At 49.7% G+C, this 139,187-nt stretch overlaps 5 protein-coding genes, 2 non-coding genes and 2 pseudogenes across 11 annotated transcripts; 5 read left to right on the top strand and 4 right to left on the bottom strand.

The window, feature by feature from the left end:
- Window positions 1-11,154: 11,154 nt before the first annotated feature.
- ZNF764 (zinc finger protein 764) lies at window positions 11,155-22,222 on the top strand. 4 transcript variants are annotated; one of them, XR_004055364.1, is made up of 5 exons: window positions 11,155-11,575; window positions 11,716-11,829; window positions 13,503-14,639; window positions 18,776-18,927; window positions 22,107-22,222. XR_004055364.1 is itself a non-coding variant. In XM_010362212.2 (3 exons), the coding sequence occupies exons 1-3, from the start codon at window positions 11,380-11,382 to the stop codon at window positions 14,417-14,419; spliced, it is 1,224 nt and encodes a 407-aa protein (XP_010360514.1). In that variant the 5' UTR covers window positions 11,155-11,379; the 3' UTR covers window positions 14,420-15,859. The 4 variants fall into 4 exon arrangements, 2 of the variants coding, with proteins under 2 accessions (XP_010360514.1, XP_010360511.1); XR_004055363.1 differs by lacking the exon at window positions 22,107-22,222 and having other exon boundaries at window positions 18,776-19,524; XM_010362212.2 differs by lacking the exons at window positions 18,776-18,927; window positions 22,107-22,222 and having other exon boundaries at window positions 13,506-15,859.
- Window positions 22,223-52,367: 30,145 nt separating this feature from the next.
- On the bottom strand, window positions 52,368-57,781 carry LOC115895274. The gene is made up of 3 exons (XM_030925403.1): window positions 57,635-57,781; window positions 56,994-57,053; window positions 52,368-53,415 (listed from the first exon to the last, which is right to left on the bottom strand). Exons 1-3 carry the CDS (start codon window positions 57,779-57,781, stop codon window positions 52,921-52,923), a joined length of 702 nt encoding a protein of 233 aa, XP_030781263.1. The 3' UTR covers window positions 52,368-52,920.
- LOC115895155 lies at window positions 54,207-55,294 on the top strand (annotated as a pseudogene).
- Window positions 57,782-62,321, top strand: ZNF747 (zinc finger protein 747). 2 transcript variants are annotated; one of them, XM_010387964.2, is made up of 3 exons: window positions 57,782-58,293; window positions 58,434-58,547; window positions 59,603-62,321. In XM_010387964.2, the coding sequence occupies exons 1-3, from the start codon at window positions 58,098-58,100 to the stop codon at window positions 60,250-60,252; spliced, it is 960 nt and encodes a 319-aa protein (XP_010386266.1). In that variant the 5' UTR covers window positions 57,782-58,097; the 3' UTR covers window positions 60,253-62,321. The 2 variants fall into 2 exon arrangements, with proteins under 2 accessions (XP_010386266.1, XP_030780152.1); XM_030924292.1 differs by having other exon boundaries at window positions 59,600-62,321.
- A 3,070-nt stretch (window positions 62,322-65,391) lies between these two features.
- Window positions 65,392-68,964, top strand: ZNF768 (zinc finger protein 768). The gene is made up of 2 exons (XM_010387973.2): window positions 65,392-66,627; window positions 66,912-68,964. The coding sequence occupies exons 1-2, from the start codon at window positions 66,540-66,542 to the stop codon at window positions 68,444-68,446; spliced, it is 1,623 nt and encodes a 540-aa protein (XP_010386275.1). The 5' UTR covers window positions 65,392-66,539; the 3' UTR covers window positions 68,447-68,964.
- Window positions 68,965-70,114: 1,150 nt separating this feature from the next.
- ITGAL (integrin subunit alpha L) lies at window positions 70,115-121,273 on the bottom strand. Its single transcript, XM_010387952.2, is given in 33 exon segments — window positions 70,115-71,789; window positions 71,791-71,808; window positions 73,296-73,406; window positions 74,537-74,632; window positions 75,357-75,455; window positions 75,547-75,603; window positions 76,169-76,282; window positions 79,087-79,162; window positions 82,457-82,543; window positions 82,633-82,712; window positions 83,122-83,232; window positions 86,061-86,202; window positions 87,149-87,222; window positions 87,311-87,364; window positions 88,377-88,466; window positions 94,497-94,648; window positions 94,754-94,914; window positions 98,200-98,330; window positions 98,465-98,662; window positions 99,911-100,018; window positions 100,020-100,049; window positions 100,421-100,572; window positions 103,941-104,073; window positions 104,172-104,245; window positions 109,564-109,714; window positions 109,868-110,000; window positions 112,242-112,387; window positions 114,653-114,783; window positions 114,905-115,022; window positions 118,382-118,449; window positions 118,562-118,656; window positions 119,597-119,699; window positions 121,033-121,273. Coding segments are annotated over 33 exon segments (3,510 nt in total). The 5' UTR covers window positions 121,094-121,273; the 3' UTR covers window positions 70,115-71,633.
- LOC115895334 lies at window positions 110,640-110,700 on the top strand. The gene has a single exon (XR_004055542.1). It is a non-coding gene; the product is annotated as a U7 small nuclear RNA (small nuclear RNA).
- A 1,488-nt stretch (window positions 121,274-122,761) lies between the features above and the next one.
- Window positions 122,762-123,351, bottom strand: LOC104681593 (annotated as a pseudogene).
- LOC115895336 lies at window positions 123,235-123,368 on the bottom strand. Its single transcript, XR_004055543.1, has one exon. It is a non-coding gene; the product is annotated as a small nucleolar RNA SNORA70 (small nucleolar RNA).
- Between the last annotated feature and the right edge of the window lie 15,819 nt (window positions 123,369-139,187).

Here is a 139,187-nt window from a genome sequence, read left to right as displayed (position 1 = left end):
GGAGGGGACCTACATGGAGGGCGTTGTCAAGCCCTGGCTAATTGTCATCAGCAGGGGACCCAGATACTGGAGTGGATGGAAATAGAATAAATGCAGATGGCACAAGTCCAGCCTCTGTTGGGAGGCCAAGGTGGGAGGATCGCTTGAGGCCAGGAGTTCAGACCAGCCTGAGCAACATAGTGAAATCCTATCTCTAGGAAAAGAAAAAAAAATGAACCGGGCATAGTGGCACATCGTGCCTGTGGTCCCAGCCACTTGGGAGGCTGAGGCAGGAAGACTGCTTGAGTCCAGGAGTTCAAGGCTACAGTGAGCTATGATTGTGCCACTGTACTACAGCCTGGGCAACAGAGTAAGACTTCATTTCTTTTTTTTTTTTTGAGACAGGGTCTCACTTTGTCACCCAGAGTGGAGTACAGTGGTGCCATCTCGGCTCACTGCAACCTCTGCCTCCTGGGTTCAAGCAATTCTCCTGCCTCAGCCTTCTGAGTAGCTGGAATTACAGGTGGGTGCCACCATGCCCGACTAATTTTTGTATTTTCAGTAGAGACGGGGTTTCACATGTTAGCCAGGCTGGTCTCAAACTCCTGACCTCAGGGGATCCACCCGCCTTGGCCTTCCAAAGTTCTGGGATTACAGGCATATGCCACTGCGCCTGGCCAAGACTCCATTTCTTAAAAGAAAAAAAAAAAAAAAGCTGGTGTGGTGGCTCACGCCTGTAATCCTAGCACTTTGGGAGGCCAAGGTGGGCAGATCACCTGAGGTCAGGAGTTGAAGACCAGCCTGGCCAACATGGTGAAACCCCATCTCTACTAAAATACAAAAATTAGCTGGGAATGATGGTGGGTGCCTGTAATCCTAGCTACTCAGGAGGCTGAGATGGGAGAATGGCTTGAACCTGGGAGTTGATGGTTGCAGTGAGCCAAGATTGCGCCACTGCACTCCAGCCTGGGCAGCTGAGTGAGACTCCGTCTCATAAAAACAAAACAAAACAAAAACTAGTCTCTGCAACTTCCCCCAGGCACAGCTGGTAAGACACGTGACCTCCCTGAGTCTCAGTGCCTCCTCTGTAAAATGAGGATGAATAATATCTACCTCAAAGGGTTACCGTGGAGGCTGACATTTTAACAAGACGTATGATATAGTAATTGTGCAATATACATTTGTTGAAAAAGTGAATTACTGTGGATGGTCTACACTTTAGAAAGTGTAAAGAGGCCTGCCAAGGAGCCAGGGCATGGATATCAATAACCATATTTGTAGATAAGTAAACTGAGACTCAGAGAGATGACGTGGTACTCTCAAGGTTTCACGGCCATATGGCAGCATGGCTGGAAATGAAAACAGAGCCCAGATGTCTCTACCACTTTCTCTGAGAAGTCAGATCTCGACAGAAAACGGGCTGGGAACTTAGGATGCGGGTCCCAGCCCAGCCTGGTCGGGGGAGTGTGAGCAGAAAACTGAGAGTCCCAGCAAGTGCCCCTTTTCTTGTCCTTTCCTTTTCTCTGTCCTTTTCTTGAGATAGAGTATCACTCTGTCACCCAGGCTGGAGTGCAGTGGTGTTAACATGGCTCTCTATAGCCTTGACCTCCTGGGCTCAAGCGATCCTCCCACCTTGGCCTCCCAAAGTGCTGGGATTACAGGTGTGAGGCACCTCGCCTGGCCAGTTTTTACTTAGAAGGCACAGTCAGGCTGGGTGCAGTGGCTCACGCCTGTAATCCCAACATTTTGGGAGGCCGAGATGGGAGGATCTCGAGCTCAGGCATTTGAGACCAGTTTGGGCAACATAGTGAGGCCCCCATCTCTACAAAAACAAAAATCAGCCAGGTGTAGTGGCGTGTGCCTGTAGTCTCAGCTACTTGAGAGGCTATGGCGGGAGGATCACTTGAACCAGGGAGACTGAGGCTGCAGTGACCCATGATTGCGCCACTGTACTCCAACGTGGGCGACAGAGTGAGACTCTGTCTCAAAACAAAGTAAAAAAAGGACAATTGGCAGTTAGTGACTGTGTGTTGACTGCCTTCTGTTGAAGGGACTGTGCTAGGTAATAAGATAATTCCAAGATGAGGAAAGCTGACCCCATTCATTCATTCATTCATTCAGTAAACACCCTCTTCAGGCTTCTGTGGGTTTTTGTGCTGGGCTCCAGTAATACAGCTGTGTCAGGGCCCACGTTCAACGTGGGAAGAGAGTAAATGGAGCTATGACAGAGGAAGCCCAGAGGCACCACCTCACCCAGGCTGGTTGATGCTATGCCAGGAAATGCCCCTAGGAGGAGATGGCTGTGCTTCCCATAGCCTACGAATTGGTGTTAGGGGAGATTTTCAGGCAGAGGAAACAGCAAAGAAATCTTGCTTCATAGAATAAAAGACACTTTGGGAGGTTGAGGTGGGCGGATCACTTGAGGTCAGGAGTTCAAGACCAGCCCAGCCAACATGGTGAAACCCTGTCTCTACTAAAAATACAAGAATTATCTGGGCATGGTGGTGGGCATCTGTAATCCCACCTACTCAGGAGGCTGAGGCAGGAGAACCGCTTGAAACTGGGAGGCGGAGGTTGCAGTGAGCTGAGATCGGGCCACTGCACTGCAGCCTGGGCAACAGAGTGAGACACAAAACAAAGCAAAACAAAAAAACAAAGAATGGGAGACAGATGCAGCCGAGAAGTGGGGCCAAATATGGGAGGGCCACAGATTCCAGCAGAGGAGCTTGAGATCCATTCTGTAGCACTGAGGAGCCACAGAAAGTTCTTGAGCAAGTGCAGTGCTGTTTGCCAGGTGCCATCAGAAAATATCTTTGCAAAGCAGTGTGGGTGTGACCTGGTTGGGGGACAGAGCTAAACACTAGAGATCTGTTGGGCATTTTTTCCTAAGTGAGGGTCATCAGGAGCTGGGACCAAGGTGGTGACCTTGGAATTAGGAAGAAAGACATCCATGAGAACCTTCTGACATAGAATCTGCAGCTCAGTGACTGACAATATGAGCCAGTAAGACCCAGAGGTTCCAGTATGGAGAGCCGGAGCCAGGGGGCTCCGGTGCCCACCAAGGGGCTATCAGGAATAGGAGGGTGTAAAGGCCAAGGGTGATCCGTTCTGGGGAGCAGTGAGGCCAAGGAGAAGGTACAGCTGGAGAGAGGAGGCCCTGCCAGTGAGAGGGGAGCAGAACCAGGCGAAGTGTGTCAAGCATAGAGATGCACCGGACAGCCCCAGTGCTGGTGCTCGGCACAGGGCAAATGCTGTCTGCTATTTCTCTTTCTCATTGGCGCATTTAACAAATAGCTGCTAAGCATTTGCCATGCACTAGCCGTTATTCTCCATGCCAGAACACAGCAGGGGACAGACAGGAACCCTCTTGGAGCTTACTTTCTGGGAGGGAGAGACAGGTGATAAACCAGAACACGAAGGAAACAAGGGACTGCAAATGCAAATACTAAGGCGTATGAAGGAACTCGAACAGCGACGTGCAGAAAGAGCCTGCTACGGATGGATGCTGAGGCTGTGCCATGTTGAGAAAAAGCCACAGGGAACAGAGTTAGGGGACAGGGAGTGGGGAAAGGCAGGGTTCAGAGGCTTGGGGCTGGGGTTGGGGACAGGAGGGGGTAGAGACATTTCCAAAAAGAGGAAACAGCAAGTGGGATGCTCCAAGCTAGGGATGAGTTCCCTCAAGGTGCAGAAAGGACATCTGTGGCTGTGCAGAGACACCAAGTGGAGAAGATTGACAGATGGGCTTAGGGAGAGGGAGGAGTTTCCACAAGGCTCGAGCTTCCCATGATGCTAAGTTTCTTTACTTTCTTCTCTTTCTAACCCCTGACCCCACACCACATCTTCTTTCTTTCTGATAGGGTCTTGCTCTGTTTTCTGGGCTGGAGTGCAATGGTGCAATCATGGCTCACTGCAGGCTTGATCTCCCAGGCTCAAGTCATCCTCCCACTTCAGCCTCCCAAGTAGCTGGGACCACAGGTGCACACCACCACACTCAGCTAATTTTTTTTCCAGACAGGGTCTCACTGTGTTGCCCAGGCTGGTCTCAAACTCCTGGGCTCAAGAAGTCCTCCTGCCTCGGCCTCCCAAAGTGCTGGGATTACAGGTGTGAGCCACCGCACCCGGCTCCATGATTGATTCTCAGTATGTTGGGTTGTCTTTGTTTTTGTTTTGTGGTCAGATATACATAATATAAAATTTATTGGCCAGGCACGGTGGCTTATACCTGTAATCCCAGCACTTTGGGAGGCCGAGGTGGGTGGATCACGAGGTCAGGAGATCGAGACTACCCTGGCAAACACACGGTGAAATCCCATCTCTACTAAAAATACAAAAAAAATAGCCGAGTGTGGTGGCCGGCGCCTGTAGTCTCAGCTACTTGGGAAGCTGAGGCAGGAGAATCGCTTGAACCCAGGAGGCGGAGCTTGCAGTGAGCTAAGATCGCACCACTGCACTCCAGCCTGGGCGACAGAGTGAGACTCCATCTCAAAAAAAAAAAATTTATCTTTTAGACCATTTTTGAGTGTATACAGTACAGTTCAGTGGCAAAATGTGTAATAGTACTGTTGTAGAACCATCTCCAATTTTTTTTTCTTTCTGAGACAGAGGAGTCTCACTCTGTCACCTAGGCTGGAATACAGTGTTGGCATCTGAGGTCACTGCAACCTCTGCCTCCTGGGTTCAAGCAATTCTCCTGCCTCAGCCTCCTGAGTAGCTGGGATTACAGGCGCTCGCCACCATGCCTGGCTAAATTTTGCATTTTTAGTAGAGACAAGGTTTCACCATGTAGGCCAGGCTGGTCTTTGATCTCCTGACTTTGTGATCCACCTGCCTCGGCCTCCCAAAGTGCTGGGATTATAGGCATGAGACACTGTCTGGCCCGGAAAGATTTTTTAAATGTGAAAAAAATTTTTTAGAGATGGGGTCTCACTGTCGCCCACGCTGGAGTGCAATGGCATGATCGTAGCTCACTGCAGCCTCAAACACCTGGGCTCAGGCAATCCTCCTGCCTCAGTCCCCCAAAGCACTAGGACTACAGACATGTGGTACAGACATGTGCTACTGCGCCAGACGGACTACATTTCTTTATTGAAGGCTGCCCTGAACCTTAAATTTGCCAAAGGGGACCGTCAAGGGGAATGGAGAATGCTGCTTTTTTTTCCCCCATAGAGCATTTCATGGGAATACTGTTCTGCAGAATACACTCTGAGAATGCTGAAGCCAGAGAGATGAGGGGACATAATTTTTTTTTTCCCAAGACAGTCTTGCTCTGTCACCCAGGCTGGAGTGCAGTGGCGTGATCTTGGCTCACTGCAACCTCTGCTTCCCAGATTTAAGCAATTATCCTGCCTCAGCCTTCAGAGTAGCTGGGATTACAAACGCACACTACCATGCCCAGCTAATTTTTGTATTTTTAGTATAGACGGGGTTTCTATTAAACCCCATCACTGCACTCATGGCTAACACACGGTGAAACACACAGTTAGCCAGAGTGCAGTGTTGGCCAGGCTGGTCTTGAACTCCTGACCTTGATCCACCCGCCTCAGCCTCCCAAAGTGCTGGTATTACAGGCATGAGCCACAGCACCTGACCCAAGGAGGGACATAATTAAGATCATGAAGCTGAGTCAGTGGCAGAGGTAGACCTGGAACCCAAATCTCCTATTTCCCAGGCACTGCCCTTCCTGTTTACACTACACCAGGCTGCAATGACAGATGGACAGCAAAGGCAAAAGGCTGGAGGCCCACAGGGCAGCTAGGAGGCCCCCGGCCTAACTCAGCAAGGGCCTGAGCAAGAGGGGACAGCGGTGAGAGATGCTACAGGGAACCATTTGTGAAATGCCTGTCACCCATCCTGGGCAATTTCACACACTTCCTAGATACCTGAACGACCTCCCATTACATGACCTCTAAACAACTTTCTTACTTATGTTTAGTACTTACCATCGTCTGTCATTTATATTTTTCTTCTTTACATTTATTTATTTATTTATTTATTTAGAGACTGAGTTTCACTCTTGTTGCTCAGGCTGAAGTGCAATGGCACGATCTCGGCTCACTGCAACCTCCGCCTCCCAGGTTCAAGCAATTCTCCTGTCTCAGCCTCCTGAGTGGCTGGGATAACAGGTGCATGCCACAGTGTCCAAAAAAAATTTTTCGTATTTTTCGTATAGACGGGGTTTCATCATATTCCTCAGGCTGGTCTCAAACTCCCAACCTCAGGTGATCCACTGGCCTCGGCCTCCCAAAGTGCTGGGATTACAGGCGTGACCCACCGTGCCTGGCCTTATTTATTATTATTGTTTTTTGAGATGGAGTCTCACTCTGTAGCCCAGGCTGGAGTGCAGTGTGCAATCTCCGCTCACTGCAACCTCTGCCTCCCAGGGTCAAGCGATTCTCTTGCCTCAGTGTCCTGAGTAGCTGGTACTACAGACACATGCCACCATGCCCATCTAATTTTTGTATTTTTAGTAGAGACAGGGTTTCATCATGTTGGTCAGGCTGGTCTCGAACTCCTGACCTCAAGTTATCTGTCTGCCTCGGCCTCTCAAAGTGTACATTTATCCTCTTTACATTTATATGGCAGTGTAGTAACCTAGCCTAAAATCCCACCTCTCTAGTTGATGAGGTTTTGCCTTCAATAATTTGAGGCATTCCAGCCTGGCTTCTGGGGTCAGTGAGCTGAGATCGTGCCATTGCACTCTGGCCTGGGGACAACAGCGAGACTCCCTCTCAAGAGTAGAGAGTAGAGGCCAGGTGCAGTGGCTTATGCCTGTAATCCCAGCACTCTGGGAGGCCCAAGCAGGTGGATCTCGAGGTCAAGAGCTCGAGACCAGCTTCGCCAACATGGTGAAACCCTGTCGCTACTAAACATAGAAAAAATTAGCCGGGCATGGCGGCAGGCGCCGTATTCCCAGCTACTCAAGAGGCTGAGGCAGGAGAATCGCTTGAACCCGGGAGGCGGAGGTTGCAGTGAGTCGAGATCGCGCCATTGCACTCCAGCCTGGACAACAAGAGCTAAACTCTGTCTCAAAAAAAAGAAAAAAAGAGAGCGAGAGAGTGTAGAGTGGAATAGAATAGAATAGAAAAAATTAAAAATATAATAAATAAAACACAATAATAAAATAAAGACTGGGTCACTGAGTGGGCCTCCTCGAAGGGCCTCCTCCTCTAAGGGACTGGGAAGGGGACGTCAGGCCCTTGGTTGGGAATCTTGGACCAGTTTCCCCTCCCCTGCAGCCCTTGCTGACAACTGCCTGAGCCCAGGTCGAAGTGGCTGCACCCATCTTAACTACGGCAAGAGGCGCTGCCAAGGCTTCCTGAGAGGAACAGCAAGAGACGTTTCCAGCAGGAACAAACCAGGTCAGCAACACCAGATCGATATTCAAGCTGTTCAATGCCTTTCTCTAAAATGAAGAGACGGCTGGACTATCACCAGCCGTCTCTTCTAAGAGGGCCTTCATTTTTCTGGACTCCGGAACCACGGAGTTGCTCGCCGTCCTCTCTAGGCCCCACCCAAAGCTACTTCCGGTCGTCGAGGCATCCGTGGAGCCCCCTGCACCCCACTCCCAGGGCAAATCCCCAGTGTCCCTCCAGGAGCCGCCGAGCCACTGGCCGCGCTCATGGCTCCCAGCCAATGAACCTGGGAAGGCGGAAGGGACGGAGACTGGGAAAGAGTCGCTGGTCGAGAGCTCTGCGGAAATGGCCGACTGCCTCTTCCCGGCGCAGTGGCGGTGTCTGCGGTATAGGGATGTTTGCGTCCTGATCCAGGATGCGATGCCGCGACCTGCGGCCACCCAGATGGGCTCAGCGGCGCCCGCCCCACCCGGATCCCCGAAAAGGGAAAGAAGTAGCTCTCCTCACTTATGCGGCAGGTTAACCCGTTTCTTGAGATCCCCGCCAGATCACCATCCCTCCTGGCTCCTCCACAGGGCCTACCCCTGACCTCCTGTAAAACGTTCACAGCCTGGTATACTGATATATTCTGAGTTAAAAACAGAGAAATTGTAGTTTCAGAAGGAGCAATCCGACCTGTTTCTTCTGCATGCAGCATGCCAGAAACCTTACTCTGGGGGAGTATCCTTCTGTACCAGGGCAAGAAAACAGCCCTCAGAGGCCACAAGGGACCAGAATAAACATACGTAACAAAGTAATCTGTGGCCGGGCGCGGTGGCTCAAGCCTGTAATCCCAGCACTTTGGGAGGCCGAGACGGGCGGATCACGAGGTCAGGAGATCGAGACCATCCTGGCTAATACGGTGAAACCCCGTCTCTACTAAAAAAATACAAAAAACTAGCCGGGCGACGAGGCGGGCGCCTGTAGTCCCAGCTACTCGGGAGGCTGAGGCAGGAGAATGGCGTGAACCCGGGAGGCGGAGCTTGCAGTGAGCTGAGAGCTGGCCACTGCACTCCAGCCTGGGCAGCAGAGCAAGACTCCGTCTCAAAAAAAAAAAAAAAAGTAATCTGTATGTTGCACCAACTTGACACCCCCCCATACATATTCTAGCTACTCACTGCCCTAACCAAATTTTCTTTGTCCTGTCATTTATTTTTTCCTTTTATTCCTTCTTTCTTTTGAGACGGAGTCTCGCTCTGTAGCCCAGGCCGGAGTGCAGTGGCAGGATCTCAGTTCACTACAACCTCTGCCTGCCGGGTTCAGGCTATTCTCCTACCTCAGCGTCCTAAGGAGGTGGGACTACAGGCACGTGCCACCACGCCTGGCTAATTTTTGTATTTTCAGTAGAGATGGGGTTTCACCATGTTGGCCAGGATGGTCTCGATCTCTTGACCACTCGTGATCCGGCCACCTCGGCCTCCCAAAGTGCTGGGATTACAGGTGTGAGCCACCGGGCTGGCCCTCTTTTCTTTTCTTTCAAACGAAGTCTCTCTCCCACCTAGGCTGGAGTGTAGTGGCGTGATCTCCACTCACTGACACCTCTGCCTCCCAGGTTCAAGTGAGTCGCCTGCCTCAGCCTCCCGAGTAGCTGGGATTACAGGCACCCACCACCCCCCCCCCCCAGCTAACCTTTTTAAAATTATTATTAGTAAGCACAGGGTTTTCTGACCTCAAGTGATCCACCCACCTCAGCCTCCCAAAGTGATGGGATTATAGGCATGAGCCACCACATCTGCCCACTTAAATTTTATTGTTCTTTGTCTAAGAAATATAAAAGCACCTGGCTTTGGGCACTTTTTCTGACTTCCCTCTCTTGTGAAGATCCCCATGTACATGTAAAACTAATACAATTTGTATAATTTTCTCGTTTGTCCACTGTCAATTAGTTTTTTTCTTATTTTATTTTTTATTTATTTATTTATTTTTGAAGATAGGGTTTCACTAACTTGCCCAGGCTGATCTCATACTCCTGGGCTCAAGGGATCCTCCTGCCTTTGCCTCCCAGTAGCTAGGATTACAAGGGATTCTCAATCTGGGCCTAGATTCAACTAAAGAGCCCACTAAGAGCTAAAAGGCGGGTGGAGGCGACTCTTACTGCCATACACAGTAAGGGAGGAGACCACCCCTCATACTGTCTTATGCCCAATTTCTGCCTCCAAAGAAAGAAGAAGTAAAAACTAAAAGGCAGAAATGAAATCCACAAGCAGACAGCCCAGCGCCACACCCTGGGCTTGGTAGTTAAAGATTGACCCCTGACCTAATCAGTTATGCTATCTATAGATTACAGACATTGTATAGAAAAGCACTGTGAAAATCCCTGTCCTGTTCCATTCTAATTACTGGTGCATGCAGCCCCCAGTCACGTACCCACTGCTTGCTCAATTGATCATGACCTTCTCACGGGGACCCCCTTAGAGTTGTCAGCCCTTAAAAGGGACAGGAATTGCTCACTCAGGGAGCTTGGTTTTTGATACTTGAGTCTTGCTGATGCTCCCGGCCAAATAAAGCCCTTCCTTCTTTAACTTAGTGTCTGAGAGGTTTTGTCTGCAGCTCATCCTGCTACATTTCTTGGTTCCCTGATCCCCCTTTGAGTTGTGAGCCCTTAAAAGGGACAGGAATTGCTCACTCGGGGAACTTGGTTTTTGAGATGTGAGTCTTGCTGATGCTCCCGGCCGAATAAAGCCCTTCCTTCTTTAACTTAGTGTCTGAGGGGTTTTGTCTGCAGCTACTCCTGCTACAACAGGACATGTATGAAGTCAAATGGAGCACAGAATAGGTCATCAGGAAGTGAGAGGGAGGTCTGGGGGAGAGTTGGCAACATTTACTGAGATTAAAGACCCCAGGGGAAGCAGTTTGGGGCAAGAAAGGGATGAGTTGGGTTCGAGCAGAGGAGCCTTGGGCCATCCGCCCAGGGGCAGGATGTGAGGGGAACTGCTGAGAGCCCTGCTGCAGCTAGAGGGAGACCCGCGATTGGGAGACGTCCTGCACAGTAAATGGGAGAAGCTCCTAGAAGAAAGGACCCTCTGATTTTCTCAACCTTACCCTACTCTCCCCACTGCCTCTGCCATCAGGAAGATTCCAGAATTTCAGGCTCCAAGAAGCCTACAAGACAGGAGGTTCTCCTGTATCCACTCCTTTTTCTTTGTTTCTTTCTTTTTTATTTTTGAGTCGGAGTTTCGCTCTGTTGCCCAGGCTGGAGTGCCGTGGCGCAATCTTGGCCCACTGCAAACTCTGCCTTCCACGTTCAAGAGATTCTCCTGCCTCAGCCTCCCCAGTAACTTGGATTATTTAGTGGAGATGGGGTTTCACCATGTTGGTGAGGCTGGTCTCGAACTCCTGACCTCAGTTCCTCTGGCCTCGGCCTCCCAAACTGCTGATTACAAGCGTGAGCCACTGCGCCACGCCCACTCCATTGGTTTTTACACTCAGCATTAGGAAGAGACTGCTGTCGCCCTGTTTCTGAGATAACAAGGACAAAACGAGAGAGTGATGAGCTAGAGACCGATTATAAAACGGCCCAGAGACGAAAACTAATGCCTGAGTTCAGTAAGGCCGAGAGGTCAGCTCCCTCCCACGAGGCGCTTTCTTGTTCTTGCAGACCGGGGCGGAGCTCTCTGCTGCACCGCCTCGCTGGGCCAGGGACTAAACAAACGTGGCTAGTTTTCAAGGCCGGCCCCTGTAGTCACCGCGGCCATTTTGGATGAGGGTACAGAGAGAAGGCGGCCTGGAGATACCGGGGGCGTTGTCTTGGGCACGACTGCGTAGGGGCAAAGGTCGGGTACTTGCACCGCCGCCATTTTTTATGAGGGCATATTCCATTTCTGATTATACACCGGCTGCCATCGGCACCGTTAGTTTCCATGCTCTCTAGTGCGCCCTCGGGGGCCCTAGTGACCTTCCTCCTTCCCTTGGGCCTGGCCGGGTAGGCTTTCTCGGACGCAGGAGGTTCCGCAGGCCCAGGCCAGGCCAAGGGGAGGCAGCCGATCCGTAGTCGGGGTTGACAGTCACCATGGCGCTGCCTCTGGCCCCGCTCCCTCCCCCGGACCCAAATGGGGCCGGTCCCGAGTGGAGGGAGCCCGGGATTGTGAGCTTCGCGGACGTGGCCGTGTACTTCTGCCGAGAGGAGTGGGGCTGCTTGCGACCCGCGCAGAGGGCCCTGTACCGGGACGTGATGCGGGAGACCTACGGCCACCTGAGCGCGCTGGGTGAGACCCCCACCTGCTCACCTGGGCCCTGCGCCCCCACAGGCCCTGCCACGCCTCTGGGAGCTGCGCGTGGAGTTGGGGGCCCTGGGGCCGGGCAGGCGGCCTCCCCGCAGTGTGGGGTTTGCATTCTTCTCCCCTAGGAATCGGAGGCAACAAGCCAGCTCTCATCTCCTGGGTGGAGGAGGAGGCCGAACTGTGGGGCCCGGCTGCCCGGGATCCAGAGGTGATGAAGTGTCCGACAGAAACGGACCCAGGTGGAGTATCGGGTGCTAGGTCCCATGGGGACTTCTCTGTTCATGTCCCATCCCGGTATCCTCTGCCACCTCCAGCTACCTGCTTAGCAGTTTCCTCTCTGAACTGCGTTCTCAACTGCTACCACGAGGCTGAGCCCCTGCCTGGCTCCCGGATGCAGCCTAGAAAGGAGCAGTGATGGGGTTCTGGCCCTGCCATAACCCGCCCCTGAGTCCTCACCTCTGCGTGGTGACTACACTCTTGGGGCTTTTTTTGGTGTTTTTGTTTTAGAGACAGGGTCTTGCTCTGTTGCCTAGGCCGAGTGTAATGGCAGCATCATAGCTCACTGTAGCCTGGAACTCCCAGGCTCAAGCAGTCCTCCCGCCCGGGCCTCCAGAGCAGCTAAGACTGTACAGGTGCTTGCCACGAAGCCTGGGTAACTTTTTTTTTTTTTTTTTTAAAGACAAAGTTTTGGTCCGTTGCCCAGGCTGGAGTGCAGTGGCGCCATCTGAGCTCACTGCAACCTCCCTCTCCCAGTTTCAAGTAATTCTTCTGCCTCAGCCTCCTAAGTAGCTGGGATTACAGGCGCCCACCACCATGCCTCCGTAATTTTTTATTTTTATTTTATTTATTTATTTATTTATTTATTTATTTATTTATTTATTTTGAGACGGAGTCTTGCTCTGTCGCCCAGACTGGAGTGCTGTGGCGCGATGTCGGCTCACTGCAAGCTCCGCCTCCTGGGTTCAGGCCATTCTCCAGCCTCAGCCTCCCCAGGAGCTGGGACTATAGGCACCCGACACCACGGCCGGCTAATTTTGTTTTTGTATTTTTAGTAGAGACGGGGTTTCACCATGTTAGCCAGGCTGGTTTCGATCTCCTGACCTTGTGATCCATCCGTCTCGGCCTCCTAAAGTGCTGGGATTACAGGCATGAGCCATGGCGCCCAACCAATTTTTTGTATTTTTAGTAGAGACAGGGTTTCACTATGTCACCTAGGCTGGTCTAGAACTACTGGGGTCAAGCGGTCCACCTGCCTTGAACTCCCAAAGTGACCCACTGCGCCTGGCCTAATTTTTTTAAATTGTTACCTAATATATTTTAGAGAGGGGGTCTTGGGTCTTGGTGTGTTGCCCAGGCTGGTCCTGAAATCCTAGACCGATGCTCCTTCTCTGCCTCCGAAAGCGCTGGGATTACCGCCTTGAGCCCCCACGCCCAGTCTCTTAAGCTCTGTTGACTCTACCTCCACCTCAGGACCCACCCCTGCCATTCACCTGCAGGCTGGTTCCTCTCTCCCCTCCCGCCCCCCTTTTTTTCCTTCATTTCTTGCCCTCAGCCTTTGCGGAGTGTCCAGCCCCACTGAAATTGGCCATGCCCGCCTGCTTCTGCCTTTCTTGGTGCTGTTCCTGATGCCTGGAACATCCTCAGGTGTCGGCTCCTCCTTCTGGATCAGGCCCAGATGTTCATGTCATCTCTGCCCTTCCCCCGCAGTGACATTTCCCCAGCCCCGAGGCGGAGTGGACTGTTCCTTCCCTCCCTCATGGCTCTGTCTGGCTCAGCAGCCGAGGAACAGGTGTCACTCCTCCATCTCCCAGGGGCAGCCGGGGGTCCAGCAGGCCTGTCCCTGCCCATGCGGGCTGTGGGATTCAAGGACCAGGATGAGCCGAGCCTGAACTGTCCCGTCTTTATCTCCCAGCAGATTCCAGAAACAAGGAAGAGGAAAGACAAAGGGAAGGGACGGGAGCCCTGGAGAAGCCTGTTCCTGTGGCCACCAGGTCTCCTGGGCTGAAGGCTCCCCAAGCCCCCTCGGCCGGGGCCCCTTATGGTTGGGAGCAGCCGTCCAAGGCACCGCACCGAGGACGCCCCTCGCTCTGTGCCCACCCCCCTGTCCCCCGAGCTGACCAGCGTCACGGCTGCTACGTGTGCGGGAAGAGCTTCGCCTGGCGCTCCACACTGGTGGAGCACGTCTACAGCCACACTGGCGAGAAGCCCTTCCACTGCACTGACTGTGGCAAGGGTTTCGGCCACGCTTCCTCCCTGAGCAAACACCGGGCCATCCATCGCGGGGAGCGGCCCCACCGCTGTCCCGAGTGTGGCCGGGCCTTCACGCAGCGCTCGGCACTGACTTCGCACCTGCGCGTCCACACTGGTGAGAAGCCCTATGGCTGCGCCGACTGTGGTCGCTGCTTCAGCCAGAGCTCTGCCCTCTACCAGCACCGGCGTGTGCACAGCGGCGAGACCCCCTTCCCCTGCCCGGACTGCGGCCGCGCCTTTGCCTACCCCTCGGACCTACGGCGCCACGTGCGCACCCACACCGGCGAGAAGCCCTACCCGTGCCCGGACTGCGGGCGCTGCTTCCGCCAGAGCTCAGAGATGGCAGCCCACAGGCGCACCCACAGCGGCGAGAAGCCCTACCCCTGCCCGCAGTGTGGCCGCCGCTTCGGCCAGAAATCAGCCGTGGCCAAGCACCAGTGGGTTCATAGGCCCGGGGCCAGAGGCCACAGGGGCCGGGTCACCGGGGGTCTGTCTGTGACCCTGACCCCTGGCCGTGGAGATCTGGAACCGCCCGTGGGCTTCCAGCTATACCCGGAGATATTCCAGGAGTGTGGGTGACGGCCTTAAAAGTGTCTATCTAGACATTACAGAGGCCCGAGATGGGCTCAGGGGCCCGAACCTCTGCGGCTGCCTGCAGGGAGGTCCCAGAATCTACGACAAGACCTGGCCCTGGGGTGCGGACAGTCTGATCTTGGACCCTCAGCAGCCTCCTCTGCCAGCACCTTGCTCTCAACTGCCCAGGGGTCTCCAAGGCCCCCTTTACTGAGGCAGGGCTGAGGTGAGAACCCCCAGACCTACATAAGGGGAACCAAAAGGTGTTTCTCAGCCCAGAGGTGCTAAAAGCACTGAGGTAGAGGAGAATCTTGTTTTACCCATTGTTTTTAAAAATTTTTTTTTAAATTATTTTTTATTCTTGTGACCCAGAACACAATACTCATTGTCTATTTATTTATTTATTTATTTATTTATTTATTTATTTATTTATTTTTGAGACAGTTTCCTGGCCTGTCACCCAGGCTGGAGTGCAGTGGTGTGAACAGGGCTAACTGTAGCCTCAACCTGCTGTGCTCAAGGAATCCTCTCCCCTTAGCTTTCCAAATATCAGAGACTACAGGCGGGCAACACTACGCCCAGCTAAGTTTTAAATTTTAGGTAGAGATGAGGTTCTCACTGTTGTCCAGGCTGGTCTCAAACTCCTTGGCTGAAGCGATCCTGCCATCTCCGGCTCCCGAACTGCTGGGATTACAGGCGTGAGCCACCACCATGCCTGGCTTCCATTGTCTTTTTGTGTGTGTGTGTGTGATGGGGTTTCGTTCTTGTTGCCCAGGCTGGAGTGCAGTAGCGCGATCTCAGCTCACTGAAACCTCCACCTCCAGAGTTCAAGCAATTCTCCTGCCTCAGCCTCCCAAGTAGCTGGGACTACAGGCACTCACCACCTCCACTGTCTTTTTACTGCCCAAGTTAAAATCCTGTGACTCTACTGGATCTAGCCTACAGTTGTCATATTTATTGATCTGAGCCCAGGCAGTGTTTTTAAGTGATATGAGTTAGTGGTGAAGATTGAAAAGGATATTTTGCACCCAAATACAGGTTTTCTGGCGTCTTTTGAAAAATCCAAAGATTTGGCAACTCCACCTAGGCTCCCACAAAACCACAGTTGTTGGGAGCTGAGCCAGAACTCACCATTCACTGTGGCCCGGCCACCCATCCCCACCACTCCCATGGGCTCCTGACCAAGCACCACGTGCCATTCATCATGGCTTGCTTTTAGTGTTTTTGGTGTTTATCTTAAAGTACAACGAAGAAGAAAGGAAAGTATTTCTTAGACCCATGTCTCTGTCCAAACAGTCCTTTCCATCTGGCATTTCCCGCTCATTTATATGACTTGCTGAGCTCCTAAGGTCATTTGAGTTTGCAAACAGTGGTCTGTAGCACTCAGGTTTTCTGGAGTTGGAGAGAAAGGATGGCCGGAGAGAAATCAAAGTCGGCTTTATTTTAGATCTTTGCTTGTATTGCATTTTATGGTTTACAAAGTACTGTCTCCTCCATTGACTCATTGCACCTTCATAAGTGCTGAGAGAAGCCCCTTGGTTGAAGAGGACAGCCTGGTCAGGAAGAGGCAGTCAGGACTGCCTTTCATCCCAAACCAAGGGGTGTGACCGCCATCAGCCAAAAGGCAGTTCCTGTTTTTGAATGGGAAGGTTTTGAGAGCTCCCTCCAGTCTTCCTTGGGCCTCCCTGAGAAGGCCACATGCCTCAGGCCTTCTTAGCCCTCCTAGACCCTGCCAGGAGGGCCTCATCACAGTTTTGAACTGGAAGAGATCTTCACTTTCCCAGGCTTTTGCAGTTGGGGACACTGAGGCCAAGGAGGGCTAAGCAGCCTGTCCAGGATCACACAGAGACCCCAGGGTTCTTAGTTGACTGCTGACTTTTCCCATCACTGTTGAGACCTTCACTGGTGTCTCAGCCAGGGTTCTGCAGGCATCTGCCCCTCCCTGTGATAACACCCAGCCCTGACCTGAACGAGGTCAGACTAGCCCAGCATCAGTGAAGCCCACGTACCAGATGAGTTCTGACAAAGCGGTCATGTGACAGACCAGGTCAACTCAGAATCCAGGTAACGAGGAGAGTCCCAAGGCACACAGACCTTGCATTTTTCCTCTACCATCGTGGGCAGGGGTGGGTAGACCAGGAACACCTGGTGTTAGGTTTGTAACCAGGGGCGACTGCCCATTTGTATCCTCAAGCTCTGCAGAGAATCCATCTACCACTAATTCCTTTGTGGGCAGAGTCTAGCCACGGGCAGCCGCTGCCCTGCTCCTGGTCAGGACATCTCTCCGAGGAGAGCAAGGGCCTGTGATCTCTGCTGGCCTGTGCCCCCTTGCCTGTCACCCAGCTCAGCCCCGTGTCTGGCCTACCCAGGGAGGAAGAAACCAGATTTATCAACCTGGAAGGAGGTAGAAGTTTTGGAGAAAAGACACTGTTCAGGTGTCAAGTGAAATAATGAACTGACTTTATTCCAACCTCATCTCCAACCCGACCCCACCAAAATCTCTCTCTCCTTCAGCTTTTCTGGGGCGGGTTGACTCATGTGCCACCTTATCACAGGGGCATATTGGGGTCAGGCACCTTGGCAGTAGGAGATACCTTTGTACCAGGTTTTTTTTGTTGTTGTTTTTTTTGAGATGGAGTGTCTCTCTGATGCCCAGGCTGGAGTGCAGTGGCACGATCTCGGCTCACTGCAACTTCTGCCTCCTGGGTTCAAGTGATTCTCCTTTCTTGGCCTCCCGAGTAGCTGGGATTACAGGCGTGCGCCACCGCACCTGACTAATTTTTGTATTTTTAGTAGAGACAGGGTTTCACCATGTTGACCAGGCTGGTCTTGAACTCCTGACCCCAAGTGATCTGCCTGCCTTGACCTCCCAAAGTGCTGGGATTACAGGCATGGGCCACCGCGCCCTGCTATTTTTTGTATTTTTGGTAGAGATGGGGTTTCACTATGTTGGTCAGGCTGGTCTCCATTTCCTGACCTCACGTGATCCACCTGCCTCAGCCTTCCAAAGTACTGGCATTACAGGTGTGAGCCACTGCGCCCGGCTTTAGTACCAGGTTTTAATTCCCCTGCGTGCAACCCAGTTCCCTCCCCTAACCCTCAGCACAGCCTCGGGGAGGCCCAGCTTGCAACATCAGTTCTCAGCCCAGACTGACAGCCAGATCTGGGCCCTCAGCTTGCCAATTAAAGGTGCCATGATTATTAGCTAGAGGTCTCTGAGTGCTTTGAAGTTTGTAAAGCTTATTTAGGGCCTAGAAACCAGACCTGACTCCTCTGCTTCCTGCCTTCATGACCCAACTTTCCAGCATCTCATCAATTTTTTTTTTTTTTTTTTTTTGAGACGGAGTCTCGCTCTGTCGCCCAGGCTGGAGTGCAGTGGCCAGATCTCAGCTCACTGCAAGCTCCGCCTCCCGGGTTTACGCCATTCTCCTGCCTCAGCCTCCCGAGTAGCTGGGACTACAGGTGCCCGCCACCTCGCCCGGCTAGTTTTTTGTATTTTTAGTAGAGACGGGGTTTCACCGTGTTAGCCAGGATGGTCTCGATCTCCTGACCTCGTGATCCGCCCGTCTCGGCCTCCCAAAGTGCTGGGATTACAGGCTTGAGCCACCGCGCCCGGCCTCATCAATTTTTTTTAGTGTCCTGAAACCCTTCAGCCTCAGCCCCACCCCATTCTCAGCTCCTCATTTCTTTTTTTTCTTTTCTTTTTCTTTCTTTCTTTCTTTTTTTTTTTTTTTGAGACAGAGTTTCACTCTTGTTGCCCAGGCTGGAGTACAATGGCATGATCTCGGCTTACTGCATCCTCTGCCTCCCGGGTTCAAGCAATTCTCCTGCCTCAGCTTCCCAAGTAACTGGGATGTGCCACCACGCCTGGCTAATTTTGTATTTTTTGTTGGGAGCAAACCTCCCAAAATCTGGCCATAAACTGTCCCCAAGACTGGACATAAACAAAATCTCTGCAGCACTGTAACATGTTCATAACGGCCGGCCCTAACGCCTGTGCTGGAAGGTTGTGGGTTTATGGGAATGAGGGAAAGGAACACCCGGCCCACCCAGGTCAGAAAACCACTTAAAGTCATTCTTAAGCCACAAACAATCACATGAGCGATCTGTGCCTTAAGGCCGTGTTCCTGCTGCAGTTAACTAGCCTAACCTATTCCTTTAATTTGGCCCATCCCTTCATTTCCCATAAGGGATACTTTCAGTTAATTTAATATTTATAGAAACAATGCCAATGACTGGTTTGCTGTTAATAAATACGTGGGTAAATCTCTGTTTGGGGCTCTCAGCTCTGAAGGTTGTGAGACCCCTGATTTCCCACTTCACACTTCTATATTTCTGTGTGTGTGTCTTTAATTCCTCTAGTGCTGCTGGGTTAGGGTCTCCCCAACCGAGCTGGTCTCGGCAAGTGGCGTCCATCGTGGGGGCTCGAATCCAGGTCGAAGGGTCGCCGGAGCAATGGTTGGAACAGAAAACCAGCTGGAGGACACCCGAGTACTGTTAAAGCAATCCCCCTGGTGAGTAAGGAGGGGATCTCAGAAGCATCAGGGTAGCAATGGGATAGGTATGGGGTCTGGTTCATTTCACCTTGGAGCTTTTTCACACTGATAATGAGGAGGAATGAGTATAGCGAAGTAACACAAGAGGTTACAGAGCATGTTTATTTACCAGCTAAAGCTAAAGTGGCGAAGGAAGGAGAGGTTCATCCCTACCCTTCTGCACCCCTTCCTTATTATTTTGAAGAAAATGACCCTCCAGATCTGTATTTTCTGGAGTACACTGGGCGAAAAGTAGTCCCCAGTGACTGTTCAAGCAGTGCCTCAAGAGACCGCTCTTAGTTCTATTCAGGCAGGAATCCAGCAAGCTAGACTAGAGGGCGATTTGGAGGCTTGGCAGTTCCCTGTTAGAATATACCCCCCAGGTCAACAGGGAAATATTATAGCTACATTTGAGCCTTTTCCTTTTAAATTCAGGAAAGCACCTTTAGTTGATTATATCAAGGCCTGTGATGGTATTGGAGGTAGTCTGCATAAAGCCACTTTGTTGTCACAAGTAATGGCAGGACTGAGAGTGGATAAAGGAATGAAAGAGATGAACTGGAAAAAAACTAAAAGGCAGAAATGAAGTCCACAGGCTCACAGCCCGGGCGGCGCCCTGACAGCCTGGGCGGCGCCCTCAGCCTAGTTAAAGATCGACCTCGGACCTAACCGATTAGGTTAATTAGGTTATCTATAGACTCCGGACATTGTAAGGACAAACGTTGTGAAAGTCTCTGTCCTGCTCTAATTACCGGTGTCTGCCACATATCTTAGTCCTGGGCCCAGTAGAACACAATCCTCTATTTTGTCCCAACTTCCTGAGCCCAGCACACCCCCCCTCACACACACCACCTAGAGAGCCCCTGATAAGATCACAACCGTTTGTAGTTTTACTAAAAGCGTGGGAACAAATGGAAAACTGTTAATTGTATTAACCAATTACCAGTTGTAATGCTGCAACCAAAAGAATTCCTTTGTACCTCTGTAACCTTGCATATCCTGTATGCATCGGGCTATAAAGAGGGGCCACATGCATCATTCGGGGCCCTCTTGTATGTTGTAAAACAGAGGGACCAAGTTCGAACTTGCATTAAAGATCCTTGCCTCTTGGCTTTGACTCCGGATTCTGGTGGACTTCTTCGGGGAATAAAGGGTCTGGGCATAACAGGAAATACTCCATTTCCAGGAGCTTGTTTTAACTGTGGGAAGCATGGTCATACTAAAAAAGAATGTAGAAAAAATCAGCAAATCAGGCTGCCAGATAGGGGAGAAAAGAAAACTGTTGAGCCTGAAATATGTCCAAAATGTAAAAAAGGAAAACATTGGGTTAGTCAGTGTCACTCTAAGTTTAATAAAGAAGGGAACCTGATATCGGGAAATGCTGTGAGGGGCCCGTCCCGGGCCCCATTCTAAACCGGGGCATTTCCAGCTCAGGCTATTCCCTTACCCCTGTACAATGTCTGTCCCCCACCGCAGCCAGTAGTGCTGCAGTAGATTTATGCTGCACAAAAGCTGTGAACTTTCTTCCTGGGGAACCCCTGCAAAAGGTCCCAACAGAAGTCTGTGGACCCTTGCCAGCAGAGAAAATAGGATTACTTTTAGGAAGGTCTAGTGTAAATTTAAAAAGGGTACAAATACATACAGGAGTCATTGGTTCAGATTACAGTGGGGAAATTCAAATTGTTACATCTACTTCTGTTGCCTGGAAAGCATAGCCAGGAGAGTGCACAGCACAGCTCCTGATTGTGCCGTATGTGGGAATCGGGAAAAGTGAAATTAAATGAACAGGAGGATTTGGAAGCACAAATAAACAAGGCAAAGCAGCTTATTGGGTATATCAAATTACTGATAAACGTCCTACCTGTGAAATAACTATTCAAGGAAAGAAATTTAAAGGTTTGGTAGATACAGGAATAGACATTTCAGTCATTTCTCTACAGCACTGGCCGTCCATATGGCCAATTCAACCTGCTCAATTTAACATAGTTGGAGTTGGTAAAGCCACTGAAGTATATCGAAATAGTTATATTTTGCATTGTGAAGGGCCCGATAGACAACCTGGGACTATTCAACCAATTATAACTTCTGTACCTATAAATTTATGGGGAAGACATTTATTATAACAATCGGGAGCACAAGTTCTAATTCCAGGGCAATTATATAGCCCTCAAAGTCAACATACAATGCATGAAATGGAGTATGTCCCTGGTATGGGACTAGAAAAAAATTTGCAAGGTTTGAAAGAACAAATTCAAGCGGAAAAACAAAGTTCCCGCCAAAGATTAGGAAATAGTTTTTGATGGCGGCCATTGTTAAGCCTCCAGAACCTATACCTTTAAAATGGTTAACAGATAAACCAATTTGGATAGAACAATGGCCACTAAGTAAAGAAAAACTGGAGGCTTTAGATAAATTAGTTGCTGAACAATTAGAAAATGGGCACATAGCTCCAACATTTTCTCCTTGGAATTCTCCAGTTTTTGTAATTAAGAAAAAAACAGGTAAATGGAGAACGTTAACTGACTTAAGAGCCATCAATTCAGTTACACAACCTATGGGAGCATTACAGCCAGGATTGCCTTCTCCTGCTGTAATTCCAAAAAATTGGCCTTTAATAGTCATAGATTTAAAAGATTGTTTCTTTGCTCTCCTTTTAGCTGAGCAAGACTGTGAACGGTTTGCATTTACAATTCCTGCAGTAAACAACCTGCAGCCTGCTAAGTGTTTTCATTGTTTTACAGATGGGTCTAGTAATGGTAAAGCTTCTTATTTTGGCTCAAAAAGTTTTTCCAGATGTCCCATACTTCAGCTCAAAAAGCGGAGCTTGTAACTGTAATTGAGGTATTGACTGCTTTTGATATACCTATTAATGTGATTTCTGATTCTTCATACATGATTCACTCCACACAGTTAATTGAAAATGCTCAGTTATGATTTCATACAGATGAACAGCTGATGACCTTATTTACCCAATTGCAAACAGCAGTTAGGAGTAGAATGCACACTTTTTACATCACTCACATTAGAGCTCATACACCTCTTCCAGGACCTTTGACTAAAGGGAATCAATAAGCTGATCACCTAGTTGTTAATGCAATATCTAATGCTAAACACTTTCACAATTTAACCCATGTTAATGCCTCTGGTCTCAAACGCAGATACAGCATTACCTGGAAAGAAGCTGAAGCTATTATCCAGCGATGCCCAACTTGCCAAATGGTACATTCCTCATCTTTTACAGAAGGAGTTCATCCTCCAGGACTGGAACCTAACTCTATTTGGCAAATGGATGTCACACATGTTCCCTCGTTTGGGAGACTAGCTTAGGTACATGTATGTGTGGGCACCTTTTCTCACTTTGTGTGGGCTACAAGCCAAACAGGAGAGTCTTCTGCCTGTGTTAAATGTCATCTTTTGCAGTGTTTTGCGGTGATGGGCATTCCAGCTTCTATTAAAACAGATAATGCCCCAGGCTATACTAGCCAAGCTCTAGCTACATTTTTCTCTATGTGGAATATTTAATGGTAGCTATGATAGTGGTTATCACCACTGCCATGAGTATTCCTTCAATAAGGGCTGGTAATAATGCCTGGATGCAATCACTCTATGACACAGTTACACACGCTTTCTGATCTCAGTATTTACCATAATAAATCTGCTCCTATAATTGAGGAATACCGCCCTCAAAAACCTATTTGTAAACAAGATTGGACCCAGTTAGAAAAGATGAATGTACTTGTTTAGGAAGATTGCTTTGCAGAATAGGCAGAGGTGCTGCACAATGATTCCTATGGAATCATTATTAATTGGTCCCCTAAGGGGATGATTAGCTTGAATTGCACTTTCAATCTGTGTGCCACGGTCACACTATGTTCAGATGATCTGAACAAAACTGTCAGATGGTAGAAATGATAAGAAGTAAGGCGAAAGTTCCTATTATCTGGAACTGTGGCGGTATAGTGGCACCTCAACCTCAAATGATATGGCCTGCTCTACGAGCTAAACATAAGGATTTGTGGAAGCTATTAAATGCTCTTAATAAGATCAAAATTTGGAAAAGAATAAAAAAGCATCTAGAAGGATACTCTACAAACTTGTTTTTGGATATAGCAAAATTAAAAGAACAAATATTTAAAGCATCTCAGGCACACCTGACATTAATGCCAGGAACTGGAATGCTTAAAGGAGCTGCAGACAGATTAGCAGCTAGTAACCCATTAAAATGGATAAAAACACTTGAAAGCTCTGTGATTTCAATGATGACTGTGCTTTTAATCTATGTTGTTTGTCTTTGTATAGTCTGCAGATGTGGATCCCGACTCCTGCTAAAAGTAGCTCACCGTGACAAAGCTGCCCTTGCTTTTATCATTTGCAAATCAGAGAAGGGGGACATGTTGAGAACAAGCCCCCCAAAATCTGGCCGTGAACTGGCCTGAAGACTGGCCATAAACAGAATCTCTGCAGCACTGTAACATGTTCATAATGGCCCTAACCCCTGTGCTGGAAGGTTGTGGGTACCGGAATGAGGGCAAGGAACACCTGGCCCGCCCAGGGCAGAAACCGCTTAAAGGCATTCTGAAACCACAAACAATAGCGTGAGCAATCTGTGCCTTAAGGCCATGTTCCTGCTGCAGTTAACTAGCCCAACCTATTCCTTTAATTCAGTCCTTCCCTTCGTTTCCCATAGGGATATTTTTAGTTAATTTAATATCTATAGAAACAATGCTAATGACTGGTTTGCTGTTAATAAATATGTGGATACATCTCTGTTTGGGGCTCTCAGCTCTGAAGGCTGTGAGACCCCTGATTTCCCACTTCTCACCTCTATATTTCTGTGTATGCATCTTTAATTCCTCTAGCGCTGCTGGGCTAGGGTCTCCCTGACTGAGCTGGTCTGGGCAATTTTTTAGTAGAGGTGGGATTTCTCCATGTTGGTCAGGCTGGTCTCAAACTCCCGACCTCAGGTGATCCGCCCTGAGCCTCAGCCTCCCAAAGTGCTGGGATTACAGGTGCGAGCCACCATGCCCAGCCAGCTCCTTGTTTCTTGGCACAGATATTTCCTCCAGAAGTAGGACCTCCTTTTCTCTCTGCTACCGCAGGTGTTTGAGGGTCAGCCCTAGAGGCAATTGAAGCCAGGAAGGGGCTTTCCTAGACTTCACTGTGCATTGAGGATATGCTTGTCTGCATCAACACAATAAGTCACATCCAAGTGGCCAGCCAGAGTGAGAAGTAAAGGCCATGGCCACATGCCCATCCCTCTTCTGTCCAGGCCATTTAAGGGTAGGAGACCGGGCACAGTCACTCACGCCTGTAATCCCAGAACTTTGGGAGGCCAAGGCAGGTGGATCACCTGAGGTCAGGAGTTCAAGACCAGCCTGGCCAACATGGTGAAATCCTGTCTCTACTAAAAATACAAAAGTTAGCTGGGCGTGGTGGCAGGTACCTGTAATCCCAGCTACTCAGGAGGCTGAGGCATGAGAATCGCTTGAACCAGGGAGGTAGAGGTTTCAGTGAGCCAAGATTGCACCACTGCACTCCAGCCTTGGTGACCAGAGTGAAACTCCATCTTGGACCAGGTGCAGTGGTTCACGCCTGTAATCCCAGCACTTTGGAAGGTCAAAGCAGGCAGATCATGAGGTCAGGAGATTGAGACCATCCTGGCTAACATGGTGAAACCCCGTCTCTATTAAAAATACAAAAAAATTAGCTGGGCAAGGTGGCAGGTACCTGTAGTCCCAGCTCCTTGGGAGGCTGAGGCAGGAGAATGGCATGAACCCAGAAGGCAGAGGTTGCAGTGAGCCGAGATTGCACCACTGCACTCCAGCCTGGACCACAGAGCAAGACTCTGTCTCAAAAAAAAAAAAAGAAAAGAAAAAAGTAAAACTCCATCTCAAAAAATAATAATAATAATAATAATAAAATAAGGGTAGGTGTTGATCTGAGCTCCAAGACCCCTAAAACTCTTTGGAATGTTTGTGTATGTGTGTGTCTCTAGGAATAGGACATGCAAAGATGTGTATGACCCAAAGAAGCGAATAGTCGGCTAGTTTTTCAAACGAGGCCTCCCTGATGCAGAGTCACTAGGTTATCTTTTATTGTCATTGTTATTACTTAGAGGCAGGGTCTCTGTGCCACCCAGGCTGGAATGCAGAGGTGTGATTTTAGCTCACTGTGACCTTGAATTCCTGGGCTTGAGCTATCCTCCCACCTCGGTCCTGCATAGCTGGGACTACAAGTGTGCACCACTACACCTGTCTAATTAAAAAAAATTTTTTTTAGAGAAAGGGTCTCACTATGTCACCCAGGCTGGTCTTTCTTTTGTTGTTGTGGGTCCTTATTTTTGGAAGCTGTCTCAGGAGTCCAGGCTGGTCTCAAACTCCTGACCTTGAGTGATCCTCCCATCTCAGCCTCCCAAAGTGCTGGGATTACAGGTGTGAACCACTGTGCCTGGCTGAGTGTCTTTTAAAAATGTAGGTTGTACACCGGGCCTGGTGGCTCATGCCTGTAATCCCAGCACTTTGGGAGGCCAGTGGTGGTGCATGCCTGTAGTTCCAGCTACTCGGAGACTGAGGCAGGAGAATGGCGTGAACCCGGGAGGCGGAGCTTGCAGTGAGCCAAGATCGCGCCACTGCACTCCAGCCTGGGCGACAAAGCGAGACTCTGTCTCACAAAAAAAAAAAAACAATGTAGGTTGCCAGGCGCAGTGGCTCACACCTGTAATCCCAGCACTTTGGGAGCCCAACGGGAGATCAGTTGAACCCCAGAAGTTTAAGAGCAGTCTGGCCAACATGGTGAAAACCCATCTCTACAACAATTAGCTGGGCATGGTGGCTCACACTTGTAATCTCAGCCTTTGGGAGGCCGAGATGGGTGGATCATGAGGTCAAGAGATCGAGACCAGCCTGGCCAACATGGTGAAACCCCATTTCTACTAAAAACACAAAAATTAGCTGTGTGTGATTGTAGGCGCCTGTAGTCTCAGCTACTCGGGAGGCTGAGGCAGGAGAATCACTTGAACCCAGGAGGCAGAGGTTGCAGTGAGCCGAGATCATGCCACTGGACTCCAGCCTGGGTGACAGAGCAAGACTCCATCTCAAAAAAAAAAAAAAAAAGGTAGAGGCATGTCAGGCCAGGCAGTGACTCATGCCTATAATCTCAGCACTTTCCTGACTGACAGAAGACTGACCCTGTCTCCAGAAAAACACAGGCATGTTCAGAGAACAGATTCCATCCGTTTAGCTGGAGCTAAGTGGGATCGTTTTCCTGTAGGAAAAGCTGGGGTGTTTGACTTTGAGAAGGTTGGTTTGTCACGGGCCTGGAAGGCCATGGGTGTACTAGCTATGCATGCTTTTTTGAGACAAGGTCTCGCTCTGTCCCCTGGAGTGCAGTGGCATGATCTGGGCTCACTGCAGCCTCAATCTCCTGGACTCAAGTGATCCTCCCACCTCAGCCTCCCAAGTAGCTGGGACCACAGGCACTTACCACCATGCCCAGCTAATAGAGCCCATGCCTCTATCTTAATGAGTCTTTGTTCTAGCTATTCTGTTCTGTATAGGCTACACTTCCAAATTGAATTCATCTGTCAGTGCCCTTCAGCACTATCTCCAAGAAATTCCTCCAGGAGCCTGTCTGTCCCATGCTAGAAGCCTCAGAATTGTGCCTCTGTGTTTTTGTCCTGGACACAATCTGCCTTGAAGGTCTTCCCCAAACTTGTGTCAGCTGAATTCATACCCGGTATCTGTCTCCCCCAGCCTAGTGTAAACTTAGTGCAGGGACTTTATCTTGCCTCAACAATGTCTTCACCACCCAGAACATCTAGAATAATGCTTGGCACACAAGAGGGGGCCAATACATTTTCATGAAATGAATGTAGTCTTAGGATATGTGTCTTTTTTTTATATGTTTCCTGAGTGGTCAGTATTCTTCCCCAGGATTCCCTGACTCCAAACCAGCCCTTTGTTAGGGACAAACTGCCCAAGAAAGCTTATTGGTGCTGCCCACCCTTCCCCCAAGCCTCTTTATATTTCTAAGCCCTTATCTAGGTGCCACAGTGAAGCCAGCAGACTTCACGTATCAGACCTTACTGCAATAAACAAACCCCAATTGCAAACCACCCACACCAGACAGGGGAGGTCGTGGGAACATAAACTTTACCTGCACCCTCCTCTAATAAACAACACAAGGTAATACGTAGCAAAATTAACCAACAAACAACCCCAGGATGTGGTCATACGAAAGAACTCCCTCAAACTCTCCTCCCCAATATAAACCCCTCATTCTGTAAGCTTGGGGCTGCTTCCTCTCTGACTGTTAAGGGAGCAGCTGGCAGGTTAATAAAAACTTGCCTGCCTAACTTTGGGTCTATTTTTGCTTTCTCTTGGCTGACCTTACATTCTGGTGCTGAAACCCGGGAAGGGGATAGACCCTCCGCTCCTCTCTCTCTCTCTCTCTCTCTCTCTCTCTCTCTCTCCCTCTCCTTCCCTCCCTCCCTCCTCCCTACCCTTTCACCCTTCTCCTGGCCAATCTTCCCTTCCCCAAACCTGCCAAAGACCCAGAGAATCTCCTAGACTCTCCCATTGCTGGCAACTTCATCCACCATCAAAGCCTCCACAAGGGTGAATAAAAAGAGACTGTTGCTGTTCCCTGGAACCCTTGCCTGCCCATCTCTCCATTTCCAAAAGACCCAGCGCTGGGCCAAGGTCTTCCTCTGGCCTCTGGCTCTTCCATTTCAGGGATCCCTGACACTGTGGTTACCTCCTCTATTCTGGACAAGTTCCACAAGAAAAGGGATGCCCTCTCCTGCCGTTCTTGTCACTGGCAGTCCTCTACCCCCACCTCCTCCATTCCGCAATCTCAGTGCTCTTGGACTCCATTCAGAGGTCCCTTCTAAGAGGCTTATCTTTTACTGCAATATCACATGGCCTCAATACCAACTGGACAATGGTTCCCAATGGCCCCAAAACAGCACTTTACAACTATTGCCATCACAATGGGAAATGGTCTGAGATTCCTTATGTTCAGGCCTTCTTTAAGGGAGGAGACCACCCCTCACATTATCTTATGCCCAATTTCTGCCTCCAAAGAAAGAAGTAAAAACTAAAAGGCAGAAATGAAATCCACAAGCAGACAGCCTGGTGCCACACCCTGGGTGTGGTAGTGAAAGGGATCAAATGAAAAAACTAAAAGGCAGAAATGAAGTCCACAGGCAAACAGCCCGGGCGGCGCCCTGAGCCTAGTTAAAGATCGACCCCGGACCTAACTGATTAGGTTATCTATAGACTCCAGACATTGTAAGGACAAACGTTGTGAAAGTCTCTGTCCTGCTCTGTTCTGTTCTAATTACCGGTGTCTGCCACATATCTTAGTCCTGGGCCCAGTACAAACACATCCCTCTATTTTGTCCCAACTTCCTGAGCCCAGTACAAACACATCCCCCCCACACATCTCAGAAACACCACCTAGAGAGCCCCTGATAAGGTCACAACCGTTTGTAGTTTTACTAAATGCACGGGAACAAATAGAAAACTGTTAATTGTATAACTTAAAATATTAACCAATTACCAGTTGTGATGCTGCAACCAAAAGAATTCCTTTGTACCTCTGTAACCTTACATATCCTGTATGCATCGGGCTATAAAAAGAGGGCACATGCATCATTCGGGGCCCTCTTGTATGTTGTAGAACAGAGGGACCAAGTTCAAACTTGCATTAAAGATCCTTGCCACTTGGCTTTGACTCTGGACTCTGGTGGTCTTCTTTGGGGAATAAACGGTCTGGGCATAACATCTGGGGGCTCGTCCGGGATTCCCCCAAGCCCACCAGACCCCCGGTCAATGGATCTACTAGGATCGATCTGCTAATAGGTGAGCCGACTCGTCTCTGTTTGTCTGTCTGAGTCCGTTCTGAATCTGAGCCTCATCTCTGTTTGTCTGTCTGAGTCCGTTCTGAATCTGAGCCTCATCTCTGTTTGTCTGTCTGAGTCCGTTCTGAATCTGAGCCTCATCTCTGTTTGTCTGTCTGAGTCCGTTCTGAATCTGAGGCTTGTCTCTGTTTGTCTGTCTGTGTCCGTTCTTGTCTGTCTGTGTCCGTTCTGAATCCGTGGCTCTCTGAGTCTGGTCTGAATCTGAGGCTGTTAGCCTGTCTGAATCTGTGGCTCTCTGAGTCCGCTCTGAATCTGAGGCTGTTAGCCTGTCTGAATCCGCGGCTCTCTGAGTCCGCTCTGAATCTGAGGCTGTTAGCCTGTCTGAATCCGTGGCTCTCTGAGCCCGCTCTGAATGTGAGGCTGTTAGCCCGTCTGACTCCTTTCTGAATCTGTGACTCGCGAGGTCTGTAACTGAAGCTGAAAGCTGGCATAAGTCCTGGCGGACGCGCTATAGAACAGCCAGCGGAGACCGGTGGGAGACGTCCCCTGGCTCTCATCTGATTTAGATCCCTATCTGAATTGTTTGAACTGATTCTGACCCGGGCTTCCGGAGCGCGCTTGCGACTAGATATTATTGATACTCCAGTTTTCCTTGGCGGGAATTTTAACCCATATTCTTTTGCAGGAAAGGACTACAGACCATCACAGAATGGGTAATATCCAGAGCACACCCCTATCTCTCCTTATAAATAATTTTCAGGATGTTAGGGCAAGGGGCCATGATCTCGGTATGGACATTAGGAAGGGAAAGCTAATTACTCTGTGCCGCTCCAAATGGCCCGCCCTTCATGTAGGATGGCCACCCGAAGGGACACTCTGTCTTCCTGTCATCACTAGAGTAAAGTCCAAGGTTTTCCAGCCTGGGCGTGCTAGTCACCCGGATCATATCCCATATATCCTCGTATGGCAGGACCTAGCTGAGTACCCGCCCCCTTGGCTGTCCCCTTTCCAATTAGGCTCTGAACCCTGTAAGGCACTGGTTGCTCGGCCGCTAAAATCCAAGCAACCGACTGCCCCCCCCATCCTGTTCTACCTGATAGCGAGGACCTTCTGTCCACAGAACCCCCTCCATACCCCTCCGGCCCCCAGGTCCCAGCCCCCCGGGTGGAACCGCAGGAGGGAGCAGGCGAACGGGAAGCAGCCGGCGCGCCCGAACCCGCTGAAAGTGAAAGTAACTCTGAAGGGCCGGCAGGGCGGACGCGAGGGCGTACTTTGCGGGTTACCCCTCCCCAGCCGCCTGACTCCACAGTGGCGTTACCCCTTTGGGAAATAGGACCCCCAGATGACACGGGAAGTCCTAGGCTGCAGTACTGGCCATTCTCCACCAGTGATCTATATAATTGGAAGACTCAGAGTGCTCGGTTTTCAGACAACCCCAAAGATTTAATGGCCTTACTGGATAGTGTCATGTTCACCCACCAGCCCACTTGGGATGATTGTCAGCAGCTCCTCTGAATCTTGTTCACAATGGAGGAGTGAGAGAGAATACAGGTAGAAGCTAGAAAGCTGGTCCCGGGGGACGACGGTCAACCGACTGCCAACCCCGACCTCATAAATGCAGCTTTTCCTCTGACCAGACCGGCATGGGATTACAACACGGCAGAAGGTAAGGGACGGCTACACCTTTATCGCCAGACTCTAATGGCAGGTCTCCGGGCAGCTGCTCGCAAGCCCACCAATTTGGCTAAAGTATACTCTGTTCTGCAGGGAAAGACAGAAAGCCCAGCTAGCTACTTAGAAAGATTAATGGAGGCTTTTAGGCAGTATACCCCCATAGACCCAGAGGCCCCAGGAAGTCAGGCAGCTGTTGTGATGTCTTTTGTCAATCAGGCAGCCCCAGATATTAAAAAGAAGCTCCAGAAATTAGAAGACTTAGACGGAAAACAGCTTCAGGACCTTCTTCAGATAGCCCAGCGGGTTTACAATAATAGAGATACTCCAGAGGAAAAAATGACCAAGGTCCTGGCAGCAGTTGTACAAAAAGAGCATCTACAGCCAGAGAACACCCAACCTAAGCGGTCTCCCAGATATAACAACCTGAGCAAAGACCAATGTGCCTACTGTAAAAAAGCTGGCCACTGGGCAAGAGACTGCCCCAAAAAGAAACAACAAGGACGGGGACCCCCTAGGTCTACACCCATACTAGTCACTCAAAATGAGGACTAGGGAAGACGGGGTTCGGTCTCCCTCCCCGAACCCAGGGTAACTTTGCAAATGGAGGGGTCCCCAGTTCAGTTCTTGGTCGATACGGGAGCACAGCACTCAGTCCTAGTTGAAACTGATGGAAAATTATCCTCCAAGTCCTCGTGGGTACAAGGGGCCACAGGAATTAAGAAGTACCCCTGGACGACACAAAGAACAGTAAATCTCAGAGCCAAGAATGTAACCCACTGTTTCCTGGTTATCCCTGAAAGCCCCTGTCCCCTACTAGGGAGAGACCTGCTAACTAAAATGGGAGCACAGATCCATTTCCTCCCTGAGGGGCCCATCGTGACCAACTCCCAAAACCAGCCCATGCCTGTCCTGACTATAACCTTAGAAGATGAGTACCGGCTCCACCAGGAGCAAGCGGCCCCTGACCAGGACATAGCAACCTGGCTTCAACAATATCCAGGAGCCTGGGCAGAAATGGGAGGCTTAGGACTAGCAAAACACCGTCCTGCCTTGTTTGTCGAACTCAAGCCTGGGACAGACCCCGTTCGGGTACGGCAGTACCCAATGCCCCTAGAGGCCAAAGAAGGAATTACGCCCCACCTCTGTCAGCTCCTCGACCAAGGGGTCCTTCGGCCCTGTCACTCACCCTGGAATACTCCCTTGTTGCCGGTACGGAAACCTAATAGCGGGGAGTACAGAACTGTACAAGACTTAAGAGAAGTCAATAAGAGGGTTATGGACATACATCCAACTGTGCCTAACCCGTATACCCTCCTGAGTACTCTAAACCCTAAACACCAATGGTACACTGTTTTAGATTTGAAAGATGCCTTCTTCAGTTTGCCTTTAGCCCCTCAGAGCCAAAAGCTTTTTGCCTTCGAGTGGACTGACCCTGAAAGGGGCATAAGCGGCCAACTGACATGGACCAGACTGCCGCAGGGATTCAAAAACTCTCCTACCCTGTTCGATGAGGCCCTCCATGAAGACCTGGTTGAGTACCGACATAAACACCCTGAAATAACCTTACTACAGTATGTTGATGACCTCCTGATTGCTGCCGAGACCCGAGAAGCTTGCCTCCAAGGGACCAAGGGTCTCTTACAAGCTCTAGGGAGTCTAGGCTACCGGGCCTCGGCAAAGAAAGCTCAAATCTGTAAACCAGAAGTAACATATCTGGGGTACCTGCTAAAAGGAGGGCAGCGCTGGTTAACAGACGCCCGGAAGCAGACTGTTCTGCAGATCCCCAGGCCACAATCCACCCAACAAGTAAGGGAATTCCTGGGGTCAGCGGGATTTTGTAGACTGTGGATACCTGGGTTCACAGAGCTGGCTAAACCCTTATATCAGGGAACACGGGGACAGCAGCCATTTAATTGGACCGAAGAGGCTGAGTCGGCTTTCCAACAGATCAAAACCGCCCTACTCTCTGTGCCTGCACTGGGACTACCTGACGTCACTAAGCCCTTCCACTTATACATGGATGAGAGTAAGGGTGTCGCCAAGGCGGTACTGACTCAGAACGTAGGCCCCTGGTGGAGGCCAGTCGCCTACCTGTCAAAGAAATTAGACCCAGTGGCTGCCGGGTGGCCCCCTTGCCTCCGAATGATCGCAGCCACGGTCCTGATGGTACAAGATGCTGATAAACTTGTCTTAGGACAAGAATTACGGGTTGTTACCCCACATGCCATCGAAGGTGTACTCAAACAGGCGCCTAACCGATGGATAAGCAACGCCCGGCTCTCCCACTACCAAGGACTACTATTAAATCCCCTCAGAATAACTTTCCTGCCCCCAACAACCTTAAACCCTGCCACACTACTGCCCAACCCGGACCTGGATGCCCCGCTCCATAATTGCACCGAGATGTTAGCCCAGGTGCATGGAATTTGAGAGGATCTGCAGGACTGCCCACTTCCTGACGCTGACCTCGTTTGGTTCACCAATGGGAGCAGCTTCATACACCAAGGCCAGAGGTATGCTGGAGCAGCAGTGACTTCAGAGACTGAGGTAATCTGGGCGGAACCCCTGCCCCCGGAGACATCGGCCCAGAGGGCCGAACTGATAGCACTCACCCAAGCTCTTACCTTAGGGGCAGGGAGGAAACTGACAGTATACACAGACAGCCGATATGCTTTCGCTACGGCACACATACATGGGGCCATTTACAGGGAGCGAGGGTTGCTAACGGCTGAAGGAAAAGAGATAAAAAATAAGCAAGAGATCCTAGCCCTGCTAGCAACCCTATGGAAACCAGAAAAATTGGCTATTGTACATTGCCCAGGGCACCAGAAGCCAACCACTCCAATTGCTCAAGGCAACTTTCTGGCAGACCAAACTGCAAGGAGTGTGGCAAAGGCTCCCAGTCAACTCCTTGCACTCCAGCTCCCTGATCCGGGCCCCCGGGACCTGCTATATCACCCTGATTATTCAGAACAAGATCTCCAGTGGATCGACAAACTTCCCCTGAAACAGATCCAGAATGGGTGGTGGACTGATACTAATGACCAAATTATCCTACCAGAAAAATTAGGGCAGCACGTGTTAGAACACATCCACCGAACCACCCATCTGGGTGCCCAGCGGATGATAGACCTGATCAGACGCTCCAAACTCAAGATCAGACGCATAGCGGAGACGGCCAGCAGCATTGTGACGAGTTGCAAAGTCTGCCAGCTTAGCAACGCCTATCCCCAATCCCAGGATGCAACAGGAACAAGACTCAGGGGAACCAGGCCCGGTATCTACTGGGAAGTAGATTTCACTGAGATAAAGCCAGGAAAATACGGGTATCGGTACTTACTTGTCTTTGTAGATACTTTTTCAGGGTGGACTGAAGCATTTCCGACCAAAAGAGAAACTGCTCAGGTTGTAGCAAAGAAAATTCTGGAAGATATCCTCCCCAGGTATGGCTTTCCCATCCAGATAGGGTCAGATAATGGGCCGGCCTTCGTTGCTAAGGTAAGTCAGGATTTGGCTTCCATTCTTGGGGCTAATTGGAAATTACATTGCGCTTACAGGCCCCAGAGTTCAGGACAGGTAGAGAGGATGAATCGGACCTTAAAGGAGACCTTAACCAAATTGACTATGGAGACTGGTGCTAATTGGGTGGTCCTTCTCCCTTACGCTCTGTTCTGGGCCCATAATACCCCTTACAGACTGGGCCTTACCCCTTATGAAATCATGTATGGCAGACCCCCACCCCTGGTTCCCAGCCTAAAAGATGATCTGCTCAGATCTGAAACAGAAAATGTCTCTGAACTCTTGTTTTCCCTACAAGCCTTGCAGAAAATTCATCAGGAAATCTGGCCCAAGCTGAAGGAACTATATGAGACTGGTCCTCCACCGACACCCCATCAGTACCAGCCGGGAGACTGGGTCCTGGTTAAGCGACACCGGCAAGAAACCTTGGAGCCCAGGTGGAAGGGACCACTCCAAGTACTCCTATCCACACCCACCGCCCTGAAGGTAGAAGGCATCGCGTCGTGGATCCACTACACCCACGTCAAACCGGTGGACCCAGCCTCCGACCTTGTCGGACCCATCACGGCAGCGAGTGAAGCACCGACCATGTGGACTGTGGACAAAGCTAAGAACAACCCCTTAAAACTCACCCTGCGCCGGCAGCATAGCTCACTGCAAACATGCAGCTAGGTAGTCTAACCCTAATGTTAGTCGCCCTAGTGGCCACTGGGGCAAACACAAAACCAGTTTCTAATCCCTTTGTCTGGAGGTTCTGGCTTTATGAAAATCGAACCAACCCTGGGCAACCTCATAAGCCCGGGAAATTATTAGCCAGTGCTGACTGCCCCTCCTCAGGGTGCAGTGCCCCAATTTTGCTGAATTTTACTGGTTTTCAGATAGCCAAACCAGTGGTACCAATAATATGCTTTGAGTTTGATCAGACTGAGTACAATTGTAGACACTATTGGTGGCACCAAAACGCAGGCTGCCCCTACAGTTACTGCAAAATGCACTCGGTCAGAGGGTGGAACGAGCAATCCGGGTGGAACTTCTACCAGCAGGATAGAGGCGGCATCTACACTTGGATAGTTAAGGACCCCTGGAACTCCCGCTGGACCACGCCTCAACATGGGGCTGTATACTATTCCTCTTCCTCCACATGGCCTAGCAGTCACCTCTATCTGTGGCGTGGCCTAGTTCAAGTACGGCCCCTGGTCCATGGGGATATCCAGCGACAGGAAGACAGACTAACACAAGAATTACGCCCTTTCTCCTGGTTAGAAGTATTACAAGAAGGATTAGAACTTGCTAACCTTACAGGACTTCACGGCTTGTCTGGCTGCTTTCTGTGTGCCACCCTAGGGCATCCACCACTAACCGCTGTCCCTCTGCCATGGGAATCCTCCACCCAAACTAGGGACTTTCAGAATCTCACGAACGCCCCCATTCTTAATGTGCCACTGTACCTAAACCCCAGTCAGGAAAAGTTTCCCTACTGTTTTTTAGGCACTAACTCCAGCCTCTGCAACATCACTGTAACGCCCCCTAGAACCACCCTAAGAGCCCCGCCGGGCATATTCTTTTGGTGTAATGGAACATTATCTAAGAATCTACCTGGTCCCTCTGTTACCAACCTACTGTGTCTTTCTGTCACATTAGTTCCCCGGTTAACTCTACTAACTGCCGGCGAGTTCCTGGGGTACACCGGTAACTGGACTAGCATTGCTATTCACCCAGCCCCTAGACCGAGACCTACACGAGCAATATTTCTCCCCCTCATTGCGGAATCTCCCTCACATCATCCCTCATTGCGGCCGGACTGGCAGGGGGAGCCCTAGGTCACACCCTCATAGAAAGCAACAAATTGTACCAACAATTTGCCGTGGCTATGGAGGAGTCAGCTGAGTCCCTTGCCTCCCTTCAGCGACAGCTCACATCCCTAGCTCAGGTGACCTTGCAGAACCAGAGGGCCCTAGACCTACTCACTGCTGAAAAAGGTGGTACATGTATGTTCCTGAAAGAAGACTGTTGCTTCTATGTAAATGAATCAGGGCTTGTAGAGAACCAGGTCCAACAGTTATGTAAGTTAAGCATAGAAATGAGAAAACAGCAGTTTGCCTCAGCTGCAAATCAATGGTGGAATTCCTATATGTTTTCCCTGTTAGCCCCCTTCCTTGGACCCCTGCTAAGTCTACTATTTCTGCTTACTGTCGGACCTTGTGTTATTAACAGAATTTTGCGGTTTGTCAGGGAAAGGTTTGACACCATACAGCTCGTGGTCCTCAGAGCCCAATACCAACCTGTAAACGCTGAAACAGAATCAGACTTATAAGACCCAAGATTGGCTCTAGAGGTACCTGAGAAAGGGAGGAATGAAAGGGATCAAATGAAAAAACTAAAAGGCAGAAATGAAGTCCGCAGGCAAACAGCCCGGGCGGCGCCCTGAGCCTAGTTAAAGATTGACCCCGGAGCTAACTGATTAGGTTATCTATAGACTCCAGACATTGTAAGGACAAACGTTGTGAAAGTCTCTGTCCTGCTCTGTTCTGTTCTAATTACCGGTGTCTGCCACATATCTTAGTCCTGGGCCCAGTACAAACACATCCCTCTATTTTGTCCCAACTTCCTGAGCCCAGTACAAACACATCCCCCCCACACATCTCAGAAACACCACCTAGAGAGCCCCTGATAAGGTCACAACCGTTTGTAGTTTTACTAAATGTGCGGGAACAAATAGAAAACTGTTAATTGTATAACTTAAAATATTAACCAATTACCAGTTGTGATGCTGCAACCAAAAGAATTCCTTTGTACCTCTGCAACCTTACATATCCTGTATGCATCGGGCTATAAAAAGCGGGCACATGCATCATTCGGGGCCCTCTTGTATGTTGTAGAACGGAGGGACCAAGTTCGAACTTGCATTAAAGATCCTTGCCGCTTGGCTTTGACTCTGGACTCTGGTGGTCTTCTTCGGGGAATAAACGGTCTGGGCATAACCGTAGTTAAAGATTGACCCCTGACTTAATCAGTTATGTTATCTATAGATACAGACATTGTATAGAAAAGCACTGTGAAAATCCCTGTCCTGTTCTTGAAAGAACTCATTCCTCAACACATCACAGCCTTGAGCACATCACATCCCCCCATATGCCTCCACTTCCTGGGCCCGACACAAACACATCACAGCCTTGAGCAATGCCTCCACTTCCTGGGCCCGATACAAACACATTCCTCCATATATCTCAAAGAAAAACAACACCTGGAGAATCTCCGATAAGGTTACAACCGTTTGTAAAAGCACAGGAACCAATAAGAAAGCTGCTAAAAGTATAATTTAAAATGTAAACCAATTGTAATGCTGTAGCCTAGAGAAATGCTTTGTTCCTCTGTAACCTGACAAGTCCTGTTTACCTCGAGCTATAAAAAGCAAGCGCACGCATTGTTCCGGGCCCTCTTGAATGTTGTAGAACGGAGGGACCAAGTTCAAACTTGCATTAAAGATCCTTGCCGCTTGGCTTTGCTCTGGACTCTGGTGGTCTTCTTCAGGGAATAAACAGTCTGGGCATAACATTCTGTTCTGATCTAATTAGCAGTGCATGCAGCCCCGTCATGTACCTCCTGCTTGCTCAATTGATCACGACCCTCTCACGTGAACCCCCTCAGAGTTGTGAGCCCTTAAAAGGGACAGGAATCACTCACTCAGGGAGCTCGGTTGTTGGAGACGTGAGACTTGCTGAAGCTCCCAGCTGAATAAAGTCCTTCCTTCTTTAACTTGGCATCTGAGAGGTTTTGTCTGTGGCTTGTCCTGCTACATTTCTTGGTTCCCTGACTGGGAAGCGAGGTGAGTAATGGAAGGTCGAGGCAGCCCCTTAGGTGGCTTAGGCCTGCCCTGTGGAGCATCCCTGTGGGGGACTCCAGCCAGCTTGAGTGACTCGGATCGTGAAAGAGCCCTGGGGTAGGCAATTGCCCTGGTGGAACGCCTTGCCAGAGTAGTGCATGGCAGGCCCCCATGGAGGATCAACACAGTGGCTGAACACCAGGAAGGAACTGGCACTTGGTGTCTGGACATCTGAAACTTGGTAAGACTAGACTTTGGAACTTGCCCACTGCATTTGAGTGGAAGTGTGGCCTGATCACCCACGGCGTGCCTGTACCGGCACTTTGGTTTTTGTTTTTGACTTGACTTGGATTGCTTGATACTTTGGTTTTGGTTTTGACCTGGCTTGGATTTCTTGATACTCTGATTTTGGTTTTGATTCTGGTTTCGTGTAAACTGTAAAAGTGTGTGTGTGTGCCCTTTTTACCCATTCTTTGTTTTGTGGTGTGTGTGTGTTGTGAGCGTGGTGTTCTGTCTTGAAGAAGCATGGGTGAGGCACAAAGTAAGCCCACCCCACTAGGAACTATGTTGAAAATTTTCAAGAAAGGATTTAAGGGAGACTACAGAGTACTATGACACCAGGAAAACTTAAAACTTTGTGTAAGATAGACTGGCCAGCATTAGAGATGGGTTGGCCATCAGAAGGAAGCCTGAACAGGTCCCTTGTTTCAAAGGTATGGCACAAAGTTACCTGTAAGCCAGGGCACCCAGCACAGTTCCTGTATATAGACACTTCGTTACAGCTGGTTTTGGAAACCGCCCCCCATCCCCACCACAGTGGTTGAGAGAACAGCAGCATAAGCGGTTGGCAGAGGCAGGGAAAGACCAGCAGAGAGAGAGAGAAAGAGACAGAGGCAAAAGGAAAGTCAAAGAGAAAAAGAGACAGAAAATCAGAGAGAGAAAGAAAGCAAGAGATATACAAGTAGTTAAGAAAAAAAACAGTGTACTCTATTCCTTTAAAAGCCAAGGTAAATTTAAAACCTATAATTGATAATTGAAGGTATTCTCCATAACCCTATAGCACACCAATACAGCTTTGTTATCAGTGTAAACAAGGGCGTATCCCGAAAGCACTGAGGCCTTCCTATCAAAAATCCTTAACCCAGTAAACCACAGATGGCCCAAATGCATTCAATCTGTAGCGGCAACTGCTTTGTTAACAGAAAAAAGTAAAAAAATAACTTTTAGAGGAAACCTCATTGTGAGCACAGCTCACCAGTTCAGAAGTATCCTAAGGGCAAAAAAACCAAAAAGGATGATTTAACATTAAGCACTGAAAATTCCCTTAACCCAGCAGGTTTCCTAACAGGGGATCTAAATCTTAATTACCATACAAAGGTCTGACCAGACCTAGGAGGAACTCCCTTCAGGACAGGACAATCGATGGTTCCTCCCAGGTAATTGAAGGACAAAAAAATAGCCATCTATACCAATTGTCATGTGCCTCCAAGTGAAGAGACCACCAAACAGGCTTTGTGTGAGCAACAAGGCTGTTTATTTCACCGGGGTGCAGGCAGGCTGAGTCCAAAAAGAGAGTCAGCAAAGGGTGGTGGATTATCATTAGTTCTTATAGGTTTGGGGATAGACAGTGGAGTTAGGAGCAATGTTTTGTGGGCAGGGGGTGGATCTCATAAAGTTCATTTTCCAGGGTGGGGAGAATTACAAAGAACCTTCTTAAGGGTGGGGGAGATTACAAAGAACCTTCTTATAGGTGGGGGAGATTACAAAGTACATTGATCAGTTAGGGTGGGGCAGAAACAAATCACAATGGTGGAATGTCATCAGTTAAGGCTATTTTCACTTCTCTTGTGGATCTTCAGTTGCTTCAGGCTGTTTGGATGTATATGTGCAGGTCACAGGGGATATGACGGCTTAGCTTGGGCTCCGAGGCCTGACACCAATTCTAAGTTAATTTGGACAAAACAAGGTCTCATTAATAGCAAAGGATAATTAAAAAACCAGACTTACAAGGTTTTCAACAAAAGTAAAGGTTGCTAAAAGTTAACAGTGTAACATGTATTATAGTAACTTCTAATCTTGTGGCCCTAGACAGTCTAGTCTACAGACATAAAAGAAGTTCGCTTTGGAAAATAATGGTTATCATCTTCGGGAAAAAAAAGGAAAACCGGGGGGGGGGGCAGAATTTGTGTAAAAAGAGTGTTCTATGGTAAATTTTTGAACTGGAATAAATTAACTGGTTGTTTAAAGAAATAAATGTTTGTAATAAGTCAGAAAGTTGAGGCATGTTGAAGCGTTGTCTGTGAAAGTCATGAAAGAGAAAAATGTTATAAAAAAAGAGTTTATGTAACAAATGTTGTATAATTTAAAAGTAACTAGGCCTACTGAATGTAAAACTACTGGGAAAAAAAAAAACAGTTTATATGCAAGGTGTATAAAGAAAGTAAAATACACCTTTGGTAAAAAGATTTTAAGGAGGCTTAAGAATGTAAATTTTTACCTACCTTAAAAGGTTAAAAAATTTTTTGTTTTGAAGGTTAAAACAAGTTTTAAATGTTAATTATATTTTTAAAAATTCTGTGTGTAAACATATTAGCTAAAGTTAAAGGGGTATCATCCAGTTTTTCTGTGAACTGGACATTAAAGTAAAAACACAGCAGATTTTTCTTAAAGCACTAACCTGCTCTTTAACAAAGATTATAAAAGGTTAAAAAGAGTCTATAAAAATCTTACCTTATGGTCTGACATTAAAAATTGAATAAATAGGTAAACAAAGTTTTATTAAAACTAAGTTTAACATTAATAGCACACTAATATAAAGGTGAAATTTAGCTTATCTGGTATAAAAATCATACAAGAAGCATTATTAAATATAAAATGGTGTTTGGCTTTCTTTGGTCTAAAAACTAATAAAAATAGGTGCTAAAGGAAACTTCTCAGTAAGAAGGCACCAAAGACTACAAAGTCCACTGTTGATGTCCCCACATTTAAAACAAAAAGGTACTTTCCTAGAAATTATATACTTGGTTTATCTTCCAATTTCCTTTCCCTCAAAACTAAAAGTCTTAGGCCAGGCGCAGTGTCTCAAGTCTGTAATCCCAGCACTTTGGGAGGCCGAGATGGGCGGATCACGAGGTCAGGAAATCGAGACCATCCTGGCTAACATGGTGAAACCCCGTCTCTACTAAAACATACAAAAAACTAGCCGGGCGAGGTGGTGGGCACCTGTAGTCCCAGCTACTCGGGAGGCTGAGGCAGGAGAATGGCTTGAACCCTGGAGGCGGAGCTTGCAGTGAGCTGAGATCACGCCACTGCACTCCAGCCTGGGCGACGGAGCGAGACTCCGTCTCAAAAAAAAAAAAAAAAAAAAAAAAAAAAAAAAAAACAAAAAAAAACAAAAAAAAACTAAAAGTCTTTTAGCACAGGTACTTCCCTAGAATTTCCAGTAAACCAGCACCAGCCTGAAGATCACCTTCTTATCAAAGGATGGAAAGAAGATAAACTCGAGACAGCCTAGGAAAGACCCTACCTTGTGCTGCTAACCACCAAAACTGCTCTTCGTACAGCAGAAAAAGGATGGACTCATCACACCCGAGTCAAAGCACCACCCTCTCCAGAGTCTTGGGCCACAATCCCAGAGAAAAACCCTACCAAACTGAAGCTAAGAAAAATTTAACTCTTTCATCTATTCTATTACTCTTCCTTCTTTCCTCACTCTATTGCTGACCATCTGGTTATTAACATAACCAAGTCAATTTTTGCCTCAAACTATTGCATTTAATGCTTGCCTTGTTGTACCCTGTGCAGGCTGGCCAAGTCAAAGATGGCTCTCTACTTCAGAAATGTACCTCTGCCCTTCCTGACTCTCCTCAGACTGGGCATTATTAAATTAGGACCATTTAATCTGGGGAAATTTCAATAAAGACTCCAGTGTCAACCAGGAGTCTTGCTCCCCAATGTAGAGGTTTTATGCTGTAGTTGGTCCAACATTCTGGGCACCACTAAAGAGCAAGGATGGACTGCCTCAACTGGTTTTTATAATTTCCCAAAATCATACATTCATTTTACTAGAGGATCATAGAAGTTAAAGACTTAAACTTTGACAATTAAGACAGCATGCCAAGATGCAAATGCCTGGTTAGAATAGATCAAATATTCCATCTCCAAGTTAAGCAAAAGCAATTGTTATGCTTTGCACATGGCAGGCCAGAGGCCCAGATTGTCCCCTTTCCACTAAGGTGGTCCTCCAGTCAACCAGGCGTGGGCTACATGGTAGCTCTTTTCCAGGATTCTACAGTCTGGAGTAATAAGCTGTGCCAAGCTCTCTTGGCTATATTCTGAAGTCTGGCACCCTGCAGGTCAGTCCCCAAGGGCCATCCAGCCTCCGTCTCCCAACACTAAGTTCATTTTGTGTCTCTCATGACAGGGAAACCCCCTCTCTACTAAAAAATACAAAAAACCAGCCGGGCGAGGTGGCGGGCGCCTGTAGTCCCAGCTACTCGGGAGGCTGAGGCAGGAGAATGGGGTGAACCCGGGAGACGAAGCTTGCAGTGAGCTGAGATAGTGCCACTGCACTCCAGCCTGGGTGACGGAGCGAGACTCCATCTCAAAAAAAAAAAAAAAAAATTTTTTTTCAAGAGGTTTTCAATTAGTCAGCCCTCGTTCATCCCCGAGCGGATGTGTGGTGGTATTGTGGTGGACATTTACTGGGCACTCTGCCAAATAACTGGAGTGGCACTTGTGCTTTAGTCCAATTGTCTATCCCTCTCACCCTGGCATTTCATCAACCAGAGGGAGGAAAAATAAGACATCATAAAGTGAGAGAAGCCCCTTATGGGTCTTTCAACTCTCACATCCATTTAGACACAACTGGAGTCCCATGGGCAATACCAGATCAATTTAAAGCTTAAAATCAAATAGCTGCAGGATGTGAGTCGATATTTTGGTGGGTAACAGTTAATAAAAATGTAAATTGGATAAACTACATCTATTACAACCAGCAACGAGCTTTTCATGAATGAAAAGAAAAACTCATGTTGGCCCCAGCCCTGGGGCTACCTGACCTGACAAAATCCTTTACACTCTATGTGTCAGAAAGATAAAAAATAGCAGTTGGAGTTTTAACCCAGACTGTGGGGCCCTGGCCAAGGCCAGTGGCCTATCTCTCAAAACAACTAGACAGGGTTTCCAAAGGCTGGCCCCCAGGTCTAAGGGCCGTGGCAGCAATGGCCCTGTTAGCACAAGAAGCAGATAAATTAACCCTTGGGCAAAACCTGAATATAAAGACCCCCCATGCTGTGGTAACTTTAATGACTACCAAAGGACATCATTGGTTAACAAATGCTAGATTAACCAAGTACCAAAGCTTGTTATGTGAAAATCCCCACATAACCATTGAAGTTTGCAATGCCCTAAACCCTGTCACCTTGCTCCTGGTATCAGAGAGCCCAGTTGAACATAACTGTGTAGAGGGATTGGACTCAGTTTATTCCAGTGGGCCCAACCTCCAAGACCATCCCTGAACATCAGTAGACTGTGAGCGGTATGTGGACAGGAGCAGCTTCACCAACCCCTGCAAAGTGACTCTGAAGAAGACGACAAGCCCTGCTCCAGTCACACCTGGAAGCTGACTGGTCCACGCACAGCCAAAGCATGAGAAAAGTCATCACAGGACTCATTTTCCTTAAAATTTGGACTTCTACAGTAAGGACTTTAACTGACCTTCCTTAGACTGAGGACTGTTCCCAGTGTATACATCCAGTCAGTGAGGTAGGACAAAAAGTTACTACAGTTCTATTATTTTATAATTATTATAAGTGTATCGGGACTCTAAAACAAAACTTGTTTGTATAATGCTATTCTATGCAAGGTATGTAGCCCAGGAAATGACCAACCTGATGTGTGTTATGACCCATCTGAGCCTCCCATAGCCACAGTTTTTAAAATAAGATTAAGGCCTGAGGACTGGTGGGGGCTCATAAATGATACGAGTAAAGGGTTAGCGACAACAAAAGAAAAAGGGGTGCCCAAACAAGTCACCTTGAAGTTTGATGCTTGTGCTATCATTAATTGTAATAAGTTAGGAATAGGATGTGGTTCTCTTAATTAGGAAAGAGGCTATATGGCAGAAAATAAGTACATTTGTCATGAATTAAGACTGTGTGGAAAAGAATGTGGATAGTGGTCTTGTGTCATTTAGGCTACTTAAATAAAAAATAAAAAAGATCCCGTCCACCTTCAGAAAAGGAAAAGTAGCCCTTCCTGTAACAGTGGTCAGTGTAACCCCTTAGAACTAGTTATAACCAACCCCCTTGATCCTCACTGGAAAGAAAGGGAGCGTGTAACCCTAGGAATGGATGAGGCTAGACTAGATCCTTGAGTAAATATCGTGGTTTGAGGAGAAGTTTACAAATGCTCTCCTGAGCCAGTATTTCAAATCTTCTATGATGAACTGAATGTGTCAGTACGAGAAATTCCAGGAAAAACAAGAAATTTGTTTTTGCAATTAGTTGAGCAGGTAGCCCAGTCTCTCAATGTCACTTCACGTTATGTATGCAGAGGAACTGCAATGGGAGATCAATGGCCATGGGAAGCCTGAGAATTCGTACCTACAGACCCAGTTCCTGATGAATTGCCAGCTCAAAAGAATCACCCTGATAACTTCTGGGTCCTAAAAGCCTCAGTCATTAGACAATACTGTATAGCAAGAGTGGGGAAGGACTTCACCCTTCCTGTGGGAAGACTCAGCTGTCTTGGGCAAAAACTGTGTAATAGTATGACAACAACAGCCACCTAGTGGAGTTCAAACCACACTAAGAAAAACCCATTTAGTAAATTCCCGAAGTTGCAAACTGTGTGAACCCATCCGGAGTCCCACCAGGACTGGACAGCCCCCACTGGATTACACTGGATATGTGGGCATAGAGCTTACACCAAATTACCCAACCAGTGGGCAGGTAGTTGCGTTATTGGCACTATTAAACCATCTTGCTTCCTACTGTCCATAAAAACAGATGAACTCCTGAGCTTCCCTGTCTCTGCTTCCCGCAAAAAGAGAACATAGCTATAAAAAATTTAAAAGATGATGAATGGCCCCCTCAGAGAATCATACAAAATATTATGGGCCTGGTACTTGGGAACAAGACAGGTCATAGGGATACCCAACTCCCATTTACATGCTCAACCAAATCATACGGTTACAAGCTATCTTAGGAATAAACACTAAGCCCGGGCGCGGTGGCTCACGCCTGTAATCCCAGCACTTTGGGAGGCCGAGGCGGACGGATCACGAGGTCAGGAGATCGAGACCATCCTGGCTAACACGGTGAAACCCCGTCTCTACTAAAAATACAAAAAACTAGCCGGGCCAGGTGGCGGCGCCTGTAGTCCCAGCTACTCGGGAGGCTGAGGCAGGAGAATGGCGTGAACCCGGGAGGCGGAGCTTGCAGTGAGCTGAGATCCGGCCACTGCACTCCAGCCCCGGGCAATAGAGCGAGATTCCGTCTCAAAAAAAAAAAAACAACAACAACAAAAAAAACAAAAGATCAACCCCTGACCTAATCAGTTGTTGTCTATAGATTACAGACATTGTATAGAAATGCACTGTGAAAATCCCTATCTTGTTTTGTTCCAATCTAATTACCGGTGCATGCAGCCCCCAGTCACGTACCCCCTGCTTGCTCAGTCAATCACGACCCTCTCACGCGGACCCCCTTAGAGTTGTGAGCCCTTAAAAGGGACAGAAATTGCCCACTAAGGGAGCTTGGTTGTTGGAGACATGAGTCTTGCTGACGTTCCCGGCCAAATAAAGCCCTTCCTTCTTTAACTCAGTGTCTGAGGGGTTTTGTCTGTGGCTTGTCCTGCTACATCTTCACTCTCTGTAACCACCCTTCCCTCTGTCAGTCTTGTTCTACTTTCCAAATCCTCCACTGCTCCAAACCTGACTCACCTCCTCTCCCCCTCTCCACAGCCCCAGTGGATGATTCTTCTTCCCTTGACCCCGCCAATTTTCCCCCTCCCCGACAGCATCACGATCCTCCACAGGAGCATCCTAATCCTCCATTGTATGCCCCCGTTCCGGCTCTACCCCCTTCCCCTCATCTCTCAAACCACCCCCCTTCTGACTCTGAGTCCTCTCCGTCTCCGCCCCTCACCCGCTCTTGGGCCCTACATGCTCAGCAACCAGCTCCCTTACTTCCCCTTCAGGAAACAGCAGGAGCTGAAAGTATTGTTAGAGTTCATGTTCCCTTCTCTTTCGGTCATCTCTCTCTAATTAACAAAAGACTTGGTTCATTTCCAGAAGACCCTACCTCTTATATTAGGAAGTTCCAGCACCTTACCTAGTCTTATGAACTAACCTAGCACAACCTCTACATTATCCTCTTTTCCATCCTCGCCCCAGAAGACCAAGACTGTATCTGGACCCTAGCTCAGGCATATGCTGATACCATTCATCACCAGGCTCCTGCCCAGCCTACTGGTGCAAACGCAATCCCCAACCAGGACCCCTCTAGGATTATCAAGACAGGGCCTCTGCATGCCACCATCAAGACCACATGATTGTATGTCTTCTTGCAGGACTCAAAAAGGATGTGTATAAAACAGTAAACTATAAAAAACTTTCAGAAACCACCCAAGGTCCTAATGAAAACCCAACCCTTTTCCTCTCTGATTTAACTGAAGCCATGAGAAAATATACCAACCCAGACCCAGCCAGCCCAAAAAGAACCACTATTTTAAACCTTCAGTTCATCTCCCAATCCACCCCCAATATTTGATGCAAGTTTCAGAAGCTTGACAAAGGCCCTCAAGCCCCACAATGAGACCTTCTTAATTTAGCCTCAAAATCTTTAACAATCATAATGAGGACAATAAAAGGCAAAAACTGGCGGAGTTTCAAATGCTTGCCTTCACCATCAGAGGCCCTGCAGGCCCACGGGGCCACAGCTCCACATGGAAGCCTCCTAACAATTCACCCCATCTGGCACCTGTTTCAAGTGTGGCAATAAAGGCCACTGGTCCAGACAATGCCCAAACCCAGGAAAGCCCACTAGGCCGTGCCCCCTCTGTGGAGGACCCCACTGGAAGTCAGACTGTGAGAGGCCCCAGCAAGGACCACCCCCATCCCCTCCTGAGCCGGCCAAAACCTTACTCAGATTTCATCGGCCTTGCCACTGAAGACTGCCGGTGCCCTGGAACGAACGCCCCCCACAACTACCATCTCTTCATTCAAGACAAAAGTAACCCTAATGGTGGCAAGTAGACCAGTATATATGTATTTTTTAATTAATACCAGGACAACCTACGCTGCTTTACCTAATTTTTCGGGACCCACCCAGTCCTCCCAGGTCTCTGTTGTAGGAATTGATGGACAAGTCTCCAAACCCTGAGCCACCCCTCCACTCTTCTGCTCCCTGCACAGCTTTTCCTTCACTCACTCTTCCTTAGTCCTGCCCTCATGTCCAACTCTGCTCCTGGGCAGAGATACCCTTTTCAAACTCCACACTACTCTCCACCTCCATGGTAACCTACTTAGAAATTCAACTTTCCCCTGGGGCCCAGGCTATGACCCCAGCCCGAGCAGCATTAATAAATAATCTGTCTCCGCCCTCCTCCAAAAGAGAAATCCATTCCTTCCTAGGGTTAGCAGGCTTCTTTAGAATATGGATTCGCAACTTTACCCTCCTAGCTCACCACCTCTATAAAGTGGCCAAAGGCCCTCTCAATGAACCCCTAAACCCCTCACATAACATACTCCCCACCTTCTGCAAACTCCAAACTGCTCTTGTCACTGCACCAACTCTGTCCTTACCTAATACCTCCCAACCTTTCACTCTATACTGCCAAAAACCGAGGAATAACCCTCGATGTCTTAGGACAACAGGAAAAAAATCCTCCCTCTTCTGCCCCTGTAACTTAACTCTCTAAACAACTAGATAACACAATCAAAGGGTGACCAACTTGTCTTAAAGCACTAGCAGTGGTGCCCATTTTAGCTCTAAAAGGCAGGAAACCAACTTTCAGCCAGCATACCACTGTCCACAGTCCTCATAATCTACAGGATCTCCTCTCCTCCTGAGCATTAGGCTCTCTTCCTCCTTCATGGATTCAATTACTCCATGCCTTCTTTTTTTTTGAGATGGAGTTTCACTCTTGCCTCAGCATCTTGTATAGCTGGAATTACAGGCATGTGCCACCACACCCAGCTAACTTTTGTATTTTTAGTAGAGACAGCATTGGTCTCTACTCACCATGTTGGCCAGGCTGGTCTGGAACTCCTGACCTCACGTGATCCACCCGCCTCAGCCTCCCAAAGTGCTGAGATTACAGGCGTGAACCACCGTGCCTGGCTTACTCCATGCCCTCTTTATGGAAAAATCCCAAATTCAGTCTTGTCAAAAGTGCTCCCCTCAACACAGCATCCTCACTCCCTGTATATTCTTCCCCTCCTACTCATTCTTGCACTAGCATCCTAGATCATCTGCAACCACACTTTCCAAACATTTCCTCCCAGCCACTCACCAACCCCAATGACCAGCCATTTATAGATGGCTCCTCTTCCGTGCCCACTGGCTCCCCCAAAATTGCTGGGTATGTGGTTGTTTCCCTTGACTGAGTAATTGAAGCTAAGACCCTACCTCCAGGAACCTCTTCTATCCCTCTCCACAATATACAATGCAATCCCTGCCTCAGCCTATAACTGGACTTCCACCCAAGTAACCTACCATCCCGAAATCCTCATTAACAGCCCCCTCGAACTCGACATACAGGCATTAACAGAAATCTCCCCCCAATTAGCTAATGAGTTTGGTCCAGCTGTTACAACCTTACATCCCTATTTACACAACCTATCCCCCTACTGCAGCCGTGATAAACCCGTATTAGGAGCCATAACAACCCACATAATCAATCATATTCTATCCAGCACTACTGTGTGTACAATGACATCTACCCTCTGGCATTCCCCTCAGCCACCTGAATTCCAAACTGCAACTTTACCCTACAACTCAAACCTCCCACTGAACATACTATTCTCAAAGCTGCCAACAATAAAGACAGGCTTCGTTTCTCTAGCCTCCATCTCCTTAACAAAAATTAAGAGTACTGTAATGGCCAACACCTCCCCTGTTTATCCCTCTTCCCTTGACTCCCCTCTCCTTGCACCATCCCTACCCTACACCCACCACCCGTGATTGCCTCCTTATCCCAACATTAAACAACACTCCCACTTGAATCTTAGTGGACACAAAACGCTTCCTCTTACACTGAGAAAAAAAGAACCCCAAAGCCTCCCAGTCTAAACCAAACACCCCTTTACAACCACTTACAGCAGCAGCCCTCGCCGGGACCCTAGGAGTATAAATGTATGAAAATAACAAAATAGTATATATTTTTAGCATGCACAACCAGTTCTGTCTACCAAACCAAGGCATACTTTTCCTATGCAGTACCTCAACTTATATTTGCCTCCCATCTAACTGGACGGGCACCTGCATCCTGGTTTTCCCCAGTCCAAAAATCAACGTTGCCTCAGGAGACCAACCCCTACCAATCCCCATTAATACCGTTGTCTGACACCACCATGCTATACAACTCATACCTCTGTTAGTAGACCTCAGAATAACTACAGGAGTTGGAACTCGGGTTGCGGGATTAACCACCTCCGTTTCCTATTACCAATCCCTCTTCAAAGACCTCACAAATAGCTTGGAAAAAATAGCCAAATCCGTTACAACTCTCCAATCACAAATAAATTACTTGGCAGTGATGGTTCTTCAAAATCACAGAAACTTAGACCTACTCGCAGCCGGAAAAGAAGGACTCTGCCCTTTTCTAGATGAACAGTGTTGCTTTTATCTTAACCAATCTGGCTTAGTACAACATGCTGTAAAAAGACTAAAGGACCGAGGACAAAAAATTAAAGAAAACATCCCTCGATGGCTAGTGTGGCTCTCCTGGTCTTTTAATACCTAGTTTCCATGGCTTGACCCACCTAGGCCCAGCCATAACCATTTTTCTTTTTCTAGCATTTGGCCCTTGTCTCTTACACCTTCTCGCCCAGTTTTTACAGGACCGTATCAGAGCCTTTACCTACGGAACAAGACAAGATATAATGCTGCTCCAGGAATACCAATGGCTCCAAAAACAGCAATCCCTAGCGTCCAGCCTTCCCCCACAATGGTCGCCCCTTCCCAGCAAGGAGCAGCCAGACAATGGCACCCCTCTTCTATTACCTATTAAAAGGCTGGAATGTTAGGGATATAAAGCCCAAGAAAGCTTCTTGGTGCTGCCCACCCTTCCCCCAAGCCTCTTTATATTTCTAAGCCCTTGTCTAGGTGCCACAGTGAAGCCAGCAGACTTCACTTGTCAGACCTTGCTGCAATAAGCAAACCCCAATTACAAACCACCCACACCTGACAGGGGAGGTCGTGGGAACATAAACAAACTTTACCTTCACCCTCCTGTAATAGATGTCACAAGGTAATACGTAGCCAAATTAACCAGCAAACAACCCAGGATTTGGCCATACGAAAGAACTCCCTCAAACTCCCCTCCCCAATATAAACCCCTCATTCTGTAAGCTTGGGGCTGCTTCTTCTCTATTAGGGGAGCAGCTGGCAGGTTAATAAAAACTTGCCTGCTTAACTTTAGGTCTATTTTTCCTTTCTCTCAGCTGACCTTACATCCTCACCTCCTGAGAGTAGGAGGAGGCCCAGCTGTGAGGTCAAAATGCCCAGGATCCCCAGGAAGGAGGAAGCCTGAGAGAAAGGCAGAAAGGGGAGAAAAGCGAATGACGTCTCAGTCCCAGCTGGAAGAGGAATATTTTGTTCAGGAAGAAACGCTACTTATATGTTCCTTGCTCCTGGTGTGACTCATTTTTGCTGACCTGAATTTATTACATTTCCTGGAGCCTGGGATCTTGACCTTTTCTTTCTCACTTTAAGGGATGAGACCACCCCTCATATTGTCTTATGCCTAATATCTGCCTGCAAAGAAAGAAGAAGTAAAAACTAAAAGGCAGAAATGGAATCCACAGGCAGATAGCCCAGCACCGCACCCTGGGCCTGGTAGTTAAAAATCAACCCCTAGACCAGGTGCGGTGGCTCACGCCTGTAATCCCAGCACTTTGGGAGGCCGAGGCGGGTGGATCACAAGGTCAGGAGATCGAGACCATCCTGGCTAACACAGTGAAACCCCGTCTCCAACTAAAAATGCAAAAAATTAGCCGGGCGTGGTAGCGGGCACTTGTAGTCCCAGCTACTCAGAAGGCTGAGGCAGGAGAATTGCTTGAACCTGGGAGGCAGAGGTTGCAGTGAGCCGAGATCGCACCACTGCACTCCAGCCTGGGTGATAGAGCAAGACTCCAAATCAAAAAAAAAAATCAACCCCTGACCTGACTGCTTGTGTTATCTGTAGATTCCAGACATTGTATGGAAAAGCACTGTAAAAAAATCCCAGTCCTGTTCTGTTCCGTTCTGATTACTGGTGCATGCAGCCCCCAGTCACTACCCACTGTTTGCTCAGTCGATCACGACCCCCTCATGCAGACCCCCTTATAGTTGTGAACCCTTAAAAGGCACAGGAATTGCTTACTTGGGGAGCTCGGTGTTTGGAGACATGAGTCCGCTGATGCTCCCAGCTGAATAAAGCCCTTTCTTTCACAACTCGGTGTCTGAGGGGGTTCTTGTCTGAGGTTCGTCCTGCTACAATTTTTTTTTTTTTTTTTTTTTTTTTTTGAGACAGAGTCTCCCTCTGCTGACCAGGCTGGAGGGCAGTGGAGCGATCTCTGCTCACTGCAGCCTCCGCCTCCCAGGTTCAAGTGATTCTCCTGCCTCAGCCTCCCAAGTAGCTGGGATTACAGGCACCTGCCACCACACCTGGCTAATTTTTATTTTTATTTTTAGTAGAGACGCGGTTTCAGCATGTTGGCCAGGCTGGTCATGAACTCCTGACCTCAGGTGATCTGCCCCAGCTCAGCCTCACAAAGTGCTGGGATTACAGTTGTGAGGCACCACACCTGGCCCAGACTGGGCTTCTTTTTCATTTCCTTCTTTCTTTCTTTCTTTTCTTTTTTTTGATGGTGTTTCACTCTTGTTGCCCAGGCTAGAGTGCAATGGCGCAATCTTAGCTCGCCACAACCTCCGCCTCCCAGGTTCAAGTGATTCTCCTGCCTCAGCCTCCTGAGTAGCTGGGATTACAGGCATGCGCCATCACGACTGGCTAATTTTGTATTTTTAGTAGAGATGGGGTTTCTCCATATTGGTCAGACTGGTCTCAAACTCCCGACCTCAGTTGATTGGCCTGCCTCAGCCTCCCAAAGTGCTGAGATTACAGGTGTGAGTCACAGTGCTCGGCCTTTTTTTTTTTTTTTTTTTTTTTTTTAAGATAGGGTCTCACTCTGTCACCAAGGCTCGGGTGCGGTGGTGTGATCTCGGCTCACTGCAATCTCTGCCTCCCGGGTTCACGCCATTCTCCTGACTCAGCCTCTGGCGTAGTTGGGATTACAGGCATGTGTCACCACACGCAGCTAATTTTTGTGTTTTTAGTAGAGATGAGGTTTCACCATGTTTGCCAGGCTGCTCTTGAACTCCTAATCTCAGGTGATCTGCCCTCCTTGGCCTCCCAAAGTGCTGGGATTACAGGCGGAAGGCACCATGCCCGGCACTTAATTTGACCAGTGACATCCCATGGGACTACAGTCAGGCTGTGCTATGAATCGGCCCATTCAGTGGCAGTGCGTGAATTCAAGTTTAGGATGAAGAAAGTTCATCTTTCTCTCTCCAGGTCCCTGGGCCCTGGAACAGCTGCCTGTGTGGTTGATGGCGGCTCCTCTGGTTGGCCTTGAGGCATGTGGGAATGTCACTGCCTGGTGAGCTCCTCAGTTGGCCAGCACTGTCTGGGGGTGGGGGATGAGGGTGGCTCCCAGCGGTACCCATCTGAATGCTGCTGTTGTGAAGGCTGATTCTGTCACCTGAATATGAGTAGGCCTTGGGGAGTCGACAAGGCAAGAGGTAAGTTTTGAATCAGCAGTTTCCCAATGGCCACTCAGAAAAATAACGCATTTGGAAGGGACCAGCAGGAGTCTATTTGGGAGCTGTCATAAGCCCTTGGCGTCAGAAACACTGACCTGGTCTCTGAGCTTTTGGCCAAGGCTCCCTGCAGCCAGACCTTCCCCAAACCTGCAGTCTCTGCCCTGCATCAACATCTGGCATTCACCCAGTACCTCATTCCTGTCCCCAGTGCAGCCACACTTCGCCAGTACCTTCAGCCAGGCCCCAGGTACTCCGGGGAGTGACCTTTTTCCCGCAGCTGGTACAGCACCCACTTCTCCCACAGCGAGGTCCGCCCCTGCTTCCTGCTGCCCAGCGGGCCTGTGCTCCTTTGCCTGTCCCCACTGCTGGCAATGCTTGTGCCAGGGGCCCTTCAGTGGATCCACTGGCCTGGTGACATGGGCCTCAGAGGCTGACCTCCAGGATTGTGAACACTGCCCCTGGTTCTTTCCCAGGAGGGTCCAGACCCCCACGGGAGCTTCCAGCACCTCCCAGAGCTCTTTCAGACAGTGGGTGATAGGCACCACGCTGAGGGGTGGGCACTGCAAGAGAAGAAATGTCATTGCTTTTAAGGGAAGTTTTCAGTTTTCTCTTGTGTCCTTCAGAGGCCTGAGAGCCTGGGAGACCTAGGGCTGGGACCACACCCCCTGGGCAACACTGAATCCTTATGCCTCTCCCAAACTTTTTGCCTCTGCTCCCCAGGGTGAGAAAATAGCCCTTAGAGTCCACAAGGGACCAGAATAAACACACTTAACAAAGTAATCTATATCTTCCACCTGTTTGACACCCTCCCCCACACATAGATCTCCCCTTGAAAATTTTACTGCCCTAGCCAGATTTTCTTTGTCCTGTCATTTCTTTTAAAATTTATTGTTCTTGACCTGGCACAGTGGCTCACACCTGTAATCCCAGCACTCTGGGAGGCCAAGGTGGGTGGATTGGCTGAGGTCAGGAGTTCAAGACCAGCCTGACCAACATGGTGAAGCTCCATCTCTACTAAAAATACAAAATTAGCTGGGTGTGGTGGTGCATGCCTGTAGTTCCAACTATCCAGGGTGCTGAGGCAGGAGAATCGCTTGAACCCAGGAGGCAGAGGTTGCAGTGAGCTGAGATCGCGCCAGTGCACTCCAGCCCGGGCAACAAGAGCAAAACTCCATCTCAAAAAAATAATAAATAAATAAAAATTATAGTTTGTTAAGAAATATAGGCCGGGTGTGGTGGTGTGGGTGACAAAGCGAGACTTCGTCAAAAAAAAGAGAAGAAAGGAAGAAAGGAAGAAAGAAAGAAAGAGAGAAAGAGAGAGAGAAAGAAGAAAGAAAAGAAAAGAAAGAAAATGATCAGTAGCTGCACCACTAGAAAGATGGTGGAGCACGAGCAATGAAAAATCCTTTTGGTTCCAGAAAATCTCCCGAAAAATAGGAGGGCTTATCAAGCCCTCAAAGCCACCTAGGCAAAGCAGGCACTTTTGGCAAAGAAGGAGCAGAGGAAAGGAAAAGTGCTCAGGTTTAAGCAACTGGAATCATTCCTACATGATTCCTGGCAGGAGAAACGTGACAAGGTGCATCTCAGACGACTAGAAGTGAAACCTCATGCCTTGGAATTGCCAGATAAACATTCCTTGGTCTTTGTTGTATGCATCAAAAGGATTGATAGTGTGAGTTTACTGGTGCAGAGAACCGTTGCAAGACTTCGCCTAAAGAAAATTTTTAGTGGTGTCTTTGTAAAAAGTCACCCCCCAGAACCTAAAAACGCTACGTATAGTGGAACCTTATGTGGCCTGAGGATTTCCAAATCTGAAGTCTGTCTGGGAACTCATTTTGAAACATAGACCAGCCAAGGTCAAGAATAAGACCATTGGCCAGGTGTGGTGGCACACACCTGTAATCCCAGCACTTTGGGAGGCCGAGGCGGGTGAATCATGAGGTCAGGAGATTGAGACCATCCTGGCTAACACGGTGAAACCTCATCTCTACTAAAAATATAAAAAATTAGCCAGGCATGTTGGCAGGCACCTGCAGTCCCAGCTACTTGGGAGGCTGAGGCAGGAGAATGGCGTGAACCCGGGAGGTGGAGCTTGCAGTGAGCCGGGATCATGCCACTGCACTCTAGCCTGGGCGACAGAGTGAAACTCTGTCTCAAAAAAAAAAAAAAAAAAAAAAGAAGAGGAAGACCATCCCTCTGACAGACAACACAGTGATTGAGGAGGACCTGGGGAAGTTTGGTGTCATTTGCTTGGAAGACCTCATTCATTAAATTGCCTTCCCAGGGAAGCATTTCCAGGAGCTCTCATGGTTCTTGCGTCCTTTCCACCTCTCAGTGGCCCATCATGCTACCAAAAATGGAGTGGGCTTCCTCAAGGAGATGGGTACACCTGGTTATCGGGGTGAATGCATCAATCAGCTCATCTGTCAGCTGAACTAGACTCAGGTGCCAAACTGCGATAAATTTTTATCAATGAAGTGGAAGCATGTGTTTTTGTTGTTTTGGGAATTTTTATCAAGTACTTCAGAGATTATTTCCTGCTTTATCTTCAAAAACTGAAAAGAAAAGACAGTAGCTGGCCAGGCGCGATGGCTCAAGCCTATAATCCCAACACTTTGGGAGGCTGAGGCGGGCGTATCACCTGAGGTCAGGAGTTTGAGACCAGCCTGACCAACATGGAGAAATGCCGTCTTTACTAAAAATATAAAAATTAGCTGGGTGTGGTGGCACATGCCTGTAATCCCAGCTACTCGGGAGGCTAAGGTAGGAGAATCGCTGGAACCTGGGAGGCGGAGGTTGTGGTGAGCAGAGATCACACCATTGCACTCCAGCCTGGGCAACGAGAGCAAAACTCCGTCTCAAAAAAAGAAAAGAAAAGACAGTAGCTTATGTTCATGGCAAGCACTTCTCATCACAGTCCAGTTCCAAGGAAAAATTCCAGCATTTTTTTTTTTTTTTTTTTTTTTTTTTTGAGACGGAGTCTCGCTCTGTCGCCCAAGCTGGAGTGCAGTGGCGGGATCTCAGCTCACTGCAAGCTCCGCCTCCCGGGTTTACGCCATTCTCCTGCCTCAGCCTCCCGAGTAGCTGGGACTACAGGCGCCCGCCACCTCGCCCGGCTAGTTTTTTGTACTTTTTAGTAGAGACGGGGTTTCACCGTGTTAGCCAGGATGGTCTACGATCTCCTGACCTTGTGATCCGCCCACCTCGGCCTCCCAAAGTGCTGGGATTACAGGCTTGAGCCACCGCGCCCGGCCAATTCCAGCATTTTTTACATTGGGTGCCACGTCATCTGAAATCAGCACATTCCATGGAGGAAGGAGTCTTGCTCTGTTGCATCTATCCTAGGGTTTAATGTTGGTAAATGAGTAACTCTAGCATTTGTACAAGGCTCCTTAAGACTCCTGCAGCAGCCGACCAAGCCCAAGGACATAATTGAATCTGGAGAGTCCTGGGGCCTTGTTTTGAAAAAGACTTGAAATACACATAGGAAGAAAGCCATAAAAATAAATGTTCACTTGTCTCTGAAAAAAAAAAAAAAGAAATATAAAAGCCAAACTTGGCTTCAGCCATTTTTTTCTGACTGCTCTCTCTTGTGAAGATCCCTGAGTACATGTAAAACAGATTCAATTTGTATTCTTTCATTTTTTCTTATTTATTTTTGAGACAGGGTCTCCTAAGTTGAGTAGGCTGATCTCATTCTCTTGGACTCAAGAGATGCTCGTGCCTCGACCTCCCAGTAGATAGGATCACAGACGATTCTCAATCTAGGCCTACATTCAACTAAAGAGCCCACTAAGAGCTAAAAGGCGCCTTGGAGATGACTCTGACTCCAGTACACAGGACATGTATGAAGTCACGTGGAGCACAGAGTAGGCCATCAGGAAGTGTGAGATGGAGGTCTGGTGGGAGAGTTGGCGACACTTACTAAGATAAAGATCCCAGGGGAAGCAGGTTGGGGTAAGAAAGGGATGAGCTGGTTTTGAGCGGAGGAGTCTTGGGCCATCAGCGTAGGGGCAGGACCTGAGGGGAGCTGAGAGCCTGGCTGCAGCTAGAGGGAGACAGGCGGTCGGGAGGCGTCCTGCACAGCACATGGGAGAAGCTCCTACAAGAGAGGACCCTCTGACCTTCTCAACCTTACCTTACTCTCCTGGCTGCCTCCGCCATCTAGAAGTTCCAAGGATTTCAAGCTCCAACAAGCCTACAATAGAGGAGGGTCTCCTGCATCCACTCCATGGCTTTTGTGAAAGGAAAATAAATCTTGGGGCCCCCAAATCACTACCCTAAAGGTAAAAGTCAAGCTGGGAACTGCTTAGGGCCAATCTGCCTCCCATTCTATTCAAAGTCACCCCTTTGCGGGCTGACATAGATGCATATCTGATTGCATCCTTTGGAAACGCTAATCAGAAACTCCAAAGAATGCAACCGTTTGTGCCTCACCTTCAGTTTCCTGGAAGCCCCTCCCCTGCTTCAAGTCTTCCTGCCTTTGCTTCAAGTTGCCCCTACTTCTTACATACACTGATTGATGTCTCATGTCTCCATAAAACATATAAAACTAAGCTGTGTCCCGACCACCTTGGGCACAGGTCGTGAGGACTTCCTGAGGCTGTCACGCGCGTGTCGTCAACCTTGGCAAGTAATTGAGATCTATCTCGGAATTTCTGGGTTCACACTTTTTGCTCTCAACATTGGGAATAGACTGCTGCCGCCGTTCCTGAGGACAAAACGAGAGGGTGATGGGCTGGAGCCCGATTCTAAAAAGGTCCAGGGAGGAAAACTAACTTCTGAGTTCACCACGGTTCCTTTCCGCCGGAGGCTCCTTTGTTTCTGCAAACCCGGGCTGAGCTCTGAGCTGTGCCGCCTCACCGGGTGGGGCCAGAGCATGCGCCGCTGGTTTTCAAGGCCGGCGCCTGTAGCCGCAACGGCCATTTTGGATTAGGGCACGGAGGGAACGCTTCCTGGGGGCGGGGGCGGGGGCGTCGTCCTGGGTACAATTGCTCAGGGGCAAAGGTCGAGAGGTCGCGCAGCCGCAGTTTTTTTTGAAGAAATAGTCCAGTTCTGACTATGGACTCGCAGCCATCAGCCCTTAAGTTTCCATCCCCTCTAGTGGGCCCTCGGGGGTTCTAGTGACCTCCCTCCTTCCCTTGGGACTGGGCCGGGGAGGCGTTCTCGGGCGCGGGAGGTTCCGTATGCCCAGGCCCGGCCAGGGGAGGTGACCGATTCGTCGCTGGGGCTGACAGTCCCCATGGCGCCGCCTCTGGCCCCGCTCCCTTCTCGGGATCCAAACGGGGCAGTACCCCAGTGGAGAAAGCCCGGGACCGTGAGCTTCGCCGACGTGGCCGTGTACTTCTCTCGGGAGGAGTGGGGCTGCCTGCGACCCGCGCAGAGGGCCCTGTACCGGGACGTGATGCGGGAGACCTACGGCCACCTGGGCGCGCTCGGTGAGAGCCCCACCTGCTCGCCGGGACCTTGCGCCCCCACACGCCCTGCCGCGCCTCTGGGAGCTGCGCGTGGAGTTGGGGGTCCCGGGGCCGAGCAGGCGGCCTCCCCGCAGCGTGGGGTTTGCGTTCTTCTCCCCCAGGAGTCGGAGGCAGCAAGCCGGCGCTCATCTCTTGGGTGGAGGAGGAGGCCGAACTATGGGATCCAGCTGCCCGGGATCCGGAGGTGACGAAGTGTCTGACAGAAACGGACCCAGGTGGAGTATCGGGTGCTAAGTCCCATGGGGACTTCTCTGTTCATGTCCCTACCCGGTTTCCTCTACCACCTCCAGCTACCTGCTTAGCAGTTTCCTCCCTGAACTGCCTTCTCAACTACGGCCAGCAGGGTGAGTCCCTGCCTTGGCCCCGTATGCAGCCTAGAAAGGGGCTGTGATGGGGACTCTGGCCCTGCCATACCCGCCTCTGAGTCCTCACCTCTGCGTGGTCACTACACTCTGGAGGCTTTTTTGTTTTGTTTTAGAGATAGGGTCTCTGTTGCCCAGACTGAGGTGCAGTGGTGCCATCATAACTCACTGCAGCCTCGAACTCCCGGGCTCAAGCAATCGGATCAAGCAATCCTCCCGCCTGGGCCTCCAGAGTACCTAAGACTGTAAAGGCACTCGCCGCCACGCCTGGCGGGTTTTTTTGTTTTTTTTTTTAATTAAAAAAATTTTTTTTAAAGAGGTGGAGGTCCTGGTGTGTTGCCCAGGCTGGTCTCGAACTCTAGCCATCCTCTATCTCGGCCTCCCAAAGCACTGGGATCACAGTCATGAGCCACCGCGCCCAGCCTCTAAGTTCCGTTGGCTCTACCTCCACATCATGACCCGCCTCAGTCGTTTTCCTGCACGATGGTTCCTATTCCCCTATGCGCCCCCCACCCCGCCCTCCCATTTCCTTCCTTTAGTTCTTGCCTCAGCCTTTGCATTGTATCCAGCCCCACTGAACTTGGCCATGCCCGCCTGGTTCTGCCTTTCTTGGTGCTGTTCCTTCTGCCTAGAATATCGCCAGGTGTCCACTCCTCCTTCCGGATCAGGCCCAGATGTTCATGTCATCTCTGCCCTTCCCTGCGGTGACATTTCCCCAGCCCCGAGCCGGAGTGGACTGTTTCTCCCTCCTGGCTCTGTCTGGCTCAGCAGCCGAGGAACAGGTGTTACTCCTCCATCTCCCAGGGGCAGCCGGGGGTCCAGCAGGCCTGTCCCTGTCCGTGAGGGCTGTGGGATTCAAGGACCAGGATGAGCCGAACCTGAACTCTCCCATCTTTATCTCCCAGCAGATTCCAGAAATGAGGAAGAGGAAAGACAATGGGAAGGGACGGGAGCCCTGGAGAAGCCTGTTCCTGTGACCGCCGGGTCTCCTGGGCTGAAGGTTCACCAAGCCCCCTTTACCAGGTTGGAGCAGCCGTCCAAGGCGCGGCGCCGGAGTCGCCCCCGCTTTTTTGTCCACCCCCCTGTCCCTCGAGCGGACCAGCGTCACGGCTGCTACGTGTGCGGGAAGAGCTTCGCCTGGCGCTCCACGCTGGTGGAGCACATCTACAGCCACAGGGGCGAGAAGCCCTTCCACTGCGCAGACTGCGGCAAGGGCTTTGGCCATGCTTCCTCCCTGAGCAAACACCGGGCCATCCATCGCGGGGAGCGGCCCCACCGCTGTTCCGAGTGTGGCAGGGCCTTCATGCGCCGCACGGCTCTGACTTCGCACCTGCGCGTCCACACTGGCGAGAAGCCCTACTGCTGCCCACAGTGTGGCCGCTGCTTTGGCCTGAAGACTGGCATGGCCAAGCACCAGTGGGTCCATCGGCCAGGGGGCGAGGGGCGCAGGGGCCGGCGCCCTGGGGGGCTCTCTGTGACCCTGACCCCTGGCCGCGGGGACCTGGACCCACCCGTGGGCTTCCAGCTGTACCCAGAGATATTCCAGGAGTGTGGATGAAGGCCTCAAAAGTGACTATCTAGACATTGCGGGAGGCCCGAGATGGGCTCAGGGGCCTGAACCTCTGCAGCGCCCTGCAGGGAGGTCCCAGAATCCACGGCAAGAGCTGGCCTGGGGTGTGGACATTCTGAACGTGGGCCCTCAGCAGCCTCTTCTGTCAGCACCTTGCTCCCTGCTGCCCTGGGCTCTCCAAGGCCCCCTTTCCTGAGGCAGGGCTGAGGTGAGAACCCCCTAGACCTCCATACGGGGAAGCAAAAGTTGTTTCTCCTCCCAAAGATGCTAAGAGGATTGAGGTAGAGGAGAACCTTGTTTTCTCTGTTGTCTTTTTCTTTTTACTTTTTTAATTTTTTGAGATGGAGTTTTGCTCTTGTTGCCCAGGCTGGAAGTGCAATGGTGCAATCTTTGCTCACTGCAATGTCCGCCTCCTGGGTTCAATCGATTCTCCTGCCTCAGCCACCTGAGTAGCTGGAATTACAGGCACACTATGGCTGGCTAATTTTTGTATTTTTAGTAGAGATGGGGTTTCACCATGTTGGCTAGGCTGGTCTCGAACTCCTGCCCTCAGGTGATCCACCCACCTCTGCCTCCCAAAATGCTGGGATTACAGGCGTGAGCCACCTCACCCGGCCTTTTCTTTTTTATTCTTTGACCCTCTGACAACACAATACCCATTGTCTGTTTATTTATTTACGTATTTTTAAGACAGCATCTTGCTCATCACCCAGGCTGGAATGCAGTGGTGTGAACTGGGCTCATTGCAGCCTAGACCTGCGGGGCTCAAGGAATCCTCCTGTCCCAGCCTCCCAGATGGCTGAGACTACAGGTGGGCTACACTACGCCTGGCTAATTTTTAGGTTTTATGCAGAGATGGGGTTCCCACTATGTTGATCAGGCTGGTCTCAAACTCCTGGGTTCAAGCAATTTGCCCACCTTGGCCTCCCAAAGTGCTGGGATTACAGGGGAGCCACCGCACTGGCCTTCATTGGCTTTTTGCTGCACAACTTAAAAAACCAGTGGCCCTGTACTGGATCTGGCCTGCAGTTGCTGTATTGATTTGGGCCCAGGCAGTGTTTTTAAGTGATAAGAATTAGTGGTAAAGATTTAAAAGGATATTTTGCACCAAAATCCAGGTTTCTGGCATCTCTAGAAAAATCCAAAGATTTTGCAAGTCCACCTAGGCTCTCAGAAAGTCGCAGTTGTTGGGAGCTGGGCCGGAGCCAGAACTCCCAACTTACCATGGCCACTCATCCTATCAGCCAAGCACGCGTTGCCATTCATCATTGCTTGCTTCTAGTGTTTTTGGTGTTTAAAGTACAGCAAAGAAGAAAGGGAAGTATTTCTTGAACCCATGTCTGTGTCAAAACAGTCCTTGCATCTTTCCCGTCTTTAGGTACGCACCATCTTTGCTGTCTTTAAGTATGTGCCATCATAGGCAGAGGGGACTAGGCCAAGAACACCTGGTGTTAGATTTGTAGCTAGTGGCAACTGTACCCATCTGTATCCCCAAGCTCTACACAGAATCCCCCCAGCACTTCACGACTCCATTATCCATCTACCACTAATTCCTTTGTGGGCAGAGTCCAGCCATGAGCAGCACCTGCCCAAAGACAGCAAGGGCCTATGACCTCTGCTGGCCTGTGCGCCTTCGCCTGTCACTCAGCTCAGCCCTGTGTCTGGCCTACCCAGGGAGGAAGAAACCAGATTTGTCAAACTGGAAGGAGGTAGAAGTTTTGGAGACAAGACACTGTGTCAAGTGAAGTAATGAACTGACTTTATTCGAACCTCATCTCCAATCCGACCCCACCAAGGTCTCTCTCCCTTAGCTTTTCTGGGGTGGGTTGACTCGTGTGTCACCTTATCACAGGGACACATGGGGTGAGAATAGGCACCTTGGCAGTAGGAGATACCTTTGTAGCAGATTTTAATTCCCAGTGTACATCCCAGTTCCCTCCCCTAACCCTCAACACAGCCTGGGGAAAGCCCAGCTTGCAACACCAGTTCTCAGCCCAGACTGACAGCCAGATCTTGGCCCTGAGTATGCCAATTAAAGGTGCCATGATTATTACCTAGAGATATCTGAGTGCTTTGAAGTTTGTAAAGCTTTTTTAGGGCACAGAAGCCAGACTCCAACTCCTCTGCTTCCTGCCCTCATGACCCAACTTTCCAGCATTTCATCAACTTTTTTAGTGTCATGAAACCCTTAAGCCTTAGCCCCACCCCATTCTCAGCTCTTTAGTTCGTGGCGTAGATATTTCCACCTAGAGGTAGGGTCGGGCTGAGTATCTTTTAAAAATGTAGCTACTCTCTGCGGGAGTAGTGGCTTACACCTGTAATCCCAGCTCTTTGGGAGGCTGAGGCGGGTGGGTCACGAGGTCAGGAGACGGAGACCATCCTGGCTAACATGGTGAAACCCCGTCTCCACTAAAGATACATTTTAGGCCGGGGTGGTGGCTCACGCCTGTAATCCCAGCACTTTAGGAGGCTGAGACAGGCGGATCACGAGGTCAGGATATCGAGACTATCCTGGCTAACACGGTGAAACCCCGTCTCTTCTAAAATACAAAAAAAAAAAAATTAGCTGGGCGTGGTGGCGGGCGCCTGTAGTCCCAGCTACTCAGGAGGCTGAGGCAGGAGAATGGCATGAACCCAGGAGGCGGAGCTTGCAGTGAGCCGAGATGGCGCCACTGCACTCCAACCTGGGCAACAGAGCGAGACTTCATCTCAAAAAAAAAAAAGATATATTAAAAAAAAAATGCCAGGCATGGTGGCACGTGCCTATAGTCCTAGCTACTCAGGAGGCTGAGGCAGGAGAACCGCTTGAACTCAGAGGCGGAGGTTGCACTGAGCAGAGATAGCGCCACTGCACTCCAGCCTGGGCAACAGTGAGATTCCATTTCAAAAAAAAAAAAAAAAAAAAAAAAGTAGCTGCTCCCTGGGCCTAGTTCCTCATCTATTGAATGAGAATCTCCAGGGATAGAATTTGATGCCTGTGAAAGTTTGAGAGAACCACTGCTGGGAACAAAACATTATTTTCAAACTGCTCTTAGTTTTGCAAGAGTAGTGGTTGGTTCCGGGGCCTGTCCCCAATGTCAGGCATACAAAAGGACTTCTATTTCTTTGTTCTTTCCAAAGGGCCCTGTACTGTGGCTGCTGTCTTCCTGGGTACCTAGGATCATGTTCAGTACACTGGGGCATTCTCCTGTAGCATCAGATGGAAGGCCTTTAAGAGGGCTTGTCCTTTGCATGAGAGGAGGGAGCAATGCACAGGGAAGCTCCTCTCACTGAGAAGGTCTGTGAGGGCTCTCTCTATCCTGCAGCACTGGCCACGCTGGCTGGACCATAAACCTTGGCTGCACACTGAATGGCTCTGCCCTAGTGCTGTGCATGCCAGGAGATAATGCTGTGAACAAAGTGACCATCCAACTTGCGCAGGGTTCATCCTCATGGATGCATCCTCATGGATGCAGAGGTAGGACAACGCCAGTGGACTCCCAAGTTTCTCCTGCCTTGGATTAGCTGGTGTTGGGTCACTGGGCTTGGAGCCTCTCACTGCTGTGGCTGTCAGGTGGAGGCTGGCTTCCTTGTGAAGTCCCTATGCATAGATGGCACCCTGGTCCTGGAGGAGGCTGGCTGGAACTGAGCCACTCTTACTCCAGGTGCCAGTGAGGCTGAATTTGCATATGGAAATGCGGGTGCCTGGGCAGCGTGAAGTCTTGGCCCAGCTTCTGCTACACCTGGGACTTGTGGCTCATAAGAGTGCAGGCAGTGGACAGTGTCAGAGCTGTGGTTGGAGGTCTCACCACCCATTTTTAGGGTGTGGCTGCTCTCCTGTGTGAATTTTCGTGGATCAGCAAGTTGGAGGTCAGAGAATAATATCTTGTGAAGGAGACTTGTTTCCCACCTGAGTGCTTTGGGGATGACCAGAGAGTACCCCATGTCCAGCTCTTCCCAAAACTGGCTCTCTTGTAGGCTGTCCTGACTGTGGACTCAAGTGCTGGACCATGTAAGCCATTCTTAGCAAAGGTTTCAGGACAAACAGACATTGGGATGGGGGAGAGCTGTGGAGCTGGAAGTTGTTCCTCTGGAGGGCAGAAAGTTTTCCCCGCTTCATTTGTGGGATGAGCTCTTCTGATTATATTTGTAAGCCTTTATTATTACTATTATTATTAGAGACAGAGTCCTGCTCTGTCACTCAGACAAGAGTGCAGTAGCAAGATCTTGGCTCACTGCAACCTCTGCCTCCCTCCCCGTTTCAAGGGATTCTCCTGCCTCAGCCTCCTAAGTAGCTGGATTGCAGGTGCCCGCCATCGCGCCTGGCTAATTTTTGTATTTTTTAGTATAGACGGGGTTTCACCAATTTGGCCAGGCTGGTCTCGAACTCCTGACCTCGTGATCCACCTGCCTTGGCCTCCCAAAGTGCTGGGATTACAGACATGAGCCACCGCGCCGCGCCTGTAAGCCTTTAGATAGTTTCTCTCCACCTTTTATCACTTGGCATTCTCCAAGTTCTTGTTCTCATCCCTTTTCATGAAGAAGAGGCCATCCTTCCTCCCAAACATTCTCTTCCCTTCATTTGTCTGGGTAGGCGACAAGAAAACACTCCTGCATCACACAGGGGCATCGGGCTCATTAACTGTCAAGAACGCTGCCAAACTTGTTTCAACACGAAGCGTAGAAAAAAAGACAATAATTGGATGATATTAAGTTGTCTGTCCAGGCTCACTTCCTCAATTCAAAGCTGCACCCGAGGCAGTGTTTCTCAGGTTCCCTTCCTCTGCAAGCCTCCATTCGAGTCAGACAAGACTGGAGAATTGTTAGATGATGCCTCGAAGGCCAGATGGTTCTACTCAGTCCAATTCTCCTCTGTATCACCCTCACCTGGAAGGAATCCTGCCTCCCTGTGAGGAAATCCAGCAACCAGGGACTAAGGCTGCCAGGGATTGAGTTAAACTCAGGCGCTGGGGAAGGTGGAGGGGAGAGGCAAGGGGTGTGAGCCTGACGAGGAGGAAGGGTGTCTGTTCTCAGATCTTCTGACTTTCATAAAACAGTGGAGGTTAAGTAGGGGCGGGAAAAGTTTTGAAGGCACAGGCCCGGCTGGAGGGGAGACGCCTGACACCTCCCTCCCACTACCTCCTGCAGGGGCTTCTGGCCGACAGGGGAGGCGGACCCGACCACAGCGCCCCCGGCCAATCAGAAAGGCGTCTGGCGTTCCCTGGCGACCATTAACGCCCAGCCGTCCGCGGGGTTGGAGGAGGCGGGGCGGCTAGAGCACTAGCCCCATCGGCCAACCGCCAGGCTTCCTGGCGCGGAGAAGCGGTGCCTCTGGGAGCCGGGGCGGGGCTGTCTCCTTGGCAACTATCTAGCCCTCCAGGAGGGAGGAGGGGGATCAGGAGAGCCGAGCGGGGTGGGGACCGGAGGAACGGGAGCGGGCGCGCAGGTGCGGGGGAGCGGAGTTCCAGGAGGGGGTCCCAGGCTCAAGGACCTCGGCGAGGCCAAGGGTAGTCCGTCCCGGTTCCCGACGCGCTGCCGGAGCTGACCCGGAGGCTCGGGAGGGGAGGGAGAGAGACACCGCCCCCGCTGGCGCCGGGAAGCGTCGCTCCTTCTCGCTGACCTTGGTCTCGCTTGTCGCCTCGCCCTTGGCCACACGCACCGACAACGCTGGGCCAGGGAGATGGACAGACGGGCCTTTGGAGGGACGGAGACCTAGAACATAGGCACACATACTGCCCCGGTAGCCCGGTGGGCTCCGGGGTGTCAGGTCCTCGCCCACCCCGAGGCCGGGCCCCTCCAGCCCAGGGTTAATGCCAACGAGTTTCCACCTCCAGCGGCTCCTAGAGAGGCCGCGGCGCGAGCCGGCGGGGGGACCTGGCCGCGGACGGACACTTCCTGTGCGGGGGAGGGGGCCGGGCGGCCGTTGGACAGCGCAGCCCAGCCCGGGGCCGGGGGCCAGACGGTGGGGGCTCGGGCGGGAGCGGGGCCGGGGCCGCCGGGGTAGTCGCGAGGCCCCTCATCCCCGAGGCCGCGACGCGCGGGGGCCCGTGAGGGACACGGGGAGGCCGAGACCTTGGGAGGGGGCGGGGCCGCCTGCAGGGGAGGGGCCCGGCGCGCAGGAGAGGCGCGGGGTCAAGACGTCCGGCCTCGGGGGCTCGGGCTGGGCCGCCGCGTCCCTTGGGCGGCGCTGAGGGGGCGGGCGGGCGGGCGGCGGGGCCCCGGGGCTCAGGGCAACCCAGGCCGGGTCGCAGGATCGGCCGCCATCGCCGCCGCCGCTGCACGGGGAGCCCGCGGGGATGGAGCGGGAGGCGTCGCCGTGGGGCGTCGAGCCCCAGGATGTGCAGAGTTCTGACGAAATGAGGAGCCCCGAAGGGTCCCTCAGAGGTGAGGCGGGAGCGCCCGTCCGAGGAGTGGATCTGCGCGCAGGAGAAGGGACTGTGGCTCCAGGGAGGGAGCGAGGGCCGGGGGCTGGGACACCTGGAACTCGGAGGAGGGGCAGGCGGGGTCTGGGGTGTCCTGGGTCAGCTGAGGGGGGCGTGGGAATTTCAGCACTTGTCTAGGGGCTAGCAACCCTGCTTGTGAGGTGGGAGGTGTGTGATTGCTAATAGACCAAATGACCTTCCAGGTCTCACACGATCTGGATTTTCTGTAATTCTCTGATCCTGCAGGCAACATGAGTGAGAATGAGGAAGAGGAAATTTCTCAGCAAGAAGGCACTGGGGACTATGAAGTCGAAGAGATACCATTTGGGCTTGAACCCCAGAGCCCTGGGTTCGAGCCACAAAGCCCCGAGTTTGAACCCCAAAGCCCCAGATTTGAGCCTGAAAGCCCTGGATTTGAGTCCCGAAGCCCTGGGCTTGTGCCCCCAAGCCCTGAGTTTGCACCCAGAAGCCCTGAATCAGATTCTCAGAGCCCTGAGTTTGAATCCCAGAGCCCTAGGTATGAACCCCAAAGCCCTGGCTATGAACCCCGGAGCCCTGGCTATGAACCCCGGAGCCCTGGCTATGAATCTGAGAGCTCTAGATACGAATCCCAGAACCCTGAGCTCAAAACCCAAAGCCCAGAATTTGAAGCTCAAAGTTCCAAATTCCAGGAGGGTGCAGAGATGCTTCTGAACCCCGAGGAAAAGAGTCCCTTGAATATCTCTGTAGGAGTTCACCCCCTGGACTCCTTCACTCAGGGGTTTGGGGAGCAGCCCACAGGTGACCTGCCCATAGGGCCACCTTTTGAGATGCCCACAGGGGCCCTGCTGTCTACACCACAGTTTGAGATGCTTCAGAATCCCCTGGGTCTCACAGGAGCCCTTCGAGGTCCAAGCCGGCGGGGTGGCCGGGCCAGGGGTGGGCAGGGCCCTCGGCCTAACATCTGCGGCATCTGCGGGAAGAGCTTCGGGCGGGGTTCCACCCTGATCCAGCACCAGCGCATTCACACCGGTGAGAAGCCCTACAAATGTGAGGTCTGCAGCAAGGCCTTTTCCCAGAGCTCTGACCTCATCAAACACCAGCGTACCCACACTGGCGAGCGACCCTACAAATGTCCCCGTTGCGGCAAGGCCTTCGCTGACAGCTCTTACCTGCTTCGCCACCAGCGCACTCACTCTGGCCAGAAGCCCTACAAGTGCCCACATTGTGGCAAGGCCTTTGGCGACAGCTCCTACCTCCTGCGACACCAGCGCACCCACAGCCACGAGAGGCCCTACAGCTGCACGGAGTGCGGCAAGTGCTATAGCCAGAACTCGTCCCTGCGCAGCCATCAAAGGGTGCACACCGGTCAGAGGCCCTTCAGCTGTGGCATCTGCGGCAAGAGCTTCTCCCAGCGGTCGGCCCTTATCCCCCATGCCCGCAGCCACGCCCGGGAGAAGCCCTTCAAGTGCCCTGAGTGCGGCAAGCGCTTTGGCCAGAGCTCGGTGCTGGCCATCCACGCCCGCACCCACCTGCCAGGCCGCACCTATAGCTGCCCCGACTGCGGCAAGACCTTCAATCGCTCCTCCACGCTCATCCAGCACCAGCGCTCCCACACGGGCGAGCGGCCCTACAGGTGCGCCGTGTGCGGCAAGGGCTTCTGCCGCTCCTCCACGCTGCTGCAGCATCACCGGGTGCACAGCGGCGAGCGGCCCTACAAGTGCGATGACTGCGGAAAGGCCTTCTCCCAGAGCTCCGACCTCATCCGCCACCAGCGGACCCATGCGGCGGGCCGGCGCTGACCCGGAGCCCCAGCAGGGGTGGGAGATTTGGGCAGAAGATAAGGGGCCAGGGAACTAGAAGAACCTTTAGGGAGGATAGTGGAGAAGCCGCAGCAGGATGGAGGAGCTGAGGATGCTGGAAGAAGAGGGCCAGGGTGGAGGAAGTGACATGCCCTCGAGACTTGTGGGAAGTGGGTTGGAGGGAGGCCAGGCCGGCAGCGGGAGGCCCTGGGAGAAATGGAGAGAAGTCAGCGGAGGGCTGGCCTCGCAGCCGCGGCTCCTGGGTAGGTGCCTGGCTTGGCAACGTGCTAGAGCAGGGAGGGGGGAGGGCGGGGGATTACCTAATTAGAGTGGGTTAGCTTAGATTGGTAGCTGCTGAAACCCTTGTTGAGTCAGGAGCGGGTAAAAGGGTAGGTGGGGTGGGGAGTGGGGCCTCGGGGTGGGGCCTGGGCCTCTGCGTGCAAACCCCAGCCTCCCTCTTTTTCCTCAGGCTTTGGAGCCCCTGAGTTTGAGTTCAATAAAAACCTTTATGTGGTAAACGAGACTTGTCCTTAAAACGTGCGTGGACAGCGCCCTGGGAAGTGGGAGACACCAGTAGTAGCTGGGGGCCTTATCCGGGTAGTGCGTTGCTGCTGCTGCTGTTAGAAAACAGGTCTCGCTGTGTTGCAGCGGGCCACCGCGCCTGGTTGGAAGTGCTATTTTTTTCTTTTTTTTTTTTTTTTGAGATGGAGTCTTACTCTGTCACCCAGGCTGGAGTGCAATGGTGTGGTCTCGACTCACCGCAATCTCCACCTCCTGGGTTCAAGTGATTCTCCTGCCTCAGCCTCCCGAGTAGCTGGGATTACAGGTGCCCGCCACCACGCCTGGCTAAATTTTTTTGTATTTTTAGTAGAGATGGGGTTTTCACCATGTTGGCCAGGCTGGTCTTGAACTCCCGACCTCATGTGATCCGCTCACCTCAGCCTCCCAGAGTGCTGGGATTACAGATGTGAGCCACTGCGCCTGGCTTTTTTTTTCGGAGGCAGTATCTTGCTCTGTGGCCCAGGCTGGATTGCAGTGATGCGACCATTGCTCACTGCAGGCTTGACCTCCTGTGCTCACGTGATCCTTCTGTCTCAGCCTCCTGAGTAGCTGGGACTACAGGTACGTGCAACCAGGCTCACATAAGTTTTTATATTTTAATTTTTTTTTTTTTTTTTTTTTTTTTTTTTTGAGACGGAGTCTTGCTCTGCTGCCCAGGCTGGAGTGCAGTGGCCGGCTCTCAGCTCACTGCAAGCTCCGCCTCCCGGGTTCACGCCATTCTCCTGTCTCAGCCTCCCGAGTAGCTGGGACTACAGGCGCCCCCCTCGTCGCCCGGCTAGTTTTTTGTATTTTTTAGTAGAGACGGGGTTTCACCGTATTAGCCAGGATGGTCTGGATCTCCTGACCTCATGATCCGCCCGTCTCGGCCTCCCAAAGTGCTGGGATTACAGGCTTGAGCCACCGCGCCGGGCCATATTTTAATTTTTTATAGAGACAAGGTTGTGCTATGTTGCCCAGGTTGGTCTCAAACGCCTGGCCTAAAGGATCCTCCCACCTTGGGTTCCCAAAGTGCTGGGAATACAGTTGTGAGCCACAGAACACAGCCAGAAATGTTCACTTAATTGAGTAGGGCTGCAATATTGCACCAGCACAAAAACACCGCAAAACTGGACAGAATTTCACATTTATTGGATAAATACACGCAGGCACTGTGCTTGGCACTGGGGCTCCAAGTAAGCAGACGTGGTTGCCACTTTGAGCTCAGTCTTTCTGTGGGGGCCATTGCACAGGTGTGATGGGTCCTGGGAGAGGGTGTGGAGCCAGGGCAGGGGCAGAGCCTGGGAAGACGGCCCCCAACGATGGGGATGTCACAGGCCCATGCCCGCTTTTTATTTTTATTTTTTCCTCCAGACGGAGTCTCGCTCTGTTGCTGCCCAGGCTGGAGTATAATGGCGCAATCTTGGCTCACCACAACCTTCACCTCCCAGGTTCAAGCGATTCTCCTACCTCAGCCTCTTGAGTAGGTGGAACTACAGGCGTGTGCCACCATCCCTGGCTTTTGTATTTTTAGTAGAAACGGGAGTTTGCCAGGCTGGTCTTTACCTGACCTCAGGTGATCCACCCTCCTTGGCCTCCCAAAGTGCTGGGATTAGAGGCATGAACCACCGCGCCCAGTCCATCCCCTCTTTTTCTGTATCTTCCAAGGGTCTTTGTCATTAATTCAATGAAATTGTGTCAAGCACCTACTAGATGTCCCACGCTCTGACATAGCATGAGGCATCCCAAGGTGAACAGGACAAGTATGACCTTTACCCTCAGAGTTCACTGAAAGATAGCTGCTAAGTATGTCAATCATTAAACAGAGAAAAAACATCCAGGCTGTTGGATGAAGAAACATGACGTATGCTTTGAAGGAGTAGTGCAGGCTGGAGGAAGTGTGAAAGACGTGGGGACCCAACCGAGTCTGACATGTGAGCTAGGATCTGCCAGTCAAGGAAGGAGGGTTGGCCAGTGGAAGGTTCAGACAGAGGGAGCCGTCTGGGTGAATGCAGGAAGACAGGAAGGAGCCTGGCCTGGGAGAAAGGCTGGTGTCACTGGAGCTTCGACAGGGAGGCAGCATGGCTCTAGAATAGGTTGGGGAAGGCCACAAAGGTCTCATTTTGCAGGATGCTGAAAGGCATGCCAAGGAATTTGGTCTTTGGCCAAGAGCAAGGCATGTGCCGCAGTCATCTAGTGACACAGGTCACATTTGCTGTCTGCCAGCAGAAGAGACTGGACTCCAGTGCAGGGGAGTGGGCAGGGACAGGTTCTGCGGGGGGAGGCATCTGTGGACATCCCAGGGAAGGTAGTGAGGGCCAGAACATCCCTAGGTCCTGAGACTACAGTTTCTCCACATTTAGATCAGACATTCTCTTCCAAGGAAGGAAACCAAGAAAGGCTGGTGGACTGTCTGGTAATGACAAACCCTCACTTTTGCAGCCCTCCTGGCTGGTCCCTCAGCAGGTCCTCCCTATGAGCCTGCAAAGGAGACAGGCAGGCATGAGCTCCATGTTTAAGATAGGGAAACTGAGGGCCAGGGAGGGGCAGTGACTCGCCCGAGGGCACACAGCGGAATGCGGGCAGAGGCAGAGTGGCCCTGGGCGTCCTGAGTTCAGTTCTGGACCCTCTGCACATCACAGGCCTGGACTCAGTCCTTACCACCGCCACTCTCAGAGTCCTCCTCGTGGAGGGGTTTCAGGCAGCCCAGATCCCCAGCCTCTTCCCCAGACGCCGGCTGCCCAGAGTCTTCTGCAGGGATTCCATTTGGGACACCTCCGCCAGCCTCCATCTTCTCCTTCAGGTTGCCGTTTGAAAAAACCAACCTGTACAAAGACAAAATTTGAATGAGCAAAAAATTCACTGAGCACTGGCCCCAAGAAAATGTGAGAACACTTTTTCTTTCTCTCTCTCTCTTTTTAATTTTTTTTGAGATGGAGTCTCACTCTGTTGCCTAGGCTGGAGTGCAGTGGTGTGATCTCGGCTCACTGCAACCTCTGCCTCCCAGACTTAAGCAATTCTCCTGCCTCAGCCTCCTGAGTAGCTGGGATTACAGGCATCGGCCACCATGCCTGGCTAATTTTTGTATTTTTAGTAGAGACAGGGTTTCACCATGTTGGCCAGGCTGGTCTCGAACTCCTGACCTCAAGTGATCTGCCCTCTTTGACCTCCTAAAGTTCTGGGATTGCAGGCATGAGTCCCTGAGCTGAGCGAGAACACTTTGTTTTATTTTATTTTTGAGAGGAAGTTTTGTTCTTGTTGCTCAAGCTGGAGTACAATGGCACCATCTTGGCTCACCGCAAGCTCCGCCTCCTAGGTTCAAGCAATTCTCCTGCCTCAGCCTTCTAAGCTGCTGGGATTACAGGCATGAGCCACCATGCCCGGCTAATTTTCTATTTTTGGTAGAGACAGGGTTTCTTCATGTTGGTCAGGCTGGTCTCGAACTTGAGACCTCAGGTGATCCACCTGCCTCTGCCTCCCAAAGTGCTGGGATTACAGGTGTGAGTCACCGTACCTGGCCTTCATCTGTAACTTCTACTTAGCCTTCAAATCCCACCTCAAATGCCACCTTTCCTGGGAGGCCTGCCAGGCCTTCACAGCCTAAGTTCTCCTGGGTTCTAGGCCCCAGGCCACACAGACCCTTTGCAACCCTCATTCTGCTTGCTCCTGCCTGTGTCCCCTCTTAGACTGTGAGCGCCACAATGGCAGGGAGCATGTTTGTGGCATTTGCCTCCTGGGACAGTGCCCAGCAGCCAGAAGGACCTCCATATTTGGGGTACTTCCTTTTCCTCTCCCAGGGTGCCTTGTCTTGGCTGTGCCAGGGATGGGCTGAATGACAGTGGAAAAGTCTCTCTTGCTCTTTGTGTGTGTGTGAGACAAGGTCTCGCTCTGTCACCCAGGCTGGAGTGCAGTGGCATCATCATGGCTCAGTGCAGCCTTGACCTCCTGAGCTCAAGGGATCCTCCCACCTCAACCTCCCGAGTAGCTGGGACTATAGGTGGGTGGCATCACGTCCCCCTAATTTTAAAATTTTTTTGTAGAGGCGGATGCTTGCCATGTTGCCCAGGCTGGTCTTGAACTCCTGGGCTCACGTGATCCACCTGCCTCGGCCTCCAGAGTGCTGGGATTACAGATATGAGCCACTCCACCTGTTCTTTGGACCTCAGTAGACTTCTCTGTCGAAGGAGAGAGTAGGCTGAGGCTCCTTGGCTCTAATGCCCTCTGGCTTGGTATTCTCCTCCCTGGCTCCCACCAGATACCCTTCCCCAGCCTGGCTGTCTCAGCAATCCCCGTGGCCCCCGGAGGCACCCACCTTGTACAGCGCTATGAAAATTAGCAGCAGCAGCAGAAGCCCCCCGATGCCGCTCAGCACATAGAGGTAGAGCATCTGCTTCTCATACACAATGTCAACCTTCATGACAACCTGGGGGCAGGGGGAGGAGAGTGTCGGAAAATGCCTTTTCCACCCCCGAAAGTCCCTGTGAACCTGGTGGCATTCTCCATCTCCTCCTATCCGGACTGCATCACCCGCCTGGAGTCTCCTGCTGCAGACCCTCTCCCTTCAATGTGTCACCTATTGCAGTCGCTGCCGTGACTTGGCCAATACACACCTTAGGCAGCCCTAGGCCTTCAGTGGCTTCCCTGGAATCACATGCAGCTCAGCATTCAAAGCTGTCCAGAATCCGGCTTCTGCTTACCTGTTAGATGCATCTTCCCTCCTCCCCTCTGCCTGCCAGCCACACTGAACTTTCTGCTCTTCAAACCTGCCCTGCCCCCCCTCACCACAGAGGCCCCTGAACTTGCCGCTGCCGCTGCTTAGAGCACCCTTTCTTCACTGTCTGACTCTTGGCTTGGTAGCTCCTTTGCTAAGTTGCCATCAGATTTTTTTTTTTTTGAGGTAGGGTCTCACTGTGTTGCCCAGGCTGGAGTGCAGTGGCATAATCATAGCTCACTGCAGCCTTGAACTCCTGTGCTCAAACGATCCTCCCATTTCAGCCTCCCAGAGCGCTGAGTACAGGCATGAACCACCATGCCTGCCTCTGACAGATCATTTTGAGATGAAGTCTCACTCTGTCACCCAGGCTGGAGTGCAATGGTAGGATCTCAGCTCACTGCAGCCTCTGCCTCCCAGGTTCAAGTGATTCTCTCACCTCAGCCTCCCAAACAGCTGGGGTTACAGGCACCCACCATCATGCCCGGCTAATTTTTGTATTTTTGTAGAGATGGGGTTTCACCATGTTGGCCAAGCTGGTCTTGAACTCCTGACTTCACATGATCTGCCTACCTGACCTCCCAAAGTGCTAGGATAACAGGTGTGAGCTACCACACCCGGCCTCCATTGATCTTTACTTGACACATAAGTCTACTACATCTCAGGTGACTTTGGGGTTGTGAGTCCACCAGGGGAAGAAGCAGCTTCTCCCAGGCTGATGGCTCTGGCAGTGGGGAAGTTCTGACTGGCACAGAGCCTGGGAGCTCTCCTACATCTCTACCCTGGGGCTCCTGGACTCCCTCTGTTGCCTGTTCCTGGGACTTCCAAGGAGGTAGAGATACCTGGGCCAGGGAGGCGTTGCTGCCATAGAGGTGAAAATGCCTGCTGCTGTTGAAGGAGATGGAGAGGGAGCTGCAGAGGCTGAACATGGAGGAGGCCTGCGGGAGTGGGGAAAGGCGTCAGAACCCGGGAGAAGGAGGTCAGAACCCACTGGGTTCTGCCCCCATCACAACACAGTGGGGAAGGGCAGAGAAGGGGTTCCAGTGGGGTGCACCCATCTCTACTCAACTCTCTAGTGTGGCATTCTTTCCTTTCAATTTTATTTTTGAGATGGAATCTTGCTCTGTCACCCAGGCTGGAGTGCAGTGATGCGATCTTGGCTCACTGCAACCTCTGCCTCCTGGGTTTAAGGGATTCTCATGCCTCAGCCTCTTGAGTAGCTGGGATTACAGGCATATGCCACCACGCCCGGCTAAAGTTTTGTATTTTTAGTACAGACTGGGTTTCACCATGTTGGCCAGGCTGGTCTTGAACTCCTGACCTCAAGTGATCCACCCACCTTAGCCTCCCGAAGTGCTAGGATTACAGGCATGAGCCCTGCCTCAGCCTCTACTGTGGCACCCTAATATGTCACTCCCCATTGTTGTAAGGAAAGCTTTTCTATAAAGAACACATAGGAACTATCCACAGGCCCATGGAAACAGCATTGCATATTTTACAGAAATCATGGTTCTCTTTCACCTGTACCTGTGTAAACAGGGGATATTTCATCAAGATGGAAAAGAAAAATGGAGGCAGACTGTCTGGTGGGAGCCCACCCCCAACGGCCCCAGGCACTGGGGCCCCCACAGCGGTTCCACATCTGTTAGGAGCGGGGACTACCTCAATCTCTCCCACCAGCTCCAGGGTCCCGATCACTTGGACGAGGATCTCCTGCCTGAAGACAACAGGGCAGCGGAACAGGGCTCCGGGGAGACAAGGCTGACGAGGATGACGAAAGAGGGGTCAGGGCAGCCTCGTTCCGAACCGTGTGCTGCCCAGCCCCACCGTCTCTCAGCTCACACGCCCATACCTCAGCTGTATCCGGCAGCCTCTCCAGATCCTCATAGCGGCACGGCACGGGAGGCTCCTAGGAATGAGCGGCAGGTCTTCAGTTAGAGCCTCCACAACCCAGGTAAGACCCTGGCATCCCAGCTTTCCCCTACACTGGCCCTAGTCCTGGGTGACTTCAGACATCTCTGAGTCCAGCAGGATCTGAATTAATACATCCTCACTCCCCACACACCCAGCCTTGCCCCCTTGAATTTCTCTCTTTCTTTGTTAGAGACAGGGTCTTGTTCTGTCCCCGAGGCTGGAGTGCAGTGGTATGATCATAGTTCACTGCAACCTCAAACTCCTGGGCTCAAGTGATCCTCTGGCCTCTGCCTCCCAAGTAGCTGGGACCACAGGCACGGGCCACCATGCATGCCTGGCTAATTTTAAAATTTGTTCGTAGAGACTGGGGTCTTGCTGTGTTGCCCAGGCTGGTCTCAAAATCCTGGCCTCAATCGATTCTCCCACTTCGGCCTCCCAAAGTGCTGGGATTTGGGAGGCAGAGCCACCGCACCTGGCCAAGCCCTGCCCTCTGTACCCTCAAATGCACTCACCCCCAAGACCTGGGGAGGGCAGCCCCTCCCTCTCCAGGCAGCACTCACCATCTGCACGCTCCACTGTTGTGTGATGGGCCCCTTGCTGGGAGGCTGTGGCACCCCAACCACGGCCTCCATGGTGGGGATGTTGTGGTCATGGATGGAAGGCTGGATCCTCACCTGGCACAGAGGAGAAAGGATGCAGAGCCCTAAATGCCAGCCACCCCAGCTGCTACCCAGACCCTGTGTGCCCTTGCACACCTCTTCCAGTCCTCATCAGCTGAGTCCCCAGGGCCCTTGTTGGTTAGGCAGTGTCCAGTGACTGGGCGTGGCCAGCTTCCATCCTCAGGGCCTTGCAGTATGGCTTCCATGCTCTTCCAGCTTTCTCCACCCAGTACGCTTTCACACACCCGGCAACATTCTGCTGTAATATTATCTCTGAAGGATTCACTGACTCCCCAAGGACAGGGCAGCTCCCCTTACTGGGATCCCACAGAGTGCTCTGTGTCCCCAGCAGGACAGCGAAGGATCTGCTTGGATGTCTGCATCTCCACTAGCCCATGAGCTTCCTGAGGACAGGAGCCATTCTTACTCCACTTCCAATCCCCTACTGCTTGACACAGTGCCTAGTGTGGTGACTCACACCTGTAATCTCAGCACTTTGAGAGGCCAAGGTGGGCGGATCACTTGAGGTCAGGAGTTTGAGACCAGCCTGACCAAGATGGTGAAAAACCCTGTCTCTACTAAAAACATAAAAATTAGCCAGACATGGTGGCGCAATCATATAGTGCTGGGTACTTCAGAGGCTGAGGCAGGAGAATTGCTTAAACCTAGGAGGCAGAGGTTGCAGTGAGCCGAAATCACGCTACTGCACTCCAACCTGGGTGACAAAAAAAAAAAAAAAAAAAAAGTTCTGAGCACCTTTTGTTAAAAAAAGAGCTACCTGTGTTAAGGCTGGGAGACCCAGATATGTATAAGAAAGTGACACAGAAGTGGCACTAACAATGTCTCAGGAAGCAGGAAAGTGTGTGTCAAATTAGAAGGATTCTATCATTTATTCATTCAACAAACATTTGTGGACACTTGAAATACCAGTTAAATTAAAAAGGCCAAATGTCAGGGGCAGGATTTGAATTTGACTGTGAAAGATGGACAGGATTTTTATTTTTATTTTTATTTTTGACAGAGTCTCACTCTGTCACCCAGGTTGGAGTGCGGTGACGCGATCACAGCTCACTGCAACCTCCACCTCCCAGTTTCAAGCAATTCTCCTGCCTCAGCCTCCCCACTAGCTGGGACTACAGGCACACAACACCACACCTAGCTAATTTTTGTATTTTTAGTAGAGACAGGGTTTCACCATGTTGGCCAGGCTGGTCTTGAACTCCTGACCTCAGGTGATCCGCCCACCTGGGCCTCCCAAAGTGCTGGAGTTATAGGTGTGAACCACCACACCCGACCAGATGGACAGGATTTTAACAGATGAAGGTGGGAGAGGGCATCCAGGAAGAGACATGCAGGGAGCCAGGATGACTCCAGATGAGAGTGATGTGGCTGGAAGGAGGGTGCCTGGGAAGGAGAACAGGAGCTGAGGCTGGAAAGGAAGCCCAAGATCAGACTATGGGGGCCTGGAAGGCTTGAGAGTGAGGAGTTGGAGCAGCATCAAGGAGGCAGTGGGAAGTCACAGAAGATGGCAGAGGAAGAGAGTGGCTCCAGGGAGATCCATCCCCTGCAGGCATGAGCTGGAAAGAGGCTGGGAGAGGCGGGTCATGACCCACGTTGGGAGCCTCTCTCAATAGTCCAGTTGCAAGAAGGTGAGGAACTGGGTCTGGGCAGTAGCAGAAAAAGGACACAGACAACCCGACTCTGGGAGGCAGTGGGACAAGGCAGAAGGGAGGAGAAATTCACCCAGACACGTAAGTTCCCTTGAGGAAGAGAGGGTGCTTTCAAAAGATTCCACGCAAGCCAGAGGAGATGCTGGTTTAGGGGAAGACAGTAAATTTGGTTTAGAATGTGTTGAGACCAGGCCAGGCACAGTGGCTCATGCCTGTAATCCCAGCACTTTGGGAGGCTGAGGTGGGTGGATTACTTGAGGTCAGGAGTTTGAGACCAGCCTGGCCAACACGGTGAAACCCTGTCTCTACCAAAAATACAAACGTTAGCCGGGTGTGGTGTTGTGCACCTGTAATCCCAGCTACTCAGGACACTGAGGCAGGAGAATCGCTTGAATCCAGGAGGCAGAGGTTGCAGTGAGCTGAGATTATGCCACTGCACTCCAGCCTGGGTGACAGAGCAAGACTCTGTCTGAAAAAAAAAAAAAAAAAAGGTAAAAAGGTAAAAATAAAAATAAAGTACCAGGCACAGAACCTGTGTTTAGAGACTTGGCAGGGTGCCAGCACCTAGCTAAATACCTAACTTAGAATAGGCCGGGCGCCGTGGCTCATGCCTGTAGTCCCAGTACTTTGGGAGGCCGAGGTGGGTGGATCACTTGAAGTTAGGAGTTCCAGACCAGCCTGGCCAACATGACGAAACTCTGTCTTTATAGAAAATACAAAAATTAGCTGGGCATGGTGGTGGATGCCTGTAACCTCAACTACTTGGGAGGCTGAGACAGGAGAAATGCTTGAACTTGGGAGGCAGAGTTTGCAGTGAGCCGAGATCCCACCACTGCACTCAAGCCTGGGTAACAGAGCAAAGAATAGCAGCTCATTCAATGTGAGTATGAAAAAGTAGGCTCTCTCTCAGCATCCTCCTTGCTCTCAAGCCCTGTGATTCTTGAAATAATGTATCCAGTGGCAGAAAGGAGTTAGCATATGCTGCTGCTGGAAGCCTATAAGTGGAGGCTGTGACGCTCTAGAGAAAGGAACATTGAACAGGTGGACGGCTAGGATGAGGACTGTGTCTACTTGGTGCCTGCATCCTCAGTCCCCAGGATAAGGAATGAATGTGTGACCTATAAGGACCTTCCACATTGGGGTTCATACCTGGTAGATGTGCTTGACTTGGTGGATCTTGGGGCCTTTGGGGGTGAAACTGACATAGAGTGTGGAGTTTTCCTGGCTGTGGAGAGAGAAGGACAGTGATGGAAGAACGAAGTGACAGCAACCTGGGCTCCAGGAAGCTTCTGAGCACTCAGCCACTGCGCTAGGAACTGCACAGATACCATCTCATTCAATCCCTACCACAACCTGTTCTTTCCCAGAAACTAAGGCTCCTAGACAGGGCCAGCCTCTTGTCCAAAGCCCCATAGTAGAGAGACAGGACTGGAGCCCAGGGAGGTGTGTCCAGTGGAGGCTATGTCCTTCCCACTGTGTGCCACCTCATTGGTGTCCCCACTGTCCTCTGGGCCCTGCTCATCTCCAGAATAATCATATCCACTGCTGATGCCCCTCACACCCATCCTTCCAACACACACTGCTGGGTGACCTTCCCAACATCACTCTCTAGTCCTGCAACTCACCTGCTCAGCATCTGCCAATCGCCTCCTACTGCGAGGGAGAGTCAGGTCCAAAGCCTCCCATGTCCAGGCTGTCTCCCCACTGCTCCCCTGCACATACCTGCCCTTGGGTAATCCTGCCCACTCCCCGTCCCCCATGTCTGCCCCACTGCTTCCTCCCTCCTTGCCTTTGTCTGGGCCATGGTTTCTGATGAGGACACCTAGGTTCCTTTTTAGCTCTTCCCCTAATGGCCTCATCCTCCAGACCCCAATCCAAGCTGCACTTTCTCCACAAACCCTTCCATTTGTCCCCCAACCCACACTCATCTTTCCTGGCTCTAATTTCATGTCAGTATCATACTGTGTGGCATTGATGTTCAAAAGTACTGCAGGCCAGGTGCGGTGGCTCACACCTGTAATCCCAGCACTTTGGGAGGCTGAGGCAGGTGGATCACCTGAGATCAGGAGTTCAAGACCAGCCTGGCCAACATGGTGAAACCCCATCTCTACTAAAAATACAAAAATTAGCCGGGCGTGGTGGTGGGCACCTATAGTTCCAGCTACTCGGGAGGCTGAGGCAGGAGAATTGCTTGAACCGGGAGGTGGAGGTTGCAGTGAGCCGAGATCCGGCTACTGCACTCCAGCCTGGGCAACAGAGCGAGACTCTATCTCTTAAAAAATGAAAAAATTTGGCCAGGCGCGGTGGCTCACGCCTGTAATCCCAGCACTTTGAGAGGCCGAGGCAGGTGGATCATGAGGTCAGGAGATTGAGACCATCCTGACTAACACGGTGAAACCCCGTCTCTACTAAAAATACAAAAAACTAGCCGGGCAAGGTGGCGGGCACCTGTAGTCCCAGCTACTTGGGAGGCTGAGGCAGGAGAATGGCGTGAACCCAGGAGGCGGAGCTTGCAGTGAGCTGAGATCGCACCACTGCACTCCAGCCTGGGCGACAGAGTGAGACTCTGTTTCAAAAAAAAAATAAATAAATAAAATTAAATAAATAAATAAGTAAATAAAAATAAAAAAATAAGAAAAATTTAAAAAGCACTGGAGACCTGGGCTCAGACACTGTCCTCACCCTTCTTTTTCCTTCTGTAACTGAGCCAACTGGAAAAAGTCACTCAACTTTGAGTTTCCTTTTTTTTTTCAGACAGAGTCTCACTCTGTCACCCAGGCTGGAGTGCAGTGGCACAATCTCAGCTCACCGCAACCTCCTCCACCCGAGTTCAAGTGATTCTCCTGCCTCAGCCTCCCAAGTAGCTGGGATTATAGGTGCCTGCCATAACACCCAGCTGATTTTTGTACTTTTAATAGAGACAGGGTTTCCCCATGTTGGCCAGGCTGGTCTTGAACTCCTGACCTCAAGTGATCCACCCACCTTGGCCTACCAAAGTGCTGGGATTACAGGTGTGAGCCACCGCAACTGGCCAAGTTTCCTTTTCTATAAGCAAGAAGACCTGTAACAGGTTTTTTTGAAATAGCAAAAAACTGACATAACTCCCTCTATTTTTGTTGAAGAGGCCCTTACCCATTCCTGCCCATAGGTTAGGATAATTTTAGAGCACTGAGATAACATGCAAAAACAGCAATCATGTAGTTTTTAAAACTAAGTCTGGCATTAAAGGGGACGTATGTAAACAACTAACTATGTTTTGTTAAAGATTTATAGAAGCACAGCCGGTCGCAGTGGCTCAGGCCTGTAATCCCAGCACTTTGGGAGGCCGAGGCGGGCAGATCACGAAGTCAGGAGATCGAGACCATCCTGGCTAACACGGTGAAATCCCGTCTCTACTAAAAACACACACAAAGAAATTAGCCGGGCGTGGTGGCGGGCGCCTGTAGTCCCAGCTACTCCAGAGGCTAAAGCGGGAGAATGGCATGAACCCGGGAAGCGGAGCTTGCAGTGAGCCAAGATTGTGCCACTGCACTCCAGCCTGGGCAACAGAGCGAGACTCCGTCTCCAAATAAAAAAAAGATTTATAGAAGCACTGTGACCTGACCAAGGACCAAGAAGTTCCCAACCTCCTTGTATCATCTCTGGTGCCCGGATGTCTGTGCTGCTAAGTTACCTCTTGATCTCAACCCCTTTCTCTTCCCCCTACCCTTAACATTAAAGATGGTCCTTTAGAACACTAGTTCACTATCTTCTCAATTGCCTGGCTTTCCAGATAAACCTGCCTTTCCTCCCACCAACTCTTGCCTCTTAAGTCTGGCTTTCAAGTAACAAGCAGTCAGACCACGGTTCAGTTACAAACCCAACTAGTGATCCCCATGGTTCCTTCCTGCTACTGCGTTCTGAGAGTCACTGACTATGTGTGTGCATGAGTTTGGTCTCTCCAACTTAACTGTAAGCTCCCTGAGGGCAAGAGGTACTGTGATAACTTTTCTCCTGTCTCTCCTGACATTATCGGCCCCCAGGAGGGGAGGGAATCTAGGGTGACTGAAACAGTCAGGAGTTTGTCTGGGTGTTTGGAGTCAGACAGGCTGAAGCTCAGACCCTGGCTTTAGTACTTCCAGCTATTGGACCTCGGGTAAGTGCTGGCCTTCTCTGAGCCTCAGCTTGTTCATTGGTAAAACGGAGAGAGGCACAGCTGCCTCACAGAGGTGCTGAGGGCTCCAGGCAATGTCAGCAACCGCGCAGTGCAACCGGCCCTCAGTCTGATATAAGATCAGTGTTCAATGAGCCTTTTCTTCCATCAGTAGATGCTGATCCTTCCCCGAACTCTTCCAGGGCCCTCACATTTTGGAACGTGGAAAACTGTTGGGGTTGTGGCTGGAATCAGTTCTAATTACCCCAGGGGGCTCTAGGAAAGGAAGGAGGTTCAGAAGGGGAGCCCCAGGGGGCAAAGTCGAGGCCCTGGGTTGGGAGGCTGCGGTGGGAGGAGAGGGTTGGCTGTCTGCTGGGAAGGACTTACTCCTGGATGAGGACGTTGATGGGGTACAGGATGGGGATGCTGGTAGCGGCCGAGTTGTCCTTCAGGAGGCCTGAGTCCTCATTGTTACTGCATTGAGGCAAAGAAGAGGCCAGTGTTAGGAGAAGGGCTTGGCCAAGTCTGAGACCAGGGCAGGGATGTGGGCGGGGCCTGCTCACCAGGTCACATTGGCGCGCAACTCGACCAAGTCCCCCCAGGAGCTGTTTACCAGCGTATTAAACATCATCTGCAGAGCAACCTGGCAGGGAAGGAGAGGGGAATGGAAATGGAAGGGGCGTGAGGAGCAGCCCCACGGCCCCCACATCCAATCACCATCATCTCAGGGACCCCTTATCAAGTACTCACTGTACCCCAAGCACTGAGCTAGGATTCTACCCAATGTGAAGATGAGGCAACCAAGGCTCCAAACGGTTAAGTCATGTCTATAAGGTCACAAAATGAATAGCCCAATCCCAGCTTTGCCTGATTCCAAAGTCCAGGCTCTCAAACATGACACAAAACAGATTCACATACATTTCTCTTGGGTAGGGGCAAGGTATACCCTTCCTGACAATCACCTGCTCCCTCCTCCTGAGCCAAGAGCTCCCTGCCCTCTGCCAGCTCAGGGTCCCTAGGCTGCTTGGTCCCTGGAGACTTGAAGCACTCACCGAGTGGCCTGCCTTGAAGATGGGAGAGCTCACGTTACAAGATAACGCCCTGGACAGAAGCTTGGACTCTTCAGGAAGCTCCTCACAGCTCACAGGCATCTGGCTATGGGGCTGGGAGTGAAAGGAGGGAACAGGTTTGTTAATGAGCAAGGCCAAGGTTCCCCCAGAGGCCACCAGCCCTCCCGGCCTACGTCCCCCAGGGGCTCTGTCCCTGTCATGGCACCTTCTCAGAGGGAAATCAAACAGAATCAGGGCTGCAGACAGAGGCTTAGTACAAAATAGTCACTGCAAGGCCAGGTAAGGTAGCTCACACTTGAAATCCCAGCACTTTGGGAGGCTGAGGTGGGAGGATTACTTGAGGAGTTTGAGATCAACCTGAGCAACAGTGAGACTCCATCTCTACAAAATAATTTTTTTTTTTTTTAAATATAGGATCTTACTCTGTTGCCCAGGCTAGAGTGCAATGGTGCGATCTCGGCTCACTGCAACCTCTGACTCCCAGGCTCAAGCAGTTCTCCTGCCTCAGCCTTCCAAGTAGCTGGGACTACAGGCATGTGCCATCATGTCCGGCTAATTTTTGTGTTTTTAGTAGAGATGGAGTCTCTCTATGTCACTCAGGCTACTCTTGAACTCCTGGGCTCAAGGAATCTGTCTGCCTCGGCCTACCAACGTGCTGGGATTACAAGCGTAAGCCACCGTACCTGGCCTACAAAAGATTTTTAAAAATTAGCTGGGCATAGTGGGGTACGCCTGTCGTCCCAGCTATTAAACAGGAGAGTCACTTGAGCCCAGGAGTTTGAGGCTGCAGTGGGCCATGCTTGCGCCACTACACGTTAGCCTGGGCAACAGAGTGAGGCCTTATCTCAAAAAGAAAAGTTGGGTGTAGGGGGGTAATTGCAACACTATTTATAATGCCGAAAAACCGGAAGTGCTCAAACAGGTCAAAGAGATAATAACGGCTCAGGAAAGTGTGGCATAATCAAAGAGGAGACTATTGTGAAGTTTTAAAAATGCCACTACCTCTATGCATTCAGTAACCATTTACAAAATGAGCCTTATCGTGGGCTAAGCATTATTAAACCATTCATCCCAATTTTGTAAAGGACAGATTTCAGTCTCAGATTGGGAAGGAAACAGATAAGGAAATAGAGGTTCAGGGAGGTTAAGGGACTTTCCCAAGGTGTCATAACTGGGTAACAGTAGGGATCTGTAAGAACTTGAACACAGAACTGTTTGATTCCAGTTATTTTTTTTCTCTCTCTTTTTTTTTTTTTTTTTGTTGAGATGGAGTCTTGTTGTTGTCACCCAGGCTAGAGTGCAGTGGAGTGATCTCGGCTCATTGAACCTCCACCTCCTGGGTTCAAGTGCTTCTCCTGCCTCAGCCTCTCAAGCAGCTGGGATTACAGGACAGGCTACCACGCCCAGCTAATTTTTGTATTTTTAGTAGAGATGCGGTTTCAACATGTTGCCCTGTCTGGTTTTGAACTCCTGACCTCAGGTGATCTGCCCACCTCAGCCTCCCAAAGTGCTGGGATTACAGACGTGAGCCACCGCACCCAGCCCAGTTTTTTTTTGTTTTTGTTTTTTTGTTTGTTTGTTTGTTTTTTTCTGAAACAAGGTCTCGCTCTGTCGCCCAAGCTGGAGGGCAATGGTGTAATCATAGCTCACTGCAGCCTCAAACATGACTCCATCGATCCACCCACCTCAGCCTCCTGAGTAGCAGGACTACAGGCACACCCCACCACACCTGGCTAATGATTTAATTTTGTGTAGAGACAGAATCTTGCTCTGTTGCCCAGGCTAGAGTGCATTGGCACGATCATAGCTCCCTGTGGCCTCGAACCCTTTAGCTTAAGCACTTCTCCACCTCAGCCCCCCAGGTAGCTGGAATTGTGCCACCACATCCAGCAAAGAAGCATTTAATGTTGTTGTATAAGAATAATTCGGCCAGGCACGGTGGCTCATGCCTGTAATCCCAGCACTTTGGGAGGCCGAGGTGGGCGTATCACCTGAGGTCAGGAGTTTGAGACCAGCCTGGCCAACATGGTGAAACTTTGTCTCTACTAAAAATACAAAAATTAGTGAGGCATGGTGGCGGGCGCCTGTAATCCCAGCTACTCAGGAGGCTGAGTCAGGAGAATCACTTGAACCCCGTAGGCGGAGTTTGCAGTGAGCCGAGATCGCGCCATTACACTCCAGCCTGGGGGACAAGAGCGAGACTTCGTCTCAAAGAAAAAAAAAAAAAAATTCAAGTGTTCATCAACAGATAAATAGATAAAATATGGTCTATACATAAAATGGAATATTATTCAACCTTAAAAAGAAAGGAAATTTGGCGGGGCACAGTGGTTCACACCTTTAATCCTAGCACTTTGGGAGACTGAGGTGGGCAGATTGCTTGAGCTCAGGAGTTTGAAACTAGCCTGGGGAACATAGTGAGAGCCTCTCTCTATTTAAATTTGTTTTTTTTTTTTGAGATGGAGTCTTGCTCTGTCACCAGGCTGAAGTGCAGTGGCACAATCTTGGCTCACAGTAGCCTCTGCCTCACAGGTTCAAACAATTCTCCGGCCTCAGCCTCCCTAGTAGCTAGGATTACAGGTGCACACCACCACACCTGGCTAATTTTTGTATTTTTTAGTACAGACAGGGTTTCACCATGTTGGCCAGGCTGCTCTTGAACTCCTGGCCTCAGGTGATCCGCCCGCCTTGGCCTCCCAAAGTGTTGGGATTACAGGCGTGAACCACGGCACCCAGCCTGAGAGGGTAAACCTCGTATCTCAGATCATACAGCTCGAGGCTGGGAACCCAGATATGACCCTAAGACCCCTGTCCACCTGCGGCTGCCCACGTGTTCAGGCTGTCCTGGCTGCCTGGGGCTCAGAGAAGGGAGTGGCGGCTGCGGAACGCACGCCTGTAGGCAGGCATGTACTCTCACCCACCTTCAGCATCTCCACCTTGCGGAAAGAGAGTCCCCGTGGGAAGTGCAGGTCCAGCTGGACCCAGTAAGCATCTTCTCCCAAGTTACTCAGGCTCAGCTCCACAGAGAGGCTGGCAAAAGCAGTCAGACGCAGGGCTCTGGATCTGTAAGGGATGATCAGGGAAAAGTTAGGGGCCGAGATGGAGGAGGGAGGATCAGGGTGGGGAATATCAGAACTGAAGGATCTGATGGGCCAGAAAGAAATAAATCAAAACCAATCATCTTTTATGCTCAGTCTTTTTTTTTTTTTTTTTGAGACAGAATCTCACTCTGTAGTCCAGGCTGGAGTGCAATGGTACAGTCTCGGCTTACTGCAACCTCCACCTCCAGAGTTCAAGCAATTAAACTGCCTCAGACTCCCAAGTAGCTGGGATTACAGGCATGAGCTACCACGCCCAGCTAAGCTTTGTATTTTCAGTAGAGACAGGGTTTCACCATGTTGGCCAGGCTGGTCTTGAACTCCTGAACTCAGGTGACCCGTCTACCTTGGCCTCCCAAAGTGCTGGGATTATAGGTGTGAGCCACCCCGCCCAGCTATGCTCAGACTTTCAGTTTTGCAATTCTTGCAATCTTATTTACTGCTGACTGATGGGAGTTCCGTGAGGTATTTGCTTTCTATTTTATTTACTTTTTATTTTTCAGAGATAGGGCCTTGCTCTGTCGCCCAAGCTGGAGTGCAGTGGTACTTACTGCAGCCTCTAACTCCCAGGCTCAAGCAATCCTCTTGCCTCAATCTCCCAAGTAGCTGGGAATACAGGCATGAGCCACCATGCCCAGTTAATTTTTAAATTTGTTGTAGTGACAGGGTCTTGCTATGTTGCCCAGGCTGGTCTTGAACTCTTGGCCTTAACCAATCTTCCCACCTTGGTTGGCCTCCTGAAGTGCTGGGATTACAAGCATGAGCCACTGAGTTCAGCCTCGAATTTCTCAGAAAAGGAAACTAAGGCCCAAGAGAGGGAAGTGGCATCTCCAAATGACATATCTGGTGAGTGGAGCAGGGGGTCTTAAAAGAGAGTAGATGGAGGCTGGAGGGCGGGAGGCCTTACTGACCTTGCAGGAGAGAAGGACACTCTCAGGTTTGCCTCACACTTCTTGTCCTCCCCACAGTTCTTCTCAAAAGGGATCTGAAAGGCCAAGAAGAAAGGAGTAAGAGGCTCAGACCAGGAGGGATCTGACCCCAGGCCTCTCTGCCTGCCCCTCCTCCCCTCTTACCTCCCAGGTTTCTGAGTGCAGGGAGGGCCTCAGGATGGGCAGTATGTCCTTGCTCTGCCGAGCGAGGGGTAGTGGGCAGGATGGAGAGAAGAGAGATTAGCTGAGGCAGCAGACCTCATGAATGAATGAGAGCTGGTGGGGCAGGGGCTTAGCTTAACTGGACTGGCTGTGGTTGGCCCTGCCCAGGAGCCAGCTGCCTTCCCAGGGCTGCCCCACTCTGCTGCCTCAGCCCACTGCCACTTGTGCAGTCATACTCTGCTGGCGGCTCCTTTTTTTTTTTTCTTTTTTAGACAGAGTCTTACTCTGTTGCCCAGGCTGGAGTGCAGTGGCACGATCTCTGCTCACTGCAACCTCTGCCTCCTCGGTTCAAGCGATTCTCATGCCTCAGCCTCCTGAGTCGCTGGGATTATAGGCATCCATCAGGCATCCACCACCATGCCTGGCTAATTTTTAAAAAATATTTTTAGTAGAGACGGGTTTTCGCCATGTTGGCCACGCTGGTCTTGAACCCCTGGTCTCAAGCAATCCACCCCGCTCAGCTTCCCAAAGTGCTGGGATTATAGGTGTGAGCCACCAAATCCGGCTGGCTCTTTTTTTGTTTTTTGTTTTTTTTTCTTCTTTAGAGACACAGTCTCACGTTGTTGCCCAGGCTGGAGTGCAGTGGTGCAATCATAGCTCAATAGCTCACTGCAGCCTCAACCCTCTGGGCTCAAGTGATCCTCCCTGCTCAGCCTCCCAAGTAGCTGGGACTATAGGGGCGCACCATCACACCAATTAGTTTTTTATGTTTTGTAGAAAGGGAGTCCCACTATGTTGCCCAGGCTGGTCTCAAACTCCTGGCCTCAAGTGCACCATCACACCTGACTAATCTTTGTATTTTTAGTAGAGACGGGGTTTCACCATGTTGGCCAGGCTGGTCTCGAACCCCTGACCTCAAGTGATCCACCCATTTCAGCCTTTCAAAGTGCTGGGATTACAGGAGTGAGCCACCTGGCCATGGGCGGCTCTTCTTGCCGAATGGATTTCTCTGATAAACTCCCCACCGTCCCTAGCCATCTCTTCTTACCGCCCTTTGGTCCCTCGGTGTCCCTTCCTCCTCCCAAAGAGAGAAATTCAGGGAAACATTGATGGGGGAGATGAGGTCTTGAACACATACCTGAGGGTGATAAGAATACAGCCTATGTCATGAATCTAACCTTTACCACACTTCCGATGAGATGTATACCTTGTCAGCATTTTACAAGTGATGAAATTCTGGTATTTCGCTGTCTAAGACTCTACCAGTAGTGAAAATCCATTGACTATGTAGCAGGTGTGTATAGCACACCCAGGTAGTTCTCAGCACAGTTATCATCCCTGAGCCCCAGTTCCCCAGCAGACATCACTAATCAATCCCAGCACTTTTTCCTACTGCATCATAACTGAAGCCCCTGAATTTTGACCTAGGCAGCCATTATCAAAGTTTGCATAAGAAAATTTCAGAATAACTAGAATATCCTAGTTCTAGAATTTTGTTCCTTGAGAACAGGGCTGGGTCTTAGTTACTTGTTATTACCAATGCCTGACACTGGCATTCTGTAGATACTCAAATAATTTTTCACCTGAAGGTTCTACTAACCCTAAGAGGTAGGTATTATTACCCCAACATTTAAAATAAGGAAAATGAGCTCTCCCTTCCTTCCTTTTCTTTTTTCTCTTTTCCTTCCTTCCCTTCTTCTTTCTTTCTTCTTTTCTTTTTTCTTTCTTCTTTTCCCTCACTCCCTCCCCGCTTCCTTCCTCCCTCCCTCCCTCCCACCCTCCCTCCCTCCCTTCCTTCCTTCCTCCCCTCCTCTTTCTCTTTCATCCTCCCTCCTTTCACCCCACTCTAAAAAAGAAAAAGAAGAAAATGAAAACTAAAAAGGTGGCACAATTGTCCTAAGAACTTGGAGTGACAGAGTCAAGATTTGAACCCAAATCTGTCCAAATGCAAAGTCCAGGATCTTTCCACCATGTCACACTGCTTTCTTTTCTGGCAAATTTATGTTTAAAATGTCTAAATCTTTTTTTTTTTTTTTTTTTTTGAGATGGAGTCTCGCTCTGTCACCCAGGCTGGAGTGCAGTGGCGCAACCTTGGCTCACTGCAAGCTCCACCTCCCGGGTTCACGCCATTCTCCTGCCTCAGCCTCCAGAGTAGCTGGGACTACAGGCACCCACCACCGTGCCCAGCTAATTTTTTTGTATTTTATTAGTAGAGACGGGGTTTCACTGTGTTAGCCAGGATAGTCTCGATCTCCTGACCTCGTGATCCACCCACCTCGGCCTCCCAAAGTGCTGGGATTAAAAATGTCTAAATCTTATAAGAGGTGGAATGGGAGGAGGCAGGGGGCACTGAGTAGAGGTTTGAATGAAATAGAGGGTGAGTGGTAATTGTTGCAACTGGGTGATGAGGACCTGGGAATTCATTAAACTACTTTTTTTCTAGTTTTGTATGATTCACATTCCCCATAATAAAAAGTTTAAAACAGGCCGGGTGTGGTGGCTCACACCTGTAATCCCAGCACTTTGGGAGGCCGAGGTGGGTGGATCACCTGAGGTCAGGAGTTTGAGACCAGCCTGGCCAACATGGTGAAACCCCGTCTTTATTAAAAATACCATAATTAGCCGGGTGTGGTGGTGTACACCTGTAGTCCCAACTACTCGGTAGGATGAGGTAGGAGAATTACTTGAATCCAGGAGGCAGAGGTTGCAGTGAGCCCAGATCATACCAATGCACTCCAGCCTGGGCAAAAGAGTAAGACTCCATCTCAAAAAAAAAAAAAAAAAAAAAAAAAAAAAAAAAAAAAAAAAAAAAAGTTTAAAACAAACTTCAAATTCTTATGTCCCAATCCTATACTGTCTTATATGATTTTTTTTGTTTTTTTGTTTTTTTTGTTTTTGAGACGGAATTTCACTATCGTTGCCCAGGCTGGAATGCGATGGCACGATCTTGGCTCACTGCAACCTCTGCCTCCCGAGTTCAAATAATTCTCCTCCCTCAGCCTCCTGAGTAGCTGGGATTACAGGCACCTGCCACCCATACCTGGTTAATTTTTTATATTTTTAGTAGAGATGGGTTTTCACCATGTTGACCAGGCTGGTCTCAAACTCTTGACCTCAAGTGATCCGCCCACCTCAGCCTCCCAAAGTGCTGGGATTATAGGCGTGAGCCACCACGTCTGGCCTTTTATCAAGTATTTAAGAGAACAAAACAATTTTATATCAATCTCTCTTTTTTTTTTTTTTTTTTTTTTGAGATGGAGTCTAGCTCTGTCACCCAGGCTGGAGTGCAATGGCGCAATCTTGGCTCACTGCTAGCTCCACCTCCCGGGTTCACGCCATTCTCCTGCCTCAGCCTCTCAAGTAGCTGGGACTACAGGTGCCCGCCACCATGCTCGGCTAATTTTTTTGTATTTTTAGTAGAGACGGGGTTTCACCGTGTAAGCCAGGATGGTCTCAATCTTCTGACCTCGTGATCCACCCGCCTTGGCCTCCCAAAGTGCTAGGATTAGAGGTGTGAGCCACTGCGCCCGGCCATATCAATCCCATCTTTATACAGGATTGCTTATAAGCAACTGAATCTGGGTATTTCAACAGTTGTTTAAACTTTATTTTTTTGGAGACAGAGTCTCATTCTGTTGCCCAGGCTGGAGTGCAGTGGCACAATCACAGCTCACTGCAACCTCCACCTCCTGGGTTCACGCAATCCTCCTTCTTCAGCCTCCAAGGTAGCTGGGACTACAGGTGTATTCCACCAAGCCTGGCTAATTTTTTTGTATTTTTTGTAGAGAAGGGGTCTCTCTATGTTGCCTAGGCTGGTGATCCTAAGCTCAAGTGATCCACCTACTTCAGCCTCTCAAAGTGCTGGCATGAGTCACCATGCCTGGCCTGTTTAAACTTTTTTAGAAACTTTTTTTTTCCCCCATGTACCATACATGAGACTTAATTTAAAAACTTAAAAAAAACCTCAACTTTTTTCTGGGATGCATGATATGTACCTGGCAAATAATGACATACCATGATGATTGAATATTCTGTAAAAATTAAATATTTTAATATTTCTTTCTTTTTTTTTGAGATGGAGTTTCACTCTTGTTGCCCAGGCTGGAGTGCAATGGCACGATCTCAGCTCACTGCAACCTCCACCTCCTGGGTTCAGGTGATTTTCCTGCCTCAGTCTCCCAAGTAGCTGGGATTACAGGCATGGGCCACCACTCCTGGCTAATTTTGTACTTTTTTTAGTAGAGATGGGGTTTCTCCATGTTGGCCAGGCTGGTCTTGAACTGCCAGTCTCATGTGATCCGCCTGCCTCGGCCTCCCAATGTGCTGGGATTACAGGTATGAGCCACCGTGCCCCGCCAAATTTTTTCGGGTTCATGCCATTCTCCTGCCTCAGCCTCCCAAGTAGCTGGGACTACAGGTGTCCGCCACCGCACCCGGCTAATTTTTTTTTTTGTTATTTTCAGTAGAGACGGGGTTTCACCATGTTAGCCAGGATGGTCTCGATCTTCTGACCTCGTGATCCACCCGCCTTAGCCTCCCAAAGTGCTGGGATTACAGACATGAGCCACCATGCCCAGCCCAAATATTTTAATATTTCATAATTTAAAATTATGAAAGTTGTGTAGCAGCATTAATATATAATGTATGAAAAGAGTAGGGAAAAATAGTAACTACATTGCCATTGTAATCATGTTAAAATGCCCATAAATATATTAAAAAGTAGAAGCTGCCCGGCACGGTGGCTCGAGCCTGTAATCCCAGCACTTTTGGAGGCCAAGGTAAGAGGATTACTTGACACCAGGGGTTTTAGATCAGCCTGGGCAATACAGCAAGATCCTGTCTCTACAAAAACTTTTTTTTTTTTTTTTTTTTTTTGAGATGGAGTTTCACTCTTGTTGCCCAGGCTGGAGTGAAATGATACGATCGTGGCACACTGCAACCTTTGCCTGCTGGGTTCGAGCAATTCTCCTGCCTCAGCTTCCCAAGTAGCTGGGATTACAGGCATGTGCCACCACATGCGGCTAATTTTGTATTTTTAGTAGAGATGGGGTTTCACCATCTTGGCCAGGCTGGTCTCAAACTCCTGACCTCAGGTGACCCGCCCACCTCAGCCTCCCAAAGTGCTGAGCCACCGTGCTCAGCCTACAAAAACATTTTAAAAAATTATCCAGATACGGTGGTGCATGCCTGTAGTCCTATCTACTCGGGAGGCTGAGGTGGGAGGATCGTTTGAGCCCAGAAGTTGGAGGCTGCATCACTCCACTCCAGCCTGGATGACAGAGTGAGGTCCTGTCTTTAGAAAAAGAATTTTAATACAAAATTTAAAAAATTAAAAAACTAGAAGGAGCCAGGCACAGTGGTGTGCACCTGTAGTCCCCGCTACTCAGGAAGCTGAGGCAGGAGAACCTCTTGAGGCCAGAAGTTAGAGTCCAGTCTGGGCAACACAGTAAGACCTCCATCTCTAAAAATATAAAATATGGCCAGGCGCAGTGGCTCATGCCTGTAATCCCAGCACTTTGGGAGGCTGAGTTAGGAGATCACTGGAGGTCAGGAGCTCGAGACCAACCTGGCCAACATGGTGAAACCCCAACTCTACTAAATATACAAAAATTAGCTGGGCATGGTGGCACATATCTGTAATCCCAGCTACTCGGGAGGCTGAGGCAGGAGAATCACTTGAACCCAGGAGGTGGAGGCTGTAGTGAGCCAAGTTCATGCCACTGCACTCCAGCCTGGGTGACAGAGTGAGACTCTGTCTCAAATAAATAAATAAATAAATAAATAAATAAATAAATAATATAAAATAGGCCAGGCGCGATGGCTCATGCCTGTAATCCCAGCACTTTGGGAGCCAACGCGGGTGGATCACCTGAGGTCAGGAGTTCGAGACCAGCCTGACTAACATGGTGAAACCCTGTCTCTACAAAATTAGCTGGGCATAGTGGCAGGTGCCTGTAATCCCAGGTACTCGGGAGACTGAGGTAGGAGAATTGCTTGAACCCAGGAGGCGGAGGTTGCTGTGAGCAGAGATCATGCTGTAGTGAGTGAGACCATGCCACTGCACTACAGCCTGGGTGACAGAGCGAGACTCTGTGTCAAAAAAATATATGTAGCCGGGTGTGGTGGCTCACACCTGTAATCCCAGCACGTTGGGAGGCTGAGGCAGGCAGATCACCTAAGGTCGGGAGTTCGAGACAACCTGACCAACTTGGTGAAACCCCTTCTGTACTAAAAATACAAAAATTGTCGGGCATGGTGGTGCATGCCTGTAATCCCAGCTACTCAGGAGGCTGAGGCAGGAGAATCACTTGAACCCAGGCGGCGGAGGTTGCAGTGAGCCAAGATTGCGCCACTGCACTCCAGCCTGGGCAACAAGAGCGAGACTCCATCTCAAAAAAATATATATGTATAATTTTATATATATAAATATATATTTATTTAAAATTTGTATGAAATATGTTTTAATATATATTTAATATATATTTAATATATACTTAAAATTTAAAATTTAATATATATTTAATTTTTATATAAAATTAAATTTTATATAAAATTGTATATAATATTATATAAAATTGTATATAATATTACATACAATTTTATATAATATTATATACAATTTAAAATTTAATATATATTTACAGTTAAAATATATATTTAAAATTTATATAAAAATATATTATATATATATATATTTTTTTTTTGAGATGGAGTCTCGCTCTGTTGCCCAGGCTGGAGTGCAATGGCACGATCTCGGCTCACTGCAACCTCTGCCTCCCGGGTTCACGCCATTCTCCTGCCTCAGCTTCCCGAACAGCTGGGACTACAGATGCCTGCCACCTCGCCCGGCTAATTTTTTGTATTTTTAGTAGAGACGGGGTTTCACCATGTTAGCCAGGCTGGTCTCGATCTCCTGACCTCGTGATCCGTCTGTCTTGGCCTCCCAAGGTGCTGGGATTACAGGTGTGAGCCACCGTGCCTGGCCATATATATAATTTTTAAAGAACACTAGAAGAAAATATGCTAAAGGTGTTATTACTACCATTGCACAGGAGAGGAAGTGACAGCACAGAGGGATGGAAGTGACGTGTCACCCACTGTACAGTGACGGAGCTGAGCCTGCCCCTGCAGGTAGCTCATCCCAGAGCACTGGCGCTGGCTCCCTTACCGGGAAATGAAATGAGAAGTCAGTGCAGGACATGGTGGTGGTGACAGCTATGTTCCTTCTGAGTTCATGTCTCCCTCCTGGGAACAACCCCCGCCTTCTGGTCCGGTGGCCATCCAGCTGCAGAGTGTAAGTGAGATTGGCAACCAGGCGGCCTGGGCAGGGCAGAAAAGGCAAGAGTTGAATGGTGGGGGATCCCAGGGCCATAAGCCTGGATTTGGGGCAGCAGCTACCCTGGGGAGCAGGAGGAGAGCTCTGACCTTGGAACTGGGGGATGAGAGACTTGATCTGGAAACAAATTGTGATATTAACACCTTCTTTCATCTTGTTACTTGTTGAATAGGAGCACTCCACTTCATGCACTGGGATCTCGGCTGGAGAGAAGGACATCAGGGTGACCACATCCACCACGGGCCGGGAACTGCAGGGCAGAAAGCAACCAACTCTCTCCCTCCAACCCAACTGCACGTCCCCCCTCAGATGTGGGGCTCCTGCCAGCAGAGCCCAGATAACTCTCCTTCCCTAAAGCAGACCTCAACATGTCACTGCCTCCTCTTAAGGAAAATAATAATGATACTTTTTATTTATTTATTTTGAGACAGGGTCTCACTGTGTTGCCCAGGCTGGAGTGCAGTGGCATGATCACAGCTCACTACAGCCTTGGCCTCCCGGCTCTAGTGATCCTCCCACCTCAGCCTCCCAAGATTCTGGGACCACAGGCATGTGCCACCACACCTGGCTAACTTTAAATACATTTTTGTAGAGAAGGGATCTTCCTATGTTGTCCAGGCTGGTCTTGAACTCCTGAGCTCAAGCAATCCTCCTGTCTTGGGATCCCAAAGTGCTAGGATTATAGGTGTGAGCCACCATGCCTGGCCAATAATGATGATAACTAATTAGGACGCCCAGTTCATTCTAGCAGCCTCTGACCCATTTTCCATGAAGAAGAGTAAGCTCTTAGGAAGAGAAATCATGAGTTACTTTCTTGCTTATGTTTAAGCCTTCAATGATGCTTGCATGAATTTTATTATGCTTCATAATAAAGTTGCATCTTTTGTTGTTGTTAGAGCCTCCCTTTGTTGCCCAGGCTGGAGTGCAGTGGTGCAGTCATAGCTCACTGGATCCTCACACTCCTGGCCTCCAGTGATCCTCCTGTCTCAGACTCCTGCATAGCTGAGATTACAGGAGTGAGCCCGAGCGCCTGGCTCCTTTTTTTGAGATCCGCCTCCTGGGCTCAAGCAATTCTCCCGCCTCAGCCTCCCGAGTAGCTGGGATTACAGGCGCACACCACCACGCCCAGCTAATTTTTGTATTTTTAGTAGAGATGGGGTTTTAACAGGTTGGCCAGGCTGGTCTTGAACTCCTGACCTCAAATGATCCACCCGCCTCAGCCTCCAAAAGTGCTGGGATTACAGGCATGAGTCATCGCACCCTGCCTATTTATTATTATTTTTTTTGTGTGATAGAATCTTACTCTGTCGCTCAGGCTGGAGTGCAGTGGCATGATCACAGCTCACTACAACCTCGACCTCCCAGCCTCAAGTCATCCTCCTGCCTCAGCATCCCAAGTAGCTGGGCCTACAGTCACGCACCACCATACCTGGCTAAAAAAAAAAAAAAAAAAAAGAAAAAAAGGCTGGGCACGGTGGCTCACTCTGTAATCCTAGCACTTTGGGAGGCCAAGACAGGAGGATCACTTGAGGTCAGGAGTTCAAAACCAGCCTGGCCAACATGGTGAAACCCCGTCTCTACTAAAAATACAAAAAAATTAGCAGGGCATGGTGGTGCACACCTGTAATCCCAGCTACTCGGGAGGCTGAGGCAGGAGAATCGCTTGAACCCAGGAGGTGGAGGTTGCAGTGAGCCAAGATCACACCACTGCACTCTGGCCTGAGCAACAGTAGACTCTCTCAAAAAAAAAAAAAGTACAGATGGTGTCCCAACGTGTTGCCCAGGCTTGCCTCAAACTCTTGAGCTCAAATAATCCTCTTGTCACAGTCTCTCAAAGTGCTGGGTGGGATTACCCACATGAGCCATCACACCCTGCTACTTTTTAATTATATATTTTCCAACATATAAGCTCTCTCCCAAGTGCCTGATTCAGTGTTTAAGACACAGCAGGTGATCAATAAATATCCATTCACCATCAGATATTACATGACTCTTCCAACAATTCTAAGACATGGGTAAGGTAAACAATGTCACTACCATTTCAAAGATGAGGAAACTTGGGTCCCAAGAAGCTAAGTGGGCAGGGCATAGTGGCTCACGCCTGTAATCCCAGCACTTTGGGAGGCTGAGGCAGGCAGATCACCTGAGGTCAGGAGTTCGAGAGCAGCCTGGCCAACACGGTGAAACCCCGTCTCTACTAAAATTACAAACATTAGCTGGGCGTGGTAGCGTGCGCCTATAATCCCAGCTACTCGGGAGACTGAGGCAGGAGAATCGCTTGAACCCAGGAGGCAGAGGTTGCAGTGAGCCAAATTCGCACCACTGCACTCCAGCCTGGGTGATAAGAGCGAGACTCTGTCTCAAAAAAAAAAGAAAGAAAAAAAAAAGCTAAGTGACTGGGGTAACAGCATCCCAGAAGTAAATGACAGAGCTTTAACTTGAATCCAGATCACCATGTTCTAAAGCTATGCTTTTCCCGATCCCACGATATTGCTTCTTTTTGAGTTTTAGTGTCAGGTAGGCCTGGGTGCACATCCCAGTTCCATCACTGATGGCAGCTGTTCAACCTGGAGTAAAACGTGAAGACTCTATAAAAAGCAAACCTATTTAACAGGGCTGGGTGAAGACCCAATGAGCTCATGCCCACGAAACATCTGCATGGGGCCTGGCACATAGTAACTGCACAGAGGATGTGGCCAGGTGCGGTCCTCATGCCCGTAATCCCAATTACTTGGGAGGTTGAGGCAGGAGGATCCCATGAACCCAGGAGTTTGAGATCAGCTTGGGCAAAGTAGCAAGACTGTATCTTTTTTCTTTTCTTTTCTTTTTTTTTTTTTTTTTTGAGATGGAATCTCACTCTGTCGCCCAGGCTGGAGTGCAATGGCACAATCTCGGCTCACTGCAACCTCTGCCTCCCGGGTTCAAGCAATTCTCCTGCCTCAGCCTCCCGAATAGCTGGGATTATATGTGCCTGCCACCACGCCTGGCAAATTTTGTATTTTTAGTAAAGACAGGGTTTCACTATGTTGATCAGGCTGGTCTTGAACTCCTGACCCCACGTAATCCACCCGCCCTGGCCTCCCAAAGTGCTGGGATTACAAGTGTGAGCCACTGTGCCTGGCCTGGAAGACCATATATTAAAAAAATAAAAATTAGGCCATGCATAGTGGCTCCTGCCTGTAACCCCAGCACTCTGGGAGGCTGAGGAGAAAGCATAGTTTGAGACCAGGAGTTTGAGACCAGCTGGGGCAACATAGCAAGTCCCCATTGCTACGAAAAAAAAAAAAAAAAAATTAGCCAGCTGTGGTGGTGAGCATTTGTAGTCCCAGCTACCCGGGAGGCTGAGGTGGGAGGATCATTTAAGCCCAGCAGTTTGAGGCTGCAGTGAGTTGTGATCACGCCACTGCACTCTAGCCTGAGCAACAAAGAGAGACCTGTCTCTAAAAAAACCCAACATAAATAAATAAATAAAATATAAACAAAACATAGGATAAGAGCTGGGGTCATCAGGTATGACCCAGGAGCCCCATCTCACCTCAGCACGATCATCTGGCTCTCAGCCCCCACAGCCACGTCTGCCAAGCCGTCCCCTTCAAGGTCCTTCACCCCATGGATGGAGCGTCCAAACCACCGAACTCCTGAGAGCACCTGGGTCCCTTCTATCCGCTGAGAGCAAGAAAGGAATTATCACTAAGTTGAGGAGAGGTAGGTTGGAGGGAGGGAAGGGTCGGGCTGGGGAGTAGGCTTGGGGGCTTAGGGCACCCGAGAATGGAGTGTGATTGGCAGGCAGGATACCTCACCTGACTTGACTGGGGGCTAAGTCCCCCATGCCTCCCATTGAAGATGTACACAGCCCCCTGCTCCTCCAGAGGGGCCCCCACAGCCACGTCCACCAGCCCATCGCCGTTGATGTCTGTCAGAGCAGTGATGGCTTCTCCAAAACGCCCAAGGGGGTAGCCGGGGTCCCCCTGCAGCTCTGAGACCTCTTCAAACCCCAACTAGGAAGTAGCAAGAGACAGGTCACACCCAAGTCACTCAGCAAGCTGTCACAGAGCAACTGAGTGAAGAATGCTAAAAAAAGTAAGATGGGGTCCCTCCAAGAATTGGAATGGAGCTGTCAGACTAACCAGGGTTCAGGCACCAGCCCAGCCTCTTACTGTCCTCTTACTGTGACCTTGTGGTTTCAGACATCCCCCTGCTGAGCCTTGGGGTTTCCCTTTATATATATACATTTTTTGGATAATTTTTTTTGAGACGGAGTCTTGCTCTGTCATTGGCTGGAGTACAGTGGCGTAATCGCAGCTCACTACAGCCTCGAACTCCTAAACTCAAGCAATCCTCCCACCTCAGCCTCCCAAGTAGCTGGGACTACAGGCATGTACCACCACATCTGGCTAACTTTAAATTTTTAATTTATTTATTTTTATTTTTGTAGAAACAGGGTATTGTCATGTTGCCCAGGCTGGTCTGGAACTCCTGGCTTCAAGCAATCGTCTTGTCTCAGCCTCTCAAACTGCTGGGATTACACGCATGAGCCACTGCACCCCAGGGATTTCCATTTATAAACTAAAGCTTGTAGTATCTCAGCAGGTGGTCATGAGGAAAGTGAGGTCGTGTCTATAAAAAGTTTGGCGCTGCCTGCCAGGTGCAGCGGCTCATGCCTATAATCCCAGCAGTTTGGAAGGCCAAGGCAGTGGATCACGTGAGGTCAGGATTAGAGACCAGCCTGGTCAACATGTCGAAATGCTGTCTCTACTAAAAATACAAAAATTAGCTGGGTGTGGTGGCGGGCACCTGTAATCCCAGCACTTTGGGAGGCCGAGGCGGGTGGATCACCTGAGGTCAGGAGTTCAAGACTAGCCTGACCAACATGGTGAAACCCCGTCTCTACTAAAAATACAAAAATTAGCTGGGCATGGAGACACACACCTGTAATCCCAGCTACTCGGGAGGCTGAGGTAGGAGAATCCCTTGAACCCAGGAGGCAGAGGTTGTGGTGAGCCCTGATTGCACCACTGCACTCCAGCCTGGGCCACAAGAGCGAGACTCTGTCTCAAAAGAAAAAAGAAATATTGGCACTGGACCCTGCACACAGTCTTTCCACAGTGAGGATTCGCTATTGCCTCTCTGTCGTTCTAAAAGTTTGATCACCACATGACCAGACAGAGAAAGCCTTCAGAATAACTGGGAGCTGCAAATCTCTGCTGCTCTACCTCCTCCCTCTCAGCCCCAGGTCCTGGCCCCACCTGTTTTCTCTGGTAGATAAACACCCGGCCTCCTCTCTGCTCCCCATAGAACAGTGGGGCGCCAATCAGCAGCAGCTCTGTCTCCCCATCTTGGTCCACGTCGACACCTGCACAGCTCCCCACCAAAATAAGAGCCAATCTGTGGGGAGAGGCAGGTGTTTGGGGAAACGCCTGTGGGAACAGCAGAGGCTGGCAGGGAGATACCTGTACCGAGTTCATCTTATGCCACTCCCTCAAATGCAGGTTCCAATCCTGGATCCACCCCTAGTCTATGTGCATTAAGACAAAGTGGGCTGTTTGTCTTAATGCACCTTAAACAACCTCAAGGTTGTTTCTTAAACTAGAGAGGGAGATGACAGGGCTTACCTCCGTGTGTTATGAGGGACAAATGTGATGGTGTTTAGCACAGGGCCTGCCACACGTAAGTGGATGAGCGTTCAAAGGACAGAAGGGAGTGTGACGTGTGTCCCTCCAGTCCCTGGTCTGCAGATGCCCTCGGACTGTGCGCACCTGGGTCCCATGGATTGTCTGGATCTGGCTCCAGTGTCCTCCGCCCTGTGGCTCTTGGAACAGCAGCACTCGGCCCACGTGCTGGTATCGAGGGGCTCCTGAGGCCAACAACAAAGTCTTTTCCCTGGAGGGCAGCCAGGTCACCGTGTAACCTGAGGAAAGTGTGCAAGGCGTGGAGTTAGGAACAGAGGATGCTGGAAGAACACCCAGCAGGAGAGGGGCAGGGGCCCCAGGGAATTGGGTTAGTAGCAGAGATGCATCAAAACAGCTGAAGACCTTCTTCTGAGAAAAGCAGCGACGGGCTCCCAGCCGACCAAATCCTGCCATCTTGGGGATGGCATTTCTTCAACTGTGAGTGACATGCACACCCAGGGAAAAGCAGCTATGCACCACAAGTGGAGTGTGGAGCCTCTTCTGAGCCTCAGTTTACCTGAGGATTAGTAAGGAAGACTCCATTCTTTCTTCTTTTTTAGAGACAGAGTCTTGCTTTCTTGCCCAGGCTGGAATGCAATGGCGTGTTCTCGGCTCACTGCAACCTCCGCCTCCCAGGTTCAAGCAATTCTTCTGCCTCAACCTCCCAAGTAGCTGGGATTACAGGTGCCCAGCCACCACACCCAGATACTTTTCTGTATTTTTAGTAGAAACAGGGTTTTGCCATGTTGGCCAGGGTGGTCTCGAACTCTTGGCCTCAGGTGATCCACCTACCTCAGCCTCCCAAAGTGCTGGGGTTACAGGTGTAAGCCACCATGCCTGGCCTCTTTTTTCTTTTTTCTTTTTTTTTTTTTTTTTTGAGACGGAGTCTCGCTCTGCCGCCCAGGCTGGAGTGCAGTGGCCGGATCTCAGCTCACTGCAAGCCCCGCCTCCTGGGTTTACGCCATTCTCCTGCCTCAGCCTCCCGAGTAGCTGGGACTACAGGCGCCCGCCACATCGCCCGGCTAGTTTTTTGTATTTTTTTAGTAGAGACGGGGTTTCACCGTGTTAGCCAGGATGGTCTCGATCTCCTGACCTCGTGATCCGCCCGTCTCGGCCTCCCAAAGTGCTGGGATTACAGGCTTGAGCCACCGCGCCCGGCCCTCTTTTTTCTTAAATAATAAAATAAAATAAAACGGGAGGCTGGGTGCGGTGGCTCACACCTGTGATCTCAGCACTTTGGGAGGCTGAGGCAGGAGGCTTTCTCAAAGTCAGGAGGTCAAGGCAGCAGTGAGCCAAGATGGCGCCCCTGCACTCCAGCCTGGGTGACAGAGCGAGACCCTATGTCTAAAGAAGAAAAAAGGAACAGTACCAATCTCATGGGGTGTGTTTTGAGAGTTAAATAAGACGCGTATATAAAATGCTTAGTGCTATGCTAGTGATAGCTAAACTGAGATCTGAAGGATAGTAGCATAGTAGACACTCAGGATTCTGTTTATTTATCTATCCACATATATGTATATATTTACGTGTGTGGATAGTGAGGTGGGTGTCTAACTAGAGATTAAACTTTTTTTCTTTTTTTTTTTTTTGTTTGAAACAGCGTTTTGCTCTGTTACCCAGGCTGGAGTGCAGTGGTACAATCTCAGCTCACTGCAACCTCCGCCTCCTGTGTTCAAGTTATTCTCCTGCCTCAGCCTCCCGAGTAGCTGGGATTACAGGTGCACGCCACCATGCCTGGCTAATTTTTTGCATTTTTACTAGAGACTACAAACATTTCACCATGTTTGCCAGGTTGGTCTTGAACTCCTGACCTCAAATGATCTGCCAGCCTCAGCCTTCCAAAGTGCGGGGATTACAGTGTGAGCCACCATGCCCAGCTAGAGATTAAATTTTAGAGTTATTTCTTCTTTTTTTTCTTCACCACAGCCTTAACCTCCCAGGCTCAAGTGATCCTCCCATCTCAGCCTCCCAAGTAGCTGGGACCACAGGCATGCACAACCATGCCCAACTAATTTTTTTTTTTTTTTTTGAGACAAAGTCTGTCTCTGTCGCCCAGGCTGGAGTGCAGTAGTGCAATCTCGGCTCACTGCAACTTTCGCCTCCCAGGTTCAAGTGATTCTCCTGCCTCAGCCTCCCAAGTAGCTGGGACTAGCGGTGCGCATCACCACGTCCAGCTAATTTTTTTGTATTTTTAGTAGAGACAGGGCTTCACCATGTTGGCCAGGTTGGTCTCGAACTCTTGACCTCAGGTAATCTTGGATAATTCAAGAGGAGGAAGCCTCAAAAAGGAGTAGCCAGTCCTCTTACTAATAAGGCAGGTTGTTTAAAAATGTGCCTGGGATTTAATATATAGGTGTGACTGATGGTATAGAGAGTCACTGTCACTGAAAGAAGTTTACTAGTCACCGTTCCAAGAGGCAGGAGGCACTGGATGCCAGTCAGGACCAGACAAACACCAGATTAGTGGAGAGGCAGGAGGAGCCAGGGAAGAGCATGACCCAGAGCTCTTCTTGTGGTTTCCACAAGGAAGGGTGGTAAGTTAGGTTGGCAAGTTCAAGCAAGTTTAGGATTGCACAGTTTGAATAATTTTGGCTGACTCTGGGCTATAGCGGTGGCCTCTGGTTGATTGATGCCTGGCCCTGAGCTGATTTAGGGCAGAGGAACTATTGGCTTGGTGTGTATGGATTAGACAAAGGAAGTGCCTGGGGATATGGGCTTGGAATTGGTTGGTTTGCATATAAAAGGCCTTTTTTTTTTCTTTTTTTTTGAGACGGAATCTTGCTCTGTCATCTAGGCTGGAGTGCAGTGGCGTGATCCTCAGCTCACTGCAACCTCTGCCTCCTGGGTTCAAGAGATTCTCTTGCCTCAGCCCCCTGAGTAGCTGGAATTAAAGACACCTGCCATCATGCCCGACTAATTTTTGTATTTTTAATAGAGATGGGGTTTCGCCATGTTGACCAGACTGGTCTCAAACTCCTGACCTCAGGTGATTCACCCACCTCAGCCTTCCAAAGTGCTGGGATTACTGGCGTGAACCACTGTGTCTGGCCCTGTTTTTTGAGACACAGTCTTGCTCTTTTGCCCAGGCTAGTATGCAGCAGCGTGATCTCCGCTTGCTGCAACCTCCACCTCTCGGGTTCTAACAATTCTCCTGCCTCAGCCTCCAGAATAGCTGGGACTACAGGCATGCACCACCACGCCTGGCTAACTTTTGTATTTTTAGTAGAGACAGGGTTTCACCATGTTGGCCAGGCTGGTCTTGAACTCCTGACCTCAGGTGATCTGCATGCCTCAGTCTCCCAAAGTGCTGGGATTAAAGGCATGAGCCACCATGACCAGCTACAAGGTATATTCACAGGCAAGTTATTTACTATCTCTAGGAATTCGCCAACCCTGGGAGGCGTAGTCTCTTCAGGATGAGCACAGCCCCAAGATGTTAAAGCATCAGAAAATACAAACAATAAATTATGAATGTTATAGCCATATTTAAACTCCGACTTTGTTCATGCTGGTTGCTTAACTGCTTTCATTATTGTTTTGGAAGCCAGGCTGAGCGACCATCTGACCCTACAACCAGAAGAACCCAGCAGAAAAGAGAAGTACTCACCCAAATAGCCCGCTCTTACTTCTGGTGTCAATGGTTCATTCCCAATAAATGTGTCATCCTGCATGTCTGCCTTCAGGTCGAGAAGGCCCCCAGCCCAGTCCTTGGCTCCTACTGCCCCCACGACTGCATGGCCCTGCCCAGGGAAGGAGATGCGTGGGTCAGCTACCCACCGATCCACCCCCCAGAGTCAGATGCACTCCCTGCAGCCCATTGCTCCAGACCAGCACGCACCCTGCTGAGGTCGGCACTGATGCCGCTGGAGGACAGCTCCATGTTGAAGGAAGTCAGGTCCTGTTTGCTTGTGCCTGGGGAACAAAGCAGAGAACAGGTGAGACGCAACAGCTGTAAATGCAGTGAAAAAAATTCATGGCAGGACGGGGAAGAAGTGAGGTATTTACCTCTGGGTTAAGGTAGAAGGCATGCATGTGAGGGTCAGGCAGACCCAGGAAGTGACTTAATGCTGAGTTGACTTTCTCATGTGATACCCTGGGAGTCCCAGGTTTGTTTGTTTTTTGTTTTTGAGACAAGGTCTTGCTCTGTTGCCCAGGTTGGAGTGCAGTGGTGCAATCACAGCCTACTGCAGCCTCAACCTCCCAAGCTCAAGCAATCCTCCTGGCTTAGCCTCCTGGATAGCTGGGACTACAGGCACACACCATCATGCCTGGCTAATTTTTTTTTTTTTTTTTTTTGAGATGGCGTCTCTCTCCGTGGTCAAGGCTGTAGTACAGCAGTGTAATCTCAGCTCACTAAAGCTTCTGCCTCCTGGGTTCAAGCGATTCTCCTGCATCAGCCTCCCAAAGTAGCTGGAATTACTGGTGCACCACCATGCCCAGCTAATTTTTGTATTTTTAGTAGAGATGGGGTTTCACCATGTTGGCCAGGCTGGTCTCGAACTCCTGACCTCAGGTGATCCACCTGCCTCAGCCTCCCAATGTGTTGGGACAATGACAGGTGTGAACCACCGTGCCCAGCCTCCAGATTGGAATATCCAATTACTCATCTCCGTGTGTCCAAGACTCAGCTCTTGGTTTCTGCTCTGACTCAGGCTTCTCACGTCTATGAATGGCACTCCCACTCATCTAATGAACCATCCTAAGAAACCAAATCCACCTGGAGTCTTCTCTTTCCTCCATCTCGTCTCCAACACATCACCAAATCATGATATTCCTGCCTTTGAAATAAACCCTCTTTCTGTTTTTTGAGACAGGGACTCGCTGTGCTGCCCAGGCTGGAGTGCAGTGGTGTCATCATAGCTCACTGCAGTCTCAAACTCCTAGGCTCAAGAGATACTCCTGTCTCAGCATCCCAAGTAGCTGGGACTACTGGTATGCACCACCGTGCCTGGCTTATATAGCTTCTCCTTAAGAACTCTTCACTGGCTGGGCGTGGTGGCTTAGACCTGTAATCCCAGCACTTTGGGAAGCCAAGGTGGGCAGGTTACCTGAGGTCAGGAGTTCGAGACCAGCCTGGCCAGCATGGTGAAACCCTGTCTCTACTAAAAATACAAAAATTAGCCAGGCATGGTGGGACACACCTGTAATCCCAGCTACTTGGGAGGCTGAGGTAAGAGAATCACTTGAGCTTGGGAGGCTCAAAAACAACTGAAGGTTGCAGTGAGCCAAGATCATGCCACTGCTCTCCAGCCTGGCCAACAGAGTGAAACTCTGTCTTGAAAAAAAAAAAGGTCAGGCACAGTGGCTCACACCTGTAATCCTAGCACTTTGGGAGGCTGAGGCGGACGGATTACCTGAGGTCAGGAGTTCGAGACCAGCCTGGTCAATATGGTGAAACCCTATCTCTACTAAAAATACAAAAAATTTATCTGGGTGTGGTGGCAGGCGCCTGTACTCCCAGCTACTCGGGAGGCTGAGGCAGGAGAATTGCTTGAACCCAGGAGGCTGAGGTTGCAGTGAGCCAAGATCACGCCACTGCACTCCATCCTGGGTGACAGAGCAAGACTCTGTCTCAGAAAAAAAAAAAAAGAACTCTTCATGGGCTGGGCGCAGTGGCTCATGCCTGTAATCCCAACGCTTTGTGAGGCTGAGGCAGAAGAATTGCTTGAGCTCAGGAGTTAAAGACCAGCCTGGGAAATATAGTAGAAACTCTGTCTCGGCCGGGCACAGTGGCTCATGCCTGTAATCCCAGCATATGTGAGGCTGAGGCAGGAGGATTGCTTGAGCCTAGGAGTTCAAGACCTGCTTGGGCAATAGAGTAGAAACTCTTGTCTCTACAAAAAATTTAAAAATTAGCCAGGTGTGGTGGTGTATATCTGTAGTCCTAGCAACTCAGGAGGTCGACGTGGGAGGACTGCTTGAGCCCAGGAGTTTGAGGCTGCAGTGAGCTGTGATCGCGCCACTGCACTCCAGTCTGGGCAACAGAGTGAGTCCCTGTCTCAAAACAACAACAACAAAAAACTCCTCATGATTTCTCATCAATCTTCACACTGAAATCCACACTCTTTCTGAGGGCCTGGAAGACCCTTACCTCCTTGCCAACCTTCTCTCTCCCTTCCTCACCACGCTCCGGTCACACTGAACTTTTTCCATTTTCCTAGCATGCTGAGCCCTTTCCCTGCCCCCAGTCTTGCTTCTCTCTGCCCTCATTCCACCTTCCTCACGTTGCTGTTCGAATCTCATCTTTCATATCTCAGCTTAAAAGCCAGTCGAGAGTGAATTTTTTTTTTTTAGACGAAGTCTCTGTCACTCAGGCTGGAGTACAGTGGCTGCAACCTCCACCTCCCGGGTTCAAGCGATTATCCTGCCTCAGCCTCCCGAGTGGCTGGGACTGCAAGCACTCACCACCACGCCTGGCTATTTTTTTTAGTAGAGACGGGGTTTGGGGTTTCACTGTGTTAGCCAGGATGATCTTGATCTCCTGACCTCTTGATCCGCCCACCTTGGCCTCCCAAAGTGCTGGGATTACATGTGTAAGCCACCGTGCCCAGCCAGAGAGTGAATTTTTTAAAAAAACATTTTTTAAAAAAATTCACTTTTCATTTTTATTATTTATTTAGACATGGGGTCTTGCTATGCTGCCCAGACTGGACTGTTGCTCCTTTTTTTTTTTTTTTTTTTTTTGAGATAGAATTTTGCTTTCGTTGCCCAGGCTGGAGTGCAGTGTCACAATCTCAGCTCACTGTGACCTCTGCCTCCTGGGTTCAAGTGATTCTCCTGCCTTAGCCTCCCAAGTGGCTGGGATTACAGGCACCCGCCGCCACACCCAGCTAATTTTTGTACTTTTAGTAGAGACTGGGTTTCACCATGTTGGTCAGGCTGGTCTCAAACTCCTGACCTCAAGTGATCTGCTTACCTCAGCCTCCCAGAGTGTTGGGATGACAGGCATGAGCCCCCGCTCTCAGCCCATTGTTTTTTTTTTTTTTTTTTTTTTTTTTTTTTTTTTTTTTTCTGAGACGGAGTCTCGCTCTGTCACCCAGGCTGGAGTGCAGTGGCACAATCTCGGCTCACTGCAAGCTCCACCTCCCAGGTTCACGCCATTCTCTTGCCTCAGCCTCCCGAGTAACTGGGACCACAGGCGTCTGCCACCACATCTGGCTAATTTTTTGTATTTTTAGTAGAGACGGGGTTTCACTGTGTTAGCCAGGATGGTCTCGATCTCCTGACCGCGTGATCCACCCGCGTAGGCCTCCCAAAGTGCTGGGATTACAGGCGTGAGCTACCGCGCCCGGCTAGCCCATTGCTTCTTTAACTGAACTGAACACCAGTTAAACTGAACACCTAGCAAAGGAGACTTTCCTGTAGGAATATATCTTTCAGCCAAGTAAGCTTCCTGGGGAAATGCCCTCCATAACCAGTCCTCCATCCGGTGACCACAATACAAATCTTTTCTTATTGTAGGCCAGGAAAGAAGACTTGTGGGTTCTTCACACTGGCCCCTGCCAGTCTGCCCTTCTGAAGTAATGTGGAGCCTCAGATAGGCGACAGCAAGACATTGAGCAAGAAGGGGGAGGAATTACATTCACTCTGCAGGGCTCAGATCACACCAGCAAGACATAGGTCAGTCCTGGATCAACCTGAGCTCCAAGAGAAGATGGAATTTCAGAAAGAAATATCACAGAGGGCCGGGTGTGGTGGCTCACGCCTATAATCCTAACACTTTAAGAGACCGAGGCGGGCAGATTCCTTGGGGTCAGGAATTTGAGACCAGCCTGGGCAACATAGCGAGACCCCTGCCTCTACAAAAAATACCAAAGGAAAAAAAAAAATTAGTCAGGTGTGGTATCATATACCTATAGTCCCAGCTACTTGGGAGGCTGAGGTAGGAGGATCACCTGATTCTGGAAGGCCAAGGCTGCAGTGAACTGTGATCATGCCACTGTACCCCAGCCTGGGTGACAGAGTGAGACCCTGTGAAAGAAAAGCAAAAAAGAAAAGAGGCCAGGTGCGGTGGCTCACGCCTGTAATCCCAACACTTTGGGAGGACAAGGCGGGCGGATCATGAGGTCAGGAGATCGAGACCATCCTGGCTAACATGGTGAAACCCCGTCTCTACTAAAAAATACAAAAAATTAGCCGGGTGTGGTGGCAGGTGCCTGTGGTCCCAGCTACTCGGGAGGCTGAGGCAGGAAAATGGCGTGAACCTGGGAAGTGGAGCTTGCAGTGAGCTAAGATCGTGTGACTACACTCCAGCCTGGGCAACAGAGCGAGACTCTGTCTCAAAAAAAAACAAAAAAAAAAAAAAAAAAGAAAAGAAAAGAAAGAGAAGAGAAGAGAAGGGGGGGAGGGGAGGGACAGGGAAGGAAGGGAGGAAGGAAGGAAGGAGAGAAAGAAGGAAGAGAAAGAAAGATCACAGAAGCTGCTCCCAAATGACCCTCTCCTAAATTCCTTCTAAAGGTCTGTTTTATTTAGGTAAGCCCTTAGCACAAGATCAGATACTCAGTAAGTGCTTATTACTCTTTGTGTTTCTAATATGATGTCCTAGGGGAGTTCTTTTTTTTTTTTTTTTTTTTTTTTTTTTTTGAGACTGAGTCTCGCTCTGTTGCCCACCAGGCTGGAGTGCAATGGCGTGATCTCAACCTCCACCTCCTGGGTTCAAGCAATTCTCCTGCCTCAGCCCCCTGAGTAGCTGGGATTACAGGCGTGTGCCACCATGCTCAGCTAATTTCTGTATTTTTAGTAGAGACGGGGTTTCGCCACGTTGGCCAGGCTGGTCTCTATCTCCTGACTTCAGGTGATCTGCCCGCCTCGGCCTCCCAAAGCGCTGAGATTACAGGTGTGAGCCACCACGCCCAGCCATTTTTGTTTTTTGTTTTTTGTTTCTTGAAATGGAGTCTTCCTCTGCCACCCAGACTGGAGTGCAGTGTTGCGATCTTGGCTCACTGCGTCCTCTGCCTCCTGAGTTCAAGAGATTCTTGTGCCTCAGCCTCCGGAGTAGCTGGGATTACAGGCACTCACCACCACACCTGGCTATTTTTTGTATTTTTAGTATAGATGGGGTTTCTCCATGTTGCCCAGGCTGGTCTCAAACTCCTGGGCTCCATTGATCCACCTGCCTCAGCCTCCCAAAGTGCTGGGATTACAGGCATGATCTGCTGAGCCTGGCCTGATGTCCCAGGGGAATTTCTGTATTCAGCCTCCTAAGCCCTCTCCCAGGGCCTGTCACTCACCCTCAATGACATAGATCTTCCTCTGCAGCTCAGTGAATAGATCTTTCAGCTTCTCAAATGTGTCCAGAATTTTTACAAACTCGCTCGCAGGTTTTGAGGCAAATTTGTGAAGTGTCTCCTGACTCTCCTTGGTCTGAAAATGCTTTCCAATCTGTGAGGGAGTGGAGAATGAGGAGCTGAAAGCCCCCAAACCTCAGTCCAGTTTGCTATTATTTTCACAAGAGTTTGGCCCCAGGAAGAAAGGGGCCTGGGGTTCAGAAAGAGGAGAGGGAAGGCGAGATGTAGAAAGCAGCTGGGACCCTACCCCGATGATGTAGCGGATGATGTCTTTGGCTGCATCGATGTTGCCACTGTCAGTGGCCTCCCCATCCGTGATGATGATGAGCACTTTGGTGGCATCTGGCCGGGCCCCCAGCTCCTCCCGGAACACCTCTGTCCTGTGTCCAGGAAAGGAGGAGGTGAGAGACTCCCCCAAACCAGGGCCTGAGGTCTCCTTCCCCACCTGCTCATCAGGTCACTGCCATACTGGTTACGCAAAAGCCCTTCCTGGATCGCCCAGGCCGGGATTCCAAGCCTGCAGCTTGGAATCCTGCAGTCACCTCTAAACCTCCTTGCTGCCACTCCTTTCCTTCTGGACCAGTGGTCCTCACATTGCATCCTGGGCAGTCCAGAGGGTGTCCCAGAGCCCGTGGGCAGGAGGAGGAGGTTTTGTGAGGAATGACTCTGGGCTTCCCACCCTCCATTGCAACCACATGGCCACCACTCTTTAGTCAGTTACAGATGTTGATCCAAGTGAGATTTCAATGTGGAAGAGAGGGTCCCACAGCTTAAGAAAATTGGGGAGTCACGCTTCCAGAGCACCCTCTTCCAGCACCTCCTCTGCCTTCCCATAGTCCCCAGCCCGCCTCCCGATCTCTACTATAGCAGTGAACCCAGTGAATTACCATGACTTCTCTGTCAATTTTCCCCCTAAACCATGAGTTCCTCAAGGAAAGGACCATGTTGTATTTGTTGCTGTATCTCTGGCTCCCAGCACAGAGGAGGTGCTTGTGCATGTGAGATGAAGGAGGGAGAACTAGTGTTACAGCTCTTTTAGAATTTGTCTAGCAGGCTTTCTGTTTTTTGCTAAAATCCTCCACCCTCAAAAAAATTTAAAAAATAAATAAAGAAGGGAGAACTGAACACGAGATGGGCCAAGGCTAAAGATTTCTGCCCTGGGAGTTCCAGACCAGTCTGGGCAATATAGCGAGACCCCAACTCTACAAAGATGAAAACAATTAGCCAGGCATGGTGGTGTGTGATTGTAGTCCCTACTCAGGAGGCTGAGGCAGGAGGTTCGCTTGAGACTAGGAGTTTAAGGCTACAGTGAGCTAGGATCACGTCACTGCACTCCAGCCTGGGCAACAGAGTGAGACCTGACTCTAAAAAAAAGAAAAAGAAAATTCCTGCCTTGCCCACAACCTCCCTCTGAGCAAGTTGGGTTGGCCGTAGCTCTTGCTGGAACAGCAGGGAGATGTGAACCGTTTTACCCGTGAACACCTGCTATCAAGACCTCTGGTTCTATCTGGATGCAAAATGCTTCTCCAATCTCCATCCACACAGACATGTGCCTATTGCGGGTCCTGTTCATGAATTTCCACCCTGGCTTAGACAACCATTGTCTCTATCTGGATTTTTCAATAGCGTCCTAACTGGCCCTATCGCTTCTACCCGCCTTTGCCCCCTCTACAGTCTAATATCAACCCTGCAGCCAGAGGGATCTTTTAAAAAACATAAATCAGATCATCACTCTTCTACTCAAAACCTCTAATGACGTCTCATCTTACACAGAGGAAAGCCAAAGTCCTCACTATGGCCTCCAAGTCACTAACCCATCCAGACCCTCATGATCTCTCTGACCTTATCACCTACTATTTTCCCCCTCTCACTTATTTCTCTCCAGCCACATTGGTGTCGTGGCTCTTCATTTTTTAATTAATTTTTATTTTTTAGAGATATGATCTTGCTCTGTTGCCCAGGCTGGAGTGCAATGGTGTGATCATAGCTCACTGCAGCTTCAAACTCCTGGCTCATAGGCCGGGTGTGGTGACTCACACCTGTAATCCCAGCACTTTGGGAGGGCAAGGCAGGTGGATCACCTGAGGTCAGGAGTTTGAGACCAGCCTGGCCAATATGGTAAAAGCCCATCTCTACTAAAAATACAAAAAAATTAGCCGGGTATGGTGGCACAGGTCTGTAATCCCAGCTGCTTGGGAGGCTGAGGCAGGAGAATGGCTTGAACCTGGGAGGCGGAGGTTACAGTGAGCTGAGATCGCACCAATGCACTACAGCTTGGGCAACAAGAGCAAAACTCCGTCTCAAAAAACAAAAACAAAAATCAACCAACCAAACAAAAACGTCTGGGCTCAAGAGATCCTCCCACCTCAGCTTCCCAAAGCACTGGGATTACAGATTGTGCACCTGGCTTAGACTTTCTCTTTTGGATTTAATTAGTACGGAGTAGATTTCTGTTATGTACAACCAAAAGAACCTGCAGTAAAATTGTTCCACTTTAATTCAGACAATAAACTGCCCCTTACTGTACCTACCTACTGAGTTCCCATGCCCTGCAACTGGAAGAGGGTAGATCACCCAGAACAAATGACTGGACACGTGCTCTCCTGCAAAAGGGAACTCACGCGACATAGTTGATGGCACCAAAGGTGTTGGTCAACAGCAACATGTGCTTTACATGCTCCAGCAGAATATCAGGGTCCTTCTGTTTAACATAATCTGAGAAATCAAATTCCGTTTTGTAGCTTGTGGAAAACTGAACAGCAGCAAACTAGAAAAGGAAGGAAGAAATGATATTCAATTATATATCTCTTACAATTTGTCTGTTCCAAACTCTTCTTCTTTTTTTTTTTTTTTTTGAGATGGAATTTCGCTCTTGTTGCCCAGGCTGGAGTGCAGTGGCATGATCTTGGCTCACTGCAACCTCTGCCTCCCCGGTTCCAGCGATTTTCGTGCCTCAGCCTCCCAAGTAGCTGTGATTACAGGCACGTGCCACCACACCTGACTATTTTGTGTGTGTGTGTGCATTCTTAGTAGAGACAGTGTTTCACCATATTGGTCAGGCTGGTCTCGAACTTCTGACCTCAGGTGATCCACCTGCCTCGGCCTCCCAAAGTGCTGGGATTACAGGCATGAGCCACAGTGCCCAGCCCCAAACTCTACTTCTTCTTTTTCAAGACAGGGTCTTGTTCTGTCTCCCAGGCTGGAGTGCAGGGCACAACCATAGCTCACTACAGCCTCAGCCTCCCAGGCTCTAGCCATCCTCCCTCATCAGCCTCCAAAGTAGTTGGGACTACAGGCACGTGCCACCACACTGGGCTAGCTTTTATTTTTTGTAGAAATGGGGTCTTGCTATGTTGCCCAGGCTGGTCTCGAACTCCTGGCTTCAAGTGATCCTCCCGGCTAAGCCTCCCAATGTACTGGGATTACAGGTGTGAGCCACTGTGCCTGGCTCAATCTCTTCTTGTACAGGACCTAGGCAACTCAGCTCCACATCCTTGCCTCAGATAATTCTTTTGAAAATGAGGCAATATACAAATAAGCACAGAAATAAAACAAAATAAACCTTGCTCCCTCATGTAATACTGTGTGTTGAGCTCCTATTCTCTGGGTCCACATATGTCACTGACAGGGATGGGTTCCAGTAGCCATATTTCTTCTGAGTGACCCTGCTTAACTAGACACCGTTGGCTGGGCCAGGGATCAACACCTGACTGAAGCTAGGCCAGCCAGAGCTTCTTCTCTGAGAACTGGGAATTTGCAAAGGGAGGCGTTGGTTGAGGGAAAGGTAAAAAGCCCTCTTGGAACTTTAACATGTGAACTTAGGAGCTTTCCATAGGTCCATGTGGTCTAAAGGTGCTAAGGGAGCCAGTCTACAGAGACTGAGAAAAGAGAATAAGGAAGCAAAGACTCAAAAAGAAACAGAAATAAGAACTAGCTGGGCACAGTGGCTCATGCCTGTAACCCCAGCACTTTGGGAGGCCGAGGCAGGAGGATCTCTTGAGGCTTCTGGGAGTCTGAGATCAGTCTGGGCAACACAATGATAAACCATCTCTACAGAAAATTTAAAACTTAGCCATGCATGGGCCAGGCGCAGTGGTTCACGCCTGTAATCCCAGCACTTTGGGAGGCCGAGGCGGGCGGATTACGACGTCAGGAGATCGAGACCATCCTGGCTAACACGGTGAAACTCCGTCTCTACTAAAAATACAAAAAATTAGACGGGCATGGTGGCGGACGCCTGTAGTCCCAGCTACTCCAGAGGCTGAGGCAGGAAAATGGCGTGAACCCGGGAGGCGGAGCTTGCAGTGAGCCAAGATCACGCCACTGCACTCCAGCCTGGGCGGCAGAGCGAGACTCCGTCTCAAAAAAAAAAATAAAAAATAAAAATTAGTCACGCACAGTGGTGCACACGGGTAGTCCCAGCTACTTGGGAGGATCATTTGAGCACAGGAGTTTGAGGCTACAGTGAGCTATGATCGTGCCACTGCATTCCAGCCTTGGGGACAGAGTGAGACCCTGTCTCAAAAGGAAAAAAAGGCCATGCACAGTGACTCACGCCTGTAATCCCACACTTTGGGAGGTCGAGGTGGGTGGATCACAAGGTCAGGAGTTTGAGACCAGCCTGGCCAACATGGTGAAACCCCGTCTCTACTAAAAATACAAAAATCAGCTGGGTATAGTGGCAGGTGCCTGTAATCCCAGCTACTTGGGAGGCTGAGGCAGGAGACTCGTTTGAACCCGGGAGGCGGAGGTTTCAGTGAGTTGAGATCGTGCCATTGCACTCCAGTCTGGGCAACAAGAGTGAAACTCCATCTCAAAAAAAAAAAAAAAAAAAAAAAAAAAAAAAGGAAATGAGAACTAGAGAGACTCCTAGAAGCCTTCAACCCCCTGGTTCTTATCCCTTCCAGAGGCCCAGTTATAGCCATGCCATAGGCTCTGAGGATACCACATACTAAAATTTCCTTTCATGGTTTAAGCCAGTTCAGGTAGGCATCTATTGCCTGCAACCAAGAATCCTAACTAGCATTTTTACCTGGTAGGAAGTGTTGCTGAGTTTCTTCATCACATCCTTCATGAAGTCCAGAATTTTCTGAAATTCATCTGGCTGCAAGCTCATCGAACCATCAAACAGAAATACCAGGTCTACGTTGCCCTTGATACATTCTGCAGAGGCCAGACGCAAGGAACCCAATGAAGCATCTCTGGTGTTTGACAGCCCATGCTGGTTCTCCCTAGGGGCAGCCACTTGGAGGTATTTTTACCCACTGAGTCCCCACTTCCTTACCCTGAAAACCAGGGCGCCCCTGCAGCATGGCACCCTGCAGATTCTGGTGGAAGAGGTAACACAGGCCACTCAGATAGGTGTTCTGGTCACACGTTCGAGACAGCCCAGGGTCACAGGCCTAAAGGAAGCAAAGGCCAAAGATTTGGGTCTCCTATTTGCTATGTGTCTTCTGGGCACCATCAACCAGAATAAGAACGTTCAGAGTCCTTTCTCACTTCCTCTATCCAACTGGTTACCAAGGCAAGGAATGTCTGCCTCCAGAGTCTCTAGTGTCTGTCCCTCCCATCCTACCAATGCTCTATGCCAATGGATGCTCACAGCCTGTAGGATAAAGTCTGGACTCCTTAGCTAGGCTTACATTGGGCACGACCCCACATTTCCAGGCCTGTCTTCTCCTGGTCCCAATCTCTCTCTCTGTGTTCCAGCCAAATCAGATTATCAAGATTCCCAGAATAAAAGGTGCCTCTTTCTTTCTTTTTCCCTTCCTTTCCCCCTCCCCTCATTTCTTTCCCTTTCTCTTTCTTTCTTTCTTTCTTTCTTTCTTTCTTTCTTCTTTCTTTCTTTCTTTTCTTTCTTTCTTTCTTTCTTTCTTTCTTTCTTTTTCTTTCTTTTTTTCTTTCTTTCTTTCTTTTCTTTCTTTTCTTTCTTTTCTTTTCTTCTTTCTCTTTCTCCTTCTTTTCTTTCTTTTTCTCTCTCTCTTTCTTTCTCTGTCTTTTTTTTTTTTTTGATGGAGTCTCGCTCTGTCGCCCAGTCTGGAGTGCAGTGGCGTGATCTCGGCTCACTGCAACCTCTGCTTCCCAGGTTCAAGCGATTCTCCTGCCTCAGCTTCCTGAGTAGCTGGGACTACAGGCGCCCACCACCATGCCCAGTTAATTTTTGTATTTTTAGTAGAGACGGGGTTTCACCATGTTGGCCAGGATGGTCTCAAACTCCTGACCTTGTGTCTACTCACCTCGGCCTCCCAAAGTGCTGGGATTACAGGAGTGAGCCTCTGCACCCGGCCTTTTCTTTCTTTCTTTCTTTCTCCTTCCTTCCTTCCCTCCTCTTTCTTTTTCGTCTTTCTTCCTTCCCTTTTCTTTCCTTCCTATCTCTCTCTCTCCTCCTTTCCCCTCCCTCCCTCCCTCCCTTTTTCCCTCCCTCCCTCCCTCCCTCCTTTCTTTCTTTCCTTGCTTTCTTTCTTCTTGGATCTCACTCTCATCACCCAGGCTGGAGTGCAGTGGCACAATCATGGCTCACTGCAGCCTCAACTTCCTGGGCTCAGGTGATCCTCCCACCTCAGCCTCCCAAATAACTGGGACTACAGGCACAAGCCACCATGCCCGGCTAATTTTTTTGTAGAGATGGAGTTTTGCCATATTGCCCAGACCAGTCTTAAACTCCTAGGCTCAAGCGATCCACCTGTCTTGGCCTCCCAAAGTCATTTCTTTCATTTACGACCCTTTCCTGCCAGATTGCAATTTCTTCAAAGTCTGGGCTCATATCATGGTCATCTTTTTGTTTTGTTTTGCTTTTGTTTTTTTTAGACACAGGTCTCACTCTGTCTCCCTGGCTAGAGTGTTATGGTGTGATCATAGCTCACTGTAGCCTTGAACTCCTGGCCTCAACTGATCCTCCCGAGTAGCTGGGACTACGTATGTGTGCCACCATGCCCAGCTAATGAAAAAAACATTTTTTTTTTTTTTTTGTAGGGACAGGGTTGACCAGGCTGGTCTTGAACTCTTGGCCTCAATCAATTATCCAGTTTTGGCTTCCCAAAGGGCTGGGGTTATGGGTATGAGCCACCGGCCTGGCCTTATCAACTTTGTATTTCACTCCCCTTCCCCTGTCAGAACCTAGCCCAATGCCTGGCATATAATAGTAGCTAAATAAACAAGCTCTACTTAAATACTGGATCAGTATTTCACTCAGTCTTCTATCTCTCACACAGAAGATGCTGGCTGAAAACAGCAATGAACTTGGGATCAAATGAGAATTTTATTCAAATCCTGACTCTACCACTTTGCAACCATGTGACCTTGGTCAAGTCTCTTAATCCTTCGGTCCTGTTTCCTCGTGTGTGAAATGTGTACACTGATCCCTATCTCACCTGAGTGTCTTGAGGGGTTAAAAGAAATAAAGTGGCCAGGTGTAGTAGCTCATGCCTATAATCCCAGTACTTTGGGAGGCCGAGGAGGGCAGATCACCTGAGGTCAGGAGTTCGAGACCAGCCTGACCAACATGGTGAAACTTCATCTCTACTAAAAATACAAAAATTAGCTGGGTATGGTGGCATATGCCTGTAATCCCAGCTACTCTGGAGGCTGAGGCAGGAGAATCATTTGAACTCGGGAGGCAGAGTTTGCAGTGAACCGAGATCATGCCACTGCAATCCAGGCTGGGTGACAAGAGTGAAACTCTGTCTCAAAAAAAAAGAAAAAAGCAGTGTTTCCTAAACTTTAGGCGTTTGTGTAATACTTCACAATATCTGCCATATTAGCATACTCTTATTTTCTTAATAGTTTCCTTTAAATTTTTGTTTAACTTCAGCCTTCCTAAGCAATATGATGTAGGAAATTATAAATTTGATGTGCTTGTCATAGATTTTTTTCTAATAAGCCACTAAAGAAATTTATAACCATGAAAACATTAAAAGCTTGTATACCACTAAAAATCATATTGCAGGCCGGGCGCGGTGGCTCAAGCCTGTAATCCCAGCACTTTGGGAGGCCGAGACGGGCGGATCACGAGGTCAGGAGATCGAGACCATCCTGGCTAACATGGTGAAACCCCGTCTCTACTAAAAATACAAAAAACTAGCCGGGCGAGGTGGCGGGCGCCTGTAGTCCCAGCTACTCGGGAGGCTGAGGCAGGAGAATGGCGTAAACCCGGGAGGCGGAGCTTGCAGTGAGCTGAGATCCGGCCACTGCACTCCAGCCCGGGCGACAGAGCAAGACTCCGTCTCAAAAAAAAAAAAAAAATCATATTGCATATCAATGATCACAGATATTTCATATCTGGAAGAAAAGTGAGGTAAGTTCTTGAAAACAGCTGGCTCTGCTGGGTGTGGTGGCTCGCACCTGTAATCCCAGCACTTTGGGAAGCTGAGGCAGGAGGATTCTTGAGCTCAAGACTAGTCTGGGCAACATGGTGACACTGTCTACAAAAAACATAAAAATTAGCTGGGCGTGGTAGCATGCACCTATAGTCCCAGCTAATTGGGAGGCTGAGGTGGGAGGATTACTTGAGCACAGGGAAGTTGAGGCTACAGTGAGCTGTGATCATGCCACGGCACTCCAGCCTGGGCAATAGAATAATAGAATGAGACCTTGTCTCAAAAACAAAAAAGCTGGCTCATCATTGGTTCTCAATAAACACTAATTGACTCTGATGCCTTTGACTGTCTGTGGGAACTTTTGTCCACATTCTTCCTCTTTTCTTCTCTCATTACTTGGATCGAGCTTCACAGGCTCTGATAACACCACTGCACAACATTCTTACCAAAACACTTCCATCTGTGGGGTCTGTTGCCAAGGTCATTCCCAAGTACTTGGAGGTATAGTTGGAACCTGTAGGCACCAGAAGGTTGGTCTGGAGGAGTTCAGGCAATCTAGGTGGGCTGGGGCCAGCCTCAGATTCCCCAAGATCCCATTCCTCCCAGCTCACCCCCTAGTTACTCACCTCTCAGGCTGACTGGCAGGCAGTGTCCTGTGCCCGACTGGCACTGATAGAGGCTTCCCGTGCTGTTCCCCTCCCCTGGAGCTCCCACGATGACCCTGGGGAGAAATCTCACCTGTGAGAGGGAGTGGCCTGGATCTGTACCCACCTCCTCCTGCCTGCTCAGGAGGTTCAGATCTCCTGCCTCATCTCTCCAAGCACTGCAACTATTCCCCTTCAAGAAGGTGCCTCTGGCTGGGCAGGGTGGCTCATGCCTGTAACTTTGGCATGAGGCCAAAGTACTTTGGGAGGCCGACATGGGCAGATCACCTGAGGTCAGGAATTTGAGACTAGCCTGGCCAATATGGTGAAACCCCGTCTCTACTAAAAATACAAAAATTAGCCCGGCATAGTGGCGCATGCTATTCAGGAGGCTGAGGCAGGTGAATGGCTTGAACCCGGGAGGCAGAGATTGCAGTGAGCCCAGATCTAACCGTTGCACGACAGCCTGGGTGACAAGAGCAAACTTTGTGTCAAAAAAAAAAAAAAAAAGGAAGATGCCTCCGTCCTCACCTCTTCCCTACGAAATCCCAGAGAAATAATTCCAAATGCCAAAATCCTAGAAAACTAAGGTTCCTTTGCATTTACAGTCTTTGAGGCCCAGAGAATGATCTGCCAGAAAGTCTCATGACAGGTTCATTCATTCAGTCCTTGATTCAAAAGCCATTCATGGCTTACCTACTGTGTGCTGGGCGGTGGTATATCTAAGAAGGGTTAGTAAGAGAGAACAAACTCCTGGCTTCCAGGCGCTCGCAGGGAAGTAAGGGAGTGTCAGGAACCTACTGGGCAATGCGAAGTGTTTGGGGGCTGGGATCCTTCCCTGTTCTGCACTTCCATGGCCTCCCTGATCGCCTGTATCCCGCTTTTTGATCCCTCACTCCTATCTCTGAGGATTCCCACCCACCACAGTCTCCTCCAGACGGGAACCCCTGGAGAGCTGCCCCTTGGGGGCTGCCCCAGGGCGGGCATCAGAAGGAGGACTTGCGGGGCACAGCTCACCCGTTTCCGACCTGCAGGACGCGGTATCCAAAGTGCCTCCCGGCGCGCGGTGGGGAGAAGCTCCGCGCGCCCCGCACGTCCAAGTTGTAGCTCGAGGCAGGCGCTGAGGAAGGCAAAGGGCGTCAGCTGCTACCCAGGGACCCCCGCCCTGCACGTACCCGGCAGGTGGCCGATCCCAGGCGCACCTGGCTCTCGCTCCCCAGGCCGCCCGCACCGAGGCGGGCAGAGAGGACCCGCGCCCTGCGCTTCCCCTCCAGGGCGTTGACTTTGGGGAATATGGAAGGAGCAACTCCCGGCCCCTCTAGAGCTCTGAAAGCTCTTCCCAGGGCCTGAGAACACAACTTCCCGCTTAGCCTCTCTGCATAGAAGGAAGGATGAGAAGTTAGAGGCTCCAGAGAGAGGAGCAGACCCAAGGGGCCCCAAGGCAGAGGGTGGCCAAGTTCCCAGGCAGAGGCCAAGATGGGGATGCCCCAGGGCCGGGTGCGCCTCTGCCACCCACTTCTGCGGTCGTGGGGCCCAGGCGCCTCCTCCCACAGTCTCAGACTGTAGCTCCCCTGATCCCTGGGGGGCTGCCTTCCCACCCCACAGGGCCAGTCTTTTGGAGCGCGGGTAGATCCCAGCCCCCTTCCCCCTCGGTCAGCCTGCCCAGGCGCCCTGGCACACCCAGGCTGTCCTTTCCGCCCTGCTTTCTCTCCCGGCGTGGAGTTTAGTTCAGAGCATCCTAGAATGTCATGGAGGCCAGGCCTTCATTTGTTTAGATGAAGACTGTGGGGCTGGAAAGGGGAAAGGACTTGCCTAAAACGCACAGAAGTGGTACCACGGGTGGCCCCAGAACCCAGCACCCTCCTCCCAGCTTTAGCTACTCATTAACTATCTGCCTTTTGTTTGTTTGTTGTTTAAGAGACAGGGTCTTGCTCTGTCACTTAGGCTGGAGTGCATTGGCACAAGCTTGGCTCACTGCAACCTCTGCCTCCTGGAATCAAATGATTCTCATGCCTCAGCCTCCCAAGTAGCTGGGATTACAGGCCTGTACCACCACGCCCAGCTAATTTTACTGTATTTTTAGTAGAGATGAGGTTTTTGCCATGTTGGCCAGTCTGGTCTCAAATTCCTGGCCTCAAGTAATCTACCCACCTTAGCCTCCTAAAGTGCTGGGATTACAGGCATGAGCCACAGCACCCGGCCCCATCTGCCTTTTTAAAGAACCCACTGCCCCTTCTTATGTTCCCTTCTCTGTCTTTGCCTCCACCCCTTGCCTATTTATTTCTTTTCTTTCCCCACTCCCCACTTTCTCCTTCCAAGATCCCTGGGCCCCATATCTCTAAGGCCAATTCCACTTTTAGGGGGCAGCTCCTTGTTTACTCCAGCTCCACCAAGCTCTGCAGTTTCTCTGGTCACAGACACATGTCCCTTCCCCTGCCTCCTCCCTTGCCTACCGAAGAAAAAGAACCCAGACAGCAGCGCCATCGTCGTCACAGTGATGCAGGAATCCTTCATCCTTCCAGCACTCGAGGGACCTGTGGCCCCAGGGGCAGCGTCAGGAGGCCCGTGGGATTTGCTGGCAACCTAGACAGGGTGAAAGAGGAAAATGATCATGCCCTTTGGCCTCTTACAGTGGTACTTTCTCACAGAAGCACCAGGCTGGTGACACTGGCAGGCGGGGAGGGAGGCGTGCCTGCAGGAGCTGTGAAACCGCAAGGGTTCAGGGAGGAAGTGTAAGCAAGTTAGAGACATTTCCTGTGCCTGCTTGCATTTTCACATCATCCAAAAGCTGATAGCATGGCAGGGAGATGACTGTCTCCACTGCTGACATGGTTTCTCACTAACATCCCAACTAAGGGCTCTGTAAAGCTCAGCAGAGGACTGGTCCAATAAACGGTGGCAAAATTACAATGGAATGCTGTGCAGCAGTGAAAAAGAATGAGGGAAGGAAAATAAAATAGGGGGAGAAAGTGACAGCTTTCTCTTGACCTTGAAAGATGTACATGAACCACTATTAAAGAAAAGAATGGATTACAGAACAGTGTATTTAGTGACCCATTTTGGTTCTAAAATGCAAAATCTAAAGAATTGGATTCTTTAGATTTTGCTAGGTTCAGTGGCTCACTGGCTGTAATCCCAGCACTGTGGGACTTCAGGAGGTGGAGGTAAGAGGATTGCCTGAAGCCAGGAATCAAGACCAGCCTGGGCAACAAAGTGAAACTTTGTCTTTAAAAAAAAAAATTGGAGAAAATATTTGCAAATCATATATCTAATAAGGGATTTGTCTCCAGAATATATTTTTTAAAACTCTTAAAATTCAACAATAAAAAGACAACCACTTTTTTTTGTTTTGTTTTAAATTTTTTGAGACAAGGTCTTGCTCTGTTACCCAAGTGAGAGTGCAGTGGCGCGATCACAGCTCACTGCAACTTTGAACTCCCAGAGTCAAGCAATCCTCCCACCTCTGCTCCTAAGTAGCTGGAACCACAGGTGCATGCCACCATGCCTGGCTAATTTTTCTTTTAGAGATGGTTTCTCACTATGTTGCCCAGGCTGATCTTGAATTCCTATGCTCAAGTAATCCTCCTGCCTCAGCCTCTCAAAGTGCTGGGATCACAGGTGTGAGCCACTGTGCCCAGTTTATTTTTATTTATTTATTTTAGGCTAGTCAAGTGAAGCAGAGGGAGTGCAGAAGGAACAAAGATATTAGTAACTGGTTCTGCTCAATTAGTTTTAAATGGCCGGGCGCGGTGGCTCACGCCTCTAACCCCAGCCCTGTGGGAGCCCGAGGCAGGCGGATCACCTGAGGTCAGGAGTTCGAGACCAGCCTGGCCAACATGGTGAAACCCTCGTCTCTACTAAAAATACAAAAATTAGCCAGGCGTGGTGGCACATGCCTGTAATTCCAGCTACTTGAGAGGCTGAGGCAGGAGACTTGCTTGAACCCAGGAGATGGAGGTTGTAGTGAGCCAAGATCTCACCATTGCATTCCAGCCTGGGCGACAGAGTGAGACTCTGTCTCAAAAAAAAAAAAAAAAAAAAATTAGTTTTAAACACGACTGCACTCAGACCAACCTACCTAAGTTTCTTTTTTTTTTTTTTTTAAATTTAAACAACTGTATAGAAACAACACTAATAATATACTAAATATTTATTGAGGGAATCAGGATAAAACTAAAATAACAGACAAAGTACGTAAGAAAGAGGGGTAATTGAAGTGAAGGCATTTTTTTTTTTTTTTAGGTGGACAGGAAGTAGAATTTATTGGTGAGTATTAAGAGGGGGCAGCACAGTGGAAGCCCTCATGAGTGCAGGGCCTGCCACTTGTCCAGAGCGCCACGATTGGGAACGTACTTGACCCATCTGGGATAAGCGGCTTCTCAGCCACCATGTCTTCAAATTCATTGGCATTGAACTTGGTGAAGCCCCACTTCTTTGAGATGTGGATCTTCTGGCAGCTGGGGAGCTTGAACTTGGCCCTGTACAGGGCCTCCATCACATGCTCCTTGTTCTGCAGGTTGGTGCGGATGGACATAACTTGGTCAATGTGAACCCTGGCCACAGTGCCCTGGGGCTTTCCAATGGCACCTCGCATGCCTGTTTGGAGCCTACACTGGGGTAGTGCAAGGTCAGAAACATGAACATCCATCTGAAAGGACTGTCTCCAAGGTCCCTTAGAGCAACCCATACAACAAACAGGTTGCATCACTACCAGGGAAGCTGCTGTTTGCAGCCATTGCACACTGGGCCCCCATGAGGAAAGGAACTCAGTCGGCTTAATTGGCTGCAGGCCTACCTAAGTTTCTAAATGAGCAAAGGGGTTGAGTAGACATTTCTCCAATGACATATAAATGGCCAACATGCACATGAAATGATACTCAACATTATTAGTCATTAGAGAAATGCAAATCAAAACCACAATGAGATACCCTTTACACCTACTTGGATGGTTAGAGTTTAAAACAAAGGAAATAAGAGTTAGTGAAGATGTGAAGAAATTGGAGGCCTGGTACGCATTACTGGAAGAAATGTAAAATGGTGTGGATGCTGTGCAAAACACTTTGATGGTTCTTTTTTTTTTTTTTTTTTTTTTGAGACAGGCTTGCCTAGGCTGGAGTGCAGTGGTGTGGTCTCGGCTCTCTGCAGCCTCAGCCTCACTGGCTCGAGTCATTCTCCCACCTCAGCCTCTTGAGTAGCTGGAACTACAGATGCAGGCCACCACACCTGACTAATTTTTTATTTTTTGTAGACATGGGGGTCTCTCTGCCTTGCCCAGGCTGGTCTTGAATTTCTGAGCTCAAATGATTTGCCCACCTCAGCCTCCCGAAGTGTTGGGATTGCAGACGTGAGCCACCGCACCTAGCCCAAGAATTCTTTAAAAAAGTTAAACATAGGCCGGGCATGGTGGCTCATCCCTGTAATCCCAGCACTTTGGGAGGCTGAGGTGAGAACTCCTGAGTTCAGGAGTTCGAGACCAGCCTGGGCAACATGGAAAAACCCCGTCTCTACTAAAAGTACAAAAATTATCTGGGTGTGGTGGTGCGTCCTGTAGTCCCAGCTACTCGCGAAGCTGAGGCAGGAGAACTGCTTGAACCTGGGAGGCAGAGATTGCAGTGAGCTGAGATCACACCACTGTACTCCAGCCTGGGAAACAGAGTGAGACTCTGTCTCGGGAAACAAAAGCAGAAAGTTAAACATAGAGTTACTATATGACCCAGAAGTTCTCCTCCTAGGTATATACCCAAAAGAATTGAAATCATATGTTCCTACAAAAACTTATACATGTATGCTCATAGCAGTATCAATAATGACTCATACTAGCCCCAAACTGGAAACAACCCACATGCCTATCAACTGACAAATGGATGAACAAAATAGGGCATAGCCATGCAATGTAAGATTATTTGCCTGTAAAAAAGAATCAGGCCGGGCACGGTGATTCATGCCTGTAGTCCCAGCACTTTGGGAGACCAAGGCAGGTAAATCAGCTGAGGTCAGGAGTTCGAGACCAGCCTGGCCGACATGGTGAAACCCTGTCTCTATTAAAAATACAAAAATTAGCCAGGGGTGGTGGAACGGCCTGTAGTCCCAGCTACTTGGGAGGTTGAGGCAGGAGAATCTCTTGAACCCGGAGGCAGAGGTTGCGGTGAGTGGCGATCACACCACTGCACTCCTGCCTGGGTGAGGGAGTGAGACTCCATCTCAAAAAAAAAAAATAGAGTGCTGGTACATACTACTATATGAGTAAGCCTTGAAAATATGCTTAGTGAAAGAAGGCAGCAAAGAAAAATCACATATGGTCTGACTCCAGTAAGTGAAATATCCAGAACAGGCAAATATAGAGAGACAGAAAGCAGGTTGGTGCTTGCCATGGAAATGGAGGCTAGGGAGTGAGTACTAATGGGCATAGGGTTTCATTTTAGGTGATTAAATGTTCTGGAAATAGACTGTGGCAACGATTGCACAATTTCGTGAATCTATTTAAAAACCACTGAATTCTATACTTTTTTTTTTTTTTTTAATTTTTGATACAGGATCTTGTTCTGTCACCCAGGCTGGAGTGCAGTGGTGCAATCATGGCTCACTGCAGCGGTGCAATCATGGCTCACTGCAGCCTCGACTTCCCTGGCTCAAGCAATCCTCCCACCGCAGCCTCCCAAGTAGCTGGAACTACAGGTGTGTGCCACCACACCCAACTAATTTTTGTATTTTTTGTAGAGACAGGATTTCACTACGTTGTCTAGGCTGGTCTCAAACTCCTGGGCTCAATTGATCCTCTCTCCTTAGCCTCCCAAAGTGCTGGGATTACAGCCACTGTGCCTGGTGAATTGTATACTTTAGAATGGTGAGTTTTATGGTATGTGAATTGTATCTCAATAAAAAATAAACATGAAATTATATATGTATGTACATATTTGTTAAATTGGAAAGGATATACAACCATACTTTAAACAGTTGTTAGCTCTGCAGAATGAGGTTTATACATTTCTATATGGTCTGCATATTTTTTTACAATGAGGACATATAACTTTACCATTTAAAAAAATTAGCCAGGCATGGTGGCTCACACCTGTAATCCCAGCACTTTGGGAGACCGAGGCAGGCGGAACCCCTGAGGTCAGGAGTTTGAGACCAGTCTGGCCAACATGGTGAAACCCCGCCTCTACTAAAAATACAAAAATTAGCCAGGCGTGGTGGTGTGCGCCTGTAATCCCAGCTACTTGGGAGGCTGAGGCAGGAGAATAGCTTAAATCCAGGAGGCGGAGGTTGCAGTGAGACAAGATCGCACCATTGCACTCCAGCCTGGGCGACAGGGCAAGACTCCGTCTCAAAAAAAAAAAAAAAAAAAAAAAGCCTGGGAGCCACGGCTCACGCCTGTAATCCCAACACTTTGGGAAGCGAAGGTGGGTGGATCACCTGAGGTCGGGAGTTCAAGACCAGCATGACCAACATGGAGAAACCCTGTCTCTACTAAAAATACAAAATTAGCTGGGCGTGGGGTGGTGCATGCCTGAAATCCCAGCTACTCGGGAGGCTGAGGCAGGAGAATCACTTGAACCCAGGAGGTGGAGGTTGCAGGGAGCCCAGAGGGCACCATTGCACTCCAGTCTGGGCAACAGGAGCAAAACTCTGTCTCGGGAAAAAAAAAAAATTAAACTACCTTTAAAAAGCACAAAAATATTAGCCAGGCATGGTGGCTTACACCTGTAATTCCAGCCCTTTGGGAAGCCAAGGTGGGAGGATTGCTTGAGCTCAGGAGTTTGAGACCAGCCTGGGCAACTTAGCAAGACCTTGTATCTACTAAAAATAAAAATAAAAAATTAGCCAAGCGTGCTGGTGTATGCCTGTAGTCCTAGCTACTCGGGAAACTGACGTGGGAGGATCACTTGAGCCCAGGATAGAGGCTGCAGTGAGCTGTGATCAGGCCACTGCACTGCAGCCTGGGTGACAGAGCGATAGCCTATCTTTACACACAAACAAGCAAACAAACCAAAACATAAAAATATTTAAAACACAACAGAGTAAAGAAACTACATTCATTTGTAAGAAATTGGGAAGGATCTTCAGATTCTCCCTGTGCTGTGAAGAAATCCTGTTCAACCTGCAAAGATGTCATTGCCCTGAGGAAGCCTTTTTCAGACAGATTATCTATTATCTGTACTGCCAGGCGGCTGGAATGGAACAAGCTGGCTTGTGGAATTAGAAGGTATTAGATAGTCTTTTGAAAATTCAGTTAAGATCAGATAATTCAGGCTGATTTCTTTGATTCTCTGTAGAGCAGTTCCAACCAAATTCTTTTGTTTTGTTCTGAAATTACAAAAAGAATATACATTTTTAAATTCAAGCACTATGGAATGTGTAAAGACGGAAAAGTATTGTCTTAATGTCCACTCTCCATCCCTAAATCCCAGGAGGAATCATTGTTAACAATTGAAGCCATATATTTTTCATGAATTAAGAAAAACTTAGGCCGGGCACTGGGGCTCAAGCCTGTAATCCCAACACTTTTGGACGTTGAGGTGGGCAGCTCGCCTGAGGTCAGGAGTTCAAGACCAGCCTGGCCAACATGGTGAAACCTCGTCTCTACTAAAAATGCAAAAATTAGCCGGGCATTGTGGCGCACACCTATAATCCCAGCTACTCAGGAGGCTGAGACAGGAGAATCACATGAACCTTGGAGGCACAGATTGCAGTGAGCTGAGATCGAGCCACTACACTCTAGCCTGAGCAACAGAGCGAGATTCTGTCTCAAAAAAAAAAAAAAAAAAAAAAAAAAGAAAGAAAGAAAGAAAAGAAAAGAAAAAAATTGAGTTGTTAGTTAACCATACAGGTTTGACCTGTTTGGAAAAACTGTAATTATCTCACCACAGAACATCTAACTGAGAATTAATGGCTAAGTCAGCCGTCTCCTGTGTGAAGGTTTTCCTGCAGGCTATCTTCAAAATTTAGATACTTGAATTAGGGTTTAAGTTTCAGCAGGCAAGCTTATACATATTTATCATATTATGTTTTCAGATTTAAAATAAGCAAGGCTGGGCATGGTGGCTCGTGTCTGTAATCCCAACATCCTGGGAGGCCGAGGCGGGTAGATAACTGGAGATCAGGAGTTCGAGACCGGCCTGGACAACACGGTAAAACCCTGTCTCTACTAAAAATACAAAAATTAGCTGGGCATGGTGGCACATGCTTGTAATCCCAGCTACTCGGGAGGCTGAGGCACGAGAATCACTTGAACCCAGGAGGCAGAGGTTGTAGTGAGCTAAGATCGTGTCACTCCACTCCAGCCTGGATAACAGAGTGAGACTCTGTCCCAAGAAAGAAAGAAAGAAAGTGAGGGAGAGACAGGGGGAGAAAGAGAGAGAGAGAGAGGAAGAAAGAAAGAAAAAGAGAAAGGAAGGAAGGAAGGAAGGAAAAGGAAGAAAAAGAAGAATGGCAGTTGCTGGGGGCTGGGAGGATCAGGAAACAGTGAGTAGGGATGTGGGTGGGGAAAGCCAGGTCATGTCACTTTCTTGTTCAGAACCCTCCAGTGTAGCTAGGGGCAGTGGCTCACACCTGTAACCCCAGCACTTTGGGAGGCCGAGGTGGGAGGATCACCTGAGGCCAGGAGTTTGAGACCAGCCTGGGCAACACAGTGAGATCCCTATCTCTAAAACTGAAAGGAAAAATTATAAAAAAGAAAAAAAAAAAAACCTCCGGTGGCTACATATTTCACTCAAAATACAAGCTAAAGTTCTCACTGTGGCCTACAGAGCCTTAACCCGTCAGAGATCTCGTTCCCTCTCTGACTTCATGGCCCTCTGGCCCTCTCCTCGCCAGTCACACTGCTGCCGTAGACTATGATAATTCCAGCATGCCTGTTCTCTTGCTTGAATGCTCTTTGCCAAGCAAGCCTCATACATGGCCGGGCGCGGTGGCCGACGCCTGTAATCCCAGCACTTTGGGAGGCCGAGGTGGGCGCATCATGAAGTCAAGAGATTGAGACCATCCTGGCCAACATGACGAAATCCTGTCTCTACTAAAAGTACAAAAATTAGCTGGGCAGGGCGGCGCATGCCTGTAGTCCCAACTGCTTGGGAGGCTGAGGCAGGAGAATCTCTTGAACCCAGGAGGTGGAGGTTGCAGAGAGCCAAGATCGCACCACTGCGCTCTAGCCTGGTGACAAAGCTAGACTCCATCTCAAAAAAAAAAAAGAAAGCCTCATACATGGCTTGTACCCTTGTACCCTCGTGTCCTTTCTGTCTCTGCTTGACCATCAGCTTCTCCTTTACATTTAGAGCCAGCTCCTATACTATCTATTTTATTTTATTTTATTTTTTGATATGGAGTCTCTCTCTTCTGCCCAGGTTGGAGTGCAGTGGCACGATCTTGGCTCACTGCAACCTCCACCTCTGGAGTTCAAGCGATTCTCCTACCTCAGCCTCCTGAATAGCTAGGATTACAGGTACGCACTGCCATGCCTGGCTAATTTTTGTATTTTTAGTCGAGACGGGGTTTCACCATGTTGGCCAGGCTGATCTCGAACTCCTGACCTCAGGTGATCCGCTTGCCTTGGCCTCCCAAAGTGCTGTGGCTATAGGCCTGAGCCACTGTGCCTGACCCCATACTATCTAATTTACTTAGTTGTGCAGTTTATTGTCCATTTTTCCTACTAGAATGTAAACTCCACAGAGGAAGTATTTTTTTTTTTTTTTTTTGAGAAGGAGTCTCACTCTGTCACCCAGGCTGGAGTGCAGTGGCCAGATCTCAGCTCACTGCAAACTCCGCCTCCGGGGTTTACGCCATTCTCCTGCCTCAGCCTCCCGAGTAGCTGGGACTACAGGCGCCCGCCACCTCGCCCGGCTAGTTTTTTGTATTTTTTTAGTAGAGACGGGGTTTCATCGTGTTAGCCAGGATGGTCTCGATCTCCTGACCTCGTGATCCGCCCGCCTCGGCCTCCCAAAGTGCTGGGATTACAGGCTTGAGCCACCGCGCCCGGCCTTTTTTTTTTTTTTTTTTGAGACGAAGTCTTGCTCTGTCACCCAGGCTGGAGTGCTGTGGCCGGATCTCAGCTCACTGCAAGCTCCGCCTCCCGGGTTTACGCCATTCTCCTGCCTCAGCCTCCGGAGTAGCTGGGACTACAGGCGCCCGCCACCTCGCCCGGCTAGTTTTTTGTGTTTTTTAGTAGAGACGGGGTTTCACCGTGTTAGCCAGGATGGTCTCGATCTCCTGACCTCGTGATCCGCCCGTCTCGGCCTCCCAAAGTGCTGGGATTACAGGCTTGAGCCACCGCACCTGGCCTAAAGTATTATTATTATTTGTTTTTCCTCACTGTTCTATCCCCAGGACCTAAAACAGTGCCTGGAGCATAGTAGATGCTCAGTAAATATTACTCAATGAGTAAATGTTTGGGGTTGCCCCTGCCTCTAAGGAGAGTTAAGAGGCTTTCTCTTTTGCTAGGTGCAGTGGCTCACCCCTGTAATCCCAGCACTTTGGGAGGCTGAAGCAGGCAGATCACAAGGTCAGGAGTTCAAGACCAGCCTGGCCAACATGGTAAAACCCCGTCTCTACTAAAAATACAAAAATTAGCCTGGCATGGTGGCAGGCGCCTGTAATCCCAGCTACTCGGGAGGCTGAGGCAGGAGAATCACTTGAACCCAGGAGTCAGAAGGTGCAGTGATCCGAGATGGTGCCACTGCACTCCAGCCTGGGCAACAGAGCAAGACTCTATCTCAAAAAAAAAAAGACCCTTTTGCTTTTGAAGGTCTAGATTCTTAGAAGCAAAGAGCTGTATTGTCCAAAAGGGATGGGTTGAAGGGGTTGAATGAAGAGGGTTAGGCTGGGCCGCGGTGGCTCACGCCTATAATCCCAGCACTTTGGGAGGCTGAGGTGGGCGGATCACCTGAGGTCAGGAGTTCAAGACCAGCCTGGCCTACATAGCAAAACCCCGTCTCTACTAAAAAATTACATAAAAATTAGCTGGGTATGGCCGGGCATGGTGGCTCACGCCTGTAATCCCAGTACTTTGGGAGGCTGAAGCGGGCGGATCACAAGGTCAGGAGATCGAGACCATCCTGGCTAACACAGTGAAACCCAGTCTCTACTAAAAATACAAAAAAATTAGCCAGGCGTGGTAGCGGGTGCCTGTAGTCCCAGCTACTTGAGAGGCTGAGGCAGGAGAATGGCGTGAACTTGCGAGGCAGAGCTTGCAGTGAGCTGAGATGGCACCACTGCACTCCAGCCTGGGTGACAGAGTGAGACTCCGTCTCAAAAACAAAACAAAACAAAACAAAAAATTAGCTGGGTATGGTGGTGCGTGACTGTGCTTCCAGCTACTGGGAAGGCTGGGGCAAGATAATTGTTTGAACCAGGAAGTGGAGGTTGCAGTGAACAGAGTTTGCACCACTGCACTCCAGCCTGGGCAATGGAGCAAGACTCCATCTCAAAAAAAAAGAAAAACAAGAGGGCTAAATTCCCAGTGACTGGGCCCTGAAGAATGCTTCTGGTTCTGCAAGTGAGGGTGATCTGTGTCTGTGACTCTCTGTGCCGGAAGAGGCAGTCCTGGAGGGTGATGTATGGAGGTCTGGAGACAGAATCCTAGACCCCTGGATTTAGAGGCTGCAAGGCAGGTTCTAGTGTCCAATCTGGACATGAAGATACGAAATCCCTTGAGTAGAACCATTACTTTAGAATGAAACAGGCAGCTTGGACATGAGCATCCCCATAGCCACCAAGACAGGGAAGACCAAAAACCCTCCATCTAATTTTTGAAATACATAAACCTCCCAGGACTCTTTAAAGCCAGATTTAGGGTGGGTGTTGTGGTCCACACCTGTAATCCCAGCACTTTGGGAGGCTGAGGCGGGAGGATCACTTGAGCCCAGGAGTTCAACACCAGCCTGGGCAACATGGTGAGACCTCATCTCTATTTTAAAAAATTAAATTAAATTAAAAACTAAAAGCCAGATTTGTTTATGTATCATTTATACTCATTAACATTCACCCTTTAAAAGAGTATAGTTCATGAGTTTTGACAAATGTATACTGTTGATTAACCACTATGACAATCAAGATATAGAATATTTCCATCACACTCAAATGCCCCTTTTTTGCTATTTAGTAGTAAATTTCTTCCATTTACCCCAACTCCCTGGCAACTATTGATCTGTTCTCTGTTCCTACAGATTTGCTTTTTCAGAATAGCCTAAAAAGGAATCATGTAGGGTCTTAGTCTGCTTTGTGCTGCTCCGACAGAATACCTGAGACTGGGTAATTTATAAAGAACAGAGATAGGCCGGGCACGGTGGCTCAAGCCTGTAATCCCAGCACTTTGGGAGGCCGAGATGGGCGGATTACGAGGTCAGGAGATCGAGATCATCCTGGCTGACATGGTGAAACCCCGTCTCTACTGAAAAATACAAAAACTAGCCGGGCGAGGTGGCGGGCACCTGTAGTCCCAGCTACTCGGGAGCTTGAGGCAGGAGAATGGCGTAAACCTGGGAGGCGGAGCTTGCAGTGAGCTGAGATCTGGCCACTGCACCCCAGCCTGGGTGACAGAGCAAGACTCCCTCTCAAAAAAATGAGTGAAATAAAGCACAGAGATTTATTATTTGGCTTATGGTTCTGGAGGCTGGGAAGTCCAAGGCTAAAGGAGCTGCATCTGGTGAGGGCCTTCTTGCTGTGTCATCCCACAGTAGAAGGTATCACATCACATCTTTTGAAGGAGACAGCATTCCAAAAAAGAACAACAATAAAAACAAACAAACAAACAAGAGCTTGAACTCATAGCATCAAGTTCCTTTTTTTTTTTTTTTTTTTGAGGCGGAGTCTCGCTCTGTAGCCCAGGCTGAAGTACAGTGGCGTGATCTTGGCTCACTGCAATCTCCACTTCCCAGATGCAAGTAATTCTCTGTCTCAGCCTCCCACCAGTCCCTTTATAATCAGCATTAATCTATTTAGAGAAGCAGAGCACTCATGACCTAAACACCTCCCATTAGGCCCCACCTCCCAACACTGTTGCATTGGGGGTTCTTTTTTTTTTTTTTTTCTGAGACAGAGTCTCGCTCTGTCGCCCGGGCTGGAGTGCAGTGGCCAGATCTCAGCTCACTGCAAGCTCCGCCTCCTGGGTTTACGCCATTCTCCTGCCTCAGCCTCCCGAGTAACTGGGATTACAGGTGCTGCCACCTCGCCTGGCTAGTTTTTTGTATTTTTTAGTTAGCCAGGATGGTCTCGATCTCCTGACCTCGTGATCCACCCGTCTCGGCCTCCCAAAGTGCTGGGATTAGGGGGTTCATTTTTTTAACACATGCTTTTGGGTGACATATAGTCTGTAGCCTTTTGTGCCTGGCTTCATTCACTCAGCATAATGCTATTGAAATTCATCTATGTTGGTGCATTTTTTTTTTCTTTGAGACAGAGTTTTGCTCTTGTTGCCCAGGCTGGAGTGGAATGGCATGGTCTTGGCTCACTGCAAGTTCCACCTCCTGGGTTCAAGTGATTCTCCTGCCTCAGCCTCCCAAGTAGCTGAGATTACAGGCACTCGCCACCATGCCCAGCTAATTTTTGTGTTTTTAGTAGAGACAGGGTTTCACTATGTTTGCCAGGCTTGTCTCAAACTCCTGACTTCAGGTGATCTGCCTGCCTTGGCCTCCCAGAGTGCTGGGATTATGGGCATGAGCCACTGTGCCTAGCTGTTGTTGCAGTTTTTTTAAAAAAATGTTTTAAAAAAATTTTTGTGGGAATGTAGTAAGTGTATATATTTATGGGGTGCATGAGATGTTTTGACACAGGTATGCAATGTGAAATAATCACACCATGGAGAATGGGGTCTCCATCCCTTCAAGCATTTATGCTTCATGTTTTAAACAATCCAGTTACACTCTTTTAGTTATATTGAAATGTACAGTTAAGTTATTGTGGACTATAGTCACCCTGTTGTGTTAGCAAATAGTGGGTCTGGTTCATTCTACTCTTTTTTGACAAGGTGACAGGGTCTTGCTCCATCACCCAGGCTGGAATGCAGTGGCACAATCTTGGTTCACTGCAACCTCCACCTCCTGGGTTCAAGCAATTCTGGGTTCAAGCAATTCTCCTGCCTCAGCCTCCCATATAGCTGGGATTACAGGCATCTGCCACCATGCCTGGCTAATTTTTGTATTTTTAGTAGGGACAGGGATTCATTATGTTGGCCAGACTGGTCTGAAACACCTGACCTCAAGTGATCCATCCGCCTCGGCCTCCCAAAGTGCTGGGATTACAGGCGTGAGCCACTGCGCCCTGCCTGAACCACATTTTCTTTATCCATTCTTCTGCTGATAGACATTTAGGTTGCTTCCAAATCTTAGCTATTGGAAATAGTGCTACAGCAAACATGTGAGTACACATATCTCTTTGATAGGTGATTGTCTTTTTTTTTTTTTTTTTTTTTTTTTTTTTTGAGATGGAGTCTCCCTCTGTCACCCAGGCTGGAGTGCAATGGCCCAATCTCAGCTTACTGCAACCTCCCAGATTCAAGTGATTCTCCTGCCTCAGCCTTAAGTGATCCGCCTGCCTCAGCCTCCCAATGTGCTGGGATTACAGGTGTGAGCCACCACGACCGGCCCTGATTATCTTTCTTTTGGGTATATTCTCAGCATGGGATTGCTGAATTATATGGTAGCTCTATTTTTAGTTTTTGAGGAACCTCCAAACTGTTCTCCATAGTGGTTACACTAATTTACATTCCTGTCTCTACTAAAAATACAAAAAATAAAAAATAAAAAATAAAAAAAAATAAGCCAGACATGGTGGCTCAAGCCTGTAGTCCCAGCTACTTGGGAGGCTGAGGCACGGGTTCAAGTAGAGACAGGGTTTCATCATGTTGGTCAGGCTAGTCTCGAACTTCTGACCACAGGTGATCTGCCCGCCCTGGCCTCCCACGTGCTGGGATTACAGGCATGAGCCATCACGCCGGGCCAAACATGCTTATTATAGAGTCTTTTTTTTTTTTCTGAAAGAACAAAATATCTACAGCTCTGCAAAGCTGGTGGGACCTAATGTTTATCTTAATTCTGACTTGAACTGGAAGCATTTTAAGAAAACTTCTCATTGCTTTTCTAACAAACTCCAGCTTATTTTGCCTTTGTTGCTACTTTTTCTAGCTAGATTTCAAACTTGCCTGTGGACTTGATAATGCAAATTGCAATTAATTATTTCTGGAGTCATGGGAACACACAGCATTGAGGGTAGGTGGGGCCCCCAGGTGCTGAATCTAGACATCTGTGGGGTCTCCTGGGCTCAGCAGCTGTTGCTTCAAGGTCAACATTGACCACTGGGGGAGCGGTTTAAGAGTACCAGGCAGGCCAGGCGCAGTGGCTCACGCCTGTAATCTGCACTTTGGGAGGCCAAGGCGGGTGGATCACAAGGTCAGGAGATTGAGACCATCCTGGTTAACGTGGTGAAACCCCGTCTCTACTAAAAATACAAAAAAATTAGTTGGGTGTGGCAGCGTGCACCTGTAGTCCCAGCTACTCAGTAAGCTGAGGCAGGAGAATGGTGTGAACCTGGGAGGTGGAGCTTGCAGTGAGCTGAGATTGCGCCACTGCACTTCAAACTGGGCAACAGAGCGAGACTCCGTCTCAAAAAAAAAAACCAGGCAAAGGGCAAACTGTAGATCGATCTTTATACTGTTATTACAAGTGAAGTGACATACTTTATATATGTTTATATTAGCAAGGTCTGTTTTTAATACCATATACTTTATATTCTATGCATTTATATTTCTAATAATGTGGTTATCACTGATTCATGTGGAGACTTAGAATTATTAAATCCTTGACCTTGTGCATTATAGCATTCCATTAGCAACAGTTGCGCCCCCTCCTCTTCCCCTTCCTCCTTTTTTTTTTTTTTTGAGATGGAGTCTCACTCTGTCACCCAGGCTGGAGTGCAGTGGTGAAATCTCGTCCCACTGCAAGCTCCTCCTCCCAGGTTCAAGTGATTCCCCTGCCTCAGCCACCTGAATAGCTGGGATTACAGGTGCACACCACCATGCCCAGCCTAGCTAATTTTTGTATTTTTAGTAAAGACGGGGTTTCACCATGTTGGTCAGGCTGGTCTTGAACTCCTGACCTCGTGATCCACCTGCCTTGGCCTCCTAAAGTGCTGAGATTACAGGGGTGAGCCACCATGCCTGGCCTCTTGTGGCTTTTAAATGAATAAAATGAATAAAATCTAGGGTAAGCCTGGGCAACATGGCAAAACCCCTTCTCTACAAAAAAAAAAAATTAATTAGGTGGCTGTGGTGGCATGTGCCTGTGGTCCAGCTACCCAGGAGGCTGAAGTAGGAGGATCTCCTGAGCCTGGGGTGGTCGAGGCTGCGGTGAGCCGAGATAGCGTCACTGCACTCCCTGCTGAGTGACAGAATGAGACCTTGCCTCAAAAAAAGAAAAAAAGAAGTAGAGTAAGCTGGCGTGTGGCAGTAGGAGGCTGCTGGGCACACTTGGGACAAATGGGCCACGGATATGGAGCCGGCAGCAGGGCTTGGGCTGGAGAAGCAGGCTAGGGCTTCCCTGCCCCACACCAGTCCGCCAGGCCTGGCTGCCTCCAGTCCCTGGAGGGCTCAGGGCTAAAGGTCTGTCTGCAACTTCACAGAGGCCTTGCTGGGGCAGGCGCTGCCTCACTGACAGCTGCCGCTCTCCCCGCCAGCCTGGCTCCCCACCCACCACTTCCTCCTGGGTGAGTGACAAAGGCCACTTCGGTTAGGATGGCTCTGACAGATGTTTGTGGGTCACCACACTGCTCCTTCCCCTTCTTCCCACCTGCCAAGAGGTTAAGGGGAGGCTGCACCTCAGGGGAGTGGTTTCTAAGGTGGTGGTGGGATCTTACAATGGGTGGGGCTTGGAGGCCACCATCATATTCCAAGGCCCTTGTGATCTTGTGGTAGGTGGGTCTGGGCATTCCAAAGTTCTAAAAACTCAAGGCCAGGGACAGTGGCTCATGCCTGTAGTCCCAGCACTTTTGGAGGCTGAGGCGGGTGGATCATTTGAGGTCAAGAGTTCGAGACCAGCCTGACCAACATGGTGAAACCCTGTCTGTACTAAAAATACAAAAAAAAAAAAAATTAGCCAGGCATGGTGGCAGGCACCTATAGTCCCACCTACTTGGGAGGCTGAGGCAGGAGAATTGCTTGTATCGGGGAGGCAGAGGTTGCAGTGAGCCGAGATCGCGTCACTGCACTCCAGGCTGGGTGACAGAGTGAAACTTCGTCTTAGATAGATAGATAGATGGAGATAGATAAGATAGATAGATAGATAGATAGATAGATAGATAGATAGATAGATAAATAAATAAATACTAAAGTTCTAGAATCTCAACCTGGATTTTCAGAGGAAGGGCTGAGCTAAACGCACCACAGGCAGGATTTTAGAAGGATGGCATCCCTTGGGGGTGTTCACATGCAGTCCATACGGTCTGTTGTCACTGGGTGAGCTGACTCCAGGGGCTTCATTTTCAGCCTCTAAGTGGATGGTTGATTTGTGTGTGTGTGTGTGTGTGTGTGTGTGTGTGTGTGTGTGTGTGTGTTTGCAAATGAGTATGTAGTTGAGGGCCAGAGACCTGGGAACCAGATATGGGCAACACTCTCGTGCCTTTAATGTCGATGAATGGGCTGGGCATGGTGGCTCACACCTGTCATCCCAGCACTTTGAGAGACCAAGAAAGGCTAATCACCTAGGCCAAAAGTTCGAGACCAGCCTGGCCAATATGGTTAAACCCTGTCTCTACTAAAAGTACAAAATTAGCTCGGCGTAGTGGCAGATGCCTGTAATCCCAGCTTCTCGGGAGGCTGAGGCATGAGAATCGCTTGAGCCCGGGAGGTGGAGGTTGGAGTGAGCAGAGATCACTTATCTGCACTCCAGCCTGGGAAACAGAGCAAGACTCTGTCTCAAAACAAAAAACAAACAAATAATGTGGATGAAGGTATTCCTCATCTTGACTGCACTGCAACCTGGGCAACACAGCAAGACTCTGTCTCAAAACAAAAAACAAATAATGTGGATGAAGGTATTCCTCTCTCTGGGCCTTGGGCCTCCTTCTCTCTATATATAGCTCACACCTCTACAGAACTCACCAACCTGTGAGTTCCAATAGCATCATATTAACTTTCACATACTCATGCTGTGGCCTCATTGCCTCCACCTGCCAGTCCAAGCTCTCTAGCTTCCTGCAAACCCAAGTTCTTGCAGAAAGCTTCCAGTGCTATCTCACTGGTGCTCCACTCCTCTTCCTGGAGCGTGATCTGCTCCAAGCTTTGCCCCTTGGCTGCTGTTCTAAAGCCTGACCTCAGACAAAGCCATTCCCCTTGCTTTTGGCCCTGAGCCCCAGATGTGCCAGGGCTGAAGGAGTTGTGGCAGAGCTGGGGAGAAGGGCTCTCTCTGCTTTGTGTCATGCAGAAGGTGTCCCAAAGCTACTGCTTGGGCTCCAGGGTGAACAGCCTAGCGAAGTAGCTCTTCCCGTCTTGTTTGTTTGTTTGTTTGATTGTTTGTTTGTTTGTTTTGAGACGGAGTCTCGCTCTGTCGCCCAGGCTGGAGTGCAGCGGCGCGATCTCAGTTCACTGCAACCTCAGCCTTCCAGGTTCAAGCAATTCTCCTGTCTCAGCCTCCCGAGTAGCGGGGACTACAGGCATGTAACACCACGCCCTCTAATTTTCGTATTTTTAGTAGAAACGGGGTTTCACCATGTTGGCCAGGCTGGCCTCGAACTCCTGACATCAAGTGATCCGCCTGCCTCGGCCTTCCAAAGTGCTAGGATTACAGGCATGAGCCACCTCGCCCGACCAGCTCTTTCAGTTTTTACCGATTCTTCTTTCTCTCTCCCTCTGCCTCTTGAAACCAGATTTATATTCAGGGAGACTGAGCCAGAAACACACTTGAATAATAGCTACCATGCCACAGGTGGTGTCACTACTCCCCAAGGATGACTAAGACTTTGTTCCTTGGCTGGGTGCAGTGGCTCATGCCTGTATTCCCAGGGCTTTGGGAGGCCAAGGTGGGAGGATAGCTTGAAGCCAGGAGCTCAAGACCCGCCTGGGGGCAATGTAGTGAGTTCTCATTTCTACAAAAAATAAAAATATTAGCCAGGCATGGTGGCACACATTCATAGTCCCAGCAATTCAGGAGGCTGAGATGAGAGGATCTCTTGAGCCCAGGAGCTCAAGCCTGCCGTGAGTGGTGATCCAGCCTGGGCTGAGCAGAGTAAGACCCCATCTAAAAGAAAGAAAGAGAAAGAAAGGGGAAGGGAAGGGAAGGGAAGGGAAGGGAAGGGAAGGGAAGGGAAGGGAAGGGAAGGGAAATGTCAAATAGAAACAGAAAGTGGGGCACCTGTTAGTGACTGATGTGTTTCCATGGTGTAAGGAGCTGAAGTGTTTGGGGAAATTCCTATAGCATCTTTCTAATCATCTCGAATAGCACCTCTAATAGCGGAATGATTAGGAAGGTCTCCTGCTGGCTTCACCAGCTGCTGGACTCCTCTCAGCCCCTTCTGCCACTCCTCCTTCAGCTGAACATTCCTGAAGCTCACTGGGGAGCCATGGATGACTCCCTTCAAAGCTCTGGATGGCTCACTATTATTTTGGAAGTTCTTGGCCAAAGCTCAT

This window comes from Rhinopithecus roxellana, chromosome 20 (genome assembly GCF_007565055.1).
Source record: "Rhinopithecus roxellana isolate Shanxi Qingling chromosome 20, ASM756505v1, whole genome shotgun sequence".
NCBI lineage: Eukaryota > Metazoa > Chordata > Mammalia > Primates > Cercopithecidae > Rhinopithecus > Rhinopithecus roxellana.
This window is presented reverse-complemented; position numbering and strand designations above follow the sequence as displayed.

What these genes read in the sequence shown, in the direction of transcription:
- ZNF764 (XM_010362209.2), top strand. Translation starts at nt 11,380, where the DNA reads ATGGCGCTGCCTCTGGCCCCGCTCCCTCCCCCGGACCCAAATGGGGCC. An exon ending in CGGCCACCTGAGCGCGCTGG is followed by an intron (nt 11,576 to 11,715) that starts GTGAGACCCCCA and finishes CTTCTCCCCTAG; the next exon opens with GAATCGGAGGCAACAAGCCA. An exon ending in TCCGACAGAAACGGACCCAG is followed by an intron (nt 11,830 to 13,502) that starts GTGGAGTATCGG and finishes TTTATCTCCCAG; the next exon opens with CAGATTCCAGAAACAAGGAA.
- LOC115895274 (XM_030925403.1), bottom strand. Translation starts at nt 57,781, where the DNA reads ATGGCCGTTGCGGCTACAGGCGCCGGCCTTGAAAACCAGCGGCGCATG. An exon ending in GAACCGTGGTGAACTCAGAA is followed by an intron (nt 57,054 to 57,634) that starts GTTAGTTTTCCT and finishes CCTCTATTGTAG; the next exon opens with GCTTGTTGGAGCTTGAAATC. An exon ending in GAGGCAGCCAGGAGAGTAAG is followed by an intron (nt 53,416 to 56,993) that starts GTAAGGTTGAGA and finishes CTTCTCTTGCAG; the next exon opens with TGCCCACCCCTCAGCGTGGT.
- ZNF747 (XM_030924292.1), top strand. Translation starts at nt 58,098, where the DNA reads ATGGCGCCGCCTCTGGCCCCGCTCCCTTCTCGGGATCCAAACGGGGCA. An exon ending in CGGCCACCTGGGCGCGCTCG is followed by an intron (nt 58,294 to 58,433) that starts GTGAGAGCCCCA and finishes CTTCTCCCCCAG; the next exon opens with GAGTCGGAGGCAGCAAGCCG. An exon ending in TCTGACAGAAACGGACCCAG is followed by an intron (nt 58,548 to 59,599) that starts GTGGAGTATCGG and finishes TTTATCTCCCAG; the next exon opens with CAGATTCCAGAAATGAGGAA.
- ZNF768 (XM_010387973.2), top strand. Translation starts at nt 66,540, where the DNA reads ATGGAGCGGGAGGCGTCGCCGTGGGGCGTCGAGCCCCAGGATGTGCAG. An exon ending in CCCCGAAGGGTCCCTCAGAG is followed by an intron (nt 66,628 to 66,911) that starts GTGAGGCGGGAG and finishes CTGATCCTGCAG; the next exon opens with GCAACATGAGTGAGAATGAG.